This window comes from Salvelinus namaycush, chromosome 8, assembly GCF_016432855.1.
Source record: "Salvelinus namaycush isolate Seneca chromosome 8, SaNama_1.0, whole genome shotgun sequence".
Classification (NCBI taxonomy): domain Eukaryota; kingdom Metazoa; phylum Chordata; class Actinopteri; order Salmoniformes; family Salmonidae; genus Salvelinus; species Salvelinus namaycush.
Genome location: NC_052314.1, coordinates 36,321,007 through 36,441,869, shown reverse-complemented (window position 1 = coordinate 36,441,869; position 120,863 = coordinate 36,321,007). Strand labels below are relative to the sequence as shown.

The 120,863-nt window shown below is 41.9% G+C and overlaps 3 protein-coding genes across 3 annotated transcripts; all 3 read left to right on the top strand.

The window, feature by feature from the left end:
• The first annotated feature begins 11,426 nt into the window (after positions 1–11,426).
• Positions 11,427–31,841, top strand: LOC120052643 (non-specific lipid-transfer protein-like). The gene is made up of 5 exons (XM_038999682.1): positions 11,427–11,540; positions 12,929–13,028; positions 17,604–17,733; positions 18,057–18,136; positions 29,864–31,841. Exons 1-5 carry the CDS (start codon positions 11,497–11,499, stop codon positions 29,957–29,959), a joined length of 450 nt encoding a protein of 149 aa, XP_038855610.1. The 5' UTR covers positions 11,427–11,496; the 3' UTR covers positions 29,960–31,841.
• Positions 31,842–38,946: 7,105 nt separating this feature from the next.
• On the top strand, positions 38,947–57,425 carry LOC120052110 (podocan-like). Its single transcript, XM_038998960.1, has 11 exons — positions 38,947–39,243; positions 39,548–39,641; positions 45,544–45,608; positions 47,332–47,441; positions 47,797–47,953; positions 50,758–50,873; positions 51,957–52,170; positions 52,484–52,688; positions 54,421–54,659; positions 54,818–54,966; positions 57,239–57,425. Exons 1-11 carry the CDS (start codon positions 38,947–38,949, stop codon positions 57,423–57,425), a joined length of 1,833 nt encoding a protein of 610 aa, XP_038854888.1.
• Positions 57,426–92,139: 34,714 nt separating this feature from the next.
• Positions 92,140–115,418, top strand: LOC120052642 (terminal uridylyltransferase 4-like). The gene is made up of 29 exons (XM_038999681.1): positions 92,140–92,253; positions 93,461–94,035; positions 94,201–94,373; positions 95,272–95,388; positions 95,739–95,916; positions 97,649–97,737; positions 104,509–104,560; positions 104,940–105,009; positions 105,284–105,410; positions 105,715–105,834; positions 106,030–106,215; positions 106,577–106,751; positions 107,100–107,671; positions 107,964–108,114; positions 108,347–108,433; positions 108,565–108,668; positions 108,769–108,826; positions 108,964–109,067; positions 110,699–110,902; positions 111,069–111,146; positions 111,327–111,504; positions 111,592–111,639; positions 111,755–111,837; positions 112,088–112,203; positions 112,490–112,650; positions 112,978–113,075; positions 113,292–113,898; positions 114,241–114,417; positions 114,615–115,418. Exons 2-29 carry the CDS (start codon positions 93,549–93,551, stop codon positions 114,701–114,703), a joined length of 4,689 nt encoding a protein of 1,562 aa, XP_038855609.1. The 5' UTR covers positions 92,140–92,253; positions 93,461–93,548; the 3' UTR covers positions 114,704–115,418.
• The last annotated feature ends 5,445 nt before the right edge of the window (positions 115,419–120,863 follow it).

Here is a 120,863-nt window from a genome sequence, read left to right as displayed (position 1 = left end):
GTGGTGGCTTACATCAACCATCAGGGTGGACTGAGATCCCACCGCCTCAATCTTATAGCACGGGAGCTCCTTCTCTGGGCTTAGGGATGTCTAGCGTCTCTACGTGCAACGCATGTACCTGACATCCTGAATGTGGCAGCGGATATGCTCTCGAGGCAGGGCCCGCCACCTTGGGACTGGAGCCTACATCCTCAGCTGGTGCAGCACCTGTGGAACAAGTTTGGGAGGGTGCAGATGGACCTGTTTGACTCCCTGGGCAATGCACACTGCCCCCTGTGGTACTCCATGTCGGAGCCACCAGGGCCTCTAGGCTTGGATGCTCTGGCTCATGATTGGCCAGGACTGGAGCTTACGCACCCCACCTTTTCCCCAGATCCAGGCTGTGCTGAACAGGACCAGGTTTGCGGAGCATTGTCTGCTGCTGGTGACCCCATACTGGCCCAGATGACCCTGGTTCAGCCTTCTCCTGTCCCTGTTGTCTGGGACACCTTGGCAACTGCCCCTGAGACCCAACCTGCTGTTTCAGGCCGGGGGAACACTGTGGCATCCGAGACCGCACCGCCTCAGTCTGTTGGCTTGGCCGCTGAACGGCACCAATGGTCCATGTTAGGACTACAGGAGGGCGTAAGGAACACCATGCAGAGTACAAGGTGACCGGCTACAACCACAGCATATCAGTTGCGCTGGTGGTTGTTCTGCACTTGGTGCACTGGTATTGAGGTTGTGCCCGAATCATGCAGGGTGCAGTATGTCCTCCAATACCTGCAATCTTGCTTGGATGAGGGTTTGGCAGCCTCTAGTACACTGAGAGGGTATTTGGCCACTATATCTGCCTGCCATGTGGGGTGGATTGGTCTCCAGGTTTATGAAGGGGGTTTGTTGCCTGCATCCAGCTAGGACCCGCTCAATGGCAAGCTGGGATCTGGATGTGTTCTTGGCAGCTTTGGCAAAGCCGCCTTTCGAACGGTTGGAGTCTGCCTCCCCGAAACACCTCTCTATGAAGGTGGTTCTCTTGGTAGTGATTACTTCCATGAAGAGGGTGGGTGAGCTCCATGCTTTTTCTGTAAGTTCTGAGTGCTACCGGATGGACCCCGGTGGGAGGAGTATATCTGTCCGCCCCAACCCTTCATTCCTCCCGAAGGTTCTGTCAGACAGGCATGTGAACATCCCTTTAATCCTGTCTGCTTACAACCCCCCAGCAGTGGCGGGGGAGCCTGGGCCTCCCTCCGGCATGCTGTGCCGTGTAGGGCACTGGCTGCCTATGTGGAGCGAATACAGTCAGTGCGAACAACAGACCAGCTTTTTGTCTGCTATGGTGAGAGAGTCCTGGGGGCTGGGCTATCAAGCAGAGGCTCTCTCACTGGATCGTGGACACGATTACTACAGCATACCGCCTGGCTGGCAGGCCAGTGCTGGGATCTGTGGTGGCACACTCAACACGAGGTGTGGCTGAGTCCTGGGCTCTACTGAGAGGAGTGCCCCCCCCCCCTGATATTGTGCTATGGCCAGCTGGACTTCCTCTTGCATCTTTTGCTAGGTACTATATGCTTCTCAGAGGCTTCAGATTCCCAGATTTTCTGAGTGTGGCACAAAACTGCATGTAGAGCAAATTAGCCATAATGTGTAATTTAAATGGTTGCCAATAGTAATCTTATTTGCTATTCTTACAAAAACGAGAGGGTCATATATGGAGAACTGGCAATGACCGACCTGCTTGCTTGCTAGATAGTTAGCTAAGTTAGCTAGTGTGTGGCAATTCACTTTTAAATTGGTCACAAGCTATTTACTCAATTAATGAGATACCTCCCATGACTGCCCAGTGGCTAGATAAGTCCTCCTTCCATACCTTCCCCTACTACCGCCTAAGGATTGACAATGACAACAGAGCCAGACAGACAGAAATAAATGGATAAGAATTTGTGACAGCGGAAGCAAGAAGTGTTTAACCAAAAATTGACACCGTGTGGTAAGTCAGCATTTAGGAACAGGGGAACAATTACCCACCATGGATCAGGTTCCTGATAGTCACAGCTGGTGACCTCTCAGTTTACATTACTGTACTTTGACAAAGTAATCTTTTTATACACACAGAACACAAGATATTGCTACGCAGCTTGACAGGTTTCCTCATTAAGAAGAACACGTTTTTCACTTTAAAATTTGAGGATATTTTCCCTGCCTGACCACGTGACATAACAGCTACAAATGGTTCAGACAAATGTTTTTGCTTAGTATATTGAAATTTAAAGAGACACACCATTCCTAATTTATTAGCGCAATACTTTTCCAGGAGAGGGCAGCATCTACTTCATCAGTGAAAGGTTTGGTCCGGCCCATATAGATGTATAGAGCAGTGGAGGCTGCTGAGGTGAGGACGGCTCATAATAATGGCTGAAACAACGGAGCAAATGGAATGTCATAAAACATGGAAACGATATGTTTGATGTATTTGATACCATTCCACTAATTCCGCTCCAGCCATTACCACGAGCCCGTCCTCCCCAATTAAGTTCCCAGCAACCTCCTGTGGTATAGAGAGCTCTACTTGGAAATAACCCGTTTTTGCATGGACACTACCATTGAAGGCTTCTACCATTTTAAAGTAGTCAACTGGTGAGTCCTATGGGTTGGCAGCAATCAGCCAAAGATCAGAGCATTGTCTTCTTCTTCAAATTGTTTTGCCTAGTTTGTAAATGGTTTTAAGCTATATCACCACCATCTAGTGGCCACAATTAATGAATGACACAAGATTTTGTTCAAGACTCCAGCACTGCAGATGGCAGTAAATCACCAATATAAGTTTTACACTTCTTTCAAACCTCAAAAGACTAAGATAACTGAAAACTTTAAAAAGGAGATAGCCTCAACGGTGCTGCCCATGCTGTAACAGACACAAAGTTAAGACCTCTTTCCATCTCTATGGGTTCGGCTAGAGCCGGCCCTAGCCAATAAGCGACCATGGCTGCCAGGGGACACTCGACCAACAACATTTTGCTTATGGCCCCAAAAGACCATAAGGGGGGCCTGCTCCCCCCCACTGTCTGGCAGCAGTCAGCAGCAGCAGCACAACATTGGCTGGCTTCCCTCAACTTGGAAAATTGTCAGATTGTTGGGTGAGAGAGTAATCAAGCTCGCTTGAGTTTGACGCTTGGCCTTAAATCCTCCCACAACCACTAACCCCTGCCCCCAACAACAGCCTCCCCCCCAACTATCCTTCAGCCTAACTCCCTGCTCTACATATGCTGTAAGCTAGCAGCACATGCCGAGAGTCAAGAGGGTGTTCATAGGCCCCATTGAGACTGATGCGATTTTTAGGGGTTCACGGTGAAGCTTAACTCAAGCATAGATTGGTAACTTTTTTTCTAATTTGGCACACAGAAACTAACCAGCTAGCACATAACGTTCTGAGAACCATGTTTCTTAGATATTGGTAAGAGTGTAGTTGTCCTATGGTTATTTTGCATACAACCTTCCCACAACTTTCTGGGAATGGTGCAGGATAGTTGCTTGGCTTTGGAACATTCTCAGCACATTTATGGATCTTGAAAAAATATTTTCTTGGTATTTCATTACTTTAACAGAATATTTCCTTAAAGTTAAAACATGGTTACATTAATATCAACTTTGGTAATATTCTAGGAACGTTCTTTACCTGGTTTGACATTGGGAAATGTTCTCAAATCGTTAAGAAACAACATTCTTCTGTTGGAATTTCAGTACTTCAGCATAACGTTTCCTACAGGTTTCTTCATGGTTCTATTTAAAGTCATGTTCTCAAACTCTTTTGAGATCGTTAAGAAAACTTTCCAGGAAAAAAAAACAAAAAAACATTAGTAATGTTCCGAGAATGTTATAAGAATGTTATTTAAAAACATACATTCCGTTCTCGGAACATTACGAAAACTTTCCATAAAAACAACATGAAAACTTTTGTAACATTCTAAGAATGTTATTTAAAAACATATACATTCCTTTCTACTCAACATCAACAAAACTCTCTCTCTGTTAAGCGTGTACAGGTGTGTTGGCCGTGCCCACTAATTGGCCACACCTAATCTTGTTTCCTTATAAAATGGGGTCTGTTTGAATAGACTAAAATGAACGGCTTTGTATGAGTAAAAAAAACAAACATGGCATGCTAGCTCCATCCTAGTGGTGAAGTGGACCAATTCCATGGATAGAAAACAGAAGATCATAGGTTTGAATATCACTGACGCCATGCCACAATAAAAAAAATCTCTGTGTTTGCATTATTAATGCCTAAGCAAATACATTTTTATTGTGTCCTGTCTGTGCTTGGAGTTCACAACAGTTAACCTAAACTAGCAGTTTTATTAAAAGTCTTATTGAAACGTGTTCTCAGAACGTTATTTAACTACCTTTATACAATGGGTGGGTCTAATGATAGATGCTGATTGGTTAAAAGTGCATTCCAGCCGGTGTCTATTCTACAAGTTACCACTGGCTAAATCTACAACGTTAAAATGCCTATTTACTCTGTTCCATCTGACTGCGCAATCCACTGTCTTATCAGCTCAGCCAGGCAATTTATATACTAGATCTACACTGTAAAAAGCATCTAGACATTATCTCCCATTTCTTTTATACTAGCATTTGGTTTTCAACAGCGGAGATTTGTGACGGCGTAGTGTGTTACTAATGGTTTTCTTTGAGACTGTGGTCCCAGCTCTCTTCAGGTCATTGACCAGGTCCTGCCGTGTAGTTCTGGGCTGATCCCTCACCTTCCTCATGATCATTGATGCCCCACGAGGTGAGATCTTGCATAGAGCCCCAGACCGAGGGTGATTGACCGTCATCTTGAACTTCTTCCATTTTCTAATAATTGCGCCAACAGTTGTTGCCTTCTCACCAAGCTGCTTGCCTATTGTCCTGTAGCCCATCCCAACCTTGTGCAGGTCTACAATTTTATCCCTGATGTCCTTACACAGCTCTCTGGTCTTGGCCATTGTGGAGATGTTGGAGTCTGTTTGATTGAGTGTGTGGACAGGTGTCTTTAATACAGGTAACGAGTTCAAACAGGTGCAGTTAATACAGGTAATGAGTGGAGAACAGGAGGGCTTCTTAAAGAAAAACTAACAGGTCTGTGAGAGCCGGAATTCTTACTGGTTGGTAGGTGATCAAATACTTATGTCATGCAATAAAATGCAAATTAATTACTTAAATATCATACAATGTGATTTTCTGGATTTTTGTTTTAGATTCCGTCTCTCACAGTTGAAGTGTACCTATGATAAAGATTACAGACCTCTACATGCTTTGTAAGTAGGAAAACCTGCAAAATCGGCAGTGTATCAAATACTTGTTCTCCCCACTGTAGGGACAGTAAGGAGGCCTGCGTCTTGTGACCATAGCATACGTGTAAGTATGGCAGGACCAAATCAGAAAGATAGGTAGGAGCAAGCCCATGTAATGCTTTGTAGGTTAGCAGTAAAACCTTGAAATCAGCCCTAGCCTTAACAGGACGCCAGTGTAGAGAGGTGAGCACTGGAGTAATATGATCAAATGTTTTGGTTCTAGTCAAGATTCTAGCAGCCGTGTTTAGCACTAATTTAAGTTTATTTAGTGCTTTATCCGGGTAGGCGGAAAGTAGAGCATTGCAGTAGTCTAATCTAGAAGTGACAAAAGCATGGATACATTTTTCTGCATCATTTTTGGACAGAAAGTTTCAGATTATTGCAATGTTACAAAGATGGAAAAAAGCTGTCCTTGAAATTTTATTGATAGGTTCGTCAAATGAGAGATTATTTCATCTTTATTTAACCAGGTAGGCCAGTTGAGAACAAGTTCTCATTTACAACTGCTACCTGGCCAAGATGAAGTAAAGCAGTGTGACAAAAACAACACAGTTACACATGGGATAAACAAACGTACTATCAATAAAACAATAGAAAAGTCAATATTCAGTATGTGCAAATGTAGTAAGATTAGGGAGGTAAGGCAATAAATAGGCCATAGTGGCGAAATAATTACAATTTAGCAATTAAACATTGGAGTGATAGATGTGAATGAATGTGACAGATTTACGCCTCACACACACCTACAGCAGAACGTATTCCAATAGCCTGACGGATTTACGCCTCACACACACCTACAGGTCATTGCGCAAAATGGTACGCAGCATCATCTGGATATGTGTGCGAGAAAAGTTCAACATTCACCTTCTGCTACCATTTCTGTCAAGCCATCTACACATACAATTTGATGCATTAGTTCGATTTAGCCAACTTATGCAACTGCCTCTGCAACGCAATGTTGCAAGGCAAACGCAGTGTTCCATTGGAAATGAATGTACTTCTGGTGTACCAAAACGCAATGATGCTGTTGGTGTTATGTTAATGTTAGCTAGCTAGTTACTTGTGTCAACACAAGCACTATTATTGGTAGCTGGATGACACAACTAGCTTGGCCTGGCTAGCTATATGCCTAAACTATAGAAATCATGATGATGATAACTAGGGGTAACGTATAGTGTCTATGTTAAATTGTCATGCATTCTTCTTCTCCACTACAGATTCCCACAAGGTCTCAGACTCTAGGATGGGAAAATTCTTACTAAAAAGAAACGGATAAAGACAGAGCCAGAGACAGAGTTTTTGATTTCCATTATTAATGGTAATGTTAAAAAGGGATGAAAAAGACAATCACATTTTTTCTAAATTAGCTAGCGGTCTAGGCTACTCAGCATACTATAGGCCACATTTTTGAGTCACCACTAGAATAGTTATTTGTATGTTATTGAGTAGGTCTATATATCTTAGATTAATAATTTGATTAATGAGATTAAACAAACAATAAAAATCCTTATTGTAGTTATTTTCAGTTGGTAATGAGTAAAGTCATTATAAAGAAATTGCTCATAGGTAACTATAAAGTTACGCTTCACTTTAAATAGCTAAATCCTGTGTAAGAACTAGCGACAACCTTGTACTTACCCAGATATCACAAATGAAATAAAATGTTATGACGTTACCGTTAAATTATTACTTACAAGCCCTTAACCAACAATGCAGTTCAAGAAATAGAGGTAAGAAAATATTTACTAAATAAACTAAAGTAAAAAATTAAATATAAAGTAACACAATAAAATAACAATAACGAGGCTATACACAGGGGGTACCGGTACTGAGTCAATATGTGGGGGTACAGGTTAGTCGAGGTAATTTGTGCATGTAAGTAGGGGTAAAGTGACTATGCATAGATAATAGACAGCGAGTAGCAGCAGTGTAAAAACCAAAGGGGGTGGGGGGAGTGTCAATGTAAATAGTCCGGGTGGACATTTTATTAATTGTTCAGCATTCTTATGGCTTGGCGGTAGAAGCTGTTAAGGAGCCTTTTGGACCTAGACTTAGCGCTCCGGTACCACTTGCCATGCGGTAGCAGAGAGAACAGTCTATGACTTGGGTGACTGGAGTCTTTGACAATTTTTTGGGCCTTCCTCTGACACCGCCTAGTATATAGGTCCTGGATGCCAGGAAGCTTGGCCACAGTGATGTACAGGTCCGTACGCACTACCCTCTGTAGCGCCTTACGGTCGGATACCGAGCAGTTGCCATACCAGGCGGTGATGCAACTCGTTAGGATGCTCTTGATGGTGCAGCTGTAGAACGTTTTGAGGATCTGGGGACCCATGCTAAATATTTTCAGTCTCCTGAGGGGGAACAGGTGTTGTCGTGCCCTCTTCATGACTGTCTTGGTGTGTTTGGACCATGATAGTTTGTTGGTGATGTGGACACCAAGGAGCTTGAAACGCAACCCGCACCACTATACGTAGTCTGTGGTGTAATAGTGTGTTTATTTTCTCACTTGGATGGCGCTTTCAAAAGCGGACGATTAAATTGCCCGAATGGATTGTCAGAATTGTCATACTTTGTAGGTACACAATAATTACAATTAAGTACACTTCAAGATACACAGGATTTAGCTAGTTAAAATTAAGTGTAACACCTAGTAATTAAATTGTACTTATGCAAATTTTACATGTACTCTGTGGTGTACTAGTGTGTTTATTTTCTCACTTGGATGGTGCTTACAGATGTTTTAAAATGAGGGTCAGGATGAGTAATGTACTATATAAGTACACATTCATTACAAGTAAGTACCCCCGAAGATACACTTCATTTTAACTAGCTAAATCCTGTATAACACCTACTAATTGCATTGTACTTATACAGATATGACATGTATTCTGTGGTGTGCTAGTGTGTTTATCCTCCCACTTGAAGGGCGCTTCCGGAAGCCTTAAAATAAGGGCCAGGTTGCCAGGATTCGGTAATGTGCTATATAAGTACACTTGAATTACAAGTATAAGTACCCCTCAAGATACACTTCATTTTAAGTAGCTAAATCCTGTGTAACACCTAGTAATTACATTGTACTTATGCAGATATTACTCTGTGGTGTACTTGTGGGTTTATCCTCGCACTTGGATGGCAAGGAGGTTCAGGTTGTCATAATGGGTAAAGTACATATTATAGGTAATTTTTGAATTATTATAATCTGGGATGACACCCATATGGTAGACCCCAGTCAGTGAGGTCGACCTACATCTGATCTGTTATTGTAAACTCAACCAAGTTAACTCAGATGATACACTTTTTGGGGGAAAGTTTTAGCAAAAACATTGAGTGGTGATTTTGAAGAGTGCACATTCACAGGTAGGTAATTAGAGCCTATTGAGCCTCCAACCTTTGTAATCTCAGACACCCGGCACATCTGTCCAGAAGAGATCGCAACCTTGTAACAGTTATTACTGAATCAGATGCAGCTGAGAATAAACTAAACACTAAATTGTAACAAGCATGGTAATAAGCATTTGTTGTTACACCTCTGTAATTACAAACAGCAATAACCACCAGTGAGTTACATGTTGTTATTACAGTGTAACTAGGAGTTATTACAATTAACTACAATGCTTGTTAGTGTAATTAAACATGTAATTACACTGTAATAAGGACTCCTTAAAATGAAGTGCTACCAAAAACACTTAATATCTAAGTTGTCCCTGTTGAAATTTGAGATGGTCTATGCATATTCATGAGGCTAGCATAGCATATCACTCTGAACTGAATACAGGCGGTTGACGTCAACACCCCTCATCGAATATTCATCCACACTGCGGCCCCGTCATCCACATTGACGGGGTCGCAATGGAGAGGGCCAAGAGCTTCAAGTTCCTCTGTGTCCACATCACTGAGGACTTAACAGGGTCCTCTCAAACAAGCACAGTTGTGAAGAAGGCACGGCAGTGCTTCTTCTCCCTGAGGAGGCTGAAACGATTTGGCATGGCCCCTCAGATTCTTAGGGACTTTTACAGTTGCACCATCGAGAGGATCCTTACTGGTTGTATCACCGTTTGGTATGGCACCTGCACCACTCTCAGAAGGCCCTACAGAGGGTGGTGCGGACGGCCCAGCGCATCACTGGGGGTGAGAGCCCAGGCATCCAGGACGTACATGCCAAGCCGTGTCTGAGATTGGCAATTTTTCGGGCCTAAGACTTCAGCCACCCAAGACATGGACTGCTTTCCATGCTCCCGTCCGGCAGGCGGTACAGGTTCTATCCCCAGGGCCCAGTTTTCAAATGTTATCTATCTGGATTTCGCCTATTGGATAGGATTAAATGCATAGAAATATAATGAATAGAATGGGAGTCCCCATTCAAGTCAATGATTCATTCATTCTATTTCTATGCATTTAATCCTATCCGACAGGCGAAAATCCAGATAGATAAGTTTTGAAAAACTGGGCCCTGGCTAACAACTACTGCTCCCCCTCACACCTGCCGCTAAAATGATTATTGATTAGATTCCTTACTACCACTACGCTGCAATTCATTGCTTATTGATTGCCATTACCATTAGTATCTATCTATTTATCCTGATACTGGTCACTTACTCCTGTTTACAGTGCCTTCAGAAAGTATTCATACCCCTTGACTTATTCCACATTTTGTTGTGTTACAGCCTGAATCCCATAATGAAAAAGTAGGAAAATGTTTTTTAGATTTTTTTGCAAATGTATTGAAAATGAAATACAGAAATATCTCATTTACATAAGTATTCACACCCATGATTCAATTTTTTGAAGAAGCGCCTTTGGTAGCGATGACAGCTGTACGTCTTCAGGTCTTGCCATACATTTTCATGTGGATTAAAGTCAAAACTAACTCGGCCACTCAGGAACATTCACCGTTTTAGAAAGCAATTCCAGTGAAGATTTTGCTTTGTGTTTTAGGTTATTGTCCAGCTGAAAGGTGAACTAATCTCCTAGTATCTGGTGGAAAGCAGAATGAACCAGGTTTTTCTCTAGGATTTTGCCTGTGCTTAGTTCCATTCTGTTTCTTTTTTATCCAGAAATCTTTTGCAGTGTTACTTTAGTGCCTTGTTGCAAACAGGATGAATATTTGTATTCTGTACAGGCTTCCTTATTTTCACTCCGTCAATTAGGTTAGTATTGTGTAGTAACTACAATGTCGTTGATCCATTCTCAGTTTCCTCCTATCACAGCCATTAAACTCTATGACATTAACATTTAAGTAATTTAGCACACACTTTTACCCAGAGCGACTTACAAGAGCAATTAGGGTTAAGTGCCTCACTCAAGGGCACATCGACAGATTTTTCACCTAGTCGGCTTGGGGATTCGATCCAGCGACCTTTCGGGTACTGGCCCAACACTCTTAACCGCTAGGCTACCTGCCACCCTTTATGGGGGAGGGGGAGATTCTTATGACATTGCCAGTAGTAAGATTTGAGATCCATATCCAAGAAGACAAGGCCTGTAGCTTTCAAATGATTTGTCACTTTCTATTTTATGATGAATATTTTATTAAATTTTTTAATTTGGGGGGTGTACCCCCCCATACTCACCAGACCTTGTACATGACCCAAAACAACCGCTCAAAATTTAACAAGTTTTAAAGTGGTAGAAACATTTATTTTCTAACTCAAAATATGTCACTAAACCACTACTTATGACGCGAGGGACAAGACAATTTCATGGTACTGACCTTTGTTCGACAATCTATTTAAAATATGGTTTGCAATATAAATGTCTTACATATGTTTTATTAAAAATAAAACCATTTAATAAATACAATTTAAAAAATAATAGTGCATAAAAAGAGAAAGGCTTACAAGTGAAATTAGTTGTTTAATAAGGTAGAATAAGATCGTGTGATTGGAATAGTGGCCAATAATACTCATCAACACATGAACAAAGATGTTAGTCAGATAGGTCAGATAGGCTGAGAGCAAATTCGGCTGTTTTTGTGAGAAGAAAAAAAACAGAATCAAAATTCTAGGTAAAAATCTTGGGCTCCAAGGAACAGTGTAGTAGAACTCTGCATTGAAGATCAAATCATCGCCCTCTCGGCTATTGACATGTAGGGTCTTGCAGAGAAGCATAATAAGGAATTCCGGTTACAAAGTTGATTCACAACACAGCAAGCATAAGAGCTGCATCGGCCTGTTTGAAAATGGTTGTTTCAAATTTCAAAATGCGCGAATCACAGGTTGTAAGGTGAGAAATACTTCGAGTTAGTAACATTATCACAGCCATTTAATTGCCACTCGTTTCCTCGCATTATTCATCTGGATCGGGTCAACCTTGTGAAATGCAAGTGTGGAGCTATGCTAGCTAGCTCATTGGCTAGCTCTTTGAAAACAATGACAACTGCTGTGCTAACACATGACTTGTGTAATAATAACAACAGGATAGCGAAACCTTGCCAACCTGATAAGTATTATATTCCTATGGAATCCATCTTTATTTATCCATATACTTGCTAGTTATTAACTTTAGCCACAGGTATTACTTTCACACCACATTCATCATATTGCGTTTAGATGTAGGTTAAAACTTGAGATATTAAGTCTAATTATGTAATCAGAGCCAAACCTTTTCTACAACTTACATCAAATATGTCTTCTGCTCTCTGCATTTGGACTGCTCTCACAGTGGATGTGAGTCACTGATAATTAGAGTAGTTGACTGACATGGTTTACAGTACAACACCATCATGTTGTGACAGCTTGTAAAAAAACGCAATAGTTCGCAGGAAGCCAGAAGTTAAATAAAATTACATTCAAACTTATTCTGTTGATGTTTGAGTCCTTGTGCAGTAGGGAATTTGAGAAAAACAGAATGGAACGTATAATTAAACAGAATTTCCAAATGTGTGTCTGTTGGAGACTCATTCAGTTCCTCTCTGCTTACCTCATGTCAAAATAAAAGTCTTGCTTTTTTGTGCAGGTATGGTGCACGTGCAGGACTTTTATTTTAATATGAGGTAAGCGGAGAGGAAGTGAGTCTACAACATACCTGCACAAAGAAGCAGATTTGTTTTTTTTTCATACATTTACATTTTACATTTTAGTCATTTAGCAGACGCTCTTATCCAGAGCGACTTACAGTAGAGTGCATACATTTTATTACATTTTACATATTACATTTTACATACTGAGACAAGGATATCCCTACCGGCCAAACCCTCCCTAACCCGGACGACGCTATGCCAATTGTGCGTCGCCCCACGGACCTCATGCATAAGGACCTACCCTACGGACAATCTGAATAGTAAATTGAGATTGAATTAGATTTAACTCCTGGCCTTTTGAGGACTATTCTGTTTTTTTGCAAGCTAATTCCTTGCAACGTTAGTGTGTAAATATTAGTGTTGCTAAAAGTAGCTACTTGTGACTGTGGCAAGAGCCTTATGTAATGAGGACTCTGTCTCTTTAGCCTGGGTGATCTACCCCCATGCCTTTTTTCTCCTGCTGAATAATCCTAATTGGCTTGTTATAGTTGTAGCCTATCTCACAGGCTCTGTATGTCATGCCTTCTGTCCATTATGTGTCTCTCTCGTTCTCCCCCTCGCTCTCTCTTTCTGTCTCTCTCTCCTCTCTCAGCTCCCAGAGAATCCAGGCAGTTAAAACCAATGCAGAGAGCAGCCTGGAGAGGTTCAAGGCCTATGCAGTCTTCCAGGAGATAAAAAAGAAGCTGGAGGAGGTACCTTCATTACTGTGTGTTATCTGTTTCAGTTATCAATGATTGCTTCATCCTCTAAAGTAGGCTAAAATGGCACAAAATGAAACAATGGCTATTGGAACACGTCCTGCTTAGGCTGCAAACCCTCATTCTGTTTTCACACCAACATGTTTAGACCTCTTTTCGGTTCCTTTTCACTGAAAATGTGAATATTGTGACCTCTGATCCATTTCCTCCACACTACAGCCATATGAGGGTTATTCAACTTGATCATACCGTACTACATGAAGGAGACAAACTATTTCCATTTCTCTTTCCACTTCGACTGCAGCACACTTGGGTCCCTTCCCGGAAACAGGCTTTTCTCCATGTCATATAATGATAAAGTTATGTTATTTGAACCAATCAGATAAATGGTCCTGCACTCTATAAAGCTGTGTGTTTATTGGCAGCTGCTTTGCTCCTTCTGACCTCATTACTACTATAAACAACACAAGCTAGATGATGGCAGATCTCTCTCCCCCTCACTTGCTCTCTCTCCCTCTCTCACTCTCTCTCGCTATCTCAGTTTCTCGCTATCTCTATCTCTCGCCTTAACACAGCCTAGCCATCAGTGAACAGCAGTGCTTTTGGGTCCAAAATACACAACTAGACCTCTATTACACAGACAGAAATAAACGGAACCAAACTAGTCTGCAACTCTTTTGACTCTGGATGTGCAACATTCATCTCTTGTAGGGATGCACGATATATCGGTGAACATATCGGAATCGGTCGATATTAGCTAAAAATGCCAACATCGGTATTGGCCCAATGTCTAGCTTAACGCCCCAATGTGCAAAACCGATGTCAAAGCTGACGTGCATACCTATATAACGTAGGTACATGATGTAATGATGCCATGTAAAATTTAGCGCTATATGTGCAACACAGCATTCCTAAACTAGCCCACAATGTCTGCTGTGTGGATCGAGCAGTTAACAAGTCGAGCAGTCATTTCAAAGAGGAACAACATTCCAGCGAGACAAATCCAAGGCGAAATCCATTAAAGCCAAGATAATGGTATTCATTGCCCTTGACAATCAACCGTTGTCTGTCATGGTTGATGTTGGCTTTTGCCAACTGCTCGAGCACCGGTACACACTACCAAGTGCGCTATTTTTCAGATGTTGCCCCACCGGAGTTACACAGTAATACCATCACTGCTGTTAGCGTCACGACATATATACTATGGAATGCCGTATGGGTCTTTGCGTGTCAAAAAAGATGTACAAAAAAGTCTGCAAACACCGGTGTGTTTACAATACCGCAACAGCAACTTCTGGGGTAGCTAGCTTTAGCTTGGTACCTAGCTGGCACCAATACAACCAGCCTGAAAACCAGTAGAACCTGCAGTCATTTTCATTATTCTTGGCAATGATTTAGGAATCCTTGTGAGTAAGTATTAGCTAGGTTGCCACTTGTTGTTAGTCTATAGAAATTGAACTTCAGTTCATGAAAATACATAGCGAGGTGAGATCTTGCATGGAGCCCCAGACCGAGGGTGATTGACCGTCATCTTGAACTTCTTCCATTTTCTAATAATTGCGCCAAAATACTTGTTCTCCCCACTGTAGGTAGCTAGCTAACTATAGCTACTGAAACAGGTTGTCGTTTTGCTATGTTTTTGGGGAAGAACATTGTTTGCATCCATGAGCTAGCTAGCTTTTTTTATGAGCAGCAGTAGTGCGCGATACAACTTTTCCAGCATCATAGTATACGTATCGATAAATCGTTGTGACATGAAATACGAGTGATAGTGTAATCAATGTGTAATAACTACATAAAAAATGTGTGAACCCGTTTAAATTATTATGTGACGTGCAGTCATATTCAGGTACTGATTGGTCAACAAGCTTATTTGACGTGTTAAATAGTATATTTTTTGACATGCAAATACCCAAACGACGTTCCATAGAAATCCTGGTTGAGAATGAAACGACTGAACAAATGAACAACGAAACAGCACAGTAAGTAAGTGAAAGAAATATATTTTGATTATGTTTTACTGGTAATGGGGACATATGTAAATAACAACAAAATAACTTTTTGATCTGTGTGTGTGTGTAACCTTTATTTAACTAGGCAAGTCAGTTAAGAACAAATTCTTATTTACAATGTCGGCCAAACCAGGTGATGCTGGGCCAATTGTGCGCCGCCCTATGGGACTCCCAATCACAACCGGATGTGATACAGCCTGGATTTGAACCAGAGACTGTAGTGACGCCTCTTACACTGAGATGCAGGGCCTTAGACCACTGCGTCCATGTGTGTGTGTGTTAACTATTTAACTGTACTAGAATGCTTAAAAGGCCGCAACATTTTTTCATATCGGTTATCGGTATCTGTTTTTTTTTTGCAAGGAAAATATCGGAAATCGGTACCGGCCAAAAATTGTCATATTGGTGCATCACTAATCTCTTGTCCTACTTTAGATTTTACAAGTCTGGCAGCAGTGCTGGCTATCTGGTTCCCATTAGGATCTCTCACCCAGAGGCGGCGCTCCTAGTGGCCGGAGACTTTAATGCAGGGAAACTTAAATCAGTTCTACCAAATTTCTATCAACATGTTAAATGTGCAACCAGAGGGAAAAAAATTCTAGATCACCTGTACTCCACACACAGAGACGCGTACAAAGCTCTCCCTCGCCCTCCATTTGGTAAATCCGACCACCACTCTATCCTCCTGATTCCTGCTTACAAGCAAAAATTAAAGCAGGAAGCACCAGTGACTCGGTCTATAAAAAAGTGGTCAGATGAAGCAGATGCTATACTGCAGGACTGTTTTGCTATCACAGACTGGAACATGTTCCGGGATTCTTCCGATGGCATTGAGGAGTACACCACATCAGTCACTGGCTTTATCAATAAGTGCATCGAGGACGTCGTCCCCACAGTGACTGTACGTACATACCCCAACCAGAAGCCATGGATTACAGGCAACATTCGCACTGAGCTAAAGGGTAGAGCTGCCGCTTTCAAGGTGCAGGACTCTAACCCGGAAGCTTACAAGAAATCCTGCTATGCCCTGCGACGAACCATCAAACAGGCAAAGCGTCAATACAGGGCTAAGATTGAATCATACTACACCGACTCCGACGCTCGTCTTATGTGGCAGGGCTTGCAAACTGTTACAGACTACAAAGGGAAGCACAGCCGCAAGCTGCCCAGTGACAAGCCTACCAGACGAGCTAAAACACTTCTATGCTCGCTTCGAGGCAAGTAACAGTGAGGCATGCATGAGAGCATCAGCTGTTCCGGACGACTGTGTGATCACGCTCTCCGTAGCCGACGTGAGTAAGACTTTTAAACAGGTCAACATACACAAGGCTGCGGGGCCAGACGGATTACCAGGATGTGTGCTCCGGGCATGTTCTGACCAACTGGTAGGTGTCTTCACTGACATTTTCAACATGTCCCTGATTGAGTCTGTAATACCAACATGTTTCAAGCAGACCACCATAGTTCCTGTGCCCACGAACACAAAGGCAACCTGCCTAGATGACTACAGACCTGTAGCACTCACATTTGTAGCCATGAAGTGTTTTGAAAGGTTGGTTATGGCTCACATCAACACCATTATCCCAGAAACCCTAGACCCGCTCCAATTTGCATAACGCCCAAACAGATGATGCAATCTCTATTGCACTCCACACTGCCCTTTCCCAAAAGAGATTACACTGACCAATCAGGATGCAAAGACCAAGGTGAGAAATTACACCGAAGGCAGAAGGAGGAGCTATTGCACCTAGTCACGTGGATTGTCTCACAGACATTGTAAAACTGTGCGTCAGACAAATTTTTTTCAGAGAATCTGTTACTGTTTTGGCTAACCAGGCTATCTGCATTGTGTCCCGCCACCCACCACCCGCCAACCCCTCTTTTACACTACTGCTACTCTGTTCATCATATATGCAAAATCACTTTAACCATATCTACATGTACATACTACCTCAATCAGCCTGACTAACCGGTGTCTGTATGTAGCCTCGCTACTGTATATAGCTTGTCTTTTTACTGTTGTTTTATTTCTTTACCTACCTATTGTTCACCTAATACCTTTTTTGCACTATTGGTTAGAGCCTGTAAGTAAGCATTTCACTGTAAGGTCTACACCTGTTGTATTTGGCGCACGTGACAAATAAACTTTGATTTGATTTTGGTGTAATGATATTACACTATTATGTATCTGATAATCCACAGATTAATACAATATTGAAACCTATCTGGACTGTGAGAATATGTAATTACAGGAAGTCAAACATTCTATCCTATGTTACGCATGTTCAGAAAATAGTTTTCCAGTAGCCTAATTGATCATTAATATATGATTTTAGTATGTGTGTTGTCATTGAATTCTTTACAGTTCTTTTAATGATTTTACAAAGCCCATGGTTCAAAGAATGGTTTAACTAAATGTGAAATGTTTTTGTTTTTTTACCGTTGCCTAACATCGGAGTCCTTTCCTATCCTATCCTTTCCCATATTTGGACATGACATTATGATATAGTACTGATTATCATTCGTATAACTTATACTACCTTGTATCTCTGTGTAGGATGGAGAGTCATTTGTGAAGAAGATTGGGGGGGTGTTTGCCTTCAAGGTAAAGGATGGTCCGGATGGTGAAGAGGCGATCTGGATAGTGGACGTGAAGAATGGCAAGGGCTGCGTTCACAATGACACAGGTAAGAACAGCAAGGGCTGCGTTCACAATGACACAGGTAAGAACAGCAAGGGCTGCGTTCACAATGACACAGGTAAGAACAGCAAGGGCTGCGTTCACAATGACACAGGTAAGAACAGCAAGGGCTGCGTTCACAATGACACAGGTAAGAACAGCAAGGGCTGTGTCCACAACGACAGGTCAGAATGAGAGGTTTCGTCCACATTGACAGTAAGAATGTAAAAAGCTAGTTGTATTTTCACAGGCTGTATTGTGATTGTTGTGGTCTCTCTGTATTTCTCCCTTTCTTGCTCGCCTCTTTCTCTCCTCCTTCTCCCCTTCTAGCAAAGAAAGCGGACTGCACCATTGCCATGTTGGATGCAGACCTGCTGTCCTTGATGACGGGGAAAATGAACCCACAGACAGTAAGTATTACTTGGCCTTGGTGGGGCGGGATTAGACTCAACAAACTCTTTTCCCCCATAGTTGTTAGTAGCGGACTTCTGCTGTTGTTACTTTAGGGAGTTGATATGCTGTATTTTAGTCAGTCTCTTTGTTTAAGTTTGCAAACTTAAACAATCTTCTTCGACTTATGGGTGTGAGAGAGGCTGTCTATTCTATTTGGTCCATTTCAATATTGAGTTTTTACTTAATGGCGTGGGCTGTACTCCTGTTCTTCATGCCCTCTCATTTGACTTCATTTCTTTAGTCAGTCAGTCAGCCAGCCAGTCAGACAACTGTCAATAGTGAAATAGAAAACCCTACTATGGTATGCTAGCTAACAAGCTTCAACACTGAGTTTTTAAATTTAAATGATTATACAAAATTCTTGCCACCAACAGAATGTTATATTCATACAGTACAGTGCCTTCGGAAAGTATTCAGACCCCTTGACTTTTTCCACATTTTGTTATGTTTCAGCCTTATTCTAAAATTGATTAATAAAAAGTTTTTACTCAGCAATCTACACACAATACCCCAATGTGAATTATTTTTTTTTGCAAATGAAATAAACTTAAACTGAAATACCTTATTTACATAAGTATTCAGACCCTTTGCTATGAGACTTGAAATTGAGATCAGGTGCATCCTGTTTCCATTAAGCATCCTTGAGGTGGTCTACAACTTGGAGTCCACTTGTGGTAAATTCAATTGTTTAGACATGATTTGGAAAGGGACACACGTCAATATAAGGTCCCACAGTTGACAGTGCATGTCAGAGCAGAAACCAAGCCATGAGATTGAAGGAATTGTCTGTAGAGCTCCGAGACAGGATTTTGTCGAGGCACAGATCTGGGGAAGTGTACCGAAACATTTCTGCAGCATTGAAGGTCCCAAAGAACACAGTGGCCTCCATCATTCTTAAATAGAAGAAGTTTGGAACCACCAAGGATCTTCCTAGAGCTGGCTGTACGTCCAAACTGAGCAATCAGGGGAAAAGGGCCTTGGTCAGGGAGGTGACCAAGAACCCGATGGTCACTCTGCCAGAGTTCTAAAGTTCCTCTGTGGAGATGGGAGAACCTTCCAGAAGGACAAAGATCTCTGCAGCACTCCACCAATCAGGCCTTTATGGTAGAGTGGCAAGATGGAAGCCACTCACCAGTAAAAGGCAAATGACAGCCTTTTTGCCAAAAGTTTGACAAAAGGCACCTAAAGGACTCTCAGACCATGAGAAACAAGTTTCTCTCTTCTGATGAAACCAACATTGAACTCTTTAGCCTGAATGCCAAGCGTCACACCTGGAGGAAACCTGGCACCATCCCTATGGTGAAGCATGGTGGTGGCAATGTTTTTCAGCGGCAGGGACTGGGAGACTTGTCAAGATCGAAGCAAAGATGAACGGAGCAAAGTACAGAGAGATCCTTGATGAAAACCTGCTCCAGAGCGCTCAGGACCTTAGACTTGGGTGAAGGTTCACCTTCCAACATGACAGCGACCCTTAGCACACAGCCAACACAATGCAGGAGTGGTTTCGGGACAAGTGTCTGAATGTCCTTGAGTGTCCCAGCCAGAGCCCGGACTTGAACCCGATCGAACATCTTTGGAGAGACTTGAAAATAGCTGCGCAGCGACGCTCCCCATCCAACCTGACAAAGCTTGAGAGGATCTGCAGAGAAGAATGGGAGAAACTCCCCAAATACAGGTGTGCCAAGCTTGTAACGTCGTACCCAAGAAGACTCGAGGCTGTAATCGCTGCCAAAGGTGCTTCAACAAATCACTGCGTAAAGGGTCTGAATACTTACGTAAAAATTTCATTTAAAAAGAAATACATATATACACATATATACATACACATACCTACATAGACATACATACTTTTTTTAAAGAGTATACCTTTATTATTATTCCACGCAAACCCTACCACCGATCCCCCAATTGGAGTAAACTGATAAACATTTCTGTTTTTACCTTCAATTTATACATCTTATACACATTTTACAGACACAGTCTACTTTATAATAGTTCTCTCTTGTTTGTTCTTAGTCCTTCCTCTATTTCTGTTGTCCATCCAGTTTGATTTCCACTTGTAACTGTGCTATTTCACAATAGCTCCGCACCTATACACATTTCACAGATCCCGTATGCCCTACATTGTTTATCTTGTTATTAGTCCCACCCTTCAGCTCCACTCAACCTTTCCCATCTATCTTCCAACATCATCCATTTCGGATTTTTATTTGCCATATATTTTTCAACTGTGCTGTGATGCTTCACAAAAGATTTGAATCTTCCTATTCTCATAGCTTCCACGGATTGTAAATTAAAAATAAACATTTTTGCTAAAATAATTATTATATTATTGATTGATTGACTATGGCTTTTCAAATCCCCCAGTATTGCTATCTGTAGCGTTAGTTCTACGCAAATGTTGCAATTCTTCAACCATTCCTGGACCTGTGACCAAAAACGAGCTACATGCGGACAATACCAAAATAAATGGTCTAATGACTCTGCCTCCTCACAGCAGAATCTGCAGAGCTGGGAAGATTGTATCCCCCATATATATAACATTCTATTAGTTGCAAGAATTTTGTACAATAATTTAAATTGAAAAATTCGAAGTTTTGAATCCGGCGTTGTTTTGCGTATCAATTCATAAACCATGTGCCATGGAATGGGTACATCGAAAATCTCTTCCCAACTATTTTGCAATTTATATGGCACAGCTGTCAGTTTTTTGGTCCTTAAATTAAATTGGTATATGTTTTTATTTATCACACTTTTCTTTAACCATTTATGTTCTTTAATATAAGGCCGACATACAAGTTCCTTACTTTTATCCCCTTCTACCTGCCTCTTCCATTTTTGTGGTAATGCTGCAATTAATTGGTTGTAATTTTGGGTAGAGCAGACATTTCCATATGTCTGTGTTAGCTGCATGTGTGACATTACTCCACCAGTCCTATTTATGATATCATTCACAAAAATTATACCTTTTTTAAACATTTCTTCGATAAATACAGTTTTTTTATCAATTACTATATTTGAATTTAACCACAAGATTTGTTGTACTATTTGTTCCGTCCTTTCAGGTGGATTAAACTGAAATTGCAACCAACTTTCTAAGGCTTGTTTAAAAAATAAAGATATTTTGGAGATTATTTCCTTTTCAAACAACCGAAAGTGAGCAGGTGTAATCTGAATAAAGGGAAAAAGGCCCTTCTTGAACATAGGATGAGACATTCGTACCAATCTACTAGAGAACCAGTTTGGATTTAAGTATAACTTTTGTATGACTGATGCCTTTAGTGAGAGGTCTAATGCTTTAATATTTAATAATTTCTGCCCTCCGAATTCATATTCGTTATATAAATAGGCCCTTTTAATTTTATCTGGCTTGCCGTTCCAAATAAAATTGAATATTTTTTGTTCATATAATTTAAAAAGCAGGTCACTAGGTGTAGGCAAAACCATAAGCAAATAGGTAAACTGTGATATGATTAAAGAGTTAATCAGGGTGATTTTCCCACAAATAGACAGGTATTTTCCTTTCCATGGTAGCAAGATCTTATCTATTTTTGCTAACTTTCTATAAAAATGTATTGGAGTGAGATCATTTCTTTCTTTTGGGATTTGTATACCGAGTATGTCCACATCTCCGTCAGACCATTTAATTGGTAAACTACATGGCAATGTAAAATGTGTATTTTTTAGTGATCCAATACGTAATATGGTACATTTATCATAATTTGGTTTTAATCCAGAGAGGATAGCAAATGTATCTAGATCCTCTAAGAGGCCGTGGAGAGATTCTAGTTGTGGTTTTAAAAGAAAACATGAATCATCAGCGTACAGTGACACCTTAGTTTTTAGGCCCTGGATTTCTAATCCCTTAATATTAATGTTTGATCTAATTTTAACAGCTAACATTTCGATGGCAATAATAAATAGATATGCCGATAGTGGACAACCTTGTTTTACTCCTCTAGATAGTTTAAAACTTTCTGAGATGTAGCCATTATTTACTATTTTACACCTAGGGTTACTATACATAATTTTAACCCATTTTATAAGAGATTCCCCAAAATTGAAATATTCTAGGCATTTATATATAAACTCCAGTCGTACTTTATCAAAAGCCTTTTCAAAATCAGCTATGAAAACCAGGCCTGGTGTCCCCGATATTTCATAGTGTTCTATTGTTTCCAGTACTTGCCTTATATTATCTCCAATGTATCGTCCATGTAAAAAACCTGTCTGATTAGGATGAATAATATCTGACAAAACTTTTTTTATTCTATGCGCCAAGCATTTTGCTAGGATTTTTGCATCACAACACTGAAGTGTAAGAGGTCTCCAATTTTTTAAATGGACTGGATCTTTATATATACCACTTGGGTCCTGTTTCAGTAATAATGATATCACACCTTCTTGTTGCGTGTCTGATAATCTATCATTTATATAGGAGTGGTTAAAACAAGCTAATAATGGTCCTTTGAGTATATCAAAAAAATGTTTGTATACTTCCACTGGTATGCCATCCAGTCCTGGAGTTTTCCCATCCTTAAAGGCCCCAATTGCATCAAGTAGTTCCTCCTCTGTAATTAGGCCTTCACATGAGTCTTTCTGTACAGATGTTAATTTTACATTATTATTAGGGAAAAAATCCATACAATTAGTTTCAGTTAGTGGAGATGGAGGAGCCTGAAACGAAAACATATTCTTAAAGTACTTTACTTCCTCTTTCAAAATATCATTTGGTGAATCATGCGTGACTCCATCATTTGTAACAAGTTTTAATACGTTTTTTTTGGTAGCATTTCTATATTGAAGATTGAAAAAGAATTTGGTGCATTTTTCCCCATATTCCATCCAGTTCGCTTTATTTTTATAATATATTACACTGGATCTTTCTTGAATAAGTTCCTCCATTTCTTTTTGTTTTTCCTCTAACTTATTCTGTGCCTCTATGGTACCGTTTTTATTGTTATCTAACTGTACTGTTAGTCCTTCAATTTCCTTTGTTAATATGGACTCTTTTGATCGAAATTGCTTTTGTTTTATAGATGAGTACTGAATTGCATGGCCTCTAAAGGCACACTTAAAAGTGTCCCATACAATATGGGGATCTGCTGTACCTATGTTATGTCTAAAAAAGTCAGTTATAAATTCTTCTGTCCTAGTTCTAAACAATTTATCATCTAGTAGGCTTTGATTAAATTTCCAATATCCTCGCCCACGTGGAAATTCTGTAAGAGTAATATATATGCCAATTATGTGATGGTCCGACCGCATTCTGTCCCCTATCAAACACTTTTTAACTTTTGGTGCCAGAGAGAATGATATAAGAAAGTAGTCAAGGCGACTAGCTTGATTAAGCCTCCGCCATGTATATCTCACTAGGTCAGGGTATTTAAGTCTCCATATATCCACTAATTCCAATATATCCATGACATTCCTGATTTCCTTAAGTGCCTGAGGGTGATAGTTTGTAGTGTGATTTCCTTTCCGGTCCATAGAGGTATTTAAGACCGTATTAAAATCTCCCACTATAATAATAGAGTCTAGTGTTGCTTGTAGAGTTGATACATTCTTATATATATTGTCAAAGAAGCTTGGATCATCATTATTCGGACCGTATAGGTCAGGGGTGTCAAAGTCAAATGGACGGAGGGCCAAATAAAAAATTTAGCTACAAGCCGAGGGCCGGACTGTTCGAATGTTCATTGAAAAATTTTTAAATGACGCATATAGTCTAGTGAACCTAATTGAACCTACTGAAAACCTAACAAATATATTCCAATATGACAACGCTTCCTGGTGTATGATACAATGATAAGCTGTCAGCTCACCTGTCGCGTTTTCCTCTTGCATCTTTTCCCGTATCTTCGCCACCAGTCCGCTCCTGTGTCCACACATCGCAGGTGCTCCGTCGGTTGTCAAACCCACGAGTTTTTCCCAAGGCAGCTCCATCTCATTTACACATCTTGACACCTCTTCATACAAATCATGCCCCGTAGTTGTGCCATGCATAGGACGTAAAGCCAAAAACTCCTCTGTCACGCTTAGGCTGGAGTCCACTCCGCGGATGAAAATTGACAACTGGGCAATGTCAGAAATGTCGGTGCTCTCATCCACAGCCAAGGAATATGCAATGAAATCTTTTCCCTTTTTCACAAGCTGCTCTTTTAGATTGATGGACAACTGGTCTACTCTCTCGGCAATGGTGTTTCTGCTCAGACTCACATTTAAAAAGAGTTGCCTTTTTTCTGGGCAAACTTCGTCACAAACTTTAATCATGCAGTTTTTGATGAAATCCCCCTCCGTAAATGGCCGGGCTGATTTAGCGATCTCTTCTGCCAAAATAAAACTGGCCTTGACAGCAGCCTGGCCTTGTGATTTGGCTTTTTTGAACAGAGCCTGTCGAGATTTGAGGCCTCGTTTTAATTCCTCTGCCTTTTGTAGCCTTTGTTCCATGTCCATATTCTTGTTTTTGTCCGCGTGTTTCGTTTCATAATGTCGTCTCAGATTATACTCTTTCAGTACCGCCACACTTTCTCCACACAGAAGACACACAGGTTTTCCAGCTACCTCCGTGAACATATACTCCGACTCCCACCTTGTTTGAAACCCCCGGTTCTCAGTGTCCACCTTCCGTTTTGCCATTTTTGATGGGTATCTGAAAGTTAATTTTACTGTGATGCTGACGACTGCTGTGCCAATAAATATTGAAATGAAGCAGCCTACTGCTCGGTGCGTCACCGTTGCATTGTGGGAAATGTAGTATTGGTGCGTGTAAAAGATCTGCGGGCTGCCGGCTTGCTGCGGTCTGCGGGCCGGTTCTAATAATAAATCAAGATCATCCCAGGGGCCGTAAAAAACCTTCTCGCGGGCCGGATGTGGCCCGCGGGCCTTGACTCTGACATATGTGGTATAGGTTAATAAGCCATATATGTTTATTGTCCAATAACATATTTAAAATAATCCATCTACCTTGAGGATCTGTTTGGACAAGTTGCACATTTGGATCAAAGTTATTATTAATTAAAACCATCACCCCTTTTGAATTTCTTTGCCCATGGGAGAAATATATTTCGCCCCCCCAGTTCTTTTCCCACAAAACTTCATCTAAAACTGTCGAATGGGTTTCCTGTAAACAATAGATATTATAATCCTTCTCTTTTAGCCAGGTAAATACTGATCGTCTTTTCTTATTATCTGCTAAGCCATTACAATTGTAACTGGCTATACTTATTTCACCACTTACCATAATGAGACACACCTTTCAATTATTTTTATCAAAATATATGTTTGTAAACGTCCTATTAAAAAGTAACATAATGATTGAGTGTCTATATAGTTGTACCATGACATTTGCATCTCCACTAAGCAAACCTCCAATTGGTCCCCACTATTCCACCCGCCAAAAGCCCCCATCTCGAGTTGGGTTGTCATCCCAATGCCCGGCAGACCACCCTCGACCCCCTGTATCCCACAGCCCCGGACCGACTGGGATCCATCCCTTGAAAAGAGCACACAGTGCCATTTACCGAATTGAAGTAGATCCATTGCCAAATGCATTTCCATCGCCCTCACCTCGATTTTTATTACATATTGCTGTGGACCATCCTCTATAGTCCCTAACATCTTTTACTTCTTCCTTCGCAACAGTTGTGGGATACACACATACACCCACACACATTCAGCCCTTACCCCCACACAACCATAAGCTCACTTTCTCAGCAATTGCACCATCCCAGAGCCCAACTCAAGATGGGTCATGATTTACAAATGTACTTGCAGTTGCAGCTGCATGAGAAGGCCTGCAAGACCGCGCAAAAAATGAGCATAAATGTAGAGATTTATTTACCATTGTCACATCCTAGATGATGGAGGTCAAATGTACACCTTCTTCCTGAAACACCCACAATATGGTCATCCGTTTTGACCATGTTCCCAAGCATCTCCATGCAGTCCGACTTTGATTTCGTGCCACCAGGGCCACAATAATATACCCCCTCTCTGAATGTCCGAGTGTGACCCCCTCCCCATGGGTTACTGCAGCTAGTGTTGCCAGCACTGCCACTGCCTGGGTGGGGGCACCCCACCAGAATCCCCACCGGCTAGGTACAAGGTCGTCAAGGTTCTCATTAGCAGCTTTGAGAATTTCCTTGTTTATTATGCTCTCCCTTTAGGGGGCTTTGGCTTTGCAGGACCAACCCTGCCAAGCAGGCTCAGAATCTTGAGGGGGCAGTGCTGCTCTTGGTCCCTGACCTCATTTTGGCTGCATACAGACCGCTTACAGCATGCACATAAAACAGTTAGGGACTTCTCCTTAGTATCTGGGCCATTCATGTGGGTGTCTAGGGTATAGGGCCATGGACCGTACCATTAAAATAGGATAATAAATAATTAGATATAATTTATTTTAAAAATGTAGTTCCCCATGATAGGACAATAAATAAATAAGACGTATAATTCATTATAAAAGTATATCCATCATCTGAACAACATTGAAAGCCCTCTCATACCCGGCTCACAGCAATACATTGGCTCTGGGATATGCAACCATTTCATTACTCACTCACTCAACTTTCCAAACATAACAAATAAAAATAAACACACATCACACCATCCACACATACTGTGCCTTCTGTTTACTTAGTTTTTATCTTCACTATGTAGAAATAGTGCTTGTGTTCAATTAGTTATATGTGAAGATTTATAGAAAAGCTATATTTTGTATTGTATTGTTACAATCAATAACCGGGCTTGAATTGTGTTTATTTTCCTCATCTATGAGAACTTTGTAATTTTTAAAATAACCATGGAGTAGTCTTTGTGTCTCTGAACAACTGGTTATCAATATATAGTTTATCAACGACGAGAGCTACTCGTTTCGCTTTTAATCTATTTTCTTTGAAAATTGGATACAGAACTTTGCGCCGTTCTGCAATTTCTTTCGGAAACTGATCATTCATGCCAATTTTGGTCCCAGCAAGTCTTTTACCCAGGCTTTTAACCATTATTTTATCTTTAAATGAAGCAAATTTGGCAACGATTGGGCGTTCGTACCTCTGCCCTCTCTGTCCGAGGCGGTGTACACGTTCAAGTTGGATCTTGTCGATAACTTCGCGTGGAATCTGAAGCGCTGCAAAAAGGAACTCTCTAACTACAGATTCAGGAACCTCTCCTTCTTTCTCTTGGATATTTGTAAGTACCAAATTCTCTCTCATGGATCTAGTTTGTATGTCCAGTAAGCATTCCTTCAGAACGGTGTTCTCCTTTTTAATTTCATTCATTTCGGTTTCAATCTTATTGACTGTCCCTTTTAGCGCGTGTGTTTCCTTCTCCAATGCCGCAGCTTTTTCATCACTCATCTCTAGGCTTGCCTTCAACTCTTTTATATCCTTACTAACTAATTCAAGTATACCCAGTTTGTCATTTATTGATTTTAACAGATCGGTTTCGACCTTTACCATTGCCGGTGGTGAGAATATTAGATCATCAGTGTCTGTTGAAGAGTCACGTTTTCGTTTTTGAATCGGTTCCCCTGTCTTACTCTCCGTCATGTTTGGGTGTTGCTTGTTTTCGTAATATTTGTCGATAAATGTCTCTAGTCTTAGGATTTGTTTTGTGTTATTATCCAGATTGAAGGTTATCACCCACCAGATTATTTAGTGCTAATATTTTAGTCTAATTTAGCAGATATTTCGAATATTATGTTTTATCTTGAGGTGCTCTACATAACTTCGTTCAGTCCGCCATTACTTTTACGTTACCTTTACGTCCGCCGTCTACGCCCTTCCTTCTATTGTGTTATTGACTGTACTCTTGTTTATTCCATGTTTAACTCTGTTGTTGTTTGTGTCGCACTGCTTTGCTTTATCTTGGCCAGGTCGCAGTTGTAAATGAGTTGTAAATGAGAACTTGTTCTCAACTAGCTTATCTGGTTAAATAAAGGTGAAAAAAAAAAAAAAAACTTGCTACATTTATTTCAATCAGTGTAGATGAAGGGGAGGAGATGGGTTAAATACGTTTTTTTCAAGCCTTGAGACAATTGAGACAAGGATTGTGTATGTGTGCCATTCAGAGGGTAAATGAGCAAGACAAAATATTTTAGTGCCTTTGAACAGGGTGTGGTAGTAGGTGTCAGGTGCACCGGTTTGTGTCAACAACTTCAACACTTGGGTTTTTCACACTCAACAGTTTCCCTGTGTATCGAGTGGTCCACCACCCAAAGGACATCCAGCCGACTTTAATTTAAAAAAAAGTATTTGGCATAATTTTCTTGATAAAACGCTTCCCTTGTTGATTAACTTCATCAACACAGTCTAGACTTTTGCTATGGGGCACAGTCTTTATTAGCCGGATCTCAACACTGGCCTCCTGATAGGTGATCCCTTTAGAAAAGAGCACATTAACCTTATTGTTTCGTTAAGTAGAACACATTCTGGAATAAAAAAGAACGGGTTCAATATGAGTAACGCTGCGGTCAACGTCTGTGTCAATGTCTGTGTTATTTTACTTTTAATTTGCTCTGTTTGTAGGTATGTCTGATTTTGAATGGAATTTTGTATACTAAATTGTGGTATAGGAACTCGGCTCTGAATTTGTAAGGGTAGTTCAGGGCTCTCCAACCCTGTTCCTGGAGAGCTACCGTACTGTAGGTTTTCACTCCAACCCTAATCTAGCGTACCTGATGTTTTATAATTAGCTGGTTGGTAAGCTGCACCAGGTTAGTTACAACTGGGGTTGGAGCAAAAAATCGACAGGAGGATGGCTCTCCAGGAAGAGGGTTGGGATCTTCATCGTGCAAGGATGTCATACTTGTTTACCTTAGATCCAACTGTACTATTATCTATCGTTCAAAAGGTTGACCATGGTCCATTTCTTCTATAGTTTTTCCCCAGGTTATATAATGGTGCTTTTGTAATGGAGGATAGGCGTGTCTTTGGAACTACAGTCTCACCAAGGAAACCTCCAGGGCTTCTGTTACGATGTCTATCGTTGTTGCTTAAGCCGGGTGTACACTAAACAAGTACATCGAGTACATCTGACAACATGTTCACACTTGTCGCTCTGAGAAGGCCTGCATGCTTAGTGCTCACTCTCATATTGAGCTGTAGCCTATATTGGGCAATACAGGGGGGAGAGATTTGTCCATGAAGGCTGCCTGTTTAGTTAATCTGGTTTCACTTTCCCCAGTGGTTTTTCACACACGCTGGGTGCAGTGCCAAACCCGTTAGGGTCACTGTGTTAGTGCTGCCTGCCACAAGGCACAGGCAGTCCCCGGCTGTCCTATATGCCCCTCTGGTCTGTAGATCCTGCTGCTGCCCCACTTTCCACACTGATGTTAATTTCTCCATTTTAACTCTTTAAACCAGGCAGGAACACACACTACCGGAGTATAGCCGGTCAGGAATCATTTCAAAATTGTTTGTTTTCCGACCCACTCCAGAAGAGTATTTCCCCATTGTGTTGTCTGCAGTGTGATTTACTTTCCACTGCTCAAAATGGAGGCTGCGCTTTGACGAAGAACTGTTTGGAGAGATTAATTGTGTGTGCAAGATATGTGTTTGTGTGTTTAATAAAAAATGGTTGTGTGCTATGCCCTCCCAAAAAGCAGCTGTGAAATTAGTATTGCTTGCTCTCTCTCTCTCTCTGTGTGTTTTTGATTCTAATGACTGACTCTCTATTCTGATCCTTAGGCGTTCTTCCAGGGCAAGCTGAAGATCACAGGGAATATGGGAATGGCCATGAAGCTCCAGAGTTTGCAGCTGCAGCCAGGCAAAGCCAAGCTGTGAGGTAGAACCTGGGGCTACAGTCAGAGGTTACCTCCCTAGCACTATTCTAGTATCAGATCTTCATATCCTAACCTGAACCACTAGGGTTTACAACAACAAAACTGGTCCTAGACCTGCACTAAGGGGTAACTTCTACCATTTCTCTAGCTCAACAGCAGCCACCCCCATCCAACTCTAGTAGTGTGAGGAGAGGAAGGACCCGCACTGTAGTAAGAGAGAATGTGAGGAGAGAAGGATGAGATGGAATAATGGATGAAGAGAAAGACTGTTCTCCCTTTCGCTCTCTCTGACCCCACTGTCTTTTTCTAATATATTAATGACCAGAACACACTAGAGAGATATACTATATGGGTGCACTCTAATCTCACTCTCCCAACTGTATAGTTAGGGGGCTAAGCCTGCAAATCTGGGTGAAACCCTATTGTATTTGATGCCGTTTATTATTATTATTATTCGGGTTCTTCCATAAATTGTGTGGAGAAAAAAAATCTAAATCACGTGAGTTGGCCCAGGAGGGTGGATCTTTGCAAGATGGTAAAGGACCAAACCCTCTCATGCAATGCCATTCCAATTGGCCACATGGTGTCACTATAGCAAGCGATTGAAAATGCTAACTTTGAAAGGTCATAACCCTCACTCCTCGTCACCTAGAGTCCTAAAATTTGCTACATAGGACCCTCTCCTCACAAGGAACAAATTTGCCTCCAGGACCCTGAAGGTCCACTATGATAGATTTTCTGCCATTTTTAGAATTTTGTAAAAAAACACCACTCAACATTATTCCTCTGGCACCGAATGACACATCTGTACAACACTTGATACATGGCATCTATGGACCAAGCTCTCACATGTTTTTCCAGGACAGCATGTCAAACAACATGGCTGCTACTGATCAATAAACATTCATGTGGATGTGTTCTGGCACATGAATGCATATAACTCCGAAACCGATATTCGTATTGTAACAACTTGGTACACATGTTCCAAACACTGTCAAGACTCAACATCTCAATGCACATTCAGATCGACCAAACAATGGCGCTATAACGGGCACATGTTTATATCTCTTGATCCGTTGTAACTCAGACCGATGAGTCTAGCTAAGTTATAAAGTATGATTCAGTTTGGCCACATGGTGGCATTGTTGGACAGAATCATTAATTCAAGCTCATTGCTCATAGAACCCATATTGTTTGAGAAAGATTCTTGGAAAATATTACATTAAAAGCGTATTGCGTGATCTGTTTGATTTTGAGTTCTGATAATTGGCAAGCTTGGTAAGGAGTACAGAAGTAGCTCGTCCTAGGGCAGCTTTTCCAATTTGTCCTGATGGTTGCAAAGTGGTCCCACAGCTTGAACCCCGACATTGCATCTTCCAGCTATATTTTTATATTAATTCAGTTTGATTTATTATGACTCAGAGAAGATCTGTTTGTATGAAAATTATGTAATGAATTTAATCATGCCCCTCTCATCTAGCAATGTCTGATCTTTTTTCCCCAATAAGTTTCATGTGGTAATGGATATATTATCGCTCTTGACATTTGGGACAGCATAATTAATGTATTGTACTATCTCAGAGCTGTGCTATAGTCATTTCTCCTTATTCAGCCTTTATGAGATATAAAACACTGAAGTGCCTCTCAGGTGAGCAGTATCCCCTGTTACTTCATGAACAAGTGTAAAACTATTGATAAGGTCTCATCTGATTCATAAAATCTGAAATGAACCTGAATGGATGAACCACTGAATTAATGTTACTGTGTTACTTTCAGCCATGTTGTTGTGACTGTGACCACCTGAACGACTGATGATGCTAAAGTGATTTCTCCTAAATAAACGCTCTCTGTTACTTGCTAATAAATGCTGTTTAAAAATGGTATTCTCCCTCTTTAAAAATGGTTTACTCATAGATAGGCATGAAGGATAGGAGGTAGACTCATAGATAGCGGGAAATACAGAGGTGAAAGTTGCAGATCCCAATTACTGGAGGCCATACATAGTCTGGAGTCTGCAGCTCTACCACTAACCATTCTTTTTTCCCCTTGAAAATATTTTAGATTTGTTATATATTTTCCTTTATTATTTTCCCCTAACCCTACCACCGCTCGCTCCCCTAATTGGAGTAAACTAATGGACAACAACACTTAGGCTTCTACTTCCAGATTATACATACTATATACATTTTACGGACAGTATATTTTACATTAGTTATAATTTGTTTATTTTTAGTCCCATCCTTCAGCTATCCTCAACCCCTCCCATCTATCTCTGAAGACCATTGAGTTTTGATTTCTATTTGCCATATATTTTTCAACTTTGATGTTTCACAAAAGTTCTGAACCTTTCTATTCTCATAGCTTCTACAGATTGTAAATTAAAGATAAACATTTTCAGAATTAACTCCAGGTAAATGTTGCATTTCTTGAGCCAGTCCTGAACCTGCGACCACAAAACGGTCTACATATGGTCAGTACCAAAACAAACGATTTAATGATTCTGTCTCTTCACAGCAAAATATGCAAAGCTGGGATGGTTGTATGCCCTAAATATATATACACTACTGTTCAAAAGTTTGGGGTCACATAGCTTTTCTTTCAAAAAGAAGGACATTTCTATTTTTTTGTCCATTAAAATAACATAAAATTGATCAGAAATACAGTGTAGACATTGCTAGTGTTGTAAATTACTATTGTACCTGGAAATTGCAAGTTTTTTATGGAATATCTACAGTCCTGAGACCGTGCATGTGGAGTGAGCATGGAGAGATATCACGTTCAAACTCCTCTCATGCTGCTGGTGTATTGGTTGGAAAATGGAGAGGACAGAATGGATTGTACAGAATGGTGGTGGAGGCTCAGGTGAGAGATTTGTTTGCTTGGGAAAATCAGATTATTCCCCAGATATTGAAATCAGGACATTATCAAGGGCCATCCAGTTTCACAGGCATGAGTTACATATGTGCCTTTCTGCGGATGAACTGTAACGCTATCTGAAGAAGAAAATGAAGATGCCAGAAAAATGAGTGCCGGGAAGAAGAGGGGTGGTCAACTGCCCGTAAATTTATTTAGGTTTGCCCTAAACTTTATTTGGGGTATCCGGTTGATTGTGGGGGTCTGCATACTGAGAAATGTATTGTAATTTAGACAGACAGACTTGGGAAAATATACACTACCTTTAAAAGTTTGGGGTCACTTAGAAAGGTCCTTGTTTTCAAAATACATTTTTTGTCCATTAAAATAACATAAAATTGATCAGAAATACAGTGTAGACATTGTTAATGTTGTAAATGACTATTGTAGCTGGAAACGGCAGATTTTTAATGGAATATCTACATAGGCGTACAGAGGCCCATTATCAGCAATCATCACTCCTGTGTTCCAATGGCACGTTGTGTTAGCTAATCCAAGTTTATAATTTTAAAAGGCTAATTGATCATTAGAAAACCATTTTGCAATTATGTTAGCACAACTGAAAACTGTTGTGCTGATTAAAGCAATAAAACTGTCTTTTAGACTATTTGAGTATCTGGAGCATCACATTTGTGGGTTCGATTACAGGCTCAAAATGGCTAGAAACAAAGACCTTTCTTCTGAAACTCATGTCTGTTCTTGTTCTGAGAAATTAAGGCTATTCCATGTTAGAAATTGCCAAGAAACTGAAGATTTAGTACAACGCTGTGGTCAGATTAAGCAGATGCTAAACTACAGGACTGTTTTGCTAGCAGACTGGAATATGTTCCGGGATTCTTCCAATGGCATTGAGGAGTACACATCAGTCACTGACTTCATCAATAAGTGAATCGATGATGTCGTCACCACAGTGACTGTACGTACATACACCAACCAGAAGCCATGGATTACAGGCAACATCCGCACTGAGCTAAAAGGTGGAGTTATCACTCTTAAGGAGCGGAACTCTAACCCGGAAGCTGATAAGAAATCCCGCTATGCCCTCCGATAAAGCATCAATACAGGACTAAGGTCGAATCCTACTACACAGGCTCCAACGCTCGTCGGAAGTGGCATGGCTTCCAAACTATTACAGACCACAAAGGGAAGCACAGCCACGAGCTGCTCAGTGACACAAGCCTACCAGACGAGCTAAATTACTTCTATGCTTGCTTCGAGGCAAGTAACACTGAAATATGCATGAGAGCATCAGTTTTTCTGGACGACTGTTTGATCGCGCTCTCCGCAGCACTACAAGGCCGTAGTGCCAGACGGATTACCAGGACGTGTACTCTGAGCATGTGCTGACCAACTGGTGAGTGTCTTCACTGACATTTTCAACCTCTCTCTGTCTGAGTCTGTAATACCAACATGTTTCAAGCAGACCACCATAGTCCATGTGCTTAAGAACACTAAGGTAACCTGCCTAAATGACTATCGACCTGTATCACTCACGTCTGTAGCCATGAAGTGCTTTGAAAGGCTGGTCATGGCTCACATCAACACCATTATCCCAGAAACCTTAGACCCATTCCAATTTGCATACCGCCCAAACAGATCCACAGACGATGCAATCTTTATTGCACTCCACACTGCCCTTTCACACCTGGACAAAAGGAACACCTATGTGAGAATGCTATTCATTGACTACAGCTCAGCGTTCAACACCATAGTGCCCTCAAAGCTCATCACTAAGCTAAGGACCCTGGGACTAAACACCTCTCTGCAAACTGGATCCTGGACTTCCTGACGGGCCGCCCCCAGGTGGTAAGGGTAGGTAACAACACATCCGCCACATCGGCGTCCACATCACCAACAAACTAACATGGTCCAAATACACCAAGACAGTCGTGAAGAGGGCACGACAAAACCTATTCCCCCTCAGAAGACTGAAAATATTTGGCATGGGTCCTCAGATCCTCAAAAGGTTCTACAGCTGCACCATCAAGAGCACCCTGACGGGTTGCATCACTGCCTGGTATGGCAACTGCTCGGCCTACGACCGCAAGTCACTATAGAGGGTAGTGCGTATGGCCCAGTACATCACTGGGGCCAAGCTTCCTGCCATCCAGGACCTCTATACCAGGCGGTGTCAGAGGAAGGCCCTAAAAATTGTCAAAGACTCCAGCCACCCTAGTCATAGACTGATCTCTCTGCTACCGCACGGCAAGCGTTACCAGAGCCCAAGTCTAGGTCCAAGACGCTTCTAAACAGCTTCTACCCCCAAGCCATAAGACCCCTGAACATCTATTCAGATGGTCACCCGGACTATTCGCACTGCTACTCTCTGTTAATTATCTATGCATCTCTGTCTTTTCTTCACGCAAATGATGGGGATTTGGGCCCATTCCCGAGAAACCAGTTTATCCTTCGCGGATACAGTCCTTAGCCATGGTATATTGGCAATATACCACAAACCCTGAGGTATCTTATTGCTATTGTAAACTGGTTACCAATGTAATTATTATATTGTTAAAATTCCATAGGTCATATTATTGTGTTAATTCACAAGTTGAATCAGGTATGCTAGCTCTGGAAAATCTGGGGTCCCTGAGGAGAGGTTTACAAACCACTGATTAGGTATCAGTTCTCAATTGACATAAGACATACGTGAGTCTTTCACATGACACAATCATTGACCATAGTCATAGTTCACATTTAATAGCATAACACAACAGATTACATAAACTGGAATGTTACTCTCACTCACGGTTGAAAAAATAGAACTGTGCACCAACCACTCCCCAAAATATTCAAATGAGCCGCTGCCCCAACTTTTTAATTATCACTAAAGGCCATGGTATTTTTTTTCTTGCAATATTGCGGAGAAATGTTGCGAGCAATAGTTGCTGCAACAATTTTACATTTGAAAATGAGCAACCTTTTATTATCTGGGGTATCTTGATCGGCAGTGCCACATAGTGGGCAATTTTTAGGAATCCTCCAAACAGAGCCCAGATATTGGTCATGTGATCAGTCTGCTCTTCCAAAATATTTTGGAAGAAATGGCGATCGTTTTTGAGCTCAAGCGAGAGAAAATCAACTCCATGTTAGAGTAAAATGTTGGCCATTCATGTCTCATATGTTGCTTATTTTATCATGATATGTTAATACATACATACTGTGTTCAGTTTCAAGTTGATATATGAAGTCTATTATTCAAGTCCATGTTGCTCATTGCGCATCAGTGCTCCAGCGTCTCATACCAAACTCCTATGCAATATTGCCCCCAAAAATTACCAATGTATCATGGCCCTAAAAGAGCCAATAACCCTTTTGTGAACTGCAAAGAACCATTGAAGGGCTCAAAGGGGTTATTTGAGTCATTATGGTTCCACATAGAACCATCATCTTTCCCAAAGAACCTTTGAGGAACCCTCCTTTCTTAGTGTGTACTGTATCGTTTAAAAAAAATCCTGATTTAATTATCTAATATTATGAGAGCCTTGCCTTCAAATGGGACATAATTCAGCCAGAATATCCTCTGAGAAGTGTCAGAGGGAATATGGAAAGACAGGCCTGCTGATGGTGGAATTAACATAATTTGTGATACAAAGAAATGTCTACCGAAAGAAGATAGCATAGCATCTGATGGTAGGTATAGGCTGCTTCTCAAATGGCACCCTATTCTCTAATATACAGTAGGTCCCAATGGGCCCTGATAAAAAGTAGTGCACTATATGGAATAGGGTGCCATACGGGACGTACACACAGACTAGAGAGGGACCTTATGCAGAACGTGTGTGCTATTATGACACATCCTGTCTGTCGCCGTTTTTTGGAAGACTCTTGTTTCCTGTCTATATGAAATGTCATCTTCAAAACATATATCATTTTAAGACAAGCTGGAATTATATGAGTTCTCTAGAAATACTTAAATGCTAATGCTGATAAGTTTATAAGCTCATATGATATTGGTTCCCCTTTGGTGGTCAGTTGCAATTTTTCATTCATCTTTAGTAAAGCTTTTCTTTCTTTAATCTCAGGCTCTGCAGTTGTTCGACATTATATATTGAGAGGATTTTTAGGCCTTTGAGGGAACAAATTGCTAATAACACAATGGTACTGCCACCCCTGGCTCACTGGTTCATGATAGCTCTCTTTTTGTACTTGGCTCAAAGAAAAACAGGGAATGTATGATTCCGCATCAGCCAAGATACTACATCCAAGATACTTTCGGTCCAAGATAGTCTCACTGTGATACTAATCCATGTTGATTCATGAGCAATATGAAAGTTATCCTTGTTGAATCAGAACGGAAATTTAAAAAGTCCCCTTTTCGTTCTTTCTACAGAACAAACTAATTGCAACATGAAATGGCCTCATTATTATATGGGGATTGGAAAAGACCTGTCTCAGACCATGAAAAAAAGAAAAGTTTAAAAGCAAAGGATTTTGTGCTTTTGGCTGTCCTTCAGCTCACAGATTTTTCTCTTCTATCTTTTCTTCTCCCCTTCTTTCGCTGAACTTTCCCTCTGTCACTCCCACTCTCCTATTACATCTGGTAGGGATCTGTGATCTGAAAGTGACTGTGGAGTTGCTGTGGCTCCTCTCTATCCTGCTATGTGATTGTCTCTGGTTCGACTGGACACCAGACTACCTTTGTCACTGCTAACCTCCCTCCATCAGAGAAGGTAAAGAATGCATGTATTGTATAGATATGCTGTAATTATGTAGGTATCTATATTATATATGTGCTATGTATTGTGGACTGGCTATGTATGAATTGGTAACGTGCCACCAATCATATACCGTTATATTAGAAAAGGACTGTCTGTATATGGACTGAGTGGCAGTGTGCGAATAAGTGAATAATAGTAAGCTGTACAGCTGTCCAGATGTGTATGAACTTTTACAGACTCACCTACAACTTGTATAAAAATATATATTTTTGACAGCTTGTGAGTCATTGATTCAATGTTGTTGTGTTTTTTATTTTATTTTTTTGCTTTAACGAGTCCTTTAGGTAGGTGTGAGAACATGATATCTGTTTATGAGTAGTATTATGCATGTGGGGTTGAATATGCTCCATTTGTTACAGTCGTGGTGTCTGGTACGTGTGTGGAGATATACTCAGGATCACATGTGTAGGTTTGCATGGTTTTTAATTGTATTTATTTTATCTGACGTGAACATAGACACTTGGCTGGTGTTCAGACACACACACTGTGAGGCTCCGGGGTCTGGCACACACAGGCTCTTGGCTGGTGGTGTGGTAGCGACACACACACACACACACACACACACACACACACACACACACACACACACACACACACACACACACACACACACACACACACACACACACACACACACAGTGCCTGTTTGGAACTTTCTACTGACTGGCCATAGGACCAAAACACTTTCTCTACTGGGACACTTTTTGCCTGCTGGGAGAATAACATCACCATTACAATGCTTTTATTGTTAAAAAACAACAACATACTTTGTACATTTTTCACTCGACAAAAATAGAAACAAAAATGGAAAATAGAAAGAAGTTACAGTATAGAGAGCCCATATAATCGTCACAATAAATGAGAGAATGGATTTTTTAAAATACGCCAAAATAGGAACATAATGTCTATCACTAAACATTTTCAACACAAAAGCAGACGGTTTAATCTTGTCCCAGACAATACACGTTTTGTCCTCGTTAGCCTGCTGTTTCGCCAGGAGGCCTGCTGTTCTGACAATGTAACCAACTTTTCTTTTTTACACACACTCTTTTTTTAAATCTCATGTCCTATGAGCCACCTATTCTATATACACACATACACTTTTATGTTTGGTCATCTATTTTTCTGTCTCAATAGCACTTGCCTCTTTAGAACCATTGCTTGAAATCCTCTGTAAAGCTGTAAAAGAAAATAGGAAATATTTTTCCTTGGTTACTGATTATAGTTAAAAAAAAAATATATATATATCCATTCATTGATTTATCACACTGTTATATAGACCCATCTGATCATTGGTGCTTCTGGGCAGCTGAGGTATCTGAGGTAGCTTGACCACCAGGCACGACCAGCAGACATGGCCAGCCCCAGGAGGTCTCTCTTTCAGGGCCTGAGTGTGCTGCTCCTGGCCTGGGCTCTGGTACACTGCCAGCCCCCTCTGGAGCCCCAGAATGAAGAGGAGAAGGAGAAAGAACCCATGGAGGAGACAGAGCCAGAGATAGAGACCTTTACAGTCCCGGCTGTAGTGAAGGCCGAGCCAGTTGTATGTCCAGGGGAATGTACCTGTACAGAGGGAGCGGTGGACTGTGCTGGGGTTGACCTCATGGACTTTCCTAGTGAGCTGCCTGAGAGCACACGCATTCTCTCGCTGCAGGTGGGTCACACACACCCAACACAACACCCACATTCTCTCCCTACAGTTGGGTCTCAGACATCCATTAGATACATCAGTCAGAATTGACAGACACTCCAAATACCTGATAGATCTTGTTACAGGTGGGTCACACACACCTAAAACCCGATAGATCTTTCTTCATAGGACTGATTTAAGGTTTAAAGCACATAAGTGAGGGCTGGACATGTCCAGGGTAGGAGTACATTTCTCTAAGTCAATCAAAAATGAATGAATGAAGCGTTGCTGTTCTGCCAATAATACTTTTGCCTCCTCTTCGTCTCAGAACAACCAGATAGAGGTAGTAACCATTGAGGACCTGACACGTCTGCAGCAGCTGGAAACACTAAACCTACAAAACAACTGTCTGACCACACAAGGTAAAAACCAGACAGAGACTTAGAGAGAGCTAAGTAAACCAGACAGAAACTGAGAGAGACAGACATTTCATCTGAAAATAGCCAAGGGAGAAAGTGACAGACAGACAAACATTAGTCTGACCACGCAAGGTAAACCAGACAGAGGGACATAGAGAGAGAGAGAGAATCAAACGAAAATAACAAAGGACTTAAGGGGACAGAGATCTGAAAGTAGCTAGGGGAGATGCAGACAGACATTTAGTATGGTTGGAAGTTGTTCAATTTGTTGACGACAAACTGTGGGAGCTCTGTTAGTGTCTGTTAGTGTCCTGTTCTCTCTGGGATTCACTGTCTAGGTCCATGTCGAATCGGAGCCTCCAGCTATTTTACTGGTTTGTTTGTTTATTCTAAACCCCATTTAGCTTTTGCAGAAGCAGCAGCTACTCTTCCTGAGGTCCACAAAAAACACAAAACATTGATACACTGATAGACAAGGACAGTCACACAATTTTTAAATAAAACGATATATAAACAACACAACAAAAAATAATAAAAACAATACAACAAAATAATTGTGTGCATTAAAGTGTGCCTGTGTGTTCGTGTGTCTCCTCACAGTCCACGCATATTCAACAGCGTTTAAGAAATATATTACCTTCAACAGTATTATCTTGTGATCAAGCCATCAATGTTTTGTGATTATTGGTGTCGTGAAAATGCTAGCTAACGGGTTAGCAATTAGCATGTTTGAAATTTCAGTGGAAATACAACTACTATCAGCTTTTTGATAAGCGGTTTAGCAAAGAAAATATGACCCGTATTATCGGCATACGGTCTCCAGTTATTGGCCACCATACTATTTTGTTCAATTACAAGATATATCAGTTTAATTTTGTTTTAAAAAAGAGACCCCAACCTCGTATCTGAAGTGTTTACTAGATAGTTGGCTAGTTTGCTAGCCTTCCAGTGAAAAAAATAAATACTTGCCTGAAATCTGTTAGCTATATTTCTGAGGTAAAAAATTGGATATTAAATGAAGTATGGTCTGTTGCGCAGTCGAATTTTCCAATATACAGTGTCCCACAAAATGTGTATATATAGTACATGTATATATATTACTTAAGTAACATAAATTGAAATGAAAATTGGTGGGCAGCTAGCTAGAAGGGTGTCTTCAGTCGCAAAACTTACTGTTATTTTCCAGCCCATTTAAATGTTGAACTCGAGGTGATTTAATCCTCTAACCGCTAGAGAGTGTCCGAAGTTAGGGGGTGTCCAATGTTGGGGGGAAATTAGCTACCATAAAACTCATATCATATACAGTGTCAACGTTTATGATCACTATGTTTGATGTACAGTTACAAGATGACATGCCGTCATACCCTTAGTTGTTCTGAACAGAATGAGTTTATGTTTGTCTATTGTAAAGAGAATTTTCTGCTGCACACGCACCTGAATGCACTCATGACTCTTTTCTATGCCCACCAAAATGATCTGTTTCCCTGAATTGCATTGTCAAAGCCTAACAGTGTAATATCGTATTTTATAATTTATACTTTACAACTCATGTTGGCAATAGAACAGGCTTTCAAATTATACCCACCAGACCCAGATTGTGATTTATAATGGACATTTTTGGATTGTGTAAACAACAGTAATTGTGTGAGGGCGGTGATTCAGGGTTGTATTTCAAACAAAACAACTACTATTGAGTTTGCTCTAGTTCCTCAACGGCACAGATAGGAGAGCTCAAAAAAGCTCCTTGTAATTGAAGACTCTTCTTTGAGTCATAAAAGTGCATTGAAATTACTTAGGAACTGTCCACACTTTGGATAAGTATGCGGCCACTTGGAGACACCAGTTAGTCTTCTAACTCAAATCCTTATGTTGCACCTACCACACATTTTTCAAGAATATTCTTATCATGTTACTGAATGTATCCAGAGTATTTTCAGATTTGGTTATCAACAAATGCAGCGAAAAGTACAGTTAATTTAAAATTCACAGAAAATCAACAGTGTAATGTTTGGATTCGGTCTTGTCAGGTGAATTGTTGTGTCTTCACCTTTGGTCTAATACTTTTCCTATAATCTCGAAACTGTTCCCTTTCAATTGTTATTATGCATATGCTTTTCATATTTCTTCTGATAGAAACATTTACATTTAGCCCTATCCATAGGCTAATTCCCATGAGTGTAAAGGGTTAAGGAAATACAGGCTGGCACCACATTACTACAAGACAAAACAGCTCGCTCAATCAAGCAGGATGGTCTTGTAAGTATAAAAGCAAAGCTTGCTTTCATGTAAGTCTATATATGAGTAGCTGTGGCCAGTACACCACCACCTGCTGCTCAGCTGATTGGTTGACATACTGTAAATTGAGAAATGTTATGACTAAACTTAACAAAAAGAAGAAGAAATTATATTTTCAAACAAAGATAAATGACATAAAACACTATGGGAAAAGTCTTTGGAGTACTGTAGCTTAAATTATATCATGGGAAGAAAACCCAATTAATCTCCATCGTTCATTGAAGTTGATGGGTAATTTATAACAAAAGCTTTCGATATTGCCAATCATTTCAGTTATCATTTTACTAGTAAAGTGGAAAGACTCAGAAGGGAAATTACAACATTGAACAATAATAATGAAATAATGAAAGAGAAGGATTGCTGTTTTGAATTAGGTCAAGTTAGTGTGGGCGAGAAGGAAAAACAATTGTTATCCGTCAATAATGATGAGCCTAAAATAGTAAAGCACCCTTTGCTGGTTCTAACAGCCGCCCAATCAGTTTGCTGCCTGTTCTTAGTAAACTGATGGAGAGAATTGTGTTTGACCAAATACAATGCTATTTTTCAGAAAACAAGTTAACTACTGACTTTCAACATGCGTATGGAGAAGGACACTCAACTTGTACTGCACTGACTCAGATTACTGATGATTGGTTAAAATACATGGACAATAAGATGATAGTTGGAGCTGTATTGTTAGATTTCAGTGCAGCCTTTAATGTTATTGATAATACATTGTTATTGAAAATACTCACTAGCTATGGCTTTACATCACCTGCCGTCACATGGTTGGAGAGTTATTTATCCAATAGAACCCAGAGAGTGTTCTTCAATGGAAGCTTCTCTAACATCAGATATGTACAGTGCGGTGTCCCTCAGGGAAGTTGCCTTGGGCCGTTACTCTTCTCTATTTTTACAAATAATTTGCCACTGGTCTTACACGAAGCCAGAATGACTATGTATGCGGATGATTCCACACTCTACATGTCCGCACCCAAAGCCAGTGAGCTCAATGAAATTCTAAATAAGGAGTTACAGTCAGTTTCAGAATGGTTGGTTAATAATAAACTGGTCTTAAATACATCTAAAGCTTAAAGCATTGGATTTGGTTTATGACATTCTCTAAGACCTACACCTCAACAGGAGTTATACATAAAGGGTGTGACCATTGAGCAAGTTGAGGAAAGTAAACTCCTAGGTATAACATTGGATTGACGAGCGATTAACTGGTTCTCCTGGTTTTTATTAGAATTATTACTGTATCAAAAATAACATGAATTCCCTTCCATCTCCAATTACACAAATGGTCAAATTACATTTAAACTGATTAAAAAACAAACACACAGACACGCACACACACGCACACACAGACACTCTAACACACACAACATTTTTGTTGTTTTATTGTTTGTATAATTTTTTTGTTGCATTATTTGTATATTGTTGTATTTAAAATGTGTGTGACCACATTTTGTCTATTATTGTATCAGTGTTTTGTGTTTTTTTGTGGACCCCAGGAAGATTAGCTGCTGTAAAAGCTAATGGGAATCCAAATAAACAAATAAGTCAGTGCATTCAACTAATGTAGATAAACAACCACATGTAAAAAGTACATGGCCAATTGCAACCATCAAAGGTCACCAGATTATTGCCAGCTGATCTCTCGTTAAACCACCAATAAAAAAGCTTGAAAGGGTAGTGGAATGGGATTAGTGTGGTGTGTGAAGAATCCAATACTTTAACTTGTATGTGGTTAAAGTATTAATAAATCACATTATTGTGGGAACACCTCCTCTAAGAGTATGAATTAGACTGTTTGAGTTTGAAGTTCGAATGCTAAGCAACCTGTCAACACATTGTTTGAAGTACAATAGACCAACATAGCTACTGTAGTAGGTCAAAGCTTTGTGCTGGAAAGCCTTGGTGGAGCATGAGTGGAGTAGGCATTGTGGTGCTCTTGTGAATTTCTTTTATTTTTGCAAGTAAGGTACTTAATTGTTAACCAGGAATAATTTGATATTGATATGAAAATGGATGCATTAGGCCTGCTTTGGGCCTACTTCACCGGCTCTGACACTCTTCGGATGTGGCAGGGCTTGCAAACTATTACTGACTACAAAGGGAAGCCCAGCCGCGAGCTGCCCAGTGACATGAGCCTACCAGACAAGCTAAATTACTTCTATGCGCGCTTTAAGGCAAGCAAAAACACTGAAGCATGCATGAGAGCACCACCTGTTCAGGAAGACTGTGTGATCACGTTCTCCACAGCCCGATGTGAGTAAGACCTTTAAACAGCTCAACATTCACAACGCAACAGGGCCAGACGGATTACCAGGACGTGTACTCAGAGCATGCGCTGGCAAGTGTCTTCAATTACATTTTCATCCTGTCCCTGACGGAGTCTGTAATAAATACATATTTCAAGCAGACCACCATAGTACCTGTGTCCAAGAACGCCAAGGTAACCTGCCTAAATTATTGCTGACCCATAGCACTCATGTCTGTAGCCATGAAGTGCTTTGAAAGGCTGGTCATGGCTCACATCAACACCATCATCCCAGAAACCCTAGATCCACTCCAATCGCATACCGCCCCACAGTGTGGCCAAGCATGACTCAAACACCATCATTAAGTTTGCCGACGACACAACGGTGGTAGGCTTGATCAACGACAATGATGAGACAGCCTATAGGGAGAAGGTCAGAGACCTGGCAGGGTGGTGCCAGGAGAACAACCTCTCCCTCAACGTGATCAAGACAATGGAGCTGATCGTGGACTACAGGAAAGGAGGGCCAAGTACGCACCCATTAACATCGACGGGGCTGTAGTGGAGCAGGACGAGAGCTTCAAGTTCCTTGGTGTTCACATCACCAACAATCTATCATGGTCCAAACACACCAAGACAGTCGTAAAGAGGGCACGACAACACCTATTCCCCCTCAGGAGACTGAAAAGATTTCGCATGGGACCTCAGGTCATCAAAAAGTTCTACAGCTGCACCATCAAGAACATCCTGACATATTGGTGTGGCTGGCTACCGGGTTAAGCAAGCAGTGTATCAAGAAGCTGTGCGGTTTAGCAGGGTTGTGTTTCGGAAGACGCATGGCTCTCGACATTCGCCTCTACCGAGTCCGTAAGGGAGTTGCAGCAATGGGAAAAGACTGCAACTACCGATTGGATATCACAAAATTGGGGAGAAAAAGGTGGTTAAGGGCTTGTAAGTAAGCATTTCACGGTACTACACCTGTTGTATTCAGCGCATGTGACAAATGAAATTGGATTTGATTTATTAATCTGGCGAAGAGACTGCCCACCACTGGGCACAGACGTCAATTCTAAATCTATTCCACGTAGGTTCAACGTAATTTCATTGAAATGACGTGGAAACAACATTGATTCAACCAGTGTGTGGGCTCTAGTTCTTCTAGATCCACTCCATTAATAATGTATACCTAATTAAAATGATGATTATCGTATCTGTTTTATTTTCTCTTATATGCTGTCCAGGTCTATTCACTAAAACAAATCAGTCTGATCTTTATTTTCTGTGTTGTATATGTTTTTAGGCTGAATAACATTTTCCATGTTCTATTTTTCTTGTGTGTCTGTGTGTGTTTGTGTGTGTATTCAGGCCTTGAAGATGAAGGATTTACAGTGCTGGAACAACTAAGTTACTTGTACTTGGCCAATAACAAGGTGATTAATTCTAAACACAGCCGTAAACATAGACCTTACACATTCAACAAATCAACACATCACTATTCTTCCGTCATTGCGACATAACTTGAACCAGGGGAATATGGTTCCATGTAAACATTCTTCAGGTCATGTTTTCACTTGTGGTAGTCATTAATATATAATCAGGTCTCCCAGGAGTGAGTAGCGTACAGTATAGTGTGCTGTGGTCATTAAAAGTACTGCTCGGTCATCATGGAGCTCTCTGAAACCATCTTCACACCTTTATTTGGTTCTACTCCTATTTTTAAAAATTTAAAAACATGATGGATGGTCTTAAGGTTGTAATGACTCAGGCTAAAGCCATAACACAGTGTCTCTCTTCAAAGAGTAATTGTTTTCTGAACTAAACTGCAAAATAACCAAATGACTGAAAGAAGTCAAAGAACCATCAGAAAATGTAACTTATTTTGTCTTGACCATTCACCCTCTGAATGGCATACATACATGTATGTATGCCATTCAGAGGGTGAATGGTCAAGACAAAATATTTAAGTGCCTTTGAACGGGGTATGGTAGTAGGTGCTAGCCGCACTGGTTTGAGTGTGTCAAGAACTGCAACATGGCTGGGTTTTTCATGCTCAACAGCTTCCCGTGTGTATAGAATGGTCCACTAACAAAATCAATGGGGGCCCCGGTCTGTAATTCAACCATGATTACTACAGTTTTAGATAGCTGGCTGCTAGACAAACTTACCAGTCAACATGGGCTAATTTAGTGACTGTCAGTGACTGACATAACAAAAGAAAAACTGCTGATGCACAACCAAATTTTTCAAATTGCACCTTGTGTATTCTACTATTGTAACTCTCAACAGTACGTTGAGACCCTGACTTTTGTATTTTGTTGTTCTAGAATTAACATTTTCCCTCTCCTTCCCTACTTGGATCTTCAACCTTGGATCTCTTATTCTTAGTGTGTCCAAGTACAATTCTGCGTGAAATTTATATTATTTTCTATTCTATTTTGTTATGATGCTGTATCCTTGCCAGCCGTGCTGCTGTTGCCAGCAGGATAGGTGGCAGACAGTGAACCAAGCTTCAAAGACACCCGTGTTACTTTAATCCATAAACCATGTTGAAAAGGGGACAGATAGAGTATAATGCTATGTAACGCTACACTCTTAGAAAAAAAGGTGCTATCTAGAACCTAAAAGGGTTTTTATGAGAACCCTTTGAAGAACACTTGTTGGTTCCAGGTAGAACCCTTTTGGTTCCAAGTAGAGCCATTTTGGGTTAAATGTAGAACCTTTTCCACAGAGGTTATATCTGGAACCAAAATGGTTCTACCTGGAACCAAAAAGAGTTGATCTTGGAACCAAAAAGGGTTCTCCTATGGGGGCAGCCAAATAACCCTTTTGAAACCAAGAGTGTCAAGTTAAGCTCGCTACCACTGTAGTAGTTTCTCCTATTTCTCCTGTCATAGCCATTTCAAGCAATGCAGAAACTCCCTCTTGGCATAATTTGGGAGGGAAACAGTTATGAAATGTACTGAAGTGTTCATTTGTTTTGACTCATCCGTCAATGTTCCAAGGTCAATTGAGGATGATTGTCTGTGTGGCGTAAATTACCCCTCACTGCCTGCACATACAGGTCATTTTGTGGTCAGTACAACAGGAGAAAACAAAAGAAGAGAGTAACATAATATCTCTCTCTCTCTTTCCCTCTGTTTTTATCCCTCCCAGCTCACCACAGCACCCAAACACCTGCCTCCCTCACTGGTCAGTGCTGATTTCGCTGCTAATTTGCTCACGAAGATCTACCCGTACACATTTGGTCAGAAGCCAGGACTGAAGTAAGCAGTGTGTGTGTGTGTGTGTGTGTGTGTGTGTGTGTGTGTGTGTGTGTGTGTGTGTGTGTGTGTGTGTGTGTGTGTGTGTGTGTGTGTGTGTGTGTGTGTGTGTGTGTGTGTGTGTGTGTGTGTGTGTGTGTGTGTGTGTGTGTGTGTGGGTGGGCAGGTAGGTAGTTGGTTGGGCATAGGAGGATTACATTTTCACAGTGGAAAGGTCTTATGTTGCTGTAGGTGTTATTTTGCATTTAATTACTTTGCTTCATTCATAAAAAAACAAATCACCCATCGCTTATCTTTCCCCTTGGCTCCACTCCAGACCACTAATTTCATGCATTCCCTCATGTTCTAACCACCCCAGGTCAGTGTATCTCCATGACAACAAGCTGACAGATGCAGGGCTACCTGAGAACATGTTTAACGGTTCTGACAGCCTGGAGGTTCTCATCTTGTCCAGTAACTTCCTTCGCTACGTCCCTAGGAGCCTGCCCTCTGCCATCTACCGCCTCCATCTGAAGGTGAGCTTGTGAAATCAAGTTGAGTAGCTACAGCCCTCACACAATAACAACCTATCCTGAGAGCTCACTCCCCATTCATACGGCCAAGTTGGTCTCTGTTTATAAACTGTCTAGATATTCCCAAGTACTCTAATATCTAACAAATGCATAAATAAACTTGATTTATATACAGGGTTGGGTAGGTTACTTTCTAAATGTAATCAATTACAGTTACTAGTTACCTGTCAAATTGTAATCAGTATTAACTTTTGGATTACTTTCAGTTACTTTTAGATTACTTTTCTCTTAGCCTTTAAAAGCCATTATAAAAAGACTAAAAGGAATATGACCAATTGAACGACATCTATTGAAGGAATAATCTATGTTATAGTTTATGCAGCTGGCCATCAATGGATGTTGCATTTGACTTCATGCATTGGTTCTGTGTGGGGGGGGGGGGTCATACTAAGCTAACGTATGGAATTGTTTTAAGATGGTCATACCATAGGTCATTAATAAATGGCAAAACAGACAGTCAAAAACAAAATTGTGAGGAATAAGATTTTGAAGTGTCTGTCCTATATCTAGGAGGTATAAGAAAGCTCAGGAAATAGTTCGTTTTTTAGATAGCCCTTGATCTTCAAGCATAGGACTTGGAAGTATAGATTAGCCAAATTGTTTTACCTGAGCATTACCCAAAAACCAAGGATGTTTTAGCCTACTCTGTTGTTTATGATTATGTTGTCGTGGAGGACTAATTGGGCTCATTGCTTCGAGTTGAAAAAGAAATGCTGCTCTCATGGAATGGCATGCTTTAAGAACCACCAAAAAGTATTATTTGCAAGTAAAAAAATGTATGCCATATGCTGGATTTGCTATAGGCCTATTGTTTACGTTTTGTTGGCGACAATTTGATATCGCGATAATTTGCAGCTGTTTAAAGGGCGAATCCAGTTGAAACAATAGCAAAGCGGTCACCGCACCTCTGTTTGGCAAAAAACTGAGAGATGGGCCTTGAGAAATGTAACCACTCTCAGATTAATAGACAGAGCTATGGATGCAAGGACTGACCATCCATGATATCAACATTTTTTTTAAACCATGTTTTGAGTCTATGCAGTGTTTGTTTACATTGTACATTGGAGAAAAACAAGCTTATATTTTGGGTTCTCATGGGGTGTGACAGTTGAACTAATCTCATGAGGCATTTATAAGTTATATTCTTCAAGAATCAGTGGGTACAGTATATATTATTAATTTATAAATCCAAAAATGGATGTAGCAACTACAGATTGCCCCTTTTTAAGTTTATCAAAAGTACAGAAGTTTGAGCATGGTGATGGCCAATGTTACCTATTGGATTTTTTTTTTATTCGCACAAATTAGATTGAGCAATAAAAGCCCCACTCGTGGTCTTCTTAAATTAAACTTGCTTTTGACAGTGTGTTGCACAATACCACAGAGTAGTTTAGAAGGTAACTCCCTCAAACTTTTATACCTGAGGCTGGGATCTGAACTATGCAGTTGTTGCAAGAGCACATTTTTCACTGGTCGCAAAAACAATGATTGATAGGCATCTTAAACTTCTTCAATTAAACTATTATTCAGTTAAAATACTCATGCAGTGCTGTGAAAAAGAATTTGCCCTTTTTCGAATTTTCTCTACCTTTACATATCTTTGAATTTTTGAATGTTATCAGATCTTCAACCAAAACCTAATATTAGATAAAGGGAACCTGAGTGAACAAATAACACAACAATCACATACTTATTTCATTCATTTTATAAACAAAGTTATGCAACACCCAATGCCCATTGTGTGAAAAAGTAATTGCGCCCTTACACTCAATAATTGGTTGTGCCACCTTTTGCTGCAATGACTCCAACGAGACACTTCCTGTAGTTATTGATTAGTCTCTCACGTCGCTGTGGAGGAATTCTGGCCCACTCTTCCGTGCAAAACTGCTTTAACTCAGCCCTTCAAGTCTTGCCACAATATCTCAATTGGGATTAGGTCTGGACTTTAACCAGGTATTGAGTGTAAGGGGGCAATTACTTTTGGTGTTTCATTTTTTTGTTATTTGTAAACTCAGGTTCCCTTTATCTAATAATAGGTTTTGGTTGAAGATCTGATAACATTCAGCAAAAATAGAGAAAAGGGGGCAAATACTTTTTCACGGCACTGTATACATTTGTGAACAGCCCTCCACAACAACCACAATCCGTAAGGTGCCACGAGCTAAATGAGAGAGCAGCTCTATGATTCACATCAATGCGCTATGTAGATATCAATAATAAGTGATATCCATATCGCCCATAGGTTGCACCACTTCTGTCGTCCATACCGTCAACTTTATTCAAGTTGGACAATCTTTAGATGCCGACAGCAGTCGCACCATTGCAAGACATGGCTTGGGCTGTAGCCTACCCAAAAGCCCATTCCGGCTCTTTTTCCGCAATTCATCAAACACATTTGGTGTGTCATCATAGTGGTCTCTGACTTGTGGTGACTCTCTCAGGCGGAACAAACTTAAACGTGCGCCTTTTTTCAATGCTGATTTGAATGTCATTGAGAAAACAGAACGGTGTAAACTCTTTGTTTTTAGCAAACATGCTTTCTGAATTTAAAAGTAATCCTAGAAGTAAGAATACATTTTTTCAAAAGTATCTGCAATATTTTTGCTGGTAACATAACAGGTTAGTTACTGTTTTTAAAAAATGTTAATCCATTACATGTAACGGATTACATGCAATCCATTACTCCCTATCTGTGATACTGATATGTGATGCTTGATTGTGTGTCTGTGCTTCTTCTTGGTTAACAGAGTAACAAGCTGGAGAAGATCCCGTCAGGGGTTTTTGATACCCTGACCCGACTCAGAGAGCTCTACCTGCAGAACAACTTGCTCAGCAACGAAGGCATGGACAATGAGACCTTCAGGTAATGTAGTAGTACTCTAGTAGTATTCTAGTAATAGCTGTAGTACTATTTTAATAGTACTGTAATAGCATTTCGCTACACTCACAATACCATCTGCTAACCATATGTATGTGACCAATACAATTTGATTTGATTTAGTACAGCATGGATGATAAGACCTTTAGGTACTGGAGGACCTGTTACTATCAATTTGTAGTATAATAAGACACACTAACAAATAAAACACACTCAACAGAGAGCCATTCAGTCCAGCTGTCTTCTTCTCTTCTTCCTCTTCTTCAAAGTTGATTCGACATATCTGAGGCCACATGTTTACATTAAAACCAAGGGTATTGATTCAAAACAAAGACCTATACTGTAGACTTTACAACACAGGCAAATATAAGGCATGGACAATGAGACCTTCACGTACTGTAGTAGGAAGAGTGTGTCGGGTGTTCTTGAATACTCCACAAACAATTAATTGGATCTTATAACCAATGTTTTAGTCAATAGATAAGACCTTCACCAGGGTTCTTTTTTAAAATATACTTTAGCTGCGAACTACAAACTACTCTCTTTTTATTGTAGGACACTCAGACACACAAACACGCTCGACAGAGTCATTCAGTCACTCCACCTGAGTGCAGTTGATTCGATATATCCAAGGTTGAACACTATCACTGTTGCCCATTATGTGTCAATGGTTATTACAGAGTGCATCAATTCAAAACAAAGACCTATAGACTTGACAACACGGCAAACTCTGAGAAGGTACATAACGGAATGGTGAGTTGAGTGTCCACTTGTTACTTTCGATGTATGAATATTGATCTCATGATCAGTTCAGCGAGAGAATGTGAGAGAATAAAGTGGTGTGAGTGAGTGAGAGAGAGAGAAAGAGAGAGAAGAGAAAGTGAGAAGCCAGTGGTGAGAGATTAGGTTGAACTGGTACATTCTGAGAAAATGTCAAAATGGGAGAGAAACGTGAGATTTGTCTATTCATGTGAAGATAAGATGACGCTTAAAGATAAAGTGATGACCTAACCTCACCTCTCCTGTATCAAATATAATGTCACCCTCTCCTCTCCTCTCCTCTCTCAGCCAGTTGACCAGTCTGGAGTATCTGGACCTGTCCAACAACAACCTGAGTGTGGTTCCTCAGGGTCTGCCCCGGAGTCTGATATTGCTACACCTGGAGAGGAACAGTATCCGCAGTATCCCTGGCAATGCTCTCACAGCCTGTCGTAACCTTGAGTACCTACTGCTGCACAACAACCAACTACACTCCCACTCCATACACCATGCTGCATTCCAGGTAGGTGCTGCAGGATACTTGGGATACTTCAATCTTATATAGAGGGCTATAGGACATACTGCAGATAGTTGAATCACCACAGGTGTATATGGCTCGAAGGACCATGAAAAATATTCTAAATATAAAGCCTGATCTGACTGCTAGTTCGGTCAGGTTGAACCGCCACAGAGAGTTGGGCACAATTGTTTTGATGTTATGATTATGGTAATCTTTTTGTCTGTTAAATGAGCAATGAGAAATCTTAAATGTGCTATGAAATGCCATTAGAATTACATGAAAATGTTCACATAAAGACTTTTTCTCTTCCCCCCAGGGCCTGAAGAAGCTACACACCCTCCACATGTACAACAACCAGCTGGAGCGTGTCCCCAGGGCTCTGCCCCGCCGAGCCAAGACTCTCATGCTGCTTCACAACACTATCAACGTGATTGAACGCAACGACTTGGTCTTTCTCTATTCCCTGACCGAGCTGAACCTCAGTTACAACCGCCTCACCAGCCCCAAGCTACACAGAGAAGGTAGACTGGACCACATATGGAGTATATGGAAATGTTTTGTTGTATTGTGTTTTGTTGTATTGTGTTGTACTTTGCTCTGCTGTCATCTACATGAATACTGTACATCTACAGTAGAACTATATGTGGTGTCACGCTGGTATGAATGATTCGGGAGACAGGCACAGGAATGCATCATTTAAAAAAAAAGTTCTTACCCAAATTACAGCGTGCTGTGTAAAGGCACAGGTACGAAGACCAAACAAACACTATACAAACACAGGGTAGAAACCCAAAACAAAAGAGTGAGGAGTACCTCGAATAAATAACACAAGCGCCCAATGATTAACCAACGGGACGAGACCCGTAATCATCTGCGCAATCCACAATGGCACGAAAGCCAAAACATACAGCACAGGTACTCACACGCACCAACAGACATTGTAACAATAATGGACAGCACCATGGTGAACAAAGGGCACATGTATACAAATACAATCAGTGGGAATAGGCAATGAAAGTTCCAGAGGGATCCGTGACATGTGGCTCTTCAAATCAAATTTTATTTGTCACATGCAGTGAAATGTTTACTTACAAGCCCTTAACCAACAATGCATTTTTAAGAATAATAAGTGTTCAAGCATTTACTCAAATAAACTGAAGTTTAAAAAAAAGCAAAAAAAGAAAAGAAAATAGAAAAATAACAAATAATTAAAGAGCAACAATAAAATAACTGTAGCGAGGCTATATACAGGGTATTGGTACAGAGTCAATGTGCGGGGTCACAGGTTAGTCGAGGAAATATGTACATGTAGGTAGAGGTAAAGTGACTATGCATAGATAATAAACAGAGAGTAGCAGCAGGGGGACAATGCAAATAGTCTAGGTAGCCATTTGATTAGGTGTTCAGGACTCTTATGGCTTGGGGGTAGAAGCTGTTAAGAAGCCTTTTGGACCTAAACTTGGTGCTCCGGTACCGCTTGCCGTGCGGTAGCAGAGAGAACAGTCTATGACTAGGGTGGCTGGAGTCTTTGACAATGTTTATGGCCTTCCTCTGACACCCCGCCTGGTATAGAGGTCCTGGATGGCAGGAAGCTTGGCCCCAGTGATGTACTGGGCCATACGCACTACCCTCTGTAGGGCCTTCCGGTTAGAGGCTGAGCAGTTGCCATAGCAGCTGGTGATGCAACCAGTCAGGATGCTCTCGATGGTGCAGCTGTAGAACTTTTTGAGGATCTGAGGACCCATGACAAATCTTTTCAGTCTCATGAGGGGGAACACCAAGACAGTCGTGCCTTCTTCACGACTGTCTTGGTGTATTTGGACCATGATAGTTTGTTGGAGATGTGGCTCTTGCACACATATCATGTTTGTGATGAACTGTACAGTACTTCTGTCTATATTTGTTTTATTTAACGAGGCAAGTCAGTTAAGAACAAATTCTTATTTACAATGATGGCCTACCCCAGCCAAACCCTAACCCGGACAACACTGGGCCAATTGTGCACCACCCTATGGGACTCCCAATCACGGCCACTTGTGATACAGCCTGAAATCGAACCAGGGTCTGTAGTGACGCCTCTAGCACTGAGATGCAGTGCCTTAGACCGCTGCGCCATTTGGGCCTGCTGTATGACACAGAAAGAATTTCCTAACGGATACAGTAAAGTTATAACTACATATAACTACAATGTTTTTTGCATCTATTTTTTCTATTTGTACATATTTTAATGAGACCATGTTGATAATCATCCAGCCTTCAGGAAGCTGCGTCTGCTGGTGACCTTGGACCTGTCAGGGAACGCCCTCCACTTCCTGCCCTTGGGCTTGCCCCGCTCCCTGCAGGTCCTCCGGGTGAAGGACAACCAGCTGAACTCCATACCAGAAGGGGCGCTGCAGGGCATGACCAAGCTCAGGGACATCAATCTCAGCCACAACCAGCTTAGACTCAACTCCATCTACCAGGGAGCATGGATGGAGCTCCGCGCTCTGACGGTGAGACTGGGTGGGGGGGTAACACAAGTAACACCTACAGGTTTTCTGTGTGATAAGCTGGCTGTTGGCGCTGTCCTTCATTTGTTGGGACTTGTTGGTTAGCACTCTGATGGTGTAAAGTGGGCTTTATAAATACAGTGATTGATGTGTTCCTCCAGACTTTGGACCTGTCCAGTAACCAGCTGTCCCATGTTCCATCTGACCTGCCTGAGTCTCTGGAGTACCTGTACCTGCAGTCCAACCACATCAGCACTGTCCCCGCCACCGCCTTTGACGGCACTCCAAACATCAAGGGCATCTTCCTACGGTGAGAGACTGGACACTAATGAACGAACGCACACTCAGAAACACACACACACACACTGAACTAAACCCATTTCTTGGTTCAAACCCACAGCTCATGTGTGTACTAAATTCAATTGTGAGTACCAATCACTTACAGTACATATATAAACGAATACACTCTCTCAAACCAGTATATACACGCACTCTCACTTATGTTATTATAGAACAGTAATTAAACCATCATTCAACTCCTGCCCCTCCCCATTAACTCCTAGATCCAGCAGAACACTCTCCTGTTCACTGTTCCATTCATGTCTGTAGCATTGTTTCTGAATGAGACATTTCTGGCCTTCTACTCGGCTCCTACCATCACTCCATTCATCCTCTGTTGTGAATGTGTAACAAAGTCCTATTGATTGATACCAAATCTAAGACAGAGCCACCTATCCCATAGTCCACTGAGTCCCAAGCTGCATCCAATGGCACCCAATTTACTATATAGTGCACTACTTTTGACCAGAGCCTTACTGAAATTTAGTGCACTATACAGGGAATAGGGTGTCAATATCTGACAGATATTTGGTTGATAGTTCCCTCTTTATCCTTACTTAAGTTTATTTTCCGTTTGGATCCGACCTACTCTGCTCTGCTGTGCTGTTTGTGTTTGTTTGTGTGTGCGAGCGTACATGAGTGCGTGCGTGTGTGTGTCTATGTGTGCTGCGCTGTGCTGAGGAGACTGTTACGTAACGGATGCAGAGGAGAGAGCTGATGACGGAATAAGTTGTCTTTCTGCTCTACTTCTGCGCTGACTGTACTCATTAAAATCCCTTACACAGATACACTATGTATATTTCCCATCATGTGTTCTTGGATTGTAATTAACTCTCATAATTGTCTGGTTAGGTTATGAAATGTAAATTATTTCAATGAATCAGGTATTTTACAAAGTTAAAGTCATGATTTCCTTTGTGTCGACATTCTTGGCTGTTTTCCTCTCTTGGAAGGGGGACTATATAACAGAACAGAACCCATGGTGATAAAGTTTTAGAGATATTCCCCGCTGTGTCTAGATCTGTTTCTTGGCTTGTTGATGCTCCACTGCTTTTCCTATTAATTAAATTAAGTCAATGATTGGATTTCCAACTGAAACAGCTTGGCTCTGCCAAGTTGTTTTCTCTTAGTTTCCTTCCTCCTGTCCCCTTCTGATCTCTTCTTTGTCTGCAGGGCGGGCTGGGTCCCAACACTCTAAACCAACAAAATCCTTGTCACCTCATTTACTTGTATCCTTTCCTTTTTCTACCACTGATCTGAATATTTACTAGTATATGTAGCTAGGTTAGTATCCGTTTCCATCATATTCAGTTTTTTACTTACATGTAGACTTTTCAGGTCAGTTTGGAAGCATCTAAGACTGTTGGGATGCTGCCCTGAGTTTTTGTCGGTTTGGTTTTGAGGAGTCTAATTGATGCTTTATCGGATAATGAACTTTACAGATCCTGACCCCATCCAGCCCACTCTGTCTGTCTGGCCTGTTGGTCTCTTCATGCTGTGGGCTCAGCCTCAGCAGCTGCTGCAGTATCACAGCAGTTAGAAACGCTTGTTTTTCCACCAAATCCCTCCACATCTGGGAGCTGCTGGCCTGAGCCAATTACAGCCAATCTGGAATGCTGCATGGCCTCAGTGGAGGAGGGGAGGTGGATTTGTGTGTGAGTGTGTGCACATCTGTTTGAGTCTGTGCATGCATCTGTTTACATTGAGTGTGTGATATAAACGTGTGTGCGTATGTGAGTGTGCCCGCACATGCGTGAGTGTCTGGGTCAGATAGTGAGTGAATTACAAACTAAGATGGGTCGGATTCACTGACACTCAGGACCTCATAGATGAGCCCATCCTGAAGACAGTGGAAAATTGGCTTGATTTGGATAACATGGCCTTATTTCCCCTTGACGCAGTATAGGGAGTATCAGGGTGCTTATTAACTCAATAGAACTTTGAATGGAATGCAAACTGATGAGTCATAGAACGAATAGTATACAGGCACTCTAATTGGCTGCGTTACTGAATCTCAGCGTTTGATATGTGTACAGCACATGTTGTGTTGTTCCTTACAGGACAATATCCATATCGGATTGGGTCTTATAATATGCTGGTTCAGACTCTAAGCACAACATCCTATCAGTTAGCAGCTCTTGCTGTGCTGGTTTTACACATCAAACTCAAGCATCTGCTCAGTCATCATCACATATTGCGAGTCTGTCTACTGACCCCGGCCCTCTGCTCTGTCTCCCTCTCAGGTTCAACCATCTGTTGGCCCACTCTGTGAAGGAGAGCTCCTTCAAACACCTGACCAATCTGCAGGTGCTGGACATCGGCCACTCGAGCCACTCCAACCCCTCCGGAGCCTCCTTCAGACAAGAGGAAGAGGAGGAGGAAGAGATGGAGATGATGGAAGAGGAAGTGGGAGAAGGATTCTCTTCATAAGTTTATCCCATGGAAACACACAGCTTGAATGATCCAAAACCAAATGTTGCAGTTGTTTAGGCTGCAATCCCAAAGTCCAGTTCTTTTGAAAGTACAGAAAACAGTATTTTTTCAATAGGTCAGGCTCAATTCTGAAATGTAAATTGAACTATGAATGGAAGCGCAAAGTGGTATTTTTTCCCATATAGTGGGGAATTGCCGATGCACATATCTCTGGTGCAGGATACCAGATAAAATTATATTTTTGTTTGTTCTATTATTTTTCTCGGCTTTGCTTGTCTATGCAATGACAGATACGGTTGCATTTCTGTGCTTGAGTCTTTGTGTGCATTCCAAATGGCACCCTATTGAGTGCACTACTTTTGACCAGGGCCCATAGGATTCTAGTTGAATGTAATGCCCTATATAGGGAATAGTGTGCCATTTGGGGCAGATACTTTGTCTCACCACCACTTTAGTGGAAGCAGAAAGGAAAAGACAGTCAGATCTGTCATATGTTGATCATACTGTGTGGGTCCCATCTCTGAACTTTACTGTGTGCTAGCTGTGTCACCTTACAAAGAAGATTATGTCAAGATTTGAAGTTTTTGTTTTCAGTTCTGAGCCTGTATTTATACTGTAAAGCATCTCACACTAGGAGTGCTGATCTAAGATTAGGTCCCTCTTATTCATTATGGTCTAAAAGGCTAAACTGATCCTAGATCAGTATTCCTACTCTGAGATCTTTTGTGAATATTGGCCCTGGTTGTGATTGTGTGATGTAGTCTGGTAAGACAGTCTGGCTTTATGTAATTTTGTCATTCTTATATCATCGTTACTATGCCACAAGTTCTGTGACCGTGTTACAATCTCTTCGCTCTTAGACTACCATGAGCTTGATCCATGTTGTTAATGTAATGCCTTACTTTAATCCAGTCTTATTTTGTAAGACGGCAGGTATTTGCGTATGGTATCTGAAAAACTCATGCTATTAAATTAGTCACGTTGCTATGAACCAATGTATTCACCTTCAGATGTATACATATGGATTTCACACAGCAATAAATATCATGCATTAACAGGTTTCTGAGCACACAACAATATTAAGCGTGAAATGTATATAAAATGCCCTTTTTAAAGATATATATTTTTTTTTTTTGAGATGTCAGCGTATAAACAAAAACATTGAGCAACTAGAAATCATGACAGAAGTGTAAAAACAGAGACAGTCCAGAACAGATGTTGAGATTGTGGTTTTGAACAACGTTCAAATGTTTCACAATACTTTTCAAGGGTCACATGTTGAAGGAATTCAACTGTTCATTTTGTCTGTGTCAAAAATGGCAATCTATTTTCTATGGGGCCCTAGTCAAAAGTGATGCACTATAGGGAATAGTGTACCATTTCAGACACAATAATAGTGGCTCAAATGACACCGGTCAATGAAGTCTGCCTCCAGTCTGCCTGTCTACCCAGCAGAGAAATCTATAGACAAGGTATGTTCTTTATCATCCTGCTATTTACACTTATTCAGGGCCAGCTTTAGCCTTTTGGGGGCCCTAAGCGAGATTTAGTTTGGGGGCCCCCCACCTCGCAGCAAAACATTTTAGTGGCCCCCCACTTCACGGTGGAGAGACACATTTTAGTTCTGAAGTTACTTTCCTGCAATTCTACCAGAGGTGGCACCACAGGTCCCAGAGTGGTGTGGTGAATTATTTTGCTGGGGCCAGTTGTTTTTCCTGATCTGATAACCTAACCAGGTAAAACTCCAGACCTTATATGGTATGATGTGATTAATCAGTTGTAAAAAGGTTTAATATGGGCTATGATGGGACAAGAGCCATTCTAATTGCAGTGCCTTCAGAAAGTATTCACACCCCTTGACTTTTTCCACATTTTGTTGTGTTACAGCCTGAAATTAAAATAGATTAAATTGAGATTTTGTGTCACTGGCCTACACACAATACCTAATAATATCAAAGTGGAATTATGTTTGTAGACATTTTTACAAATTAATAAAAAATGAAAAGCTGAAATGAGTGTAAGTATTCAACCCCTTTGTTATGGCAAGCCTAAATACGTTGAAGAGTAAGAATGTGCTTAACAAGTCACGTAAGTTGCATGGACCCACTCGAATCAAATTGTATTTGTCACATGAGTCGAATACAACAGGTGTGGACCTTACCGTGAAATGCTTACTTACAAGCCCTTAACCAACAATGCAGTTCAAGAAAGAGTTAAGAAAATATTTGCTAAATGAACTAAAGTAATTTTTTTTTAAACACAATAAAATAACAATAACAAAGCTATTTCAAATCAAATAAATGTTTATTGGTCACATACACATGGTTAGCAGATGTTATTGCGAGTGTAGCGAAATGCTTGTGCTTCTAGTTCCGACAGTGCAGCAATATACACTGCTCAAAAAAATAAAAGGAACACTAAAATAACACATCCTAGATCTGAATGAATGAAATATTCTTATTAAATACTGACAATGTGCTGACAACAAAATCACACAAAAATTATCAATGGAAATCAAATGTATCAACCCATGGAGGTCTGGATTTGGAGTCACACTCAACATTAAAGTGGAAAACCACACTACAGGCTGATCCAACTTTGATGTAATGTCCTTAAAACAAGTCAAAATGAGGCTCAGTAGTGTGTGTGTGGCCTCCACGTGCCTGTATGACCTCCCTACAACGCCTGGGCATGCTCCTGATGAGGTGGCGGATGGTCTCCTGAGGGATCTCCTCCCAGACCAGGACTAAAGCATCCGCCAACTCCTGGACAGTCTGTGGTGCAACGAGACGTTGGTGGATGGAGCGAGACATGATGTCCCAGATGTGCTCAATTGGATTCAGGTCTGGGGAACGGGCGGGCCAGTCCATAGCATCAATGCCTTCCTCTTGCAGGAACTGCTGACACACTCCAGCCACATGAGGTCTAGCATTGTCTTGCATTAGGAGGAACCCAAGGCCAACCGCACCAGCATATGATCTCACAAGGGGTCTGAGGATCTCATCTCGGTACCTAATGGCAGTCAGGCTACCTCTGGCGAGCCCATAGAGGGCTGTGCGGCCCCCCAAAGAAATGCCACCCCACACCATGACTGACCCACCGCCAAACCGGTCATGCTGGAGGATGTTGCAGGCAGCAGAACGTTCTCCACGGCGTCTCCAGACTGTCACGTCTGTCACGTGCTCAGTGTGAACCTGCTTTCATCTGTGAAGAGCACAGGGCGCCAGTGGCGAATTTGCCAATCTTGGTGTTCTCTGGCAAATGCCAAACGTCCTGCACGGTGTTGGGCTGTAAGCACAACCCCCACCTGTGGACGTCGGGCCCTCATACCACCCTCATGGAGTCTGTTTCTGACCGTTTGAGCAGACACATGCACATTTGTGGCCTGCTGGAGGTCATTTTGCAGGGCTCTGGCAGTGCTCCTCCTTGCACAAAGGCGGAGGTAGCGGTCCTGCTGCTGGGTTGTTGCCCTCCTACGGCCTCCTCCACGTCTCCTGATGTACTGGCCTGTCTCCTGGTAGCGCCTCCATGCTCTGGACACTATGCTGACAGAACCAGCAAACCTTCTTGCCACAGCTCGCATTGACGTGCCATCCTGGATGAGCTGCACTATCTGAGCCACTTGTGTGGGTTGTAGACTCCGTCTCATGCTACCACTAGAGTGAAAGCACCGCCAGCATTCAAAAGTGACCAAAACATCAGCCAGGAAGCATAGGAACTGAGAAGTGGTCTGTGGTCACCACCTGCAGAACCACTCCTTTATTGGGGGTGTCTTGCTAATTGCCTATAATTTCCACCTTTTGTCTATTCCATTTGCACAACAGCATGTGAAATTTATTGTCAATCAGTGTTGCTTCCTAAGTGGACAGTTTGATTTCACAGAAGTGTGATTGACTTGGAGTTACATTGTGTTGTTTAAGTGTTCCCTTTATTTTTTTGAGCAGTGTATAACAAGTAATCTAACAATTCCACAACAACTACCTAATACACACAAATCTAAGTAAAGGAATGGAATAAGAATATGTACATATAAATAATGGATGGGCCATGACCGACCGGCATAGACGAGATGCAATAGACGGTATAAAATACAGTATATACATCTGGGATGAGAAGTGCAAGATGTGTAAATATCATTATATTAAGTGGCATTAATAGTGACTAGTGATCCATTTGTGAGGGTGGCCAATGATTTCAAGTCTGTATGTAGGCAGCAGCCTTTCTGTGTTAGTGATGGATGTTTAACAGTCTCATGGCCTTGAGATAGAAGCTATTTTTAAGTCTTTCGGTCCCAGCTTTGATGCACCTGTACTGACCTCGCCTTCTGGATGGTAGCGGGGTGAACAGGCAGTGGCTTGGGTGGTTGTTGTCCTTGATGATCTTTTTGACCTTCCTGTGACATCGGGTGCTGTAGGTGTCCTGGAGGGCAGGTATTTTGCACCCGATGATACGTTGTGCAGACCGCACCACCCTCTCCACAATCATCTCCTTTGTTTTGTTGACGTTGAGTGAAAGGTTGTTTTCCTGACACCACACTGCCAGGTCTCTGACCTCCTCCCTATAGGGTGTCTCATCGTCTCATAAGCATTTTTCTACGGCTGGCCTTGCCTTCCACCTGGCTACCCCTACTCCGGTCAACAGCCCTGCACCCCCCACAGCAACTTGCCCAAGCCTCCCCATTTCTCCTTCACCCAAATCCAGATAGCTGATGTTCTGACAGAGCTGCAAAATCTGGACCCCTACAAATCAGCCGGGCTAGACAATCTGGACCCTCTCTTTCTAAAATGATCCGCAGAAATTGTTGCAACCCCTATTACTAGACTGTTCAACCTCTCTTTCGTATTGTCTGAGATCCCCAAAGGGGGAGACACTCTAGACCCAAACTGCTACAGACCTATATCTGTCCTTTCTAAGGTCTTCAAAAGCCAAGTTAACAAACAGATCACCGACCATTTCGAATCCCACCGTACCGTCTCCGCCAATCTGGTTTCCGAGCTGGTCATGGGTGCACCTCAGCCATGCTCAAGGTCCTAAACGATATTATAACCTAAACGATATCATAACCACCATCGATAAGAGACAATACTGTGCAGCTGTATTCATTGACCTGGCCAAGGCTTTCGACTCTGTCAATCACCACATTCTTATTGGCAGACTCAACAGCCTTGGTTTCTCAAATGACTGCCTCGCCTGGTTCACCAACTACTTCTCAGGCAGTTCAGTGTGTCAAATCAGAGGGCCTGTTGTCCGGACCTCTGGCAGTCTCTATGGGGGTGCCAAAGGGTTCAATTCTCGGGCTGACTCTTTTCTCTGCATACATCAATGATGTCGCTCTTGCTGCTGGTGATTCTCTGATCCACCTCTACGCAGACGACACCGTTTTGTATACTTCTGGCCCTTCTTTGGACACTATGTTAATAACTAACCTCCAGACGAGCTTCAATGCCAGTATGCAAGTAATGCAAGTAAAATGCAAGTAAAACTAAATGCATGCTCTTCAACTGATCGCTGACCACACCTGCCCGCCCGTCCAGCATCACTACTCTGGACGGTTCTGACTTAGAATATGTGGGCAACTACAAATACCTAGGTGTCTGGCTAGACTGTAAACTCTCCTTCCAGACTCACATTAAGCATCTCCAATCCAAAATTAAATCTAGAATTTAGCCTTCCTATTTCGCAACAAAGCATCCTTCACTCATGCTGCCAAACATACCCTCGTAAAACTGGCTATCCTACCGATCCTTGACTTCGGCGATGTCATTTACAAAATGGCCTCCAACACTCTACTCAGCAAATTGGATGCAGTCTATCACATCCGTTTTGTCACCAAAGCCCCATATACCACCCACCACTGCGACCTGTGCGCTTTCGTTGGCTGACCCTCGCTTCATATTCGTCGCCAAACCCACTGGCTCCAGGTCATCTATACGTTTTTGCTAGTTGAAGCCCCGCCTTATCTCAGCTCACTGGTCACCATAGCAGCACCCACCCGTAGCACGCGCTCCAGCAGGTATATCTCACTGGTCACCCCCAAAGTCAATTCCTCATTTGGCCGCCTTTCCTTCCAGTTCTCTGCTGCCAATGACTGGAACGAACTGCGAAATCACTGAAGCTGGAGACTCATATCTCCCTCACTAACTTTAAGCACCAGCTGTCAGAGCAGCTAACAGATCACTGCACCTGTACATAGCCCATCTGTAAATAGCCCATCCAACGGCCTCATCCCCCATACTGTTATTTATTTTGCTCCTTTGCACCCCAGCATCTTTACTTGCACGCTCATCTTCTGCACCTCTATCACTCCAGTTTAATTGCTATATTGTAATTATTTCGCCACTATGGCCTATTTTATTGCCTTACCTCCTTTATCCTACCTCATTTGCATACACTGTATATAGACCTTTTCTATTGTATTATTGACTGTATGTTTGTTTATTCCATGTGTAACTCTGTGTTGTTGTTTGTGTCGCACTGCTTTGCTTTATCTTGGCCAGGTCGCAGTTGTAAATGAGAACTTGTTCTCAACTAGCCTACCTGGTTACATAAAGCTCCGGTGATCAGGGGACACTGTTGTGTCATCAGCAAACTTAATGATGGTGTTGGAGTCGTGCTTGGCCACGCAGTCGTGGGTAACCAGGGAGTACAGGAGGGGGAAAAGTACACACCCCTGAGGGGCCCCAGTGTTGAGGATCAGCGTGGCAGATGTGTGGTTGCCTACCCTTACCACATGGGGGAGGCCAGTCAGGATGTCCAGGATCCAGTTGCAGAGGGAGGTGTTTAGTCCCAGGGTCCTTAGCTTAGTGATGAGCTTTGTGGGCACTGTGGTATTGAACGCTGAGCTGTAGTCAATGAACAGCATTCTCACATAGGTGTTTCTTTTGTCCAGATGGACAAATAATACTGTTTGACATGTATTTGACTGGTTACCTCATCTCTGTACCCCACACATACAATTATCTGTAAGGGCCCTTAGTCGAGCAGTGAATTTCAAACACAGATTCAACCACAAAGACCAGTTAGTTATTAATTACACTTTGGTTGCTGTATCAATACACCCGGTCACTACAAAGACACAGACGTCTTAACTTAGTTGCCAGAGGAATTTCAGCATGAGGCCAGTGGTGACTTTAATACAATTACAAAAATATTCCAAAACATGCATCCTGTTTGCAATAAGGCACTAAAGTAAAACTGCAAAAAATGTGGCAAAGAAATTTACTTTATGTATTTAATAAAAAGTTAAATGTTTGGGGCAAATCCAACACATCACTGAGTATCACTCTTCATATTTTTAAGCATGGTGGTGGCTGAATTATGTTATGGGTAAGGAATAGGGAGATTTTTAGAATAAAAAGAAACAGAATAGAGCTTAGCACAGGTGAAATCCTAGAGGAAAAACTGCTTCAGTCTGCTTTCCAACAGATACTGGGAGACAAATGCACCTTTCAGCAGGACAATATATACACTGGAGCCGCTTACCAAGATGACATTAAATGTTCCTGAGTGGCCTAGTCACAGTTTTGACTTAAATTGTCTTGAAAATCTATGTCAAGACTTGTAAATGGCTGTCAACAACCAACTTGAAAGAGCTTGAAGAATATTTAAAAGGATCATGTGGAAATATTGTACAATCCAGGTGTGCAAAGCTCTTGGAGACTTACCCAGAAAGACTCACAGCTGTAATCTCTGCCAAAGGTGATTCTAGCATGTATTGACTCAGGGGGTTGAATACTTATCTAAGATACTTACAGTGCATTCAGAAAGTATTCAGACCCCTTGACTTTTTCCACATTTTGTTATGTTACAGCCTTATTCTAAAATTGATTACATTGTTTTCCCCCCCTCATCAATCTACACACAATACCCCATAATGACAAAGCAAAAACAAATAAAAAACTGTAATATAAACATTTACATAATTATTCAGACCCTTTACTCAGTACTTTGTTGAAGCACTTTTGGCAGCGATTCCAGCCTACAGTCTTCTTGGGTATGACTCTACAAGCTTATCACACCTGTATTTGGGGAGTTTCTCCCATTCTTCTCTGCAGATCCTCTAAAGCTCTGTCAGGTTGGATGGGGAGCGTCGCTGCACAGCTATTTTCAGGTCTCTCCAGAGATGTTCGATCGGGTTCAAGTCCGGGCTCTGGCTGGGCCACTCAAAAACATTCAGAGACTTGTCCTGAAGCCACTCCTGCATTGTCTTGGCTGTGTGCTTATGGTCGTTGTCCTGTTGGAAGGTGAACCTTCACCCCAGTCTGAGCACTCTGGAGCAGGTTTTCATCAAGGATCTCTCTGTACTTTTCTCCGTTCATCTTTCCCTCGATCCTGACTAGTCTCCCAGTCCCTGCCACTGAAAAACATCCCCACAGCATGATGTTGCCACCACCATGCTTCACCGTAGGGATGGTGCCAGGTTTCCTCCAGACGTGACACTTGGCATTCAGGCCAAAGAGTTCAATCTTGGTTTCATCAGACCAGAGAATCTTGTTTCTCATGGTCTGAGAGTACTTTAGGTGCCTTTTGGCAAACTCCAAGCGGGCTGTGCCTTTTACTGAGGAGTGGATTTCATCTGGCCACTCTACCATAAAGGCCTGATTGGTATAGTGCTGCAGAGACAGTTGTCCTTCTGGAATCTTCTCCCATCTCCACAGAGGAACTCTGGAGCTCTGGCAGAGTGACTATCGGGTTCTGACCAAGGCTCTTCTCCCCCAGTTTTTATTATTTTTATTAAACCTTTATTTAACCAGGAAGGGCTCATTGAGATTTAAAATCTCTTTTTCAAGAGCGTCCTGGCCAAGATAGGCAGTACCAAGTCATTACAAAAATGACAGACAAACAACATGGAAAACTACAAGTAATCTAGTAAAAACCATAGAATTCACAAGAGTATAACAAAATCAAAAACAGCAAATTTGACAGGTCATGTAATCAGTCTCAAGATCATTCATTAGTGATTTAAAAATACCGATCGGGGCAAGTTTTTCCAGTTTAAAAGTATTTTGTAAGGCGTTCCAATATGATGGCGCAGAGTACATAAAAGCCCTTTTACCAAATTCAGTGCGGACATTTGGAACAGTTAGCAGGATAAAGTCCAGTGAACGAAGAGAGTACCCACCACATTTCTGAACAATAAAAATGCCCAAATAAAAAGGTAGTAAACCCAAAATGGCTTTGTAAATAAAAGTATACCAGTGACTGAGCCTACGAGTGACTAGAGAAGGCCAGCCAACCCTGGTATACAAAGTGCAGTGGTGCGTAAGGGTTTTGCAGTTTAAAATAAATCTCAAAGTTGCTCAGTTTGGCCGGACGGCCAGCTCTAGGAAGAGTCTTGGTGGTTCCAAACTTCTACCATTGAAGAATGATGGATGCCACTGTGTTCTTGGGGACCTTCAATGCTGCAGAATTTTTTGTACCCTTCCCCAGATCTGTGTCTCGACATAATCCTGTCTCGGAGCTCAACGGACAATTCCTTCGACCTCATGGCTTGGTTTTTGCTCTGACATGCACTGTCAACTGTGGGCCCTTATATAGACAGACGTGTGCCTTTCCAAATCATGTCAAATCAATTTAATTTACCACAGGTGGACTCCAATCAGGTTGTAGTTAGCATAGGGTCTGAATACTTATGTAAATAAGGTTTCTGTTTTTTTATTTTTAATAAATCTGCAAAAATGTATCAAACCTGTTTTTGCTTTGTCATTATGGGGTATTGTGTGTAGATTGATGAGGAAACAAATGTATTTAATCCATTTTAGAATAAGAATGTAACGTAACAAAATATGGAAAAAGTTAAGGGGTCTGAATACTTTCGAAAGTATTGCCCGGCCCACCCGACCTGCGATTTCCATGAATCTGATTGGTCAAGACACACAAAGAGCCTGCAGCAACAGTCTGATGTGAGGGACAGAGAAATTGTGCACGAGTCGACAAATCCTGAGGCAAGTCGGTCAAAAAAACTGCACTTTGCCTCTCATTTAAAAGATTTGCGGCGCTATATTTTATTTAACTAAATCAGAAGTGGTGTGGCACTGCCACACTTGATTGAAAAGTGCTGTGGCAAAATGCCACCTTGCTACATGTTTTCCGGCAGCCCTGAATTCTACACATTTTGCCACGGGGCGTAGAGAATATGCTGCCATTTAAAGGAAGTTTTCTGCTATTCTACCCAATTTACCATGGGGTGTAATGACTTGTCATAAATATGATATCTGATTGAGAATGACTAACAAAATCAATGGAGGCCTCCTGGAGGTCAGGGCCCCTGGGCACGTGCCCTGTGTGCCCGGTCGGTTTTCAGCAATGATTAATACAAGTTTAGATAGCTGGCTAGACTAACTACTAATCAAAGAATTGTTAGCTGACATGGCTAATTGAGTGACTGTCAGTGACTGACAGACTATTACGGACTACAAAGGGAAGCACAGCCGCGAGCTGCCCAGTGACACGAGCCTACCAAACGAGCTGAATGACTTCTATTGGCGCTTCGAGGCAAGCAACACTGAAGCATGCATGAGACAGCTGTTCCGGATGACTGTGTGATCACGCTCTCCAAAGCCGATGTGAGTAAGACCTTTAAACATGTCAACAAACACAAGGCCGCAGGGCCAGACGGATTACCAGGACGTGTACTCTGAGCATGCGCTGACCAACTGGCAAGTCACTTCATTGACATTTTCAACCTGTCCCTGACCGAGTCTGTATTACCAACATGTTTCAAGCAGACCACCATAGTCCCTGTGCCCAAGAACACCAAGGTAACCTGCCTAAATAACTCCCGACCCGTAGCACTCACGTCTGTAGCCATGAAGTGCTTTGAAGAGCACTTATATACCAGAAACACCATTATCCCAGAAACCCTAGACCCACTCCAATTTGCATACCGCCCCAACAGATCCACAGATGACGCAACCTCTATTGCACTCCACACTGCCCTTTCCAACCTGGACAAATGGAACACCTAAGTGAGAATGCTATTCATTGACTACAGCTCAGCTTTCAACACCATAGTGCCCTCAAAACTCATCACTGAGCTAAGGATGGATCCTGGACTTCCTGACGGGCCGCCCCAGGTGGTAAGGGTAGGCAACAACACATCTGCCACGCTGATCCTCAAAACACGGGGGCCCCTCAGGGGTGCGTGCTCAATCTCCTCCTGTACTCCCTGTTCACCCATGACAGCATGGCCAAGCACGACTCCAACACCATCATTAAGTTTGCCGACGACACAACAGTGGTAGGCTGAATCACCGACAACGATGAGATAGCTTATAGGGAGGAGGTCAGAGATCTGGCAGTGTGGTGCCAGGATAACAACCTCTCCATCAACGTGTTTAAGACAAAGCAGATGATCGTGGACTACAGGAAAAGGAGGGCCGAGCACGCCACCATTCTCATCGACGGGGCTGTAGTGGAGTAGGTTGAGAGCTTCAAGTTACTTGGTGTCCACATCATAAACAAACTATCATGGTCCAAACACACAAAGACAGCCGTGAAGAGGGCACGACAACGCATATTTTAGGCTGGGTTTCTGTACAGCACTTTGAGATATCAGCTGATGTAAGAAGGGCTATATAAATTAATTTGATTTGATTTGATATTCCCCCTCAGGAGACTGAAAGAATTTGGCATGGGTCCTCAGATCCTCAAAAGGTTCTGCAGCTGCACCATTGAGAGCATCCTGACTGGTTGCATCACCGCCTGGTATGGCAACTGCTCGGCCTCTGACCACAAGGCACTACAGAGGGTAGTGTATCTGGCCCAGTACATCACTGGGGCCAAGCTTTCTGCCATCCAGGGCCTCTGTACCAGACTGTGTCAGAGGAAAGCCCTAAAAATTGCCAAAGACTCCCGCCACCCTGGTCATCGACGGTTCTCTCTGCTACCGTACTGCAAGCGGTGCCGGAGCACCAAGTCTAGGTCCAAAAGTCTTCTTAATTAACAGCTTCTATCCCCAAGCCATAAGACTCCTGTACAGCTAATCAAATGGCTACCCGGACTATTTGCATTGACCCCCCCCCCCCCATGTTTACACTGCTGCTACTCTCTGTTTATTATCTATGCATTGTCACTTTACCTACATATACATATTACCTAAACTACCTCGACTAACCTGTTCCCCTGCACATTGACTCTGTACCAGTACCCCCTGTATATAGCCTCGTTACTGTTATTTTATTGTTGCTCTTTAATTATTTGTTATTTATCTATTTTCTTCTTTTGTTTTATTTAGATTTTTTAGTTTTGAACTTCAGTTCATTTAGTAAATACTTTCTTAACACTTATTTTTCTTAAAGCTGCATGTTGGTTAAGGGCTTGTGAGTAAGCTTTTCACTGTTAGGTCTACACCTGTTGTATTCAGCACGTGACAAATAAAATTTGATTTGCTTTGAGAGACTGTAGAACAACAACAGGAAGTGTTTGGTTGGAGTCATTGCAGCTAAACGTGGCAGAACCAGTTATTGAGTGTAAGGGGGCAATTACTTTTTCACACAATGGGCATTGGGTGTTGCATAACTTTGTTTATGAAATAAATGAAATAAGTATGTAATTGTTGTGTTATTTGTTCACTCAGGTTCCCTTTATCTAATATTAGGTTTTGGTTGAAGATCTGAAAACATACAGTATCAAAAATACGTAAAAGTAGAGAAAATTAGAAAGGGGGCAAATACTTTTTCCATGCCACTGTATATCAGTGCACACAGTGATTGAGAAGCCTTCATCTATAGATATGAAGTAACATCCATGGTATTTCATGATCCAGTAGCTAAGTGTTTAGACCTTGAACGGTCCCCTTTCATTGAATCAGCCCAGCACCACCGGCTTTGTTAAGGCAAAAAAAAAGTATAATAAAAGAGAGAGTTCAGTTCTCTGAAACGTAAACACTTCTAAGAGTTAGACTTTTCATGTCTTGTCTTCCTCTATCTTTTCTGCTCGGTTTAGTGACAAAGGTAGCAATTTGATTAGCTTTTTTTAATATTTCAGACAGTGACAGTAGCGAGAACCACAAGCTGTAATCATGTGGTCCGTTAGCACTCTTTATCAGAAATGTTGCTCAGGACGACAACAGAATTATTAAGAAATAGATATTATAAAATTGAAATATCAAAGACAATATCTAGGCACCTCAAACAATGCAAATATGAACAAGTATTACTAGTATGTACAGTTGAAGTCAGAGGTTTACATACACCTTAGCCAAATACATTTTAACTCAGTTTTTTCAAATTTCTGACATTTAATCCTAGTAAAAATGTTCCTGTTTTAGGTCAGTTAGGATCACCACTTTATTTTAAGAATGTGAAATGTCAGAATAATAGTAGAGAGAATTATTTATTTCAGCTTTAATTTCTTTCATCACATTCCCAGTGGGTCAGAAGTTTACATACACTCAATTAGTATTTGGTAGCACTGCCTTTAAATTGTTTAACTTGGGTCAAACGTTTTGGGTAGCCTTCCACAAGCTTCCCACAATAAGTTTGGTGAATTGTGGCTCCTTCCTCCTGACAGAGCTGATGTAACTGAGTCAGGTTTGTAGGCTTCCTTGCTTGCACATGCTTTTTCAGTTCTGCCCACACATTTTCTATATGATTGAGGTCAGGGCTTTGTGATGGCCACTCCAATACCTTGACTTTGTTGTCCTTAAGCCATTTTGCCACAACTTTGGAAGTATGCTTGGGGTCATTGTCCATTTGGAAGATCCATTTGCGACCAAGCTTTAACTTCCTGACTGATGTCTTGAGATGTTGCTTCAATATATCAACATAATTTTCCATCCTCATGATGCAATCTATTTTGTGAAGTCCACCAGTCCCTCCTGCAGCAAAGCACCCCCACAACATGATGCTGCCACCCCCGTCCTTCACGGTTAGGATGGTGTTCTTCAGCTTGCAAGCATCCCCCTTTTTCGATGGTCATTATGGCCAAACAGTTCTATTTTTGTTTCATCAGACCAGAGGACATTTCTCCAAAAAGTACGATCTTTGTCCCCATGTGCAGTTGCAAACCGTAGTCTGGCTTTTTTTATGGTGGTTTTGGAGAAGTGGCTTCTTCCTTGCTGAGCGGCCTTTCAGGTTATGTCGGTATAGGACTCGTTTTACTGTGGATATAGATACTTTTGTACCTGTTTCCTACAGCATCTTCACAAGGTCCTTTGCTGTTGTTCTGGGATTGATTTGCACTTTTCGCACTAATGTACGTTCATCTCTAGGAGACAGAACGCGTTTCCTTTCTGAGCGGTATGACAGCTGCGTGGTCCCATGGTGTTTATACTTTCGTACTATTGTTTGTACTGATGAACGTGGTACCTTCAGGCGTTTGGAAATTGCTTCCAAGGATGAACCGGACTTGTGGAGGTCTACAATTTTTTTCTGAGGTCTTGGCTGATTTCTTTTGATTTTCCCATGATGTCAAGCAAAGAGGCGCTGATTTTGAAGGTAGACCTTGAAATACATCCACAGGTACACCTCCAATTGACTCAAATTATGTAAATTAGCCTATCAGAAGCTTCTAAAGCCATGACATAATTTTCTGGAATTTTCCAATCTGTTTAAAGGCACAGTCAACTTAGTGTATGTAAACTTCTGACCCACTGGAATTGTGATACAGTGAATTATAAGTGAAATAATCTGTTTGTAAACAATTGTTGGAAAACTGAATTGTGTCATGCACAAAGTAGATGTCCTAACCGACTTGCCAAAACTATAGTTAGTTAACAAGACATTTGTGCAGTGGTTGAAAAACAAGTTTTAATGACTCCAACCTAAGTGTATGTAAACTTCCAACTTCAACTGTATACATTTGTAATTCCACCTTGCAGAGTGCTTGTTTTAGCCAGCAGCATACCCCCATGCATCCCAGTGCTGGCTTGTCTCTTAATAAAGCTAAGCAGGGTTGGTCCCTAAATGTGAGACCAGATGCTGCTGGAAGTGGTCTTGGAGTGCCAGTAGGAGGCACTCTTTTCTCCTATCCCCCCAAAAAGATCCCAATACCCCAGTGCAGTGATTGGGGACATTGCCCTGTGTAGGGTGCCATCTTTCAAATTGGATCCTGACTCTCTGTCGTCACTAAAGATCCCATGGCACGGCACTTATCATAAGTAGGGGTGTTAACTCCAGATGTTATGCTACATTTCTCATTTGGCCCTCCTACCATTATGGCCACCTAATCATCCCCAGCTTCCAATTGGCTCATTCATCCCCCCTCCTCTCTGCTGCAAATATTCCCCGGTTCACTGCTGTAAATGAGAATGTGTTCTGATTCAACTTAACTGGTCAAATTAAGGGATCTTTTTTTTTTTCCAAAGGCACACATACAGTAAGTGTACACAAACTGAGCATCTCCTGCTATGCAGCTATGGCATGTACAGGTACAGGTGGTCTGGAAAGTGAACAGCAAATACAGTATGTCCTCTGTTAGGCCACAAAAAAATCCAGTCACCGTGCTTGTTGTCACTTATCCCAGCTAGTGACGTGTCCGCTTCAGTGAAGGACTCCTGGAAAATAATTATTTCCCTGTACATCACTCTCAGGTTTCAGAGAAGCCTATCCTTCCCCATTCACTGTGCTCCCGCCCTATATCCACCGTACATGAAAGCACAGGACGAAGTCTTGTCACAAACCTCACGTTTCTCACAAACAAAACAAGAAATAAAAACGAATCACTCAACAATAACAAACAAGATGGGATCAATCCACGCTCCCTCTGTTCATCTGTGCATCCATATCCACCTACATTCCAGTGGTGTTGGCCTTTCATTCTGATGTACTGAACGGTGAGACTCAGTTGAAACCTGGTGATGAACTATGGATCTTTGCACATCAGTCCCGCTGCCACGAGTGGAGGTGATAGGAGGTGAGGAATGGGGGTTATACATTGGTCTCAAGGCCATTCAAATCAATGGCACAGTGGTCCTTATCCTTCTTCAGTTGCCTGTGTGGCACGGGGGGGGGGTTTCTTTCCTCCAGCTGCATGAGATAGGCCGTGTCGGAGGGCATGGCTTCCGGTTTGACCCCTGGGTCCGGCGGAGGCGGCTGGAAGCTACTGTTGTTGTTCTGACAGTTCATCAGCTGCTGGATGTTTATCATGGGCTTGGTCTCACAGATCAGAGGCAATTAGCTCAGAGGGGGAGTGGCGATGGCGAGATGGGGGGAGAGAGAGGGGGGAGGGTAATCAAGATATATAGGGAGAGGGGGAATGGGTGAGAGGAATATGGATAAAGGAACAGGTGGGGAAAAGGAAACATATAGACAGGAAGTTGGAGACAAATTGGGCTGAAATGTAGAGGACGGGAGACGACAGAGACAGATAGACACAGAGACAGATAGACATTATCAGTCAAACTTTTCCAGACATACCTCACACAAAACATAGTCTCTAGCTTATTCATTAGAAAAATGAATGTGTGTCATAAATAACCCCACTGCATATGGCAGAGCAGGACAGATAGACTAGTCTGTTCCCTCTGAGCCAGCATGTCTGTGACCTGAGTTGAGTATCAACAGGAGTTGTACTCTGTGGGGAACTAGCTAGGTTTGATGATGGCAGCATGTACAATAGTGTGAAAGGGGCATAATAGAGGCACCATAGTGTGATAAGGGTATTATAGAGGCAGATAGTCACCCCATCTCCTTCTTTTATTAAGTATTTTCTACAGATGTGGGCCATGAAACCTGTGGCCAACGCATCCCCCATCACATTCACCATGGTCAGGAATCTGTCTCTGGAAGCAGGAGAGGAGCAGGAGACAGGTTTTCAGAGTAAGACGTGTGTGTGTACTGTATGTTTGTGTGTGAGTGTGCAAGTGTGTGAGTGTGTGTATGTGCGTGTGGGTGGGGTTGATTGATTTCCAGCCAGTTACCCCTGTGACAGAAATAATGTGCATGTACAGTCTTTCATTCTGTACGACATCTTGCTGTACATTGAAAAAGGTTCTAAATGGTTCTTCCTCAGATTCCTTGGAGAACTCTTGCCAGATAAAGAACCTTTGAGTTAAGTGTGGGGTTCTTGACATGGTATTTAACCTTCTTCAGAATTCTGAAAGGTTCTTGAAATGTATTGAAGCCTGCAGATGTGTCCTTTTCACAGCACACAACAAAATAGGCCGTGTTAACTAGCATGTGTTAAAATGAACATGGTAAAGATTTCAAATAACACTCAGTGGTGTAAAATAACCCCAATGCTGGTGTTAATAACCAGTGTTGAACCAAAACCATGCCAATCATGATCATATTTTCCAGCATGCTCTATTGCAGGTTGATTTTTAGAATTGTTTGCTTCAATATGTATGTTTTTGCATTTACATTGATTGATTAATTAATCTTATGCTACTCAAATATAAGTAACATACATTTTTCTAAACTATTCCAATCTGTTACTTTGACTTCTTGCACACGTTACTGAAATGATTGTTCCAGTTTAGATGTTTAAGTTAATCTCATATCATTGTCTTCCCAACCCTGGCAGTCATTCATATTGCAGGTTGCGGGTGAATACAAATTCCAAATGTTGGAAATCCCCACCCTAGCTGGTTCCAATAGGCATTACACATCACTTTGCAAGCCACCATAATGTGACATGCAGGCCTGCTGTGGCCTGTAAACTATTAGTTTCAGTCCACTGTATTAGGGTAAAACTAGGCCTTACGAAATATATATTGTATTCTTAGGGGGAAATTTCCGACCCGAGTTAAGCATGCGTATATGGAACGTAATTCCCTTTTTATGCACTTTTCTCTCTACACGTATTCTGACCTTGAATTTAGGCTTAAGAATAGCATGCTATTCACCCGCTATTTCTTTGGGGTGGAGGTATGTCTACAGATACACATTATTCTGACCTTACTTAATTCTCTCATAATTGCACCACATTTACACGCAATGAAACGAGGAATAAGGTTGAGCAACCTGACGGTTCCAAGTAGAACAACATCTACTTTTCCCGATAGAAATAACAACATTCTCCATGCACTGTAATTTACAATTTGATAAGAGCTAGGTAAAGGAGTAAAGGGGATTGTAAATATAAACAACAATTGTTTTAGGTCTATTTTACCTTATGATTGCTGGATACAAATGTGAAACCAGTCATATTGCAGCAAACTGAAGCATGTCAACATATCACCTTGTCATGACGTTGCCCTGTTGGTGAGGTTTATGACCCCCATAAATACATTTCCCCCTTTCCTCTCTCTCTACTCTACAGAGTGACTCTTGGAAAGCCCTTTGTTAACATAGAGAGAGTCTGGTAACATCAAAAGGATGGGGAACTGAACCGTATTTCGGTAATCCAACCAGCTGAAAATATGTGTTGGTACTTAAAGAATATGATGTCAGATCAGTTGTCGTCTGAGGCATTATTACTGATGATAGGATGACATAAACTGTATCTTGGAAAGTCTACACATTCTAGTTATCAGATGCACATGGAATTGTTGTGCAATTTAAATGTTTAAATATGAAACTATTTGTGAAAAGATTAAATGTAATTTTAGCTTCTAAAGGAGAGAATGGTTTTCATAAAGTAAAAACTCTGCTCACTCAGTGGCCCCGCCCAAGTGAACAGACATTGGTTGTAAACTATGAAACACGCCCTTCTCTCCCACCACTACATAAGCCCCTTTACGAAAATGTAACTTTGTATACCCGAGGACGTGAGGACTGCTGTCCAGACGTTAAAAGGGCTAATATCAACTACAGAACTAAGCCAACCTCAGCGTGAGCTCAAAGTATGGCAACTTGGTATGAACTTTGAACTCTTATTCACTAAAGGGATACCTCCTAGCCGTTGAGTTAGCAGCAGCAGCTGTAAACATGGGCTAGGAAAGGACGGACAAAGTATCTCTTCTACCACATGACGACGGTACTACAATGTATCCACTCTACCACCAGACATTCTTCAGAGGACAAGAGATCCCTGCTGGGCAACCCGGCCTTCCATCTACGACCAACCTATTGAAGTGCAGCTCAGAGTAAATATTTCTTGTATCTTCCTTTTCCAAATGGGAGGTTATTTAGAATGCATAAGATTCTGTATTTACGATAGCATAGCTTCACAGGGTCCGATCAGAGACCCAAAACTTTTATTCCTCAGTCTTTCCGCGCTTTCATTCTAACCCAACCCCCCTTTCTTTGTGTAACCAGCGTCATATCGGTTCCGTCCACCAGGGACGTTTCTTTTATGACATAATTAGTAATCAATGTATGATCCATCCTGTGTATATGTAATTCTGTGTGATTATTTAGGTTTTTAGTAAATAAATAATTAAACCAAATTTTGTATTGCTGATTCAACTTGTTAGCCAGGGTTCGTGAAGATAACCAAGAATTCTACGACGTTCAGATGAGACTGAATAAGGTGACGATTAATAATTGACTGCTATTGAGGTAAAAGATTACCAGGTCTTTAAGAGTTTATTCGGAAGATAACATAAACCTTCTTTCGTGGTGCCCCGACTTTCTAGTTAATTACATTTACATGATTAGTTTAATCAGGTAATATTAATTACAGAGAAATTATTTTATAAAATAGCATGTCATATCACTTAATCCGGCATAGCAAAGACACGACAACCTTTCCACAGTGAAGTTTATGAAATGCTGGCCTTATAGACGACCCAAGCTATAGGCTTCTGTAGCCATTGGCCAATGACAGTATAGCGCCAAACCTACCGAGTTGATTTATGATTTCTAGAATGTTTTTAATTATATGCCTCGACTTTTCCCCGCTTTTTTATTTCACAATTTGTATCGTGTTAAATATGAGCCACTATCGGTAGCTACCGTCACTTATACCCACATACATTTATAACTGTCACTGACTTTAATGTTAGTTTCCTTACGTTTTGCATAATTTTATTCGCTCGTTAGTTTACCTTTCTTTCCACTGTCACGTTCGTATGGTTGTTAATTCGTATGGTTGTAAATTCACACTATAACTTTATGAGACCATTGTGTGAATATTCGCTGCTTGTTGTTGTGGATGTTTTTAACAACATCTCCATCAACATTAGCAGAACGTTCTCATAATTTCTATTAATATCACATTTTGTTGCGGCAGTATGTTCAAAAACATTACTGGTACATTGTGTTATTACATTACTTGGAAACCTACTGAGATTTTTTTGTGGAATGTTCTGTGGTGGTTTTTACAGATGTTGTGCACAATATTTTAGTGAACGTTAGGATAACATTCCAAGGATATTTGATTTGATTTGATTTGGATCTCTTTTAGTCCCCATTTGGACTAATCTTCCAAGAGTCCTTAAACATTAAAATACAATTTATAACGAACACATTTCCACATATAACACACTATTACAAACATACATAATATACTAACATAATGACCCAATAAATACTCAATCTAAAAAAATATTGATTCTTCATCTACTATAACAGACAACATTTCTATGTATTATATTTAAATCATTTTAAAATAATGTTTACATTTATATATTGAAAGGTTTCTGGTTTGCTCAGTTAATTTATTCCATTTCTTTATTGCTCTAAATGGAAATGTTCTTTTTCCTATTTCTCTTTTCTGTCTGGACAACGCATAGATGGTGGACAATCTGTTCCTAGTAGTTTGGTTTCTGCCACTTCTTCAATTTGTACTCCTCCCATACTTAATTGTATCCCATGCTGTTTTGGCCTATTCCTAGTGGAACAGACCAACATAACTTTGGTTTTCTTGGTGTTTAAAACAAGTTTGTTTTGGCAAACCCACTCCCTAATATTCTCCAAATCTCCTTGTAAAGCTTGCTGTACCTGTTGAACCGATTGTCTTGCTGCATAAATTGTAGTATCATCTGCAAATATAGTAGCTTGAGTTTCAGCTAAGGCATAGGGAAGGTCGTTGGTATATATTAAATAGAGAAGTGGCCCAAGGAAGCTGCACTGCGGTATTCCACAATTTTAACACATGAGGGGAAGAAAATGAACCATTGATATAGGTGGACTATTTCCTGTCAGTTAGATATGACTGTACCCAATTCAATGCTACCTACTTAAAACCATAATACATTCATTTTGTCAAAATTATTTCATGATCCACTAAATCAAATGCTGCACTGAAATCTAAAAGTAGTACACACACAAACGTGCCATTATCCATAGCATTGAGCCACTGGTCAGTCATGTCAACCAATGCAGTGGTAGTGGAATGGTTTTTGCGATATTTCATTGAAAACATTTTCTAAAAAAATACCTAACATTTAGTTATCAAAAACATTCTTTGAATGTTTTTGGGATGTTATCATTCTAATGTTAGATAAAACCCTAACTAGAGCTTAGGTAATGTTCTGGGAATGTTCCCGGATTGCTGGTGTTGGAACTTAGATTTGAATTGAGCCCATTTTAATCTGTTTATAATTGCATAATTAACCTAGCAGTAGTAATCATTGTGTTACGAGTTACATGGAACGATCTATGTGCATTTTATTTGGTCAGAGGGAGTGGGGGCCTGTCTCTGAGGGCAAGAATGTTGGGGGGCTAGGGTCAGTCTGTTATATCTGGAGTATTTCTCCTGTCTTATCCGGTGTCCTGTGTGAATTTAAGTATGCTCTCTAATTCTCTCTCTCTCTCTCTCTCTCTCTCTCTCTCTCTCTCTCTCTCTCTCTCTCTCTCTCTCTCTCTCTCTCTCTCTCTCTTTCTTTCTTTCTTTCTTTCTTTCTTTCTTTCTTTCTCTCTCAGACAACCTGAGCCCAAGGACCATGCCTCAGGACTACCTGGCCTGATGACTCCTTGCTGTCCCCAGTCCACCTGGTCGTGCTGCTGCTCCAGTTTCAACTGTTCTGCCTGCGGCTATGGAACCCTGACCTGTTCACTGGACGTGCTACCTGTCCCAGACCTGCTGTTTTCAACTCTCTAGAGACAGCAGGAGCGGTAGAGATACTCTGAATGATCGGCTATGAAAAGCCAACTGACATTTACTCCTGAGGTGCTGACCTGTTGCACCCTCTACAACCACTGTGATTATTATGGTCATCTATGAACATTTGCACATCTTGGCCATGTTCTGTTATAATCTCCACCCGGCACATCCAGAAGAGGACTGGCCACCCCTCATAGCCTGGTTCCTCTCTATGTTTCTTCCTAGGTTCTGGCCTTTCTATGGCCACTTCTACACCTGCATTGCTTACTGTTTGGGGTTTTAGGCTGGGTTTCTGTACAGCACTTTGTAACATCAGCTGATGTAAGAAGGGCTTTATAAATACATGTGATTGATTGAATGATTCCACAAGGGTTGAATAGGAGCCATGTGTCTGGTGTTAGAGCCAATACATTGTAATTACTGTTCTATAACACTGCGTTATATCTTTACTGTGTTATATCATTATATACTCTTAATATGAATATACTGTTTTTATATATTATTAAGGCTTTAAAGTAGTGTTAGGTTTAAGCTCTTTGTGTATGAGAAGTGCAATTATCTAGTGGACAGCAGTAGACTATAGGAATGGGTACTCCCCATAACTCAAGGCCTCACCTGATAAGAAGATCTGTGAAAGGTATGGAGGAGTACGAAGGTTCCTGAGTCAAGCTGGGACATGATAACACCAACATGAGGAACATACTCAGTTTTGCCCAGCAACAGAGACTGATTGTTCATCCTAGAAATTAGAACCTAACATTTGGCGTTGTTGGCAGGATTCACCACGATCTACAGTCGAACTAACGATTCCGAATCTGTGGAACAGGAACCGGCACAAAACAAGATAGGCAAAGTTGCTAAACCTGTTACCCCTCATCATGGCATCTTGGGGAGACGATGGACATAGGCTGAATATAACATGTATAGAAAACGGACCTAGAAAGCCTGAAGTTATTCAGTAGGCCCACTGTGTACACGACCGGTCGTAGACCTAGGGTTTTGGAGTCCCCTAGGAAGGTTTAGCCACCATATAGGTTAGTCTAGGCACTGTGGGCATGGCATGCTTAGGTGGATTCATCCCCCACATAGGTAAGACTGAACACTGCGGGCACAGCATGCTTAGGAGGGTTTTGGCCACATATAGGTTAGACTGGGCACTACGGACACGGCGTGCTTAGGAATGTTTAGCCCCCATATAGGTTAGACTAGGCAATGTGGGCACAGCGTGCTTAGGAAGGTTTATCCCCCATATAGGTTAGATACTGTAGGGACTGTGGGCACTGCGTGCCTAGGAGGGTTTAACCATCCCCTAGGACTAGGAGTTGAAGTCCCCTAGGAGGGTTGAGGGGAGTGGCCGTCCCTACGACATGTCTGTTTAACTGTCTGTATTGTCAGTGTGGTATTGGAGAAGTTGGCACATCTGTATACTAGTACGCATGGTGAAGGTTGCATGTAAGTTCTGGAGAAAGGGACATTAAACAGAGCCATGGATACACTGAAAGTGGCCCACAAGCAATCTAACAATTCGGCTTGAGTATGGGAAAATGTTTAGCAAATTTGATAACATTGTTTAGCACTTCCCTGCTGATGGAAAATTCCATACTGATTATCTGAGATGATAACTGTGAGTTGGCACAAGTGTTTTAATGTCAGCGTTCTATCAATGGAAAGGTAAAACCGATAAAACCAAAACTAAAGACCTGCAAGGTCAACTAAACTAGACGACTCCAGTAAGACGTGACCAATAAAAACTAGGAGTAACTGGGGTGGAATCTAAAGCTATGCAACTACTACCCATGCCATTGACAATAGGTCCAATAACAATACCGAGATCATTCTTTATGGTAGCTGGGGTAGAACCGATTTTAGGTTTGGATAATCTTTGTGAACTGTGGGCAAAAGACGCCTTTAGATTGCGGTCTTATCAAAGGGTGTAAACCTACCGTGGGGGAGGGAATTCCACCGACACGGCAGTATCCGATTAAGCCGGGGGCTGGGGACTCAGTGGTGATGGATATCCTGATATTACTGGAAAGGAGTATACTTATACAAGAACCAACTCATTGTAACAGCCCCTATTTCTAGTGAGAAATGAAAGGACGTGGTGTATCACAGTGGATTCCCATGTATTACTAACAAACATTCAGTTAGGATAACACCTATACCCACATCAATACTATTCATTCTCTGGGATGACCAAACACTCCACGTACGCTCAGAAAAAACCCTGGCGTTTTTACATTTCTTGAGACACTTTATTCCATCTTATTCTGAAATAGGTGAACCTCTTACATGACGAAAGAGAGGAGGGGGTCCTCATGAGAGAATAGAGTGGAGCCAAGATTGTGAGGAAGCGTTTTATAGAAACAATTCAAGATTGTGAGGAAGCGTTTTATAGAAACAATTCAAGATTGTGAGGAAGCGTTTTATAGAAACAATTCAAGATTGTGAGGAGGCATTTGTAGAGTTAAAGAATCAGTTGTGTCAAGTGCCTGCATTGGGGTTGGCAAAACCTGACAATTCCATGCATGAATAAGATAGGTACTGTGGTAAGTTATGCGGAACCATGGGGGAAACGACAGACCAGTCATGTACTGGAGTAAATCTTTCGGCAAATGGAATGCCACTGTGACTAGAAGTACAAGCAACCAAAATGGTTCTGCATAACACCGCCTCGATTACTATGGGTCAAATGCAGTTGCAACTATTGTTTACAGTACAAAATCCCAACATGCCCGGTGGACAAAATGGAAAATGACACAGAAATCTGTAAGGGGTATTTCAATCGATACAGTACGTTTTAATTTGGTGAACATTGGATCTGGCTGATATATTTTATAATATGGGAGCATTACATATTCATCTCAAAATAAGACATTAATGAGTGTGAAGCAAATAGTGAATATACCACGGCGATTGGTAATAAATACTGTATATACAGTAAAAGCTTTAGGGTAGATTAAAATACAAACGATACCTTCCAATAAGGAGAAATTAAAGGGGGGGCAGTGGCTTCCCTGTAAACAGAAGTTATCATGTGTGGTTTTGTCTGTAATTAAAACCTTTTTGCTCACCTGGTAAAGTATTGTTAGTATAGAGTAGTAGTATAGAGTATAGTAGAGATTGTAGAGGGAAGGGAAATGTACTGGGTGGTGATGATTGAGAGGGGTTTCCTGTTGGGAAGAGTGGATGAGTCGGAGTTTAGGGAAACAGATAGGTAGACTAGTGAAAGTAACAACGAAAGTGAGAAAGAAAGGAAATGGGAAATTAAATGGGAGGTAAGATAGAAAGATTTAGAATTTTTAGGACTGATTAACATTTAGCATAGTAAAAACGAACAAAAGGTGTATTTTCTCTACCAGGAGAGGATGGGGTGTCCCTATCTCTCCCTTTGCAATGCTTTCTGAGGCTGTTGCCTTGGGAGAGCAGTTCGTGAAATTCTGCAATTCTATAAAGTTGGTGCTCTGAATCCTATGTCATTATTGCCCTTGCTCAATGAGGGAGAAGCTCATGAGTGTGATCCAGACTAAATCACTCCAAAGCCTCACCCCGATCTGTAGGAAACAGAACTAGAATCGGGTAAAGTAGGCTATTATACACAGATGGCTCTAGTCACATAACGACAGGAGGAAAGCGAGGGATTGGATATGCTCTGTGTGATGATGTGGCAGCATTTAAAGCTGGCCCATTGCCGCATAAATTTCAGCCCAGGGAGTTGCGCTGTCGGTTGCCAGCAGGGGAGGATGCTACAATATACACAGACTCTCTCTATGCGTTAGGAGTGGTTCATGATTTTGGGACTCTGTGGTCACAAAGGGGCATGCTAACTGCGACAGGAACACTAATTAAATATGGACACAAAGTAGAGGCATTACTAGAAGTGTGTCTATTACCCAGTAGACTAGCTGTGGTAAAATGTGAAGCTCACACCAGTCGTACTGATAAGATAGCAGTAGGGAATTTCCGAGCAGATGAGGCGGCTAAAGCGGAGCCACAACAATCTAAAACAGAAGATGCGACCAAACTGCATGTAAATCGTGTAAATACTAAAGCTGGGATTCTCAGCAAACTCCCACCAAACAGCTACCACCACCAGACGGATCCTTTACATCATTGCAGATGGACTTTATATGGCCACTTCCTCGAGGGTAGGGGTAAGACTCACGCACTGGTAATTGTGGACTGGTTTTCAGACTCTCCTAAGGGAGGTAATTCCACAATGGGTGAATCAATGTTGTCATACTGTCAGAAAATGACCCATGCCTTGCAGTGTATTCACAGGTAAAATTAACACACGAGGAACGGACCCCAGGATAACCACAAGCACAGCCTGAGTCTGGGGGACTGAGTGTACATCAAGGTCCACCAAGCCGGAGTGTTCGGACAACGCTGGTCCGGGCCCCACACAGTACTACTCACCAGGCCTACAGCAGTGAAAACTACAACCTCTACTCAGTGGGTCCATATTTCTCATGTGAAACGAGATCTGGCTGACTAAGGGGTAAGCTGGAGGAGGAACTACTAGCAGAAGAGCTGGAGAAAAGGAGACTTGAGAGTAGGAGTTATGTTCAGAAAAGTGTCATAACAGCATCCACCTGTGTACTGATAACTGTATTCCTTGCACTAGCAGTAGTGATTTATGGGAACTAGATAGATGAGCCGGACAAACGTATCTCTTCGATGAGAGCCCAATGGCCCAAGTACTCCACCAGTGTTTCCTCAGATCAAATATGCAGACATTTGTGCATCTCCAATCAGAACAGAACCTGCCTGAACTCTTCCATTAGTGTATTTTCCGGCTGGCGCCCACATTGCATTCATGTTGTTTTCCTTACTAATAATTACTGTGTGTATTCATATCAAAGTAAGTACCTTATTACCATATCATAATACAGTTTCTGTATATCATGGTATGTCATTTCTACTGTAGCACACTGTATTTATGTATGGAGCATAATGTATTCTGTGTATATTCCTTTATTACCGTGGACAAGCAAGGTACGGATTTCATAACCTTTATGGTGTTATATTCAATTTTGATAATGTAGTTGCATTCATCTATTAGTTCTGTGAAACAATGCTAACACCAAGCTGCCCTGGCCTTATCATGACCATTGCATTGGCCTGCATTTGGCCTGTATAGCTCTGCCCTGCCCCCTTGTGGAGATCTTCAGTTATTATGTTACTTGTAATATGGTTTTATTGCTATATCCTAATGTTGTATTCTAATTACTAATAATTCCTCTTTATTCTGTACTTTCAGAAACCACACACACACACAGTATTGAACATAACTTGCCAACATCATAACTGGAACTGGACATATTTTGTGCTGAAGATTGACAGCTGTTGTATGCTAGAAATATACTGTTTGGAGAGGGAGCAGGGAGGATGAGGGAGTGGGAAGGATGAGGGAGTGGGAAGGATGAGGGAGTGGGGAGGGTGAGGGAGTGGGGAGGTGGGTAAAATATTGCCAATAAAATTGCATATGGGACTGTATTTGATTTACATGCAAAGTGTATGTTCAATTACAAAAAAAAGGGGTTTTGGTCTCCAGACAGACTCATCAAAGCAAACAGCAGAGCCAGGAGGGGTGAGGCCTTTCAGCTACCGCAGACCTACTGCACCTCACCCACTATAGGTCTGCCTACATCACCACCAGCATCTTCAGAGGGACCTGGGACTTCGTCGGTGGGCAAGGGGTCATCAGATTCAGGGTTCTCAATGGCCACAAGGTTGGGGGGCAGCTCATCACTGTCACTGTCAGAATCTGATTCCTCACTGTCATTCTCAGAGTCATTCTCAGAATTCCAGAATTTTTGCATTTGCGAGTTGTCTCCTTTTGAAAGACATTATAGTTTCAACTGTGTGTTGTTATTCTCTTTGACATTTGAAATCTGTATTAAGAATCAGGTAGTAGTAATAATTTGTTATACAGTAAATAATTTGTCTGGATATTCAGAATCAGAAATGTCCTAAACTAAACTGTTGTTCTGGTCTGTCCTCTCTCGTGGGTATGGCGAAGGTGACCACAGATGGTATCTAGATGCATGGAAGATAATTAGGCCGAGAACAGTGTAAACCACACCCCCTCTAACCGGCTGAAATAATGGCGAAATTGGCGTTCAGGATGATCCTTCACCACTTCGACCGTGAGACCTGAGTCCGAGCCAGCAACCTGTACACAGCATCCAGTCGAAGCTATCAACTGCATTTTCTCTCAGGAGTGTGAAATCACTCCATGTGGGGTAGGCATGGAGAGAGATCCTGTCCAAAATTTCTCTCATGCTGAGGTGTAATGGTAGGAAAATGGACAAGACATAATGGACTGTAAAGGACAGTGACATTATCAAGGGCCATCCACTTTGAATATGTGCCATTAATTTTTTTTACTGAAACACTATCTGAAGAAGAACATGAAGAAATGCCAGAAGGATGAGTGCCGGGAGGGGGTGGGGGGGGGTCAACCATGCCCGTAATTGATTTAGGCTTATCCAAACTTGTTTATTTGGGGTATCAATTTGATTGTGGAGGTCTGCACACTCAGAAATTGATAGTAATTTAGACTAAGAATGCATTGAGATACAAATCTGTCATTACCACAAGTGATGAGAATAGTTAACACTAGAAATATAAGATTAATATACTGTATGTGAATGTAAATGTACATTCTGCCAGTATCAGTGTGTGCTAAGTTGAGGGTCTTAAATTAAAGTGATAGAACCAACATGAAGCACTAATGACTGTCATCCTAAATTTGGGTTGGATGATTTATCAATAGCTATAATTATGATTTGGAAAGGTGAAGCTTGTAGAGACAGAGCTATGCCCCTAAATTGTGAGGAGAGCCACTACATTGTAGTTTAGGCTAGCCTTGCCCAAATCTTATTCTTAGCAAGGTTGGTATGAAACTTATAACACGTGTTCTCTCTTTTCCCTGTGCAAGTCAATATGAATGTGCCCGAGACCAAACTCGGGAGATCTCTAGAGACATAGAGGAAAATTGGCAATGCTAAAACAATTGCTTAAGGCTCTTGACCATCTTTTGGCAGGTCAAGGGGACACTTGTGCAATCATTGGCAATGAACGTTGTACTTTTGTCCAAGATCACTCTTCTAATATGACTGATCTCGCCGAATACATTGCCACTGTTGATGATAACCCAGAATGAAGGGCTTGCAATGATGAAGTGTCTGGTTTTGTGTTATTTCACTCCCGTTAATAGAAGAATAACCTTTATTATGATTTATTCTAATGATGTATTTTGATATCGAAGCTCAAAGCTAAATGCTTACATTAAAATGTATTGATGATTATCACAGATTAAGTGTTAAGAGGATGGAATGTGTTGGAAATGTGTAATGTTTGTGCTTTTCCCCAGCAGAGCTTCTGACAGACGTTCACTATGGTGCATTAAGTTCGTTGGAACCTTTCCAGTGTGCTGACAATAAACAATGATTAATTTAAGATTGACTTTGAGTGTCCCTGTGTAAGAATTTCCACGACACCATCATAAAGCACACCTGCGTCTCATCATCAGTCACACCTGGACTTCATTTCTCCCTTATTACTTACAGTTTATTAAGCACTCTTTTGTTATCAGTCAACAGGTAGTATTGTTTATGTTTCTATGTCAGACGCTTCTCTTGTTTTGTATCGCTCCATGTTCATTATTATTAAACTCACTAACTGCACCTGCTTCCTGACTCCCTGCATCTACGTTACAAGGATAAGTAGCAATTTGAGGACAGAAAAGCATTTATACTGATTTATTGATGCACAGTGTTGGATACTGTAGAAGCGTTCATGTGCTGAACTTTCTTCTTCTATGGTATTATGGCGGTCCGCAAACAAGCATTAGAGGTGCATGCCGCCACCTACTATTCGGGTGGTAAACTATAGAAAAAATATAAATTGGAGGAAAAAAGAGGGAAAAACCAACATTATACAAAAAAACATCTCACTCCTTCACTCACATTCCAATTGAAGTAACATCCCTTCACAGGTTCAGGGGCCAGTGAAGGCAGAACATCATTGACAGGATTTCTTGTAATGCTTCAGCTGTAAACTAAGATTCCCAAAAAGTGTTCTGCTGCACTCACAAAAAACTAAAAAATATGTATTGTTTGTTTGTGCTGTGTAGTTTATGACCATTGCAATAAATGCTACCAAGTCCACCTTTTTCACATGTAATATATCAGGATCCCTTGATTGCTGAGAAACATTCACTGGTGCAGTGTCAATTACCATTGCATCTTTAACGCCAGTCACTCCTTCCACTCTTCTCACCGCCTCCAGATAGGAGACACGCTGGACAGCCCTTATTCTCGCCACCTCTGTCTCCTTCACCCTAACAGGGCAATCCGGGGACTCAGGTGCATGTTTGCTACCACAGTTGTAGCATATAACCTCAGCTGGCATACAATATTCTTCCCGTCTCTACACTTGCCCAAATCTTTTGCATTTATAACACTGGAGGGCTTGTGCACAAAAGCTCTTAAAGGGTATCCCATAAAGCCTAGCCTTACATGAGAAGGGAGAGACATCAAAAAACAATAATATGGACGAAGTGGGTTTCCTTACTCCATCCACAATACAGGTCAGTCGACATGCACCAGTCACTTCATCTAATTATTCAGGTATGTCATCTGCATCCACTTCATGCGCAACCCCAGAAGTAACCCCCTTGATAGGCGTCCTGCTTCAGAAATCCATACACAAAACATTCCAGAAAAAAATCTTAGAGGCACAAAGTTTTTTATTTTTATTTTTTATTTCACCTTTATTTAACCAGGTAGGCTAGTTGAGAACAAGTTCTCATTTGCAACTGCGACCTGGCCAAGATAAAGCATAGCAGTGTGAACAGACAACACAGAGTTACACATGGTATGGTTCTTCTGTTACGTGGACACACAAAAAAATCATAATAAGAACAGCGCTTGTGACTCTCACCGACGCCACCTCACCAAACGCCTCCTAGCTCTCTAAAACTAGGTGGCATTCTGCATTTCCCTACAGTTCTCAGCCATTAGCTTTGCCCATGACTGCCTCATTGAATTACAATCCCGACGCTGTGATGTAACGTTTAGAAACGTCAATAATCATCGATTGCGATACGGCTTTCGAAACATGTGGCCCTTATCTTTCATCAGCAACAAAAAATCCTTCAAATAAAAAAGATACACTTACTGTAGCAGTTTAACCTCCATCTGACAAAACTACACTTCCACTACACCTCCCGAGTTACGCTTACATATAGCTAATTAGCACAGGTGGTCGCCTCTTGTCTTCGTCTTTTTTCCGTAAACAAGCGCTGTAACATGGAGATATGGCCGTGCGGGAACACTATCGTTTGTAAAAATGTAACCTTTTGTTTTTTGAAAATTATTTCTCGCTGATATGAAAGATTAGGTCCTTATGCTTCCAAAACCGTACTGCAAGCAATGCATGTTAATGTTCAGACTGAGCGTTGGGGATCTTAACAAAACACCCCCCCCCCTACAGAAGACAGCTTCATCCAATGACTCTTATGTGTAGTGTAATGGAACTGAAAGTCATGATCAAGGGCTAAATGCATCCATGATACTCCTCGTGACTTCAAACGGATCCCCCAGGTAACACGAATCCAAAACCCTCACTCCCACTATAAACTAATCCAGGGATGTCTTAGTTTCCAACACAACTTTACTTGTTTCCTTTCATTTTCAGGACTGTAGCCCACTCATTCTCTCTCTCTGTACTCCCATCTTCACCTGACCCCCGATCAGTTTCATACAGAAAATCTGTAACCGCCATCTTCCCTCCAGCACTCCTCCTAGTTCCTGCCCTGAATTTTTTTCACCACCTTCTTTACTTTCCCCATCACAACATCAGAGGATTTCAAATTCAACCAATGAGAATTCTTGAGTCTGAGTGACAAAAGCTGTACCAAGGACAAACTGTGCCATTGAGGGGATTCAGTGAATCTGGCCCGGGTGCCTGGGTAGGCACAATTAGCAAGTGGAGTAATGATTAGGATTCTGTGTTTTCACAAGTGATATATGTTGATTCAAACATATACAGTTGAAGTCGGAAGTTTACATACACCTTAGCCAAATACATTTTAACTCCGTTTTTCACAATTCCTGACATTTAATCCTAGTAAAAATTCCCTGTCTTAGGTCAGTTAGGATCACCACTTTATTTTAAGAATGTGAAATGTCAGAATAATAGTAGAGAGAATGTTTTATTTCAGCTTTTATTTCTTTCATCACATTCCCAGTGGGTCAGAAGTTTACATACACTCAATTAGTATTTGGTAGCATTGCCTTTAAATGGTTTAACTTGGGTCAAACGTTTTGGGTAGCCTTCCACAAGCTTCCCACAATAAGTTGGGTGAATTTTGGCCTATTCCTCCTGACAGAGCTGATGTAACTGAGTCAGGTTTGTAGTAAGCCTTGCTCGCACACGCTTTTTCAGTTCTGCCCACATATTTTCTATAGGATTGAGGTCAGGGCTTTGTGATGGCCACTCCAATACCTTGACTTTGTTGTCCTTAAGCTATTTTGCCAAACCTTTGGAAGTATGCTTGGGGTCATTGTCCATTTGGAAGACCCATTTGCGACCAAGCTTTAACTTCCTGACTGATGTCTTGAGATGTTGCTTCAATATATCAACATCATTTTCTATCCTCATGATGCAATCTATTTTGTGATGTGCACCAGTCCCTCCTGCAGCAAAGCACCCCCACAACATGATGCTGCCACCCCCGTGCTTCACGGTTGGGATGGTGTTCTTCAGCTTGCAAGCCTCCCCCTTTTTCCTCAAAACATAACGATGGTCATTATGGCCAAATAGTTCTATTTTTGTTTCATCAGACCAGAGGACATTTCTCCAAAAAGTACAATCTTTGTCCCCATGTGCAGTTGCAAACCGTAGTCTGGCTTTTTTTAAGGCGGTTTTGGAGCAGTGGCTTCTTCCTTGCTGAGCGGCCTTTCAGGTTATGTCGATATAGGACTTGTTTCACTGTGGATAGAGATCATTTTTTACCTGTTTCCTCCAGCATCTTCACAAGGTCCTTTGCTGTTGTTTTGGAATTGATTTGCAGTTTTCACACCAAAGTACGTTCATCTCTAGGAGACAGAACGCATCTCCTTCCTGGGCGGTATGACAGCTGCGTGGTCCCATGGTGTTTATACTTGCGTACTATTGTTTGTACAGATGAACGTGGTACCTTCAGGCATTTGGACATTTCTCCCAAGCATGAACCAGACTTGTGGAGGTCTACAATTTATTTTGAATTTCCCATGATGTCAAGCAAAGAGGCACTGAGTTTGAAGGTAGGCCTTGAAATACATCCACAGGTACACCTCCAATTGACTCAAATTATGTCAATTAGCCTATCAGAAGCTTCTAAAGCCATGACATCATTTTCTGGAATTTTCCAAGCTGTTTAAAGGCACAGTCAACTTAGTGTATGTAAACTTCTGACTCACTGGAATTGTGATACAGTGACTTATAAGTGAAATAATCTGTCTATAACAATTGTTGGAAAAATGACTTGTGTCATGCACAAAGTAGATGTCCTAACCAACTTGCCCAAACTATAGTTTGTTAACAAGAAATTAGTGGAGTGGTTGAAAAACTAGTTTTAATTACTCCAACCTAAGTGCATGTAAACTTCCGACTTCAACTGTATAGCAAGGCAAAGGGTGGCTACTTTGAAGAACCCAAAACATAAAATATATTCTGATTTGTTTAACACTTTTTTTTGGTTACTACATGATTCCATATTCCATAGTTCTGATGTCTTCACTATTATTCTACAATGTAGAACATAGTAAAAATAAAGAAAAACCCTTGAATGAGTAGGTGTGTCCAAATGTTTGACTGTATGTTTCAGTAAGATTGGATTTATAGCAATGGTTATCAACTGTACTGCAGGGATGGAACGACAAGTGGCAGAGAAATTGAGGTTGTGGTGGCAGCTGCAGAGAGGTATTTGGGTATGCGAGACTTTGACCTCAGAAGAGTTACACGGTGTGTTAGGAGGTGGTGTCCCATCCTTTCAGGTTGTTGGCCTGAAGTAGGACTAAATTGATTTAGATAGTGGAGTAGGGTGGTGTTTTATTTTAAAATGTTTAGTGAGTGTAGTGTTAGATTTATTTTTATTAACCTTTATTTAACCAGGAAGGGCTCATTGAGATTTAAAATCTCTTTTTCAAGAGCGTCCTGGCCAAGATAGGCAGCACCAAGTCATTACAAAAATTCCCAAACAACATGGAAAACTACAAGTAATCTAGTAAAAACCATAGAATTCACAAGAGTATAACAAAAATCAAAAACAACTAATTAAAAACATTGACAGGTCAGGGAATCAGTCTCAAGATCATTCATCAGTGATTTCAAAATACCAATCGGTACAAGTTCTTCCAGTTTAAAAGTATTTTGTAAGGCGTTCCAAGACATGGCGCAGAGTACATAAAAGCCCTTTTACCAAATTTAGTTCGGACATTTGGAACATTTAGCAGGATAAAGTCCAGCGAACGAAGAGAGTACCCACCACATTTCTGAACAATAAAAATGCCCAAATAAAAAGGTAGTAAACCCAAAATGGCTTTATAAATAAAAGTATACCAGTGACTGAGCCTACGAGTGACGAGAAGGCCAGCCAACCCTGGTATACAAAGTGCAGTGGTGCGTAAGGGTTTTGCAGTTTAAAATAAATCTCAAAGTGCCATGGTAGATGGTAGGGTATTGTTTTTTAAGCAAAGTATAAGGAAGTTATACTCCAGTCTAGTAGGTGGCGGTAATGTAACCGTTAATCCTCATCGAAGAAGACGAAGTGTGGAGAGATTAACATGGCGTCTATGGTTGCTGTGTTGATCGGGGCCGTGGATGAGAAAAACAAAATACTGAACAGGAAGATAAAGACGGTCTAGGTGCATTTGGAGCTAAAACCCTGCATATTACAGTAAGGCATTGGATATTAGTTGTAGACGTTTGACGATTTTGTCGTGCATCAGTTTTATAGAGTACCTAGTTAGTAAAACAATTGTCAATAGAAACGCTAAGGCGCTAGCGGAGATATGTCTAGTTTGCAAACTAGCTAGCCATTTATTAGCTACTTTGATTTATGTAGCTGTCGTTAGCAAAAACATTTGCTAGCTAGCTAGGAAGTCCGTGCGCGAGCTGCACGATATGTATTTGTCTCGAGCCGTTTTTAATACATTTTAGTTTGCTGCTTCTGCAGGGTGTCTAGCTGCGCGAGAAGGCCTTTTCGCGATGTGGGTTGGTTTCGTTTCTTAATAAACACAAGTGCTTCAGCCATGGTTTTGTTCAGCTAGATGCTTTTAGCAACGCGGGTGTATTTACATACACTAACGTTGCGCCGAATTGTATTGTGTTGCACTGAAAACTGTCCGCGGGAAGCCAGAAGTTAAATAAAATGTCAACTTGCCGTGCTGGTTGGACATTATGACAACTTTGAATTTGAAACAAAATATATAGTTAAAGGGATGTATTATTAAACAGACTTTCTAAACGTGGGACTATTGTAAACCCACTTCCTCTCTGCTTACGTCATGCTTACGTTATGTCAACATAAGTCCCCCACAAATTATTCCTTTTTCGTTCATGTAATAGTGCACGTGCAGGACTTTTATTTTGATATGAGGTAAGTATAGACGAACTGGGTCTACAACAGACCCACGTTTTGGAAACTGTTTAATAATACGTTCCTTTAACTAGATATTTTGTTAATCTCTGGCTTTTTGTGCAACCCAATACTATTGGGAGCAATGCTAGTGTATGTAAATGCACCGCGTTGCTAAAAGCAGCTAGTAACCAACTAACTACGCCCTTTGTTATATTGTAATAATGTGTCTTTGCAATAAACATAGCTAGTGATATTATTATTACCTTTCTCTGAACTGGTCCAACTAACCATATATTTTCCTAGCTTAGATGCACTCTTGTTTAATCAGGCCTTTGGGACTTCATTGCAGCAAAGGTTTTGCCACTGTCCACTGGCTACTCTCTCAGTTCCTCATACCAATACCTAATTACTTCAATATATGATTTGATAGTATTACTATTTAGTATATAATAATAGTTTAGGCTATTGATCTTCTAAGGTAAATGTAGGTAATGCCAACAATGAATGCATTTAATCTCTCCAGGTGTTCATTGGACTAGCTGTCTCACTAGACCCTGATCATCCTCAATACAGAGTAGCAGCTAGAGAGTGGGAGAGGACAGGATTGAGGCATGGAGGAATCACAAAGCCCATTAAAATCAGTCAAGCCCTTTCGCAACGAGGCCAAGGGAACCAAAGCTTCATCCTTTGCCAGCTCCAGGCCCCTGAAAGAGGCTCCAGCCCAGAGAGAGTGCCCCAAGTCTGCCACTGCCTGTCAGAGCAAGGAGAACATCACAACAGCCAGGGAAGACCATAAGGACCAAGGCAGTAATTGTGGGACAGGCACAGGCAGAGCCTCCACTGCCAGCCCTCAGAACCCAGGGAGAGGGAAGCCTCGTAGGCTAACTGGGAGGACCAGCTCTGGGGAGAGGGGGAAGGTGAGACTTGAAGGCCAGCAGCAGCAGAGGGGTGATGCTAGGCCCTTGTCGGTTACAGGACGCAGCCCGGCTGGTGTAGTTGGAGACCGAGACACAGGAGCCACAGGTATGGTGGCCACTTCATCTGAAGAAGGCCTTACTTTACAGACCAAGACAAGTCCATTGAAGGAGATGTCACCGGGTGAGTTATTCTATACTTTACATAGCTATAGGTTAATGTTTGAGCCATTAGCCACTACAATATGTCTCTGTTAGAGACCTCTTGTTGCTTTGCCATGGAAACTCTTCTTGTTCAAAATATTTGTTTCCTACAGCTGTTTCATATTCTGTCTGTCTGTGTTTACAGGTGAGAAGGCTGATGCTGTGGTGGGCACAGGGCAGCCTGCATTGGAGGTCACTGTGGTGGGGTCAGGGGTCAACGAGCGGGGTCAGGGTAGAAGCATGACCTCTGAGCAGAAGCTGGGTCTCAGACAGGCTGAGGAGCGCCTCTACAGAGACTACATACACAGACTGGTCAAGGTGAGGAGAGAAAATAAGTTACCTCAGTTTATCAGTTAACTGTTGTCTGTATCAGTTACTGGAATTTATGTACACAATTGCGCATTTAAGGCAACTTCAGAGGTCAAGTTAGATGTCGGTCTGATAGTGCTGAGCGATTAATCTACATTTTTTTTAAACGACTAATTGACCAACATGGTTAAATTATTTGAATTCCTTTTCGTTTTTTCTGTGAGCTCGATGTTCAGTTTCTGTAGAGATAAATCAGATTAAGCCGAACTGTGCAATGTGGTAGGGAGTTGTAGTTTCCAACAGGCCAATATTTTACATAGTTTAGCAGAGAAATGGGGTAATTAACTACAAGCATAATCCATAATCCACACGTGAGAGGGATAGAAAGCAGTTGCTTTGCGGGGTGTACCTGAAAATGCATGATCTAAGTGATTTGATATAGTTGGTAGCCTGTTCAGCAGTCATAAAAGTTGGCCTTATTTACTTTGAAGAACTAATCAAATTGTGATTTTGTCTGACAGCATAGGCAGCAGCTCTATAGAGATGAGGACGTGGAGTAAATAAGTCATCCAATGAAATATTTTATTAAAGATATGTGAATAAATTATGGCTAAGGGATAAGCAGTAATGGGCTGGTAAACTACCATCATGGGATTTCTATTAATTGTTTCATTCTGTGTTGCAGTATTCAAACCACAATGTATAGTGCATTTAATGTTTAAGTCTTATCAACTTGTAATTGGTTCATTAGAATTATCAACAGGTTAAACTGTATCAATGCTAATAGTCAACTGCTCAAGATGTAGAGTTGAGATTTACATGTCTACGGGGCAGAGGGGTGGGGCACTATCATATCATCAGTCTCTCACATGTGATTGGTTTCACTGCTCTCTCTCTGCCTCTACAGCAGTCTCCTGAATACCCTAACTTCCAGTACCTATGCAAGCTGTGTTCTGTACACATTGAGAACATACAGGGGGCACACAAACACATCAAGGAGAAAAGACACAAGAAGAACATCATGGTGAGAGAGTTAGCAACTAACTCTAAAGTTAGCAACTTTATTTAATTTGTCATAATTATCATGTTCTCCAACGATAACTGATGTGTATTGTAACTTAAAAGGGAGTCCTAGGCAGTTATTTCAATTTTTATGATATTTTAGGAGTGGAAATGTTTGAGGTGGAGCTTATTTGTGTGTATCTGTTTATTTTTCCTGTTGCTGCATCCTAAGCCTACGTCGGCCATTTTGTATCCACCCCAAACTCCAAATGCTGTCACAATTCTCCCTAGTCAATTAGATTGGGCCATTAGAGATTTGGATTCACCCTGCCTTTGTCCCTGTCCCTCTCCCCTGTGCTGTAACTGTTTTAGGATAAGCAGGAGGAGAACGAGCTACGGGCGCTGCCTGCCCCCAACCCAGCCCAGCTCGGAGCCGTTAACGCAGCCGTCCTCCGGGCGGCCAACCAACACGGCATCTCAGACCAGGACTTCCTGGTGCGACAGGAAGTGGTCGACAGGATGGAGGTGATCATCCAGCAGCACCTATCAGGTAACCAACTCTTCCTATCCTTCTGTCTCCTTCCTGTCATCTGCGCCTCTGATCTACAAAGTCTGAATGGGTGAAAGCTGTGCAACGGCAGCTAGTCTTTGTCTTGTATGTGCGTGTCCAATAATGTCCACTTCACTTTCATGCGCATGTCACGTGTGGCAGCACCTCCTTCCAGCGCTCACTCACTACTTCTACGTCCGCTCTTCCTGGACATCTATTTCTGCTGCTCAAATATTCCTGCAACAGTTTTTAATGTATAATTTAGCTGTGATGTCAAGCGGTGACGCAGTCCCTGATTAGTCATCTGTTGTTACATTTGATACATTGGAGCAGTGTAAGCAAAGTTGATACAGTGTATCAATTCATCACCTGTTAGAACCAAGAGCACATTCCAGTTTGAGGCTTTAAGTTTCACTCATGCAGTTTCAGAGTGCTAGAGAGGAAAAATGTTGCACAGCTTTGCCGACAGACATACGCGGGGCTTTACAACACAGAAAACGGCCTGTCTAGTCTAACCTATTCAAACGTATGACCTACTGTATATTACAGCGCTGATTTGCACGCATTTGATATAATTTCACAAACCATGTCAGGCTGTTTTAAACTAATCCCAGGCTGCTAATTATTGTTTTGATAACAAGCAATGTACGTGTTTTGATAACAAGCAATGTACGTGTTTGTGGGAGAGTTGTGAGGGGGAGTGTGTGTTTTGTTTTGTATGTGTGGTTAACTGAAAAGTAAAGATGGGAAAACACTGCATGAAACCATTACTGCTACAATGACATGCGTATCATTATGCATTGATATTAGGGCTGGGCGATATGGCCTGAAACTCTTCTATTAAATAAAACTTATGGGCGGTTCATAATATCAAAATAAAAAGTGTCTAAATCAGCTTTTTATGTACAATTAAAGGTCGAATATATGCCTTCCACAACCATAAGACCCACTAACAACTATTTTGATAAAATATTAAAATTATATCTGCTTTTTTGTTGTTGCAATAATCACAGATCTGGCTTTCAGGTCTATCTATAAAAATACAATTTTTGTTACATTTAACCTATTTTTAACCTAAGCTTTTCGCCTGCCTTCCCTCCTTTGGGACAACTACTCCCATTGTTAGGGCGGAGACATGAGCATCTAGTCATTATATACAAATATCTGGTGTAAATGGGAAGGTGCACACAGCACAGAAGTAGCAAAAGAGACGAGACCAAATGAGAACTAGCGGACAAACGCTCACAAAAAGAAAAAAACGTGATTCTGCATTACAGGCATTTGGAATATCGCGCAAAAACACTTTCAAATTAATTTGATATTGCCCAGCCCTAACTCATATTCCTTCCTCTCATTTCTCCTGCCAAATTACAGGTAGGCCTTTTGAAAACATTAAATTAGCCATTTTGTGCAGTATTATATTATACACTGAACAGTAAGGTTCAATTCAATGTGTTGTATTGAGTAGAAGTGGGAATATCGGTGACTGGTTTTTGTGTAGCACATCTGCAAAACATTTCGAAAAAAGGGAACAGGCGTCTGGTGAACAGGACGCTAAGGCCACTGGCATTTTTCCTAGTGGTATCGCGATACTACACGGTATCGTGATACTTGTCCTGCTATCGTATGATGAGTGAAATGTTGGTGTCATGACAACACTAGTAGGGATATTATATGATCTGAATCATGTATAATGCTGTTTAATGTATGGCTTTTGGGGTTTCTTATCCAGTTTGCTCCCTTCGGCTCTACGGCTCCTGTCTCACCCGATTTGCCTTCAAGACAAGTGACATTAACATTGACGTCACCTACCCCTCCACTGTAAGTCTGTTGTGTTCTCACCTAACCACTAATGCAAGTTATGTAAAGTGGGTGCACATCAAATTGTTGTTAGTGTAAAGACGGAACTTTGGAGTTAACAGTTACATGAGTGGTAATCAATACAGGCAAACAAAGGAAGGAGGCTATTCAAGACTATTGGGACACAGCCTTGGTTTACATCATCACCTCAATGTCAGTCTGTATCAGATGATCAGTGATTGCTCTTCGACATGATTGTCTTGGATAGGATTTAACTGATTGGGTATGCTTATTAGTTAAGAGGATCCAAGTACCTGTGAATAATAGGACTTCTAAACAGGACACATTTAACAGTGGAATGAATATGATGTGCCTCCACTTCTGCTTGCTCGTTGGGGTCTAGACCGGAGTCATTGTAAAAGCACTTTGTGACCGCTGATGTTAAAAGGGCTTTATGAATACTAGGGGTTTAATGGTTCAACAAACCCACAGTTCCGTATATTGCGGTTTTGGGGTAGCGTGAAAATGAATGCTAACAGTTACTGTCGTAAATGATTGTTTATTTAAGAAAATACAAAGTGTTGGTATACCTGATCATGAGTCAATGCCTGGCAGCACAATCAGGAGTACCAACACTTTGTATTTTCTTAAATGAAAACATGATTACTCATTAACACTAAAATAAAGTGAAATAAATGTTATCATGGCTCAGATAGTGTAGGCCTATTCTATAAAGGGGGGGGTGGTAACGAGACCCGTAACATAACTTTAGCAGATTCAAAAGCTACCTGACAATCATGGGACCACTCAAACGCTCTAGCCGGACTGAGCAAATCGGTTAATGGAGCAACAACCGCAGAGACATTTTTACAGAAACTACGGTAGTAGCCAACCATCCCTAAAAAGCGGCATAGCTCTCGTCTGGTGGTAGGTGCGGGGAATGCTGTTATAGCCAAGAACTTGGCATCAACAGGGTGCACCTGTCCATGGCCGACCTCTTTGCCGAGATAGGTAACAGTAGCCTTCCCCAAACTCGCACTTTGCCAAGTTCAGGGTTAGAGAAGCAGCTGCCAAACGTTCACATACTACCCTTAGAGAGTTAACATGATTTGACCACTCAGACGAATAAATTACTAGCTCATCAAGGTATGCACTACAATTGGGAACGCCAGCTAATACATAGTTAACCAGTCGTTGGAAAGTGGCTGGTGCATTCCACATCCCAAAAGCCATGACTGAGTACTGTAGGAAGTTGTCTGGGGTCACAAAGGCAGAAATCTCAGAAGCACGTGAGGTTAATGGAACCTGCCAGTAACCTTTTAAGAGGTCCAACTTAGTTACATACTTAGCAGCACCAATAGTGTCGATACAGTCATCCGGTCTGTGTAACGGGAACGAATCTGGCATTGTGACAGAATTTACCTTTCGATAATCCGTACATAACCTGGACGTACCATCAGGTTTAGGAACCAGAATGCAAGGAGAACTCCAAGGGCTTGAACTTTGCGTAGCCAGGTCATTCAACAAATCTCACTTCATCCCTCATTATCTTCCGCTTAGAAGCGTTAACACGATATGGGTGTTGCTTGATAGGGGCAGCATTTCCAACATTAATGTCATGTTCCAACACGTTTGTGCGAGTAGGAAAGTCATTAAAGAGACATGGAAAACTGTGTAGCAGCCTCACAATATCGTCGGCCTGTCCGTCCATTAAATGAACCAGACCTGACTGGAGAGACAGCAGCATTTCTGAGTTGGGCAATCTAACGCACTGCTGCTGAGTATTGCGTAACTCTAATCCATCTCCATCAACATCATTAATATGACAGTCCGCTATCATAGCAGTAGAAGCAGAGGAGACAGCAGTACCTTCCTCAGTTTAAAAACAATCTAACTGGGTGATGGGTCGGTCGGGTGTGGTATGCTTTCAACATGTTAATGTGGCACACACGAGATTGGCGTTTTCTATCAGGAGTTTGAAGCACATAGTCAGTTTCACTTAATTTCTTTTCAATTAAATAAGGACCAGAGAAACGAGCTGACAGTCAAGATCCTGGAACAGGCAATAACACCAGTACTTGGTCACCTGGCTGTAGTGGATGAGAAACAGCCTGTTTATCATAGTGTCTTTTCATACTCCACTGTGAGGAACACAGAGCTTCCTTTGCGAGAGCACAGGCTTGGTGTAGGCGCTCACGAAAGCGACTAACGTAGTCCAACACATTCTCATCTCCTGTACACAACTCTTGGGACAAAAACTGTTCTTTAAGGACTTTCATTGGTCCTCTCACTGTGTGACCAAACACTAGTTCAGCCGGGCTGAAACCTAGGGACTCCTGCACAGTTTCACGATCAGCAAACAAAACTAGGGGAACTCCCTCATCCCAATCTTTCTCAGATTCCAATCAACATTTACGTAGCATAGACTTCAGTGTCTGATGCCATCGTTCAAGCGCACCCTGAGACTCTGGGTGATATGCACTTGCCACCCGGTGCGTAATTGACAAGGATTTTAACACCTGCTTGAAGAGCTTTGATAGAAAATTGGTACCTTGATCACTTTGTACCACCTTAATTAAATTCTTCACGACATTCAGGTTACCTAAGGCTTCACTCACTACCGGAGCAGTAATCCTTCGCAGAGGAATGGCCTAGGGGTATCTTGTTGCCATATACATAATCGTTAACAAAAACTGGTTACCCGATTTTGTCTTCGGTAATGGTCCAACACAATCAACCACCACATGTTCGAATGGTTCACCTATGACGGGTATTGGACAAAGAGGAGCGGGAGGAATAACCTGATTTTGGTTTTCCTGTTATCTGACGTGTGGCATGTCCGACAACTGAGCCACATCTTGTTTTAAACCTGGCCAAAAGAAATGTCGAAGGATCCGATCATAAGTTTTTGTGATTCCTAAATGACCAGACCACTGGTGATCATGAGCAAGGGATAACACATTTTGTCGAAAGGCTGTAGGAATCACTATTTGGTAAACAGCATTCCAATCTCCGCCCGCGTCAACACGGGATGTCCATTTACGCATGAGGAGATTACCATCAATGAAGTAAGCCACGTTCTTCTTCATATCTTCCAATGAGACAACACTAGAAAAACATTTAGCAAGCTTGTCAACCTTTTGGTTAGCAATCAGCTGCTCACGAGTGACTGGTAACTGTATTGCATCAGCAATAAGTTCAACATACTTCGATTCTTCCCTGGGCTGTTTGTCAGAGGTGATCAGCTTCCCAGAGGTAGCACACAACCCATCATCTTGATCAAACTCTTTGAACAGAACAGTGTTCGACAAATCTATCACATCACCCACTTGTCGTGCCTGAGCACGAGTGACAGCACAAGCGGGGAACACATGTGGATAACTCTGTGCCAGCTCTTTAGAGAGAGTGGTCACTTATCCAATACTTCTAATACGGGGATTACCTCCGGCAATATCGTTACCCATTATAAAGGTCACACCTTTTACTGGCAACATAGGACGTACCCCCACTGAATATTCCACTGATTAACTCAGTGTACTTTCACAAAGTGCAATGGCACAAAACCCATTTCAATACCCTGAACTAACACACTGGAACCACAGTATGTATCGTCGGATAAGGGCACCACATCAGACAATATAAACGACTGCGCCGCACCAGTATCTCTAAGGATTTTAACCGGACGCTGAGACGCTTCGTTAGGGACACAAACCCCTCAAATGAACGGTTCATAACAGCGGTCGGGGACTGAGACTTTCAAACTACAGTTACCCTGAGGCACCTGTTTCGTTTCAGACCTCACAACCGTACGAATTAGACCAACACCTGTTGGCGGCTTGGCACGAAGAGGCATCCCTTGTTTGCGTTTTAGCAGGAAGCAATCATTAATCATATGTCCCACCTTAAGACAATAGAAACAGGGACGCTCATTTTTCTGGCGTGCTTGATATACGACTGGTGGCCGACTAGGACTAAAAGTAGGCAATTCAGTGGCTTTACTCTCAGTATGAGCCGAAAACACGCTCTTGTGGGTCAACAAATTCGATCGGCCAACATAGACGCTTCTGACAGTTGTTCGTTTAGGTAAACTACAATGCGTTCGGGTAAGCAATTTTTAAACTCTTCCAACAAGATTAACTCCCGGAGAGAGTTGAAATCAGTTACCTTGCTAGCAGCATGCCATTTATCAAACAGATTTCCCTTGTCTCTAGCAAATTCCACATAAGTCTTACTAGAAGACTTCTTATGAGACCTAAATCTCTGTCGGTATGCCTCAGGCACAAGCTCATAGGCGCGAAGAACAGTAGCTTTGACCACCTCATAATTCAAACTGTCTTCAAGAGGTAGAGCTGACAACCTATTGGGCTTTACCAGTTCATTTACACTGAAGTAATAGGCACCATACCTCTTCAGGCCATTTGAATGCTACGGCTATACATTCAAAAACACAAAAATAGGAGTCAACCTCTGAACAAAGGTACTAAGGCAATCTGCCTACTAATGTCAAAAGTGTTGGAAGCTCCAGTGAGTGAGGACGACTCACTAACAGTCACAGCAGGAACAAAGGCTAGCCTCGCTGTCTATGCCTCCAGTTCCATCTGGCGCATTTTGAACTCCATCTGCCGCTGGTCTCTTTCTTTTTCTGCCTCCATTTTACACATCTCCAACTGGAGAGTCTCCCGCCTAATTTGGGCTCTCTCTTCCACCTCCATTTGGAACTGTATTGAACGGCCATCCCTCCTGGCATCACCGGTTGACTGTGGGGAGAGTGGATCAAAATGGGGCAATGTGGCTGGAGTTCTAGCCTCGCCCTCGTTCTCAGACACCGACAGGCTTACAGGAGCAGCAACATCCTCTACAGGCGTAGTAGACTCAGGCAGCGGTAATACAAGCACCTGCTCTTCCAACAAAACATTTAACACTAGCTGTTTAACCTCCGCCTTAACTACACTCTGCGGAATCGATACAGAATAATGGCCAGCCAAGGTCTGTAAATCAACTCTACGACATTTGTCAAAAACCTCCCACGAAGGGTTATCCAAAAAGGATTTCAAATCAAAAGTAGCCATCTTGAACTACTACACAAGAGCCAACAAATAGCAAACACTAATGATACATCAGCTATGACGCTCAACACTGAACTATACCACTATAACAATCTGCACGGGTTTCAGTAATGACAGATCCCACACGAGTCCCCACTTATGTTACAAATCCCTTTGGCCCGACAGTCTAGGGGGGATGGTAACGAGACCCGTAACAACTCCTGCAAAGTATAATAGTGAAAACGTAACCGTGAGAACGAAAAACAACAGACAACTAAATTACCGTCAAACACTCACGGTTTATTTGGTAAACACACGGTAAAGGGGGGGCAGGAAAAGGGGCTGAGTTGGACCCAAGGAAATAAACAAATATCCAAAAACACCACTAAGCTAGACTAGCCTACTTCAATACAGCTAACTAACTAACCAACCAAAAATACAGTGGGTGGTCCGCCCAGGTCTAACTAGTGTTCTTAGACAAAGTATTCCTACGGGTAGTGTATGCCCATGGGCGACTTGTCTTGGTACCCCCTTTTCCCACCATCAAACAAACACCATACTCACAGGGTAACGGACAAAGTGACATGTAGTTGCACAAACAAGAGATCTACAGAGAGATTGAGCTCCAGAGAGAACAACTGAATGGGTTTTTAAACCAAGGGAAAGGGGTTGTGATTGGGTAATGGAAACAGGAGTAGGTGTGTCTTCTGATTGATGACTGATTGGGGAATGATTATTGCCACCTGTGAGGGGAGAAGGAGAGAAAAGAAATGCACACACACAGGTTACACTCACAGGATACCTGTATCCGTAACAGTAACAAAATGTGGAAAAAGTCAAGTGGTCTGAATACTTTCCGAATGCACTGTACTTCTCAGTTCCCACTCCGGGGGTAATGTGCTGTAGCTGTTAAGTAGCTCTCTTTAGCCATGGAGGTCCATCCATTTGTAGTAAGCGCAACACAGAGTTTATTGGCCAATTCATTGACAACTTTTGCTTTAGCTTGCTTATATAGAGTACTTCCTGTTTGCTGAAATGGGTGCGAGAGGGCGAAGTTCATAACGTGGCTCGAGGGGCTTTCACCAGGGGCCGAAACGGCTATTCTTAACCACCGAGAACTGTCACATCCGCGACTATAAACATCACTCTTGTAATTTATTTGGCCCTGGCCAGAATCAGCTGCGAAGGGCTGCTTGAATGCAGTTTCCGCCTTGCTCCGGTGGTATGAATTCTGGGGTGATGTCAGCGTAATGTGTCTACATGTTTGAGGTGTTGGCAGCTGCGTATGCTATTCTTGTTGAGCAGTGGCGGCATACTCTCTCTATCCATCGCCGTTGTAATCTACTGGGAAGCCAATATGTTCCCAAACTGGAGATTTAAACGGTGATGTAGAATCCTCCTGTTTTATCGACCCCAGAATTTTGATTAGAATCCTCCTGGTTTATCGACCTCAGAATTTTGATTACAACTTGTGCATAGGCTCTAGTTTTAACGGAAATAGCCTGCAATGTTTTATTTCAGCCCAGATTTACTTGCGGCTTACAACGTAGCGTCGGCATAGCCTATAGGTCTAGTGTTTAAATGCTGCATATATTTTTTTTTTTATGTATTCATTCGGGTTCACAGTGCGGACCGATCCGAGTTCACCAAATTGACACCCCTAATGAATGCATTTGATTGAATTTGATATGATCAACTTTGATGCCGACCCTGACTAACAAATGTCATGCTGTTGTTGTCTCTCCAGATGACCCAACCAGATGTGCTGATACTAGTACTGGAAATCCTGAACAGCAGCAGTGAGTGTTGAACAGCCCTGCATGAATAAACCCTGTCAGTGTAGAGAGCGACTGTAGATTCAGCATAAGGAGGATTGTGTTGTGGCACCAGAGAGAGTCAGTGAGCCCTTTGTTCCAGCCCACAGGCCAGAGCAGGGAAGAGTAGAGCTGTACTGAGTTCTGTGTTAGACTGGAGAGTCCATATTAACCTCCTTGAATGAAGAATAGTGTTATGAAAAGAGAACATTTATAGAAAACCTGATAACTAATGCACGTTAGTTTTAATGCAACCCCTCTTTTTCAGAAGTTACAGTATGTCAATTGGGGAGCCAGCCAGGAGATAATGTTGTTGTCTTTGAGTTTGGGAGCAGTCAAAGAACGTTCACCTTTCTCTTTCCAGCTGAATATTCTGAGGTGGAGTCTGACTTTCACGCCAAAGTTCCGGTCGTGTTTTGCAGAGATGTCAACAGGTCAGTGGAATGTCAACTCTACTGCTTTCTATTAGCTCTACTTTTATCTATTTACAACATACTACTGTTTGAAATATCCTCTGAGTTACTGGTTACTGGATGGTTTTCATTCCTGGGCACATTATAGCAATACATTTTTCAACAGAAAACAAATTATTATTTTATTTTTATTTATTTTTTGACAAGTTCAGGTAGCCCCTCTCTGTTTCAGTCAGTTTTCTTCCGTTTAGTGCCTAATGAATACAACCCTGATGAGTTTGTTGTATCTCCACAGTAGGTTGTTGTGCAAGGTAAGTGCAGGTAATGACGTAGCCTGCCTCACTACCAACCACCTGGCTGCCCTGGCTAGACTGGAACCCAGACTGGTGCCTCTGGTCCTGGCCTTCCGCCTCTGGGCTAAGGTAAGGCTGGCCTGGGGGACATTCTCTTTAATGGATAGTATGCCATCATATGATGTAAATGTTATCTATCTAGTGCTTTTGATAGTTACACTTTTCAAATGTTCAGGCCTTTGCTGACTAAACCTAAACCTTTTCATGCCAACAATTCTTAAAGTTTACTGTATTTGTCTGTGGGTTTCATTGTAATGAGTCAATGATATGATGGCTCGACATACCTTTGCATACTGTAGCTTTAGTTGTTTTGATGACACCAACAGCCCCTGACCAGAGACAATTATATATTTGGTTGTTTCTGTTCCTCTAGTTGTGCCACATTGACTGCCAGGCGGAAGGGGGTATCCCCTCCTATTCCTTCTCTCTCATGGTCATCTTCTTCCTCCAACAACGCAGGGAGCCCATCCTCCCTGTCTACTTCGGCTACTGGGTAGGTGACACCACAGAAATATAATAACTAGAGTGGACATCGTTCTCTTTGTCACGCTTTTGATCATTTTAATAGAACTGGTCACCATTATGACAGGCACATTTGAAGGTAAAAAATTACATTCAAGTGACAAGTCATAACATGTTGCTGGCTTTTCTGTTGTTGATAGCTAAGCTATGTTGTGTTCTGTTTCAGATTGAAGGCTTTGACGTGAAGCATGTGGACGAGTACCATCTGACGGGGATAGAGATGGATATATTTGTGGGGTGGGAGCACAGACCCCCCAGTACAGAGGGACGCGGGGACGGCAGGGGGGAAGGACGGAAGACCAAGCCTGAGCAAAAGAAACCTGATGTGAAGAACCGGCATGTAGCGGGGATGGTGAGTAGTCCGGGAGGGGTGGGATTTAGTCCCAAAAGCGGGGCTCTGCAAACAGCACACGCACACTAAGGTCGAGTTCTGATTTTCTCCACTTTTCCCAAAAAGTGTACACTTGCTCACTCCCCCCTTTATGGATTTATTAGATTGTTTTTCATGAGCTAGCCGGAGAGAAATCTGACACCAGTCTATTGGTAACACTTAATGACAACTTTTACAAGTACACAATCCATGAAGGGAAGTGAACGAGGAGAGAATGTGACCGTTACTATGGCTTTCAAGAATCAGAATCTTTTTCATGGAGCTTCCTGAACTAAGCCTATGTCACTGACATAGTGTATTTCCCTCTCTCTGTCCCTCCCAGACGCGTCTATCCCTGGACCTGGGTAAGGGTGTGTCCCTGGGCCAGCTGTGGCTGGAGCTGCTGAGGTTCTACACGCTGGAGTTCGCCCTGGAGGAACACATCATCAGCATCCGCCTCAAAGAACTTCTCTCTCGAGAGATGAAGAACTGGCCCCGACGCAGGCTGGCCATCGAGGGTAAGTGACAGAGAGGGGGAGGGGGAGGGGAGAGACCGCGGAATGGGGGTGTATTCGGAGAGGTGAAACGATAGAAACGTACTGAATAGAGCTGACATGATCATTGTATTCTACATGACAATCAGGTTTGTTCTACACAATACATTTTTATGTGTGACTAGCTCCCCTCCTTTGTTACCTATTTTGTCATTACTATTTGTCTCCCTCAATGAGCCTGCTGAAGTACCAGGGGTTAATAGGTTGGGGTTGGAAAGGTCAGAAGGACCTCTTATTTTTAGATTTCTCAGTGAGTTTCTACACCCCACTACCACCTTTCAAGTCGTCATCCTCCATTTCCTCTTCTCTCAGATCCGTTTGCCCTGAAGAGGAACGTTGCACGCAGCCTCAACAGTCAGATGGTCTTTGAGTACATCCAGGAGCGCTTCCGCACCGCCTACAAATACTTTGCCTGCCCGCAGAGCAAGGACCGAAACACCGTGGAGCAGCAGAGAGGCAAGAATACAACCAAACATGGGGGCATGAAACGGGAGGAAGGCGAAAGAAAGGGTGGAGAAGAGGGGTCTGAGAAGAGTGGAGGTAGACAGGGTGATGGGAATGAAGGGAAAAGTCAGAGCTCTGAGACAGGTCAGAAGGAGGATGGTGAGAGTGATGGAGAGGAACGAGCTGAGCGGACTCAGGAGAAGGAGGAGAGGGCATTGAATGGCGGGCTTATGGACTTGGTCCTTAGTGGGGGGGGTACTTCAACGGATGGGGCTATAGCGGAGCCTGGCACCACTCTGGAGCCTTCCTCCGCCTCAACCCATAACGGCCTACTGGATGGGGATGAAGAGGAGGAGAACCATGTGTCGGAGAAGCAGGGACATATTGCACCAGAGGACCTGCACTATATCTTTGACAGAATGATCTTCACTGGCGGAAAGGTAACACACAACTCCTGTGATACGTTACTCATCAAACTTGTTTTCCAATGGACAATGTAAATTCTATAACTGATTTGACAGCACATTTTGTATATCTTTATGTAAGTTCCAGAACTCCTTTGCCATAATTGTAATAGTTTGACTCATGGATTTGGCTTAACGTTTATGAAAAAGCAGGTCTTTACCATAGTTTTCAGGTATTATCTTAATGCGTTTCTGGTCATTTGGATGTTCACAGGTTCTGCTTTCCAACAGGTCAATCCTCTTTATTATTTGATTCTCCCCCCTGCAGCCTCCTACAGTCGTGTGCAGCACATGTAAGAGAGATGGCCATCTGAAGGACGAGTGTCCTGAGGACTTCAAGAAGATCGAGCTCAAACCGCTGCCCCCCATGACCGACCGCTTCAGAGACATCCTGGATGGCCTTTGTAGACTCTGCTACCGTAAGTCATCCGCTGTTCAACATTCTCGTGCCATCTTGAAAGGAGTTTGAGTGATTTTTGTCCAGATTTTGTCCGAGCATATCGTCTATATTATGGAGCGAAGACGGGCGTCTTTAACCACACACTGTTAAAAACAGTATATATACTTAAATAACACACACAGGAATACTCAAGCACGCTAAATATAATTTTTATTTTCCTGTTTTTTGTTAACTGTCTGTTGTGTTTGTAGACGAGCTGTCCCCTTCCCCTGGAGAGCAGCAGAAGAGAGAGCAGATCCTGGGTAGTCTGGAGAGGTTCATACAAAAGGAGTACAATGGTACGTACAGATAACAACTGAGTTGCATATGTAACAGCTGAGAACACTAGTGTAAAGGAATACGGAGCTTCCTTATACAATGTTACCACTTCAGTGTGGTATTATAAAACATCTATGATATCATTCTACAGACAAGGCCCAGCTGTGTTTGTTTGGCTCCTCCAAGAACGGCTTTGGTTTCCGTGACAGCGACCTGGACATCTGTATGACCCTGGAGGGCCATGATACAGCAGAGGTACATTCACTCACTGGACCGTCACCCATTTTGACATTCTTTGTCTGATCTCATCTCCCTAGTCATTCTGAGATGTAAATATGTCTACCTCTACCAACAGAATTTGAACTGCAAAGAGATCATCGAAGGCCTAGCCAAGGTGCTAAAGAAACACACAGGTAAGAGACCAGTTCGTCCACAGCACATTACATTGACTCCTTTCAGAATGCAAGGTTTGACTGCTTACTATGAGTACAGAGTAGACAGTCATATTTTGTGACTTGGTGATTGATTAACCTGTGTTTTCTCATGTCAGGTCTGAGGAACATCCTGCCTATCACAACAGCCAAAGTGCCTATTGTGAAGTTTGAACACAGACAGAGCGGACTGGAGGCAGACATAAGCCTCTACAACACTCTGGTGAGTAAACGGACTGGTAAGGGTCAGTCACTGGCTATCCCTGGACCTGGGTAAGGGTCCTTTTGTAACTCAAGCTAAGTTGCTATTATCTACATTATTGCTTACTAGCTTAACATCCGGTGAAATTGCAGAGTGCGAAATTCAAAAATACCAAATTCAAATATTTAACATTCTTGAAAATATATGTGTTATACATCAAAATTAAGCTTAACTGCCTCCCGGGTGGCGCAGTGGTCTAGGGCTGCGCCACCAGAGTCTCTGGGTTCGCGCCCAGGCTCTGTCGCAGCCGGCCGCGACCGGGAGGTCCGTGGGGCGACGCACAATTGGCATAGCGTCGTCCGGGTTAGGGAGGGTTTGGCCGGTAGGGATATCCTTGTCTCATCGCGCTCCAGCGACTCCTGTGGCGGGCCGGGCGCAGTGCGCGCTAACCAAGGGGGCCAGGTACACGGTGTTTCCTCCGACACATTGGTGCGGCTGGCTTCCGGGTTAGAGGCGCGCTGTGTTAAGAAGCAGTGCGGCTTGGTTGGGTTGTGCTTCGGAGGACGCATGGCTTTCGACCTTCGTCTCTCCCGAGCCCGTACGGGAGTTGTAGCGATGAGACAAGATAGTAATTACTAGCGATTGGATACCACGAAAATTGGGGAGAAAATGGGATAAAATTAAAAAAAAAAAAATTAAGCTTAACTTCTTGTTAATCCAGCCGCTGTGTCAGATTTCAAAAAAACTTTACGGCGAAAGCAAACCATGCGATTATCTGAGGACAGCGCCCCGCATACAAACACATGAAAATCATATTTCAACCAGGCAGGTGCGCCACAAAAGTCAGAAATAGCGATATAATTCATTCCTTACCTTTGAAGATCTTCTTCTGTTGGCACTCCAAAATGTTCCAGAAACATCACAAATGGTCCTTTTGTTCGATAATGTCTTTCTTTATGTCCCAAAAATGTCCATTTATTTGGCGCGTTTGATTCAGAAATACACCGGTTTCAACTCGCCCAACATGCCTACAAAGTATCTAATAAGTTACTTGTAAACATGGTCCAAACATTTCAAACAACGTTTCTAATCCAACCTCCGGTACCCTAAATCGTAAATAATCGATAAATTCCCGGATAAAAACAACGTGAAGCGCGCTCCAGTTCACGCCCATCAAAACAGTAGAGTCCACCTGGAGTGACACTTACAATGAATAGCACTACTTCTTCATTTCTCAAAAGAAAAACATTGAACAATTTCTAAAGACTGTTGACATCTAGTGGAAGCCATAAGAACTGCAACCAGGTTCCTAATAATAACGGTATCCCATAGAAAACAAATGGAAAATCCTATGACCTCAAAAAAGAATTCCCCTGGATGGTTTGTCCTTGGGTTTTCGCCTGCCATATCAGTTTTGTTATACTCACAGACATTACTTTAACAGTTTTAGAAACTTTAGAATGTTTTCTATCCAAATCTACCATATCATATCTATTATATCCATATCCTAGTTTCTGGGCCTAAGTAACAGGCAGTTTACTTTGGGCATTCTTTCCATCCGGAGGTGAAAATACTGCCCCCTACCCAAGAGAGGTTAAACAATTAAATGCATGCATCTGTATGGATTCATTGGCATCTATCCTCTCTTCCAGGCTCAACACAACACCAGAATGCTGGCTACCTACGCTACCCTAGACCCTCGCGTGCAGTTCCTGGGATACACCATGAAGGTATTTGCGAAGCGCTGTGACATAGGTGACGCGTCCAGAGGAAGTCTGTCATCCTATGCCTACATCCTCATGGTGCTCTACTTCCTGCAGCAGAGACAGCCCCCTGTCATCCCTGTTCTTCAAGAGGTACTGTTCACTGAACCTCTGTTAACCCTTTTACAACCCCAAAGTGGTTACTGTTATAGCTTGTCTGTATGGACGTAGCCCACACCAACAGAACATGCTGAAAGACTTTTGTAAAAGCAATTATAAAAAACTTAAGGAAATAACCCAATGTTGATCTTTTTCTTAGGTCTTTGATGGACATTCTGTACCGCAGAGGATAGTGGATGGTTGGAATGCCTTCTTCTTTGATGACATTGAGGAACTGGTGAGTTGTTTGGTCATCAACACTACTGAATGTAACATCCTACATGTCTGCTTTTCCTAAATTATGACCTTGAATAAGCTTTTCTTTTTTTTTTTATTGCTTACTAGTCATTGTAGTCAAAAGCGTTCTCGAAAAGTTCTGAATATAATAAAGCTCACTATCAGTTGACGTCCCGCGTAGCGTCAGCGTCTGCCAGAGCTTCCGCAGAACCGTGAGACTGTGGGGGAGCTGTGGCTGGGCCTGCTCAGGTTCTACACTGAAGAGTTTGACTTTAAGGAGCACGTCATCAGCATCCGCCAGAGGAAACGGCTCACCACCTTCGAGAAGCAGTGGACCTCCAAGTGCATCGCCATCGAAGGTAGTGAAACTATCCTTCTCAGTCACATGGTTGTGATGATGAAAGGACCAATTTGATCACCGATGACTGACTTTTTGTTTTCCTTAGATCCCTTCGACTTGAATCACAATCTTGGTGCTGGAGTTTCTCGCAAAAGTAAGTGAACTATGTCTCCTAAAGTAATCCTTAGGAGGCCAATTCTGTGTTGTCTCTAGTATTTCAGTGATCATGGTCCCTAACACACCCCCCCTCTCTCTCTCTCTCACCTCAGTGACTAACTTCATCATGAAGGCCTTTATCAATGGCAGGAAGCTGTTTGGTACTCCTTTCTACCCCCAGCCTGGCATAGAGGCGGTATGACACACATTAGATATAGGACTGTATTAACAGAGTGTTAGAGTATGGTATAGGTTCATTTTTGCCTTTTTTAAATGATAATGAGTTAGAGTGGGACCTGATCCAAGATCGGCACTCTGAAACACGTTATAAGTATGGGCATTGTTGCCCTGACACTGAGTTGCATTTATGAACACATATCAAATGATTCCATTTGTCTAAGGAAAATCTGTTTTCATGTCTAACAATGTTTTCTTCTGTGGTACAGAACTACTTCTTTGACTCCAAGGTGCTCACGGACGGGGAACTTGCACCTAATGACAGGTGCTGTCGGATCTGTGGCAAGATCGGTCATTACATGAAGGACTGCCCCAAAAGACGCAGGTACACAGGGAGAGAACATCAGTGAGTTTTTTTGGAACCCGTGTGTGTGTGTGTGTGTGTGTGTGTGCAGACCTGGGTTCAAATACTATTTAAAACATTTTCAATACTTTGAGCGTTTGCTTTAGCCTGCTTGCAGTGCCAGGTGTCAAAGGTTTGCACTTTTGTCTGTTGGTTCTATTGCAACAGGCATAGTATATATTATTTGAACCTATGTTGGGTGGTGGCTCCGTGTTTGATTGAACTAATCCTCTGTTTCTGTGCGTGTGTGTGTCTTTTGTCCAAAAAGGGGGATGAAGAAGAAGGAGAACGGAAAAGAGGAGGATGTCAAGGATGGAGACGATCATGAGCCACGGGAGCGTCGCTGTTTCCAGTGTGGTGAAATTGGTCATGTACGGCGGGACTGCCCAGAGTACCGCCACCTTAGACAGAAAGCCGCAGGGGGACCAGGTACACACACACACCTCAATTTATTTATACTACTTTTTTATGTGTGCAGGCGATGTAATGTATATTAACTGATACCAAAGAAAATACTGTACCAAGTTTGACTGTGATTGTTTTTTAGAAGCTCAACTTTATTTGAGTGGTCCACAATGTTTTTTATTTATTTATTATCTGAGCTAGTGGATCACAGCAAGAGTATTTACCAGCTATGTATACAGTAACTAATTCATGATTGAAGACCTGTATTTTGTCATTACTAGTACTGCCCAGCACAGGGCAGCAGTGGCACAGAGTGATGTATGTGGTGGTTGGTTTCTCTGTTTCCTCCAGTTTCCCACATAGTGCGAGCCATGGTAAGCTCCCAGTCCATCCCCATCCCCCAACCTCCCCAGGACCTCCCTGGACGCACCAGACAACCTTCCGAATGTGTGAGTACAACAGGGAATTGTCTCTCTCTCCCTTAGCCACCATAACCATGTTCAAATGTAATGCATTGAGTACTGTTGCAGCTAGCTTCTTTATCTATCAATAATTGTATGTATGTATGTATGATACATTTTTATTGATTTATTTTTTTCTGTCTTTCCCACTACCTCCTGCTCCCTTGCTGTCTCTCCAACTCTGCTCTCTCGGTCTCTGTCCAGTCTGATTCCCGCCAGACTCCGCCCTATTCCCCTCAGCCCACCCTGTTCTCCCAGGGTTCTAGCCAATCCTCCAGCTCCCCCCAGCCCTCCTCCTCCAAGACCTCCATCTCCGCTGGAGAGGGACCGCACAAGCAGCCCCAACATCCCCAGGTTCCCCTCTCTCTCTTTAGCTTCCCTCTCTCCCACCCAAGCCAGTACCACCACCCTGGAGCTCTCACTGCTCTGGGGCTACTGCCGTCCCACCACAACCAGCACCAATCACACCTGTCCCAGGGGCACCAGGCCCATCACCAACCTCACCACCCCTCCACCTCCTGGCCCATCCATGGCCCGGTCCTCCAGACCTCCAGTGGCCCCGAAGGGCCCTCCCCGCCCGGCCTAAAATTCCCCTTGCGCCAGGCCCCCGGGCAAGGGAATGGGAACACAGGCCCAGGGGGGTCGCCGGTGGGTGGCAGCCCCATGAACCTCAATGACCCCAGCATCATCTTCGCCCAGCCGGCGGGGAGGCCCATGGGCTTGGGAAGAGGGCCGGGACTGGACGGGCACTGGCACAACCACCTGGCACAGCAAGGGGCACTGGTGGCTAATGGCACTGTGGGCAAGTCAGGTACACACTGGGTGGCACTGTCTGTCTGTGTTAGGTCTGACTGTCTGTGTCAGTCTGTCCACGTCTTTGTTTATTTGTCTGACTGTGGTCAGATTCTGTCCTTGTTCCGGGAGTCTTTAGCAGTAACTGTCTGTTTCCCTGTTAACGGTGCTGATTGTGTGGTCAGGTAAGAGACACCAGTGGTTTTGGCTACACACTTAATTTACTGTTCTCACAAACTGGTGCTAGGACAGAAGGATATTATCTAATTATTGTAGTTGGCTTAGTTTGTTTTAAATTCCAAGGATGTTTTACTGTACCGAATTTGAAGACCTCTCCATCCATTCCTCCCTCCCCCTGCAGATCCGGGCTACCAGACCCAGTTCGGGGGTGTGAGTCAGCAGGGCTCTAGGAATTGGGAGCACAGCAACGTAGCCCACTACTCCCAGTCCCCATCCTGGCCCTACCGCATGCCACAGAAATTCATCCAGCAGGGCAACGGGTGCCACCCACAACCCGGCAAGCCCATCATGTCCCAAAGTAAGAGGCTCAGAAAGCGAGAGGAGAGAGAGAGCGAGAGACAGACACAGGGTCAAGAGATGTACTGCTAGGATGCCACCTCTCATTTAGTATACTTTTTTACTAAATGTAATCTAAATAATTTACCCCTTCAATCTTAGAAAAATGCCCCTACAGCAGTTAACTTTACTTCCTTGTTTGTCTTGGCTCCGCCCCAGGTTCTGTGGTGCACCCCAGTCAGCATTTCCCGCTCCTCCCCCACGGACGACGACATGTCAACCTCAATTACATCCAACAGAAGAAATGAACTTTGAATTCTAAACTCTGCTCCCATAGCATATCCATTCAGTTAGGTTTTATGGTCCTTCACCATGACAAAACAAAAACGATGTAATCGAAATTTGCATCATTTGGTCACAATACTTTTTAGATGAATTTTATCATTTTTGTACAGTAAAAAAAAAAAAAATGGGTTCCTTACATTGATTTGTGATACAAATGCCATATTTTAATACCCCCATTTTTGAAGGGGTCCAAAAAGTGTTTATTTTATCGTGTAAAGGAAGTAGGTAAAAATATTAGCTGTATTCATACTTTGCTTGCTTAAGGATAAAAGCTTTGAATAGATATTTGAAAAATATATATATATATATATCATGCCCACCCCTATCAGATAGTTACAGTGCCTTTAGAAAGTACTCATACCCCCTGACTTATTCCACATTTTGTTGTTACAGCCTGAATTGAAAATGGATTCAATTGTTATCTACACACAATACCCCATAATGACAAAGTGAAAACATGTTTGTAGAAATATTTTGCATATTTTATAGAAAATGAAATGCATGCATCAAATAAGTATTCACACCCCTGACTCAATACTTCCACACCTGGATTGTGTAACATTTGCCCATTGTTGTTAAAAAAATCCTCAAGCTCTGTCAAATTGGTTGTTGATCACTGCTAGACAACCATTTTCAGGTCTTGCCATAGATTTATGTCAAAACTGTAATTTGGTCACTCAGGAACATTCACTGTCGTCTTGGTAAGCAACTCCAGTGTAGATTTGTCCTTGTGTTTTAGGTTATTGTTCTGCTGAAAGGTGAATTCATCTCCCAGTGTCTGGTGGAAAGCAGACTGAACTAGGTTTTCCGCTAGGATTTTGCCTCTGCTTAGTTTCGTAGTGTTGATTACTATCCGAAAAAACTCCCCAGTCCTTAACGATTACAAGCATACCCATAACATGATGCTGCCACCACTATGCTTGAAAATTTGGTTGTTTTGGATTTGCCCCAAACATAACACTTTTCTTTCAGGACCACAAGTTAATTGCTTAGCCACTTTTTTTTGCAGTATTACTTTAGTGCCTTGTTGCAAACAGGATGCATGTTTTGGAATAATTTAATTCTGTACAGGCTTCCTTCTTTACATTCTGTCAATTTAGGTTAGTATTGTGGAGTAACTACAATGTTGTTGATCTATCCTCAGTTTCCTCCTATCACATCCATTAAATTCTGAAACTGTTTTAAAGTCACCATTGGCCTCATGTTGAAATCCCTGAGCGGTTTCCTTCCTCTCCGGAGTTAGGAAAGACGCCTTTATTTTTGTATTGACTGGGTGTATTAATACACCATCTAAAGTGTAATTAATAACTTTGCCATGCTCAAAGGGATATTCAATGTCTGTTTTTTTAAATTACCTTTACCCATCTACCAATAGGTGCCCTTCTTTGCGAGGCATTGGTAAACCTCCCTGGTCTTTGTTTGAAATTCACTGCTCGACTGAAGCAATTATCTGTAAGGTATGTGTGGGTTACAGAGATGAGGTAGTCATTCAAAAATCATGTTAAACACTATTGCACACCGAGTGAATCCATGCAACTTATGTGATTTATTAAGCAGATGTTTACTCCTAAATGTATTTAGGCTTGCCAAAACTTAAGGGATTGAATACTTATTGACTCAAGATATTTCAGCTTTTCATTTTTTATTAATTAAATATTTCTACAAACATAATTCCACTTTGGAATTATGAGGTATTGTGTGTGTGTGTAGGCCAGTGACAAAAAATCTCAATTTTAAATGTAGGTTGTAACAACAAAATGTGGAAAAAGTCTAGGGGTGTGAATTTTTCCTGAAGGCACTGTATGTAGTGCCAAAAATACCTATAGTAAGTGGCAACATTTTAAAATAAATAACAAAGCCCCCCAAAAATACTTTAAACACAAACAACACTTTGTTTTTGGTGACTATTTGTTAACTGCAGACCATTTTGGCCAGTTTCCCAGATAGATTAAACTTAATCCAGGCTGTATCACAACCGGCCGTGATTGTGCACACAATTGGTCCAGCTTCGTCTGGGTTTGGCCGGTGTAGGCCGTCATTGTAAATAAGAATTTGTTCTTAACTGACTTGCCTAGTTAAATAAAGATTAAATCATTTTTTAAAATCCTGGACTAAAATTATTTTTAGTAGAGATTCTTAATCTATCCTGGAAACCACTGCCTTATTTTTTTTTTTAAATAGCCGATCGGGACAGCAAATTGTTCTCGCTCTACGTACAATGCAGTACAGTATGATTTTCACGATCATCTTCGGTCATGATTTACATAACTGCAGCATGCAGTTATGAACATGGGTTTAATCAGCAGGACTCTGGTATTGGCATGTATTGCATACAATGTCACTGGAGTATTATTGATTCATACGTTTTGTTGATTCTAAAGTTACAGATTTCACTTATTACATAATGCTGGTGGTTGTCAACCAAGTGAACATTTTCCTAGAAATACCCCTGAGGAATGTTCTTCTCTCAAATCAATGGAAGAAGCTGTTACAGCAGTCCACTTTGCATTGGGTTTGGGCTCTCCCTCCTTTGCCTAGCCCATAGCCTTTGTGTTGGACGAACAATGTGAAAGGCAGTAGCAGTAATGTATACAGTCCGGTAGAACTTTTCCTGTTAGTCTCAGGTAAACCAGAACAGTAGGGGACAGAGATAGGAAAGGAAGGATGCAAGTAAGAATGTACGCTTATGAATAGGTGGACTGAATAAATTCTCATGATAACTACTGAAAGTCTAGTTATTGCAATTTCACAACTATACTACACAAAGGCATGAAGGTTGTAAGGCTGGAGTGTGGGCCCAACCTTGCTGTTTGGTCTGGTCTTCTATGAGGTGTACATGTAGGCAATTTCTCCACTGGCCGGTCCCTACACCCTGGCTTCTGGTGGGGAACATACCCCAGCTACTGAACAAACCTGCACCAACCTTTGCTGAGGCAGTACTACTTAAGTAGTTTTTGGGGGTATCTGTACTTACCTATTTGTATTTTTGACAACTTTTATTCTACTACATTCATAAAGAAAATATAATTTTTAACCCCATTTTCCCTGAACACACAAAAGCTACATTTTGAATGCTTTGGAAGGACAGCAATATTGTCCAATTCACACACCTGTCAATATAATGAGTTGTCATGCCTCTGATCTGGTGGACTCACTAAACACAAATACTGTTTGTACATGTCTGAGTAATGGAATATGCCCTGGCTGTCTGTAAATAAATATAATTTTAAAAATGGTGCTGTCTTGTTTGCTTAATATAAGGAATTTGATGTATAGCATTTACTTTTACTCTAGTATGAAAATGTAGTATTTTATCCATAACTGTACTCGAGTACATTTAAAACCAGATACTTTTGCTCAAGTAGTATTTTACTGGATGACACTTTTACTTGTCATTTTCTATTAAGTTACTGTAGCTTGACTTTTTTTAAACTCAAGTATGACTATAAGACTACTTTTTTCACCACTGTGCTGAGGTTAGTCTGGCTCTGATTTAATTACTGCATGTACCCAGGGGCGCAACTTTGGTTTTAGAAGGGGGGAGGACAACTCGGAGGGGGTCTGGGCATCCCATTTTTGGGGGGGCATCTAAAGCTAATTTCCTGCATTTCTACTAGGGATGTTAATGGGTAAACCATTTAATCAGTTAGCGGCCAAAAATACATTTGACCGGTCTTGCTTATTGTTCTATAGGTTAATTTGCATAATTGTGTGGAATAAATTGGCATGTCTCTATACACCACGTATTTATATTTTGGATTCTGACATAGGCTCACTAATATATTGAACCCTGGATTGTTAATTGGAATCGTTCTGTCAGTTCTTGATTTCTTGTTTAGATTTTTGATTCGTGTATTTGTATTGTAAACTCAGCAAAAAAAGAAACGTTCTCTCACTGTCAACTGTGTTTATTTTCAGCAAATTTTACATGTAAATATTTGTATGAACATAAGATTCAACAACTGAGACAAACTGAACAAGTTCCACAGACATGTGACTAACAGAAATGGTGTAATGTGTCCCTGAACAAAGGGGGGGTCAAAATCAAAAGTAACAGTACCTGGTGTGGCCAGCAGCTGCATTAAGTACTGCAGTGCATCTCCTCCCCATGGACTGTACCAGATTTGCCAGTTCTTGCTGCGAGATATTACCCCACTCTTCCACCAAGGCACCTGCAAGTTCCCGGACATTTCTGGGGGGAATGGCCCTAGTCCTCACCCTCCGATCCAACAGGTTCCAGACGTGCTCAATGGGATTGAGATCCGGGCTCTTCGCTGGCAATGGCAGAACACTGACATTCCTGTCTTGAAGGAAATCACGCACAGAAGGAGCAGTATGGCTGGTGGCATTGTCATTCTGGAGGGTCATGTCAGGATGAGCCTGCAGGAAGGGTACCACATTAGGGAGGAGGTTGTCTTCCCTGTAACGCACAGCGTTGAGATTGCCTACAATGACAACTAGCTCAGTCCGATGATGCTGTGACACACCGCCCCAGACCATGACAGACCATCCACCTCCAAATCGATCCCGCTCCAGAGTACAGGCCTCAGTGTAACGCTCATTCCTTCGACGATAAACGTGAATCCGACCATCACCCCTGGTGAGACAAAACCGCAACTCGTCAGTGAAGAGCACTTTTTGCCAGTCCTGTCTGGTCCAGCGACGGTGGGTTTGTGCCCATAGGGGACGTTGTTGCCGGTGATGTCTGGTGAGGACCTGCCTTACAACAGGCCTACAAGCCCTCAGTCCAGCCTCTCAGCTTATTGCTGATTGCCTGAGCACTGATGGAGGGATTGTGCGTTCCTGGTGTAACTCGTGCAGTTGTTGTTGCCATCCTGTACCTGTCCCGCAGGTGTGATGTTCGGATGTACCGATCCTGTGCAGGTGTTGTTACACGTGGTCTTCCACTGCGAGGACGATCAGCTGTCCATCCTGTCTCCCTAAAGCGCTGTCTTAGGCATCTCACAGTACGGACATTGCAATTTATTGCCCTGGCCACATCTGCAGTCCTCATGCCTCCTTGCAGCATGCCTAAGGCACGTTCACGCAGATGAGAAGGGATCCTGGGTATCCTTCTTTTGGTGTATTTCAGAGTCAGTAGAAAGGCCTCTTTAGTGTCCTAAGTTTTCAGACCTTGATTAATGACCTTAATTGCCTACCGTCTGTAAGCTGTTAGTGTCTTAATGACCGTTCCACAGGTGCATGTTCATGAATTGTTTATGGTTCATTGAACAAGCATGGGAAACAGTGTTTAAACCCTTTAATGAAGATCTGAAGTTATTTGGATTTTTACGAATTATCTTTGAAAGACAGGGTCCTGAAAAAGAGATGTTTCTTTTTTTACTGAGTTTATTTGCGAGTCATTCTATTGCATTGTTGGTCTATAGGTTAATTTTCATAATTGTGTGGAATTAAATTGGCATGTTTGTATTTTCGTTGTCATTTTATTTATCACACAGGCACAGCATAAAGAGCCTAGTTTGATGAGCGGAATAGCCTAGAGTAGCTCATTAAAAAGCCTGTGGGCTATTGGAGTGAAACCTGCTTTTGTAAGCACAGTCAATGTGCAACAAATACAAATTCTAAATGCAATCCTGTGTTAAAAACTTCTGTGGCTATGATTTAAAAAGGAGTTATTTCTCAGTCTCATCTCAATCTCAACTTTATTTCAAATAATGAGGCATGTCTTACCTTGCTTCAAAGTAGCCTTGTAAAAATCCATCCATAGAAACAACACAATCTCACACTCAATTCCTGCAAATATTTACAAAACATATTTCAGCAGATTGTGGCTTAATTCATGTGACAGAAAGCACATTTCTGTGTGACTTAATTCGTAGGAAAATACACTTTTTGTGAGACTTCATTCATAGAAAAATACATTTTGGGGGCGGGGGGACAAACTTCAGAACAATCTTAGGAAAGTTATTGGAGCAATGCATTTTGAGCAATAGTGTTCTACACTGCTTTTGGTTTTTGTGTCCCACATTTGTCAAAAAACAAATGTGTTTACAACCCAATATTGTAAATCACCCAGGTTGTCACCGAAATACTTAAAATAAAAACATAAGGCTACTATTATATTATATTTGACTATTAATGCCAATGCTGTTTTCTATGCTT

Excerpts from the sequence above, each read along its gene's own strand:
- LOC120052643 (XM_038999682.1), top strand. The coding sequence starts at position 11,497 with ATGGTTGTTTCAAATTTCAAAATGCGCGAATCACAGGTTGTAAG. Across the intron at positions 13,029-17,603 it reads TAAAAAAGAAGCTGGAGGAG|GATGGAGAGTCATTTGTGAA; the intron begins GTACCTTCATTA and ends ATCTCTGTGTAG. Across the intron at positions 18,137-29,863 it reads GGAAAATGAACCCACAGACA|GCGTTCTTCCAGGGCAAGCT; the intron begins GTAAGTATTACT and ends TCTGATCCTTAG.
- LOC120052110 (XM_038998960.1), top strand. The coding sequence starts at position 38,947 with ATGGCCAGCCCCAGGAGGTCTCTCTTTCAGGGCCTGAGTGTGCTGCTC. Across the intron at positions 39,642-45,543 it reads CAACTGTCTGACCACACAAG|GCCTTGAAGATGAAGGATTT; the intron begins GTAAAAACCAGA and ends GTGTGTATTCAG. Across the intron at positions 47,442-47,796 it reads GGTCAGAAGCCAGGACTGAA|GTCAGTGTATCTCCATGACA; the intron begins GTAAGCAGTGTG and ends TAACCACCCCAG.
- LOC120052642 (XM_038999681.1), top strand. The coding sequence starts at position 93,549 with ATGGAGGAATCACAAAGCCCATTAAAATCAGTCAAGCCCTTTCGCAAC. Across the intron at positions 94,374-95,271 it reads ACATACACAGACTGGTCAAG|CAGTCTCCTGAATACCCTAA; the intron begins GTGAGGAGAGAA and ends CTGCCTCTACAG. Across the intron at positions 106,216-106,576 it reads ACCGGCATGTAGCGGGGATG|ACGCGTCTATCCCTGGACCT; the intron begins GTGAGTAGTCCG and ends TGTCCCTCCCAG.